General features: G+C 39.9%; 1 protein-coding gene across 2 annotated transcripts; it reads right to left on the reverse strand.

The window, feature by feature from the left end:
* Positions 1–21,879: 21,879 nt before the first annotated feature.
* GRB10 (growth factor receptor bound protein 10) lies at positions 21,880–84,295 on the reverse strand. Of its 2 annotated transcripts, XM_054381671.1 has the most exons (14): positions 84,087–84,283; positions 81,221–81,362; positions 46,020–46,176; positions 40,398–40,513; positions 36,602–36,676; positions 33,592–33,729; positions 32,720–32,830; positions 31,590–31,688; positions 28,371–28,448; positions 27,621–27,737; positions 26,669–26,735; positions 25,578–25,665; positions 22,828–22,921; positions 21,880–22,026 (listed from the first exon to the last, which is right to left on the reverse strand). In XM_054381671.1, the coding sequence occupies exons 1-14, from the start codon at positions 84,266–84,268 to the stop codon at positions 21,880–21,882; spliced, it is 1,611 nt and encodes a 536-aa protein (XP_054237646.1). In that variant the 5' UTR covers positions 84,269–84,283. The 2 variants fall into 2 exon arrangements, with proteins under 2 accessions (XP_054237646.1, XP_054237647.1); XM_054381672.1 differs by lacking the exon at positions 33,592–33,729 and having other exon boundaries at positions 84,087–84,295.
* Between the last annotated feature and the right edge of the window lie 59,884 nt (positions 84,296–144,179).

A 144,179-nucleotide genomic window follows, 5' to 3' on the forward strand; every position in this document is an offset into this window, starting at 1 on the left:
TGAAGACATTGCTCTTTAATTTTGCTGTAATTTGTCACAGGACAAGTACCCTACACAATGTATAATTGATACATCCTCCTTCTGCTTCAGTGCACTGAAATTAGAAAATGGCAATATTTTATTTTAGTGAAGTTACTGAACACTGTTGCTAGAGTGTATATTCACAAGGTTCACTTGCAAATAATTCTCTACTTTATTTGAAATGGAACCATAAAAATGACCTGTTTATGCACAATTAAGTATTAAATACATTTATAGGTATATTATTATGTATATAACATTCAATTTATTATTACTGTTTAAAAGTATTGTCTAACTTTTTTGCATTTTGCATTAGAAATTTAAAGGTACTACCAGGAAATTTGTTATGAGGAAGAATAAGAAATAATAGAGGAAAAAGGGGGGGAAGAAAAAAAAAAAAGAAGAAGGAATTAAGAAAAGAGGTATATTAAATGTTTAGAACTTTATGAGTGCCTGTTCTCTAGTTCATCAAAGTAAAACAAAAAACAGCTAACATAATAAAATCTTTTAGCAGTTCCTATTACTAAATACAGAAAGGAAGAATGCATAGATGTATTTAATAGCATTTCAAACTGAGAGCTGCATTGGCTCAAAAGAGTAATAACTGTGTATCTTTCCAATAAATGAGAAAAGTGCACTTTCTGTTCTGCCAACTGATTGCTGCAGAATATAATGCAATTCCAAGGCTTATGGTGCCACAGTGACACGACTGAAGCCATGAGGACTTTCTGCTTTTGAACCCACTGCTCTTTGCAGCTGTGGCTACTGTTAGGCTAAACTTCTACTATTGGCAACAGGCATATTGCCTGAATAAGGACTGTAGAATGAATTTTCTTTTAGCATGAGCAAAAAGGAGTTCAGTCTACTCTGTACTTGTACTTTTGTACGAGCTAGGCATTAAGTATATATGTTACAGGCCCTATATTTAATTTTAAAAAAATATTTTTTCAGTTAGAAGTTGTTGGGTCTATTAATTGCTGCCACTGGCACAGAGTCTGCAACTTGGTAATTCCCCCTTCTGAGGTTTTAATATATTGATGAGGAAGGGCTATCTATGAGGAAAACTTTTCACACTAAAAGGTCATGTATTAAATTGATATTGAAAAGTGTATTTAAAACATTTGGCAGATAATTTCTCGGGGCCTGTTTGGTTGTTCGGAACTGTTGCATTTGGAAAGATAAACTTTTGAATACATGAGATTCTGCATAAATGTACATAAATGGTTATATCTGGCATACATCGTATATAAAACTAAACAAATGAGAGGTGCACCAAACACTATGTAAACTTAGGTTAAAAAGAAATACATTTTTTAATATCTTGGATTATCCCTGGCTGGCTATTAGCTGGGCTCTCACTCTAAGTAACCCATTTTTGCACTAATCCAAATGTACCTACTTGAAGTCAATAGCCACAAAGCTTTAAGGACAAAGAATGTTACTTACAGCGAGTTGGAAAGGTTTTTCTTTCTTCTTTGTCTTTCTCACTGTCTTTCTGTCACAGTTTGCTCCTCTGTGACAGCTATAAAGAGCAAAGGATGCAGTTGCCAGCATACATCGGCAGAGTATCCACATCTCCTCAGCCTATCACAGCCAAGTGCTTTGCATTGAACACGCAGCAGCAGCATCTCCCCCTCCTCCCACACCTCCTCCAAAATACACCTCGCTAAGCAAGCTACCCAAAAGGCAGACAGATCTGACAGAGAAACGGCCATTGCCTACGTCAAATGAGAAGGGATATGTGTTTCCTTCCCTGAACTCTGTAAACAGGTCTGACAGTGAGTTCTGATCACATGCTCCTCCTCTGTGTTAACACAGTCTGGGACATTTCTGCTGTGGCTTTTGCTGCAAAAGCAAGTGCTTTGAACCACTTCTGTAGTTCTCAGGAAAAAAGTCCAAACATAGATATGATGGAAATACCACTTGACTGACTGTAAGCTCTGAACATGTGGTACACATAACATCTTCAGATATGCTGTATCTAACTTTCTCCTGTTTCTCTCATCATACATAAACTTCAAAGCAATGGTAAATGTTCAAGACTTGTTTCCTTATTCTAAGAGAAAAGGTTTATTGGGAGTTCTCTTGCCTGGATGAATTCAGGTAACTGCCTGTCATTTTTATTTAGTTCAAGTTTGTTTTAAAATCAGCATTTCATAGTCCTGAACAACTTACAGCCAGGTAGTGTATCAGGAGATGTGGGCCAGCCAGATTGGCTTGCAGGTTTCATTGCACTTGTTGTGCTAGCTGTTACTCTGTGATCTGACTTACATTTTCAGTTCTCACATTTTCAGGTGTTTCTACTGCAATGATTAGTCTGTACTCCTGAAAACATCAAGAAATCCCAGGGTCAGTTGCAGCCAGCTTTCAGTTTTTGTCCCCCACAAATCAGCTCCTGAGTGTGCAGAGTCACAACCTGGACAAAGCTGGACTCCATTAAAAAACAAAAGTGTTGTAAGGGTCTAAGAGATGCAGAAACTGAAGATGTCTCTATGGCTTGCAAAAGGTAAATGACTTTCAAAAGAAATTAAAAATGGAAACTAAAATTAAGGCTGCAGTTTTAATATGTTGGTGTAATCAATCAGAGTGATGAAACACCACCTCAAAATAATTTGATGAGTTTTTACTTCTCTGCTATACCTCTAAGTTACCTTAAATGCTGTGAGCAGGCAATAGTTGCATTTTCTATCAAAATATTTTATTTCTTCAGAAGAAAAAAAAGGAAATAAAATGTGAGAGGTACAAAAGGTAAGGTGGGAAAAGAGAATGAAATGCTCTTCCAAAAAGCTCATACTACATTTCTTAATCCTCCTCATCAACTGTTGCCGATACACAAATCTTAGCTTAACAGAAGCTTTCCATAGCAGACAAAAGCAAGATCATTAAGTTTTCCGTAACAGGTGCTGGCTAAGTCATACCTGCTGTGGCCCTGCAAATCTGTTCCAGACCTCCAGTGTGCTGGCTCTTTCACTGAGAACTCTACTTACTGATGAAACACAATCAATACAGATTCCGCCTTTACTGCCAACTGCTTCCAAATTCTAGATATCAGTGTTTGAGAAGTAACAGATGATCCTAAAAGGTTGAAAGGTCAGGGCTTGTTGGTAAGCAACCAACAGATCATATTATTCACAGCTAACATGAGACAGGCTTCAACGTGTTTTTGCACATGGAGGTATGTCACATTGATGATGATATACAATGATGCTGTGCCCATGCAGTAATGGTACCAATTTATTACCATTGCTGAACTGCTTGGTTTGCAAACAAGGTGGGAGAGATAACATGTTTGAACAGGATGCTCCAGTACAGCACTGGTGAATGATGCAGACAATGACTTATCAGTAACTTTGCAATCCCACTGCCAGTCCCTGTGCACAGACATGGATCAAAGCAAGAGGGAGTTAAACCGTTTGTACCTACCTTCCAATAGCTTTAACTTCTTCCATTGTTATACAATGCAGACTAGAAATGAAAAGGCAGTTTTCTGAGGCCTTCAGTCCAATTATGATTGGATGCATTTATTTCCCAACCTTATTTTTCACTCACCTGAAGGGCATGGCTCTACCTACTAAAGTTAGTCAGTCTAGCTACTGAAGTGTTTGTTCTGTACATCACTGAGCCTAACATTATTGAACAAACCTGAGCTATAATGTGAAAGGCTTTATTTGACTCAGATATCATCAATGCTTATGCCTTTTTTCAACATTTGTTATCAAAAGAACAGTCACAGTTTCCTAAGCATAAGAGAAAACAGTTTTGTTGCTTAGTATTTGGTTTACTCCTCTGTAGTTTGAGGATGCTATTTGGAGGCTCCAGGCTTTTTTTCCTGCTTCTCTCTCTATTGCTCCTCCTCTGTCCTTGTCTTTTCAGTATAGTCTTCCATAAATGTAATAATACTAGTAATGTAAAAGAAAACTACCTACAAAAAGGAGAAGGAAAGAAAGAGCCTCTAAGAATCAAGCAGATACTGGAATGAAAAGTCTTTATATGTTCCATAAACAAGGTCCAAATCTGCATGAGCCATAAAAATGAGACAAGACAGAAGAGAGTTGTATTTTCAGAAATGGGTAACTAACAACTTTCTGAATAAAACAGAAGGTGCATTTTCTTTGGAATAGAGTAAGAATTAAATAAAGCCCTCAGACAATAATAGATGGATTACTTGCATTGTACAAGGATAAAACTAACTCTCCTGCAGAATGTAAGTAAACTTGACAGAGCTGACAAATTGGGAAAGTATCTATCATGTCTTTCATGAATATTTTATGTGTAATTTGTTTTGCCTATTCAGTTCTGTATTGCTGTCTGTGTCACCATGTGAAGGTAAACCAAAGAAGAATAAAAAGGAACTGCTAACAAAGTGAACCTGGACACAGACTCAAAGAGGAAGCCTTGGAAGGGTTAATGTCCCACTTGCTGGTTTGAGGCAGCCAAAGCACTCTTATGGAAGCAAGCCTACCATAAAAAGAGAGGTTGTGATGAACCAAAAAAGTGTCAATAGAAAAACTGACAGGCTGTGAAGAGTCAGAGAGACAGTGAGAGCAGGCTGCAATCACAGTAGGCAGGCACTTCCAATACTGTGATAGGAACAGCTTCTGCTGTGAGCTGAGCTGCTGTGCTTACCTAGGGGTGCACACACTGCTGGGGTGCTTGTCCAGCCATACATTACTCACAGAAAGAAGTTTCTCAAGCATTGGCCACTGTGAGCCTCACAGAAGCTGTAGCCAATAGATGAACTGCTATCAGGGCATGTACTATGTCATAAAAGTAAATTACAGGACTTAGTTTATTAATAGAATAGTCTGCTGTGTGGGTGAAGAGACAGGTCTAGGCGAGGCATGAGGAACAAGATGGCTTGAGATACAGAGGGAACATAACGTAGTGCTTGTTCTTACGTACATAATTTGTTCACTCTTTACAAAGATATCAAAGATCACATAACGCTTGGTGCAGAAGATGTTTTGTCACTGGCTGTGATTAATGCATTGTGATGAGGACCACACAATGCTTGCAAAAAGCTTGGAATAGCATTTGCAACCAATATAAGCCTTGAGTCAATGCTTGGTGCAGAACATATTCTGTCCCTGGCTGTGATTCTGTGATTCTGATGAGGATCACACAATGCTTGCAGTAAGACTGGGCAAGTGTTTGCCACCAATATAAGCCTTGAGTCATTCTTTATGGGAAAGAACAACACGGAATCACACAGAATTGTCAGGGTTGGAAGGGACCTCAAGAGTCACTTAGTTCCAACCCCTCTGCCATGGGCAGGGACACTTTCCACTAGATCAGGTTACCCAGAGCCACATCCAGCCTGGCCTTAAAAACATGCAGGGATGAGGCTTCCACTACCTCCCTAGGCAACCTGTTCTAGTGTCTCAGCACCCTCATGGTGAAGAACTTGTTTCTAATGTCTAATCTACATGTCCCCTCCTCTTGCTTGGATCCATAACAACACTGAAGTCTCCTCAAAAAGAGCATGTTGGTGTTCAATGGCTTAAGAATACAGCAAGTACTGTGGCAAGGGATTGTACTGGGATTCATTGCCCTTCCTCACTGACTGGATTGTTGCAAAGGTCACCATTAACTTCCCTTGAGTCCTGTGCTAACATGAGCACCTTTCTAGAAAAGACCAATGCCAATTTGATGGAGAATATATGCTTAGCATAACATAGAAGTTACCAAGTTTATGGACTTTCTCCAAGAAAGAGGAATTACTTTATGTATATCACAGACCTACAGCTCTGGAGAACTGAGTGGGAACTGAATCTTCACATCCACAGGTCTCCCTGGTCATGGGCACACACAGCTGAAGTGATGAGTAAGGCAATGTTTGATACCTTCTGCCGTGGGTTATTGCCTCCATCTCAGAGGTGGCAGTGATATATGTCACACCTCAACTGCCTGAGTGCATTGTGTGATTTTTGCTTAGGAAAATGCATTTACACTAAGACAAAGCTCTCTATTGGAACCATGGAACTGCCATGCCCTGCTCCTGGACTCCTGGTGATATCATTAGCATAACCAACTCCATTTCCTAAGCCAAATCACCATAAAACGTAAATATGCCGATCACATATCACCTCCTTCTCTCTTCCCCTTTTCAACTCTGTGAACTTGGCAATGTTAGGTTAATGGTTGGTCTCAATGATCTTAAAGGTATTTTTCAAACTAAACAGTTCTATGATTCTTTGTCATCACCCCCATAACAAACAGACAGATCCCCTGTTGGCATTGTGACAAGACTATCTGACCACCAAGCCTTGCTGCCAGGATGTGGTGACATCCATTATGGAACAGGGAAGTTAAGACCACATGAGATATTGCCTATAAAATCTAGCAGCTGCAAGTCCTTCTGCTGCACAGCAAAACCTGTTACTCCCTAGAGGTCTGGGGTGCATTCACCCTTGTCTTCTTGCTCTGAAAACTGAGTGACTCATATTCTTTTGGGTAAAGTCTGAGTCGACATTATGATTACTGTATCATGCACTGATCATTAACCTGATCTGCAGGGGGTCCAGGTATTTAAAAATCTAAGAAACTAAAGACTCTATATAGTAAGAAAGTTACTGATTGCTAGATATTTTGCTTAACTGAAAGTATGGTAAGTGATAAAAACCTTCTGCAACAATGTTACACTAAATCTAGAAACTGTAGATAACAACAAGCTATGCCTATAATATTTTATGTAATAATAAAGCTCTAATTGTAACTACAGCCCAGTATCCAGGCCTTGTTCTACAAAAGATCCCTAGACGAACCTGCCTGTTTCTGTAGCACTGGGTGACAGAGCCACCAAGTGTTCACACACTCCATCCTGCCAACTCTGTAAGATTGCCCAGTCATCTCCAGCTAGGAGGTAAAACACCCAGCCAGGAAAGATAACAGCATAAGCTGCTGCAGGTAGCTTCACCACAGCACAGCCAGACAGAACCGGCTGCCAACTGCTCTCCTTATGGAACTGTTCGCTGCCACACCTCAGACAATCACAGCTTCCACATTACCCTTAGAACAGACAAGATCTCATTTAGAGAGGATTTATGCCCAAGATAATAAAATAGAGTGGAGATAAGGGTGTATGTAAAGATCAAGTTTGTGACCACCCATGGAACCTAAACATATACAAGTCTATGGGACCTGATGAGGTGCATCCCAGAGTCCTGAGAGAATTGGCTGATGTAGTCACCAGGCCACTTTCCTTAACATTTGAAAAATCCTGGCAGTCAGGTGAAGTCCCTAGAGATTGGAAGAAGGGACACATTAAACCCATTTTAGTAAAAGCTAAAAATGAGGGCCCTGGGAACTACCAACCTGTCACCACTGTGCCTGGGAAGATTATGGAACAGATTCTCCTAGAAGCTTTGACAAGGCATATGGAAGACAGGGAGGTGATCAAAAACAGCCAAAAAAGGCTTCACTAAAAGCAAGTCCTGCCTGACGATCCTAGTGGCTTTCTATGATGGAGTGACTACGTCACTGGACAAGTGACAACCTATGGATGTCATCTATCTGAACTTCTGCAAGGCCTTTGACACGGTCCCCCACAACATCCTGTGTGCCAAGTTGGAGAGACAGGGATTTGATAGGTGGACTGTTCAATGGAATTGGCTGGATGGTTGCATCCAGAGGGTAGTGGCTCAAAGTCCTTTGTGCTCAGGGACCTTAGTGTGCTGAGGTCAGATGCTGCTAGTCTAGAAGAAACCTCCCTTTGCAGCAGTCTGACATTCTGAATAGTTCAGTTCTGAAAGACAGCCCAGGTAACTTTGGAGAATTTTGAGATTTCTGATTTTTTTCTTTCCTGCTAACTCTTAAAAAAACTCTCTTTGATTTAGGAGTGATCTTGATTTGCATAGTCTTAAGAGACATCTCTTTCACCTCTAACACCAGGCTAACATTTGTAAGCAGGAAGTGATTAAGAAATGTCATTTTTCACTGTTCTTCAGTGTTCAGAGAATATGGAATGAAGGGAAAGTATGCTGAAAGAAGGAGAATCGTAAAGCTCCAGGGTTTATTTTTTTAATTTAAACTTTACATTATTTTCAGTAGCCTAGCAGAGTAAGGCAAATATCCTGGCAGGTGTGGCAAGCCTCAGAACTGTGGTTCTGGAATGCTTAGTCAGGAATCAACACTTAGGCATCTGGTTGACAGGTATCTAAAGATAATGGCATGACAGGAGCCTATTTGAAAGCTGGCAAGGGAGGCGCATGAGGGGACAAGTCATCATCCCAGTGAGCGTTGCCAAGAAAAAAATTCTGGCATGTGCAAGGCAACAGAAAACCAGAGAGGGAGCATGAGGCACTTGTCATGTTAGCAACCAGCAAATGAAGCACTTCTGAGAGCCTGGAAAGAAGCTTAACATATACCAGAAGCATGTACCACCTGAGTAAAGGCTGTACAGTAGTATGTCATAATCCTCAGCAAACATGACAAGGAAGGTATCACTAAATAATTAAATAAATTCCAGGGCATGATCAAAGGAAGGATTCTAGGAACAGATGCCAACATTAAATATAAATTTCCTTGGAGTAAAAAAGAATACTGAAGAAACAAAAGATCATGCCAGAAGAAAACTGACCAAAATGCTGAAAAACAGAAAGAAAGGAAAAACATGGGAGTATGTGTAATGTCACAGCGTCCAGGTGCAGATGGCTTTTTTTTCCTGCTGGCTCAGGCCACATTGCCAGTACTGAAACCAGCCAGGACTGCAGCAGGGCCCTGCTGCTAACTGGTGACTGCCTAGGGGTGCCTGTACTTGTACTCTGGTTGGGGTGTGAATTGTTTTATGTTTGGGTATGCACATTCCTGAAAGCTATGCTAATGCTGTTATTGTTTACAAAGCTTTCAAAATGTTTCCTATCACTTATTTAGTTAGTCTGAATTAATCAGTTGACTTAGTTAATTAAGGTGAATGAATGAATACCAAAAAATACACCTGATCTCAGGATTCCTCTCTTTGAGAGCAATGATAATCCTGTATGTACATCTGTTATGAAGTTTGACTGCATACTCCAATTTATCATCAGTCCTTAGTACTAAATAGCATTAAGTACAGTCATACATAGATTCCTAAGCTATTTCAGTATAGTCCAGGCTTTCATCTGCATCTACACTGTAGCATTAAATTTGTTTTACACATTATTTTGGATCATCTTACGGAACATCTTGAGCAGGTGTCAATAGATATGGGCAAAAGAGACACACAGCATTCCTCTTTCTCACAAGTTCTCTTCTATGTTAATTTTTAATACAGTACACTGACTCACCTTCTCCCATCTCAGATCTGTCACTAGCCATCACTACAGCGAGTATTCCTCCTGATCCATTTGTTCTATGCCCCATCTCAATCATACTTTCTGCAGATGATGTCTGGTCAACTCCTATACCTCAGCTACCTAAAATATATGAAAGCTGCATCACCTGGGGCGGTTTCTATTTGTTAATTAAGCATATGAAAACTGTCATTGAAAGGATATCACCCCACTATCTCACCCTCCCTCCTTTCCCCACCCCCCCCCCCCCTTTTTTTTTTTTTTTTCTATTAATGATGCAGTTACAGAAACGGGGGAGGAGAGCTAAGAATGTTGTATGTTAAATAGTCAGCACAGTCTCAGGAAGCTCAGTAACAATTCTGAAGTAACAAAGCTAACAGAGAGTGAAATTAAGTCTCCAAAAATCTTAGGGGCCAAACTAATGGACTTAGTCTAAGCAACCTCAGTGGCACTGCTGAATGAAAACTTCTGCTTAATAAGTAGTATGATCAAGAATAGCAAGAAGTTTGAATCCAGTAAGAACAAGTTCAGGAATTAGAAACTCTAGTGACTTTTGATCAGTTGTTGGAGTAGTTCTGGAATGTTCACTATTCTCTCAAATTTTCACTTTCAAAAAGGCATCCTGAAGTTTAAGAGAAGATTTCTCCTCAAAGGCATTTACTCACTTCTCCAGGGAAGATTCAAATGAGTGGGCTTGGTTAGCTTTGAAAACATAGCAACACAAGGGAAGCCAGGGAAAGGATGAGGGAGAGAAAGAGTAAAGGGAGGAGACAAAGGACTTATTTTTCTTTTTCAAATTTCAAAAGCCCAAGAGGGACCACTCAGTAAAAATAAAAGCAGATTTAAAACAGACATAAGGAAACACTTTTTCACATGATGTGTGGTTAAAACTGCAGAAAATATAATTACCACAGGAAGCACTGCAGTCAAGAACTCAGCAAGATTCTGACGGGTTTGCAGATGTACAAGGATATCACACATATCAAGAGCAATTTGAAACTTCTGGAAGGCTTAAGTATTTCTTCAGGGAAAACTATCCAACCATTTAAAAACTGCACAAAGGAATGTGCTAATCAGAATGTGATACAAAGAAAAGGGTCTCTGCAAGATAATGTATCCAGAGGATGCCACTAAAAAAAAAAAAGTCACCTCCTCCTAAATCGTTTGCACTCATTCTTCCTCCCTCCCTTTAAAGGACCAGGACAGAAAGGGACATTATGAGCCCTACTGAAAGACCAGTTCCATTAAGCTACTGTCTGTGACGAAAAGATGTCTGCTAGCCACCTCCCCAGCATGCTGGAATTTCAGCAGCCTTTGGCCTGTCCAGTGTACCTGGAAATGTTTATTCACATTGAAATTCAAGTATGTGGTTCTACAAGTAGCTGGATAGTTTCTAATTTTCTGAGCTCAGATTGTTTTTAAAAGCAGAAAGTACCATATGTAGTATTTCTGGAATTTCCCATCTTGCTTTTTACACAACTAAGTAGTCATAGTAAGAGATTTGCTTCCTGCTTTTTCATATTAACTGTACCCACACTGTCATATGCCAAAGAAAAGAAAATCTATAAAATCTGAGTTTTTTTCATTTAAATAAACCAGTTTGTGAACAGCACAATTGAATGCAAATGAGAGCAAAACATTGGGAGGGGTAACAAGCAACCTAACAGTAGCATTTCCTGCTGCCTTTCTAAACAATACACTTCAGAGCATTATTGTGTTTCTAGGATCTCTTTTCCATCATTTTTAGTCCGTTACTTTACATCTTGTCTATCAAACAGGACAAGGTTATTCCCTTCCTTTTTGTAGCATCCTTCTGTGAATTTTAGGATGCTACTTTGAACTCCAACTTACAGTATTGCTAACAGCAGGGCTTGACTTTACCCTGTCAATCAGACAGTAGATAGTACTTGGTATACCTGAAAAAATTTAATTGTACAATGGTCTTGCCAATTCTCTGACAAAGAAACTAATACTACAATCCCAATTTATCTTTCGAGTAATGACTACTTACTGTAAGAGCTCTTCTATTTATTGTGAATAGACAGAGATACAATCTACCATGGATCAAGAAAGAAGGTGAAAAACATACAACAAAACAGTTGCATTCGGAATGTTTTCCATAGGAAAGATATTTTTGCCAAGAGATAGAACATATAAGCAGCATGAGCATGGGGAGAGGAACACTGGAGGCTGGCGTACATGCAAAGGCAACAGATTTATCTGAGCTGAATAACAGGATTGTGATTAGGAAGCAAGTCAAGTTCTTTGTACAGGTTGGACTAATTGTATTCACTTACAAACAATGCTATTACAAAATACTGTTGATGTGGTATTTTTGCTAATGATGCAATGACTGAAAAAAATATACAACCTTTCATGCTTCAAGAGAGTGAAGCAACCAGTTTTTGATATATAATGGAAGGAACAGAGTAGGAAACATATACTAAAGGGAGACTATAGGAAAGACTGAAACAACAGGGAAATTTCTCAGGGATGTGTATCAACTGACCATCCAAAGAAACTCTGACAATTTTACACAATCTTTAGCAATTTTCTTTCCATGGTAGCATAACAACTCACCATACAAAATGCCATTGCCTCATCGTTCTACATCTAGCCACACATAAAATCGTAATGTCAACATATAGCTACCAATCCAGTCCTTGTGTAGTAAACACCTCTATAAAATGACAAATACAATATGACACATTCACAATGAAACCAAGCTACCAGAACAGGACAACTCAATTTTCAAACAAATAACTTATTTTATGACCAAATTTTAAAAGGTTAATAACATTCCTTTGTCCGCTGGTTTTGGGCCAGACTCTTTTCAGTGGTGCCCAGTGATAACAAAACGGGCAGAAATACAATACAGGAAATTCCTCTTAAGCATAATGGAAAACTTCTTTTCTTTGAAGGTGATGGAGCACTGGGATGGGCTGCCCAGAGGGGCTGTAAATTCTCCTCTGGAGACTTTCAAAGCCCACCTAGACATGTTCCTGGGCAACCTGATCCAGGCTAATGTCATTTAGTGGGGGACTGGACGAGATGATCCCCAGAAGTCCCTTCCAACACCTACCAGTCTGTGAGCATATGATTCAGTTCTGAGATTGCTCAGTATGCCATCATCCAGAGGTATTGCCATCCCTCCAGCCTGCTTCACTTCACCAACAGTGCCCTCAAGCCGGCTTTTTGAACCACTTAAAAGATTATTTTTAAAATGTTGTGAATTGCAAAGTTTTGATATTAAAATATTTCATAAACTCTTGACTATTTCAACAAAATTGGCTTAAGCACATGTCGATTAAAATACAATATCCTTTAGCATATTACGCTGCATTTCTAAATGCTCACTAGCTTAAATACTTAAATTACGTGGACTTGTCAGAGTGGATTATTTGGTGAAAGTACAGAGGTAACTTCATTTTCAGACATTAGTGAGTTTATCCTTACCTCTTTGGAGATTTCGCACCTTTTTCCAGATACTCTAGAAAGTGGTATTTTCTGTAAATCCTTTATATTCTCCTGTCCTGTGCAGGTCAGAACCAGCTAAGGAATTTTAATCTTAAGGACTTTCTAACACTTTTTCACAGTAACTATCTGGTACAATGAAGACACCCTTCTTGCCCTGCACATTTTCATTAATGATTAACCACACATAGCTCTATGTTCATTAGCTTTATCAGTCATTCTTTCTCAACGGGGGGGGGGGGGGGGGGGGGGAGGGTGGGGGAGACAAACTTATGAATTCATTCGGTGGCAGTTGTTCACAGGCGTTAGGGACTGACTTTACACTTACAGAGCCTCAAGATAAAATATACTGGGTGCCAATGAGGCCGGTCATAGAGAGAACCGAGAGTGAGCCTCAGCAGAACCTGTCTCTGCCTGTTTGAAGACAGGGAATTACACTGACCAAAAGTCGACATGACTGCGATGTCTGGCGGTTCACGCAAAGCAACTTGGACAATTATGGACGCACTAAAGGCAGACACTCCGCACTCCTGGGCTGGTTGCATCCGGATGCCTCAGCGGTTCTGCCATAGAGGTGAAACCCTTACATCTGACAAAGCTGAGGCGTGCTCCCTTTGGCGGGGCACGGGAGGGGAGGGGACAGGCACGCCGCTGCTTTCGGGGTCTGCCTTGCCCGAGGCAGAGCTTGCTAGCCCTTAGCTAGGGTCGCCATTTGCAGCGAGTGCCTCCCAGGAGCCTGGTGAACACCCGAGCTTCATTTAGACCTGTCTTACTGCTGTTTCAGAGGAGGCAAGGCCCTGCTCCGTTGCCACCATATAACAAAGCAAAGCAAGAAAAATACATCCCCAAAGCTTTTCCATGTTTAATGCAGGACCGTGAGATCCCACCTACTCGGGCTTCACCGTACGTATAGCCCAGCCGTGGCCGCCCTCTGCCGGCCCGCGCTGGACTGGCCTGGCTGCCGGAGGGCTGCGTGAACGGGAGAGAGAAAAAGGAATTCTGCCTGCCTGCGGTCCCCGGCATGCAAAGCTCGGCTGCCTTCAGCTGTGGAATGAGGCAAAGTCCAGGCTGCATTTCAGCTGGCCTGCACTCATGTGCCAGACATCTACTTTTTTTATTGGCTTATTTTTCCTCTTGGTAGACTGATTGTATTTTCTTTGTCCTGACTCACTCCAGAGTTTAAACTGATCAAAAACAGAGACTGGGAATTAGCAAAATGGGATGTCATCACCGCAGGCTCCTGTCTGTTGAGACTGCTGTTCGGCTGGAAGGGTTCAAAGCCTCTCAGAGGGCAGCAGCTGCCTCAGGGATTTGGGAGAACTGCTTCCTGCGGCAGGAGACCGCCTGGATGGTCCCTGGACCCAGTCACCTTTAACGTGCACCACCCTTTGATGTGTGCTGTTGGGAGGCCATTTGGGAACAAGCTCCCCAGGGACACTCAGGGATGTAACTGGGGTGAGTGCCAGCATGTGTGCTTTCCTTTCTCACCCCACCTGACCAGTGCTAGACAGCCAAGGAGAGCCTTGCAGGCTACCCCGGACCCCCCTCAGGCCTGGCCTGCCTGCCCCAGCACAACCCTCTCCCTCTTGCTGCACCACAGTTTTCATTTGAGAAAAAAAAGTCAGGCTTTAGCAGTTATATGCCCGTTTCTGTTCCACACAGAGGAAAGAAAATTTTCAGTTTACCTGGAAACAGTCCTTACGACACACCCCTGTGCACTGCTGATGCCTGGAGATACCCATTTATGTGCAGCTTTTAGGGTACCTGTTCCTGACATGCGAGTGAGCAGTGGCCCCAGTCTAGTGCTCCTTTGTGAGGATGAGGCATAAGCTCAACTTAGATACTGTCATTTATCGTTGTTCTGGGGCTGAAGGAAGCTGCACACTACCCTCATATAGCTTCATGGACTCAATGGGCTCTGGTCTGCTGTAGTGGCTGAACCAGCAAACCCTCCTGGTGCTAGGCTTGAGGGGACAGCTGTTGCAGACCCTAGAGATGACGTTCTGGGGTAGTCGGAAGCAAATTCAGAGGTTACATTGCTATTCTTACATGGCTGCCCTTAATCAGCCTTAACTCAGTTGAAGGAAGCTAGCCATTGATCATAGTTCAGGCTTTCATGGCCTTTCCTCAGCTATTAGTGAGACCTCCAGCTGCTTCTGTATGAGCTGCCTTTCATGTGGACACATGTACTGGCTCAGATCAAAAGTCTCTCTGTACCTTGCCTTAGTAGTGGACATATAGGTAAGAAAGAGCTGTTGAGTAAATACTGTTCCTGGTGTTTGATATGTGGCCCACAGAGTTCCAGATTGAAATACATCATTTTTGCAGTTAATGTTTATCAGCTGAGTTTTCTCTGTCATGATGTTTAAGCCCTTTGTGAACTTGTGTGAACTTTTTCTATATGCTACATTTTGTGGTGGAGAACACTAGAGCTTGCATGTGCAGTCTATGAAGAAATATTTATGGTTTTCCTGAACTGGGCCCCTTCACGCTTCTGGTGATGCTTTGTGACATTTGTGTTGAAAATAGAGATCACAATTAAATTCTGCTCAGCTGCCTACGCTTTTCTGTAAGTCTGTTATGCTACCCTCGGTCTCTGCTTTCTATTGGCCAAACTATCTTAATATATTTGATTGTTCCTCTGACCATCCTGTGTTTAGTCATCCTTGTATCTCTTTCATTTTTATATCCAAAGCCTCCCACTCCACTACTAGTCTAGGAGTTCCTGCTCCCTTATGCTTTCCAGGACAGCAGCTTCTAGGATTTTTTTTGGGTGATGGTATACATACAAGCAAAAGTATGCAATACCTTTTCAGGCACACTCTCTAGAAAGCTCTTTTCTACAGCACATCAAACAGTTATCTGGGCAATTAATTGTAAATATTTTGAGGCAAACTTTGTAAGCCTTTACCTATTTTAATAGCTGTTTAGCCATCTGTTTTCACAAGCCACATAGTCTTTAGTGAGAAAAAAAAACCACAACAAATTACTTATTCTACCCACCAATTCTGTAATTATTAATTTGTTTTCTTCCAAGACTAGCAGTGTTGTGGGGTAACTTTTCAAGGTTAATCCTCACAGTTTGCCTGGTTTCCATAGCTGTTTTTGGACCTGATTCTGAGACTACTACAATAACCTGAAAATGAAAGAGTTGGTAACAGTTCTGCAGAGCACATTAATATCCTGCAGAAATTCAGCAGCAAAGAGAAGTATTATGGAGGAAATAAAACACTGAAAAGATCTTGAGATAAAGTATTCAAAATAGGATGTATCCTCCTTTGTGGAGCACTAAAATTGTAGATTTTCCGTTCTGAGCTTAGATATTTCCTTTAATCAGTCTCATCATCATTGGCAGAACTACACTTCACCTTCCTTTTCTCTTGATGGCAGTTGAACAGTTTTGTAGAATGGACAAGTTGTGAAGAACACCAATTCCATAGCTGTTTCTCTGCTTGAAAATCCAAAATACCAGTGCTCACACCTCTAGAGTACATTTCAAATGGCAAATAAAATGGTAGTCTTTACACAGAAGTCCCCTTACAAGTTTGAGGGGAGAGGAAACTAACTCTGAGGTGCCGAAGAGCATCACACCACTGCGTTCCCAGTCACACTCAAACCATCACTTGGACAATACTGCCCAAGAGTTAACTATCTTCTCCGTTTCTCTTTCAGTCTAGCTCTTCTGAGCTCTCTTAAGTTATACCTCTGACTGCAGCTGAGCTGAGCTTCAGAGCCCATAAACTCAGGCTGTACTTTGAGTTGGCAGATGTGTTTGTAATTTCACCTTCCTATTCCCCAGTTGTGGCACCGGAATCTTGCAGCCCACAGATGGAAAACACTTCATTACAGCAAAGCATACAAACCTGGATAATCAAGAAGTGTTGTGAGACCCTGCTAATCACAGCTCTGTCTTCCAGTGAACAGATCTTTCTTGCCAAAATGCCTGCTAGTATCTGTGCAAAATGATGAACAATTAGAGCAGAATGTCTTTGGGCTAAAAGTTTGCAATGTGAATGTTACGCAATATGAATGTTACACAAACTAATTTATTTTGAAGTCTCAGATGGGACTAACCACAATATCTAATGAAAATCATATAGCTCTTGGACATTGCTGTGGTTATATTAGGTTTTGAAATACTAATTGGATTGTGCTTCAAGTTAAGGGGAAGGAAGACATTAAAATGTAGCATGCAGAAGCAGCCTAAATTAAGGCATTGTGGATATTTCAAAGTAAGGTATCTCTTTGGTCCATCTGCTGGCACTGTTACTTAGGTTTTCAAGACATTAAGACAAACAATGCCCAAGACACAAAGCAATATACAAACAACACTAACAAACCAGATTAAAGCATCACTAAATTTGCAATAACATAAACCCAAAGTCATCTAGTGTGACCTGCTTGAAGGGAAATGACTCATCTGGTGATGTTTTTCTCATCTGGTTTTGCAGGAACAGGCTGAAGCAGCAATTTAATGTTAAAGTAAACCCAGCTTTAGGGCTCTGTGTATCAGGATCAAAGTGCTGCAGCCACATGCTGTAAAACATTGATGTAGTATAAGTTTACTCATAGGATCACACGCATTGAAGCTGTTTTGCAAGGTCATCTTGATGCTAGAAGGATTCATGTAGGATCAGACATGTCTGTTGCCCCTCAACTCATGTAAAAGCAGTACAAACCTTATGTTGGGCAATTAATTAAAATCTGTACCATATGCCCATTTCTGACCTAGATTATTTTGTACCGGTGACATTCTGACACCAAAGATACCTGCTGTTAACATCTAGGGACAGATTTTACAGGTGTAATTTTGCACTTGCCACAGTTGTGGGCAGTTTGGACAAATATGCATACAGTATTTTCCTGCCACTGGGCACATCTACCAACACCTTTTTACCATGCTGCTTTTTTTTTTTTCTTGCCGTCTTCTAAAAGATGTCTGTTCCAAACATTGTGTGTGTGTATTAAAGTAAGTGGGGTTGGGGGGTTGGTTTGTTGTTTGTGTTCTCATTTATTTTTGGTATTTTTTCCCCCAGGTTTATATACAATTACAGTTCTTGACTTGTAATGATTACAGAGGGGGCCAGTTTCAATGTTAATGCAGCTCCCTTTAGCTAAGCAAGAAATAGGTGTCTTTAAATCTTTTGTAAGCAAGCAGTCCCCTTTGTTCAATTGAGTGAAAGAGTAAGTTGTTACAGGGAAGACAGTAAACTCTTAAGTGCTTTAACACATCTCCAGGTATAAAAATTCTTAAGAATATCAAAGCCCCAAGAAGTACTGTGCTTTTATGTGTTGATGAATCAATTTCATAATGCTACGCTGTAACTCATGCCCCAGTGCAATACAAACTCACATGAAGATGTAGTATGCAGAAGCCAGAGTGTGACTGAGGCTTGAAGTGAAATGCATTTGAAGGCTTCTATGGATTAGCAAGGTAGAAACAGAAAAGGATTGTGTCCAACAAGAGAAGTGAAACATTTCCAACTTTTTCTTGTTCTATCTACCAGAAGAGCCACCAATTTCCCTCTCAATGGCATTTTAAAGCAAAAACATGCTTTGTACTTTTCTATACAAATGCTGATGGACCATTCAAATAAAGGATTACAGGGGTAAAATAATTATCCTCTGAAAGTACTATTGAAAAGTTTTCTGATCCAACAGCTATCGAGCCAATAAAGTGCTTTTTGTAGAATGCACATTTTCAGTGTATTATGGCTGTATTTATGGCACAAAAGATGCCCGTGGTATGTATCCTGATTTGATTCTAGCAGCCTTCCCAAATGAATATTGTAAATGTCACAGCAGAATATCCCAAATAATTCTCCCCAAACAAAAAGGGTGAGAAAGTTCTTTTTAAAATGAAGGACAGTCTGTCCTAATAGGAATCATGAGACAGAAAAGCCTGAATGCAGCAGTCTTGGGGATTCTGTTGTCCTCTTAGGTCATCTTAAAGTCTGTTTAATATAACCCACCCCAAATAACCAAAAATTAAGGCAAAAGATACCTGGTATATAGATATATCCAAAAGATGACATTCATTCCAATGTAAAATGAATAGCATTGTATTAACGTTTATTTCTAATTACAAGAAACAGAATATCAGTCCCTTATTTGTACAAAAATACCTGAAAGATTACATTTAAGTTCACAAGCCAAAAAGCTATTTACAGTATGAAGCAAAGCATATTGAATAAAGGTTTTGTCTCTTAAGTTAATACCTTTTGCATTCCCTGAAACTTTTAACTTTATTCCATTTTACAGTCACTAAATCTTGCATTGTGACAATATAATTTATGATAAGCAAGTCTTGCCACTGGAAAGGTGCATTGATTGGTCAAACTGTCAGGTATTTAGTGCAGAAAAGATAAGACAAAACATCTAAACTGAGGCACGTGTTTCTTCAAGATTAATTAACAAATAAAACGTTTTTTTGTACTTTAACACCTATCGAAACATAACTTAACTAGTAACCTCATTACCAAAATGGTTTGGCATTTTCCTTCTCAACATATTCAAGATTGCTACATGAAGTATTTATTTAGAAAATAAAATCACAGGCAAAAAGATAAAAATTCAACAGGCTCCAAAACAACCCTGAGCATCCCCTTTACATTCATGTCATTTAAATACAAAAATAAGAGTCAAATGTCCTTCAGTCCTTGGTATTCTGAGCTGGCAGCCAGCTGAATCTCTTGGAAAACTAAGGTGGAGTTGACTGTTTTCCAGCAGAAAGAAGACAAAGCAGTGATCTGCTAAAGTAAGATTGTTGCCACTTTTAAGGTGGTCACTTTCTCAAAACAGCTCACTTAAGCTGGGAAAAGTACAAAATTCTAAAGTCAACCATCTACATACAAAAATCATGATTCATAGTCAAAGTTTTATTCTCAATTTAAATAAGATGCAATTTTTTTTTTATAAATATGAAACACTGCAAATGCTATTTGCCTACTGGGAAAAATGCATGGCTGTTACTAAGCTATGTAAACAGAAAAACTTAAAAACTACAGCATAAATGGTCTTATTAAACTGGTAATGTAGTCAATACAAGTATCTTTTTTTTTTTTCTCCTAACAGGGGCCAAATAGAAGCATGCAAAGTGAAGTCAGACTTAAGTTAGCTTAATTTCAAGGTTTTAAAATACATTGTCTAGAAAGCAGGAACAGTCATTTCACTATGTACAATTAAAAAACAAAATAAAATAAAACAAAACCTCAAACAAAACAACAAGAAAAAAACACAAACAAAAAAATAACACAAACAAAAACCACCAAAAAAAAATGCTTCTACCAAAACCAAAATCAAGTTTCTTCATTTTTAATATCTAGACATTAAATGGAAAAAAGAATACTAAATGTGTTCTGTAAACTAAAATACAGTGTTTCTATACCATTGACATAGCTATAAGCTGATATGGACGACTCAGGCAGGTTATGGTTTCTCTTAAACTACTCTCAACACTACATGAAGACCTAAAGGTATAGAATTGGTTTTCCTTCTTTATCCGTTTAGATGGCTAGGATTTCAAACCTAGTGGCAAATATTAGTAAGGATGGACTAGCCTGCGTAAGTCTTGCCGAATGCTCCCTTCTCTGCAAGTTCCCAGGGTGGAATACTTCTCACTGTGGCTAACTCTAAGAAGTACTGGAAGTTAATTCAGTAACAGTTCCTGCACCAACCACACTGTTGAAAGAATGACCAAGGTGAAACTTGTCTAACTTTAATACTGATTTATCATCAGAAAGTGTTGTTGTGTAAATATTAAATATCGATTTAAACATTAACAATAAAGTAGTTCTGATGACAAATCAGCACCAGAGTAGGATACATGCTTGTCTGCTTTAGTGTGTATGACACAGGGATCACTAGTTACCTCGATGGATGATACTGCCAGCAGATAGTTCACAATCAAATGTGTTTCCATTCCCAGTATGTTCTTTCTCACCATGTAAACTTTCATGGCCCTATAGAAAGCAGAAGGGGTACAGTTCTTTTGAAGCCCTATTCACCAGCAGAGCTATGTGTCACTGTAGCTTTGCTATACAGAAAGAGCTTTCTGAAACAGTCTGAAAATTCAAGGAGCTATAAAGCTAAAAACACTGTTTTGATGTTTGTTTGTTTTTGTTGGTTGGGTTTTTTTCTTTTTCTTTTTTTTTTTTTTTACGTTGTTTTGTCATACTAAGACTACCCGCAGAAGAATCTTCTCACAAAAAATGGTGGTTTCAAATACAAGTGTAGTCATTCAATCCTATTCTATTTAGTAACAGTAAGTTTCCTCAGGAAAACAGTCAAAAGGCTGTAAAAAACAAACCACCACTCCAGTAATAAAAATTTGTGCATAGAATCTAATACAGTCTTTGCATGACTGGATGCCACTAATATGCCATCAACATACTACCGCCATAATGCTACAAGTTTTAAGAGTATGTATGGTGGTAAGTTCTTTTAGAATTGCATCCTCATTGCTTCTTCAAAGACATCTGCAGACCATTAAATGTCAGGTCTCCAGAGGAGTTCTGAGACACATAGGCGCACGCACACACACGCACACACACACACGCGCACACTTTTCTTGATTTTCTTCTAGATCCTTTTAGGCTGAAGCATTCCATACGTTTTTAGGGTGCAGATTAATACCCAACTCCTGCATGAATTTTAAAAGCCACATCAGCTCCTGATATAGGCTGCATACAATATCCAAAACAAAGGAGTGCAAAAAAAGTGATCAATACAAAAAGTAAACACACTAGTCTTAATTGTCAAGATTATTCCAGGGCAAGAGTTCTTTTCAAAGAGTTCTCTTCACACTTTTTCCTGTTAAGTGGCCCAGCCAAGACAGCTTCCAGTTTTGTTTCAAATTTACTCATGGTTTTACGTACCCTCCCCCCATTTTTGGGATGCTGGGACACTCAGCAGCAATCACTCTTAGGTGTTAGACAAACCAGCAATCTTGGTCTGTTGGCACCTGTTGAATCCATCCCTTTCAGAGTCCCAAGGTGCATAATATTTTTATTTATTTTTACCAACTTACAAATCAGCCAATTCCCCAGTGTCAGCGCTTTCTTACAATTACTATTCTAGCAAATCCAGTCTTCAGCGAGAGTCAGATTTGAGGTCATAAGGCCACTCGGATGCAGTGGTGTTTGAGTTTGCAAGGCAAGACTCCTTTGTTTAGTTGATAGAATTCAACAAGCTGGATTAGATCACTAAATTTCGTGTTCCCATCATCCAGGCTGAAAAATACCTGTCCATCATCTTCACACTGGGGAAACAAAACATCCTTTTCAAATATGACAGTACATGAAGAGATGCAAGCATGGCAAAACAGAAGAGTGGAAGCATATAATGTAAGATAAATGATGGGCACTACCCAAACAGTGCCCAGAGAACTTCATGAAACCATGCACAGCACTAGAACAGAATGTACATTAAACCAGTTTTAAGTGTTTTGTTTATGAAAGTGAAAGCTTGTGGGCATAGTAATTGACAGTTGCAGAGACAGTACTGGTCTTCATTACACAAAGCAAAAATATCCCTAAAATACTTGTTAGCTGTTTGTAAAACTGGCAGGCAAAGCAAGGGAAGAGGGTTTGAACCATTAAAGAGGTCTTAAACTTCTCATGCTCTTTTTGATCAACATAAAAATCAAATAGGTTCTTGACATCTCAGTGTACCATTATTTAAAGCTCTGGAGGTTATTGGATAACCTAGATAACTCTGGAGGTTATTGGATAACCTCCAGAATAAAACTTTTAAAAGTTTCTCTAGGTTATTCTATGTTTGCCTAAGTGATAGGAAGACAACTGCCACTGTCGTTGCTATTGGTCATAGAGAATAAGTTTTGTGTATTACTTCTATACCTAAGTGACTTCCACTTGTTTTCCAGGCAATGTTCAAAAATTTAATCAGACACTTGACAGTTCTAAAGAATACTGCTAACATGGCTTGCTAATGGAAACATCCCTATTAATTACATCAGTAATTGGTAAGAGGTCTCTTCAGACACTGGCAAAGATGTAGAATTTAAACTTCTCGTGATGAGTATTAAAATGAATCTACTTACCGGCAAGATTTGAAAATGCTTTATTTTTTGATGATGGCAGAGTGTAAGTACAAATGCCTTTGGATTGCTTTGGCTGTCCCGGAGAAGAAATAGTCTAGGAGAGAACATTTTTAAGTGCACACTGAATACCACAAGCCATTTCTTCATAAATAATCAGAACTACTAAGTTATTCTGTGCTCATACTGCCTAACTCTTCTTCAGTTGCATTAACAGGTAATTCCGTAACTGGAAAGTTGCTTTCAGTTTTATAACTAAGGCTATGCAACACTAATAGATGAAGAAAGAAGAAGTGAAAGATAATGACAGTAGTTCTTCCACTATGAATGCATGCATTAGGGTGTTTTTAAGGGTCTCTCTGTCTGAGCTTTCCATTACTGACATGAACTCTGGTGAAAAAAATGTTCTCCTTTAACTCCAAAGCAAATCTGGATTTACATAGATGGGAAAGTAATACATGAAAATCTGTTCTGCAGTATTTTGCATCAGTGTTAGCAAAATTATGTTTCCGTTAAGTGCCTTCAATCGTGCAGAAACAGCTCAATACTTTCTTAAAATGACTTATCGGTTAAGTATCAAGTATCAAGATGGGGAAAATACACACTCATTTCTCCTCTAAAATGGTCACAGTATTTTTTTCCCCTCAGCATCACTGGAAATGAATATACTTTAGAAGTTCAGCTAGAAACATCATACACTATGCAACTGTTACCTTTATTTTGACCCACAAAAGTGAAGTCATAACTAAAATGATTTAAATATATACTTAGAAAAGGAGAAAAAAAAATCTAATAAAAAGATGTTTACTTCCTTTGACATTTATGACCTAAGGAAGGAGAACCTCTCTATACTACAGGAAACAAGAATTACTTTTGGCGTAAGGTTCACAGCACTAATCACTAGTGGATTTGTGAGATGGCCAAGCACAGTACTAGGGCAGGCCTCAAAACCCCTTTGAATTGCTACCACTAATCTAGGAACACACTTTTACAAGGCTAAGTTGCAAAAACTACATGTACCCAAAAGAACTTACTCCAGCTCTTCAGAATGCACCATCATAACCAGAGTTACTCTAATACTCAGAGACAAGCATGTCTTGCCATCACTGGAAATGATGCATGGTTATCTGAACAATCCTTTTTAGTCCTATCAAGACCAGATATGTGGAAAAGGGACTAAAGACTTCATTCAAAGGATTCATCTCAGAGAGAAAGATCTTACCTGCCCTTGCACTGTGGATACTGCAGTTCATGCAGGTATCTCTAAATTATCTTTCATCTAGCCATTTCAGATAATGCATGGTATCATAAGATGGTAGCACAAAACAAAGCCCAGCCCAACTAATCCTGCAAGTGTTTAATCAACCTCTGGCAAGCAACAGGCTGTCCACACAATGTCTATGAAGATAGGTGCCTCCTGAACAATAGCTTCCAGAAACAATCAACTGATAGCATTATCAGCTGCATATATACATCACTGAACATGAGCCATAAGAACACTAATAACTTTCTACCTTCCTTTGTTTAAGGACACATAGAGCAAGAAAACACAGGGCCAAGACTTTTATGTTGTGAAAGTCATGATCTTTAAATCTCAGAGAACATAGATAACATGATCCTTTTGCCACTGCTGAATGACCTCATTACAGCCAAGCTAACCAATCTTCACATTCCACAGTGAGTAAACTGTCTAGGAACGAAACTAACACTGCTTCAAAGGCACTAACACATTTATGAAAACCCCAAGGATGGGCCACTAGATTCAAAACCTGCCTGGACATGTTCCTGTGAGATTTACTCTAGATGACCACTGCTCTAGCAGTGGGATGGACAGATGATCTTCTGATGTCCCTCTCAACCACTACCATTCTGTGATGCCTAAGGCAGCAAGTCAAAATGAGTCCAAGATCTTGTAGTGTGAACTAAACAAGTCAGCAGTGCACCTTTGCTTTCTCAGCCTCTCTTCTCTGTTTGACCTGCTGAGCTAAAACCCAATAGCCACAGCTCAGCAAAAGTCCTCAGAAAAGGGAAAAAAAAAAAGAAAAAAAAGAAAAAAGAAAAAGCTATGATGAGTATGTACATGCACAAGAAACTTCTATTTCTCCAATGTAGTTCATTTTTCACAAAGACTAGTGATTCTCCTGAATCAGAAAAAGCCAAAAAAGGTTTAAACGTGACTGTCTCCTGAGAAGCCAGCATGAAAGTGAACTGAAGGCAACTGTGCTCTTCCCATCCTACAAATGAAAAACCACTGAACGCAGTTTAAGCAAATTCCCTTCAATAACTATTACTACATACAAATAACGCTCAGAAAACACTCGAGTCTCAACTACAGACATTTTACAGAGCACTGCAACATGTACTTTCATTTCTTTGCTCTAGAACAGAAACAAGATGACCTCATCATAACTGCTCTGATTCATGCAAATGAGCACAAATGGTCAATCATAAATTTGTAGGCAAATGGCTAAGTACAGCCATTTCAAATTCTAACATTCTCTAAAACTTGATTGCCTCTGTTAGTAAAAATGTTGTGTATTCTTGACATTTTATTTTTCAAATTAAGAGTTAGAACCCACTCCAACAAACATACTCTTACTTTCTGAAATCCAGGTAGGTTATAGTGGGACTACTCAAGACAACTTCTGTTTCTCAGAAGCGCGCAGGATCCTGTGGAACTTTACAGCAGAACTTGTGTTCTTGTCAGAGCACATACCAGCAGAACATGAACACTAAGCAACAGGAATACTTACCCGTCTACAAGGCCTTGCTGCTTAATAATCCTGTGAGACTCTTCTCTAGAGATTCTGCCATGAAACCAGTGCTGTGTCCTATGAATAACTGGAGGTGGGAAGGAAAAGAGGGAAAGAGAGGACTGTTAAATCAGTAACGTGTGCATCATTTTTTTTTCCACACACTAATTATTTAAACATTATAAAAGTGGGTATAGCTTTGTTACGGAATAGAAAATGTTATTCATAAATAAATGTAAAACAGTGAATCCATATAAAAAAATGCACCAACCATTTACTTAGTATACCAAGTAGACAGGCATTACCCTCATGTATCTTCTGATTTGCACATGTAAAATTAGGTTACCGAGAGAAATCTCTTGTAATATTGCCTTTTCATAGCTTCTTGAAAAGGTTGTGATTAAACAATTTTTAGAATACAAAGTATAAGTCAATGAGTTCCCCTAGCTCTCAAATAATGAAAAGCACTTTAGCTTATGCTTTCAAGGGTGGAATTACCACCAAATATTTTTACTTTTATTGTTATATTGGTTTTCAAATGGTGCTTTTTAATTCTGTTCAACAGAACAGAAACTAAGTATAGCTGTGTTTCCTCTAAGTCCAGGATATTAATCCACAATTTGCAATTATTTTAATAGACTTACAATCTCGGAGAGATGCTCAGAACTCACATTACAACCATCTATATTTTACATTATTCAGTTATTATGGAATAAATGCTATTCTTCAGTCTTTAAGACTCTCATTTATACTCCTTTAAAGACTAACAGGTCACTCATTGACTTCTCAAAACAATTAACTTCTGGATTGTTTTAAATGGAAACATTTATGGAGTCTCTTTTTATAAAATCTTTTTATAAAATCTTTTTATAAAATTAATTTTGTAAAATAAAATTAATATTGAAGAAAAGCTTGGAGGGCACAAGTTCCTTCTACCATGTCTATATGGGTGAGAACGTTAATGATGCAGAAGCTCCTGATACATTGCATTTGACATCAAGGCATTAATAATACATGACTGCACTCCACCTCTACATAAAATGTAACTTTTGTTTACACTGACACTATGCTTACAAACCAGCAGAATTTACCTGTACTCAGTGTGGAAGGATGGAGTGGACTTTGGCTACCCAAGATGTTCATTCTTGTGCTACGTTTCTATGGAAAAAATTGATTACCGTTAAATCCACACTAAAGCCTCAACAGAAGAGAATTAGTGCACATGCAATACAGATTTAATTTACAGGAAACTGGGGGCCGGGAAAGTTTAATGCAAAGATGAGAAAAAGAAACGAACTTTGAAGGGAGCTAATCTACAAGCAGCAGCTCATTTCAGTTGGCTTAAAACACAAGCCAGATGTTAATAATGAAAGCTCAGGATCTATACATTAAAAAAAAAGAACAAAATGAAAAAAAAAGACAGAAAAAAGAAAAGTCTGATATGTTTCTGCTCAGGCAAAACACCAGGCACTCAGTAAAACAAGCAGTATTTCCCTCCCGTACATAGAGCACCAGCTAGTGCTTCAGGAATGACTCCTATTCTCTAAGAGACGAGCATGTGGGAAAACTTGAAAACTTGTACTGCAGCTGTCTGTCCACAAGACACTATAAACAAGTTACATCAGTTTTCATTGCAAGAGGTCCTGCCTCTTGTATATTCTGCAATTAAACTTACTGGGAGCAAGCCATTAGTCAGAGCCCCAGCCTCTTCCATGTGGGGAAGCATTTAATTTGACATATTCCTCCTCAGAGACTGGTTTTGCAAACTGGCAGTAAAGTTCTGGTGGGTCTGCTTTCCCCCTCAACTTTCCTCTGGACACTAGGGGGACAGAGAAGCAGTGGTAGAAGGTTGTTGTGAATGTGACAGTTTTGCTAAAGATGGATATTGACTTTCAGATCTGCATGCTTGCAGTGTGATTGCTTCAGGTCGGAGCTAAACTATACTGTGACCAGCACTGCACTAACATCATAGCACACTCTGTGTTTTGGCTCTTGACAGACACTTACTAATTACAAAAATAGAAAAGAAGAGAAGATAGCTACCCTCCAGGCATGTCCTTCTTCCAAGGCAGCACTCTGTGCTTCAGCAGGATTTTCAATTACTCTTCCTATTTGCCCCGAAAAATCCATTGCTACTAGTGAGTTTTCAGATACACTTCTCTGAAAAGGAATTTTCACTTGTTTCAAAAAACAGGGAAATAAAAAAACAGCTTGAGAGTTTAATTTAAAGATATTTTGGTTCAGAAGACTGCCCAAAATTATCTTTCAATAGCACAAAAAAGACATCTTTTTTTCCCCACTTCCAAAATATTTGCAGCCTCAAAAATGGATGGCTTCTCTTTTTAGGCCATAGGGAGAGGATTCAAAGGCTCAAGTTGCCTACTGGGCCTATTACTATAATCCAGTCATTTTCAGGGCCAGTTGGGATCCAGATACAGTTTTTTCAGTTTTAGATAGCTAACAGTCAGCTCTTGGCCCGATATACTTTAGGAAATTTATGTGTTAGCTTTGCCAGACCTAAGCTGGCTTCTACAGAGACAGCCAGATGTCTGTACTGTAGCTCTTGAAGTGCCTGACATATCCAAGATTTTTCAGTCACGTGGATTATGTAAGCCTAAGATAATGAAGAGCCGACCACATAAACTGTACTCACACAAAATCTGAGCTTTACACTGATTTGCTACACAATGCTGAATTTACATTTCTTAGTGTAATATTTGCCACTTATAAAATGCAAAAGTAAATGTGTCCTTTCCAGTATCATACATTAATGAGGTAAAGTTCATTACTTACTACTGGAGTGGAAAAGTGTGGAAGCATGGCTTTTCTCTGCTGGGGAATTCTGTAATTCTGATACAGTAGCATTCCATACTGCCAACAGAAATGCAAGAACATTATTAATCAGATATACACCCTAAGGGAAAAAAAAAAACAAAAACAGTAGTGATTTCATAATACCACTTACACTGGAACACAGTGCCACCAGTTTGTTACTTTTATGATCAAAAACTATCCGAAAGCATTTGAACTGAGCAACAGTGACTGGCAGGTGGCAAAAAAGCAGTAAATCTGCAGGACAGGTTTTAGTTAAAAGATAGCAATTGTACAGGCCTGAGTGAAACACACAGGTAATTTCTGCCACTTCAGCCATCACCATGTTTTCCTTATAGAATACAAGCTTTCACTCTGGGGTGGAACGTATATTAACCTTCCTTCTTTTTACCCTCTAGTAATGTGATCTAAATCTATCTAGAGGAGGGTAGATTTAGATTAGACATTAGGAAAAAGTTCTTCACCGTAAGGGTGGTGAGATACTAGACCAGGTTGCCCAGGGAGGTGGTGGAAGCCCCATCCCTGGATGCTTTTGAAGTCAGGTTGGATAGGGCTCTGGGCAGCCTGATCTACTGGAGGGTGTCCCTGCCCATGGCAGGGGGATTGGAACTGGATGATCCTTGAGGTCCTTTCCAACCCTGACAATTCTGTGATTCTGTAAAAATCCAATCTGCAGAAAATGTTGAAACTCTCCTTTCAGAATTATAAAAAATAAGAATCTTTCTAATATCTCTTCTAAGAAATTTTATCAGGAAAGAACATTTTTGCTGCTTTTCTAATTTGTATAAAAATAAGGTGATTGAACTCCAGTCATGCTCCTCACTGAACATGATAGATTTTAACAACACTAGTAGTTAGAATCATAGGAAAACACCTAGGCAGTGCCTGCCCTAGAGGCACAGTGCCGATTTATAGCAACATTGCTTACTGAATGTTCTAACTGAAATGGTGTATATAATTTTGTAAGCAGGGTAATATGTGAATATGGAAAGCTACATCAGTAAGCTAATAAAAAGCAGGCTCACACCTACAACGTTGGAACATAGTCTTAATTTTCCCTGACTTGCCACTTTTCTTCATCTTTCAGTCTCCTTAAAAACAACCACTTGTTTTTCCTGCAATGTTCACTGCCCAAGAGTAACACAGAAACACACAAAACACACAAAACTATTGCTGCCATAGATTGCACTCCAAAGAATGATTCCTCTGAATGGTCACGGCAAGATGTGTGTCTACATATTTGGTAAGAACAGCTAATTTTGTACACTGTGAAGGGTTTACACTGCCATTCAGGAACACCTGTGCCTTGACCACTGTAGCTGATCTCTTCAGAATGAGTGGCAACTTCGATGCACGTTTCACTACTATTACCTGATCCTCTGCTTGAGTACTTTCCCCACAATACAAACAAGGTATACACAGGAAGAGAAGAGCTGACAAAAAAAAACACCTGGAATTGCCTTGGAACTAAAACTCTGACTGTAATTGTTAGTGTATATTCAGCTCGAAACAAGTCAAGTAACTGGGGAACAGGTTATTAAAGCCAGCAGAGGTATCAGCCACAGAGAAATCAGATATGCCTCTTCTAATGGATTGCTTCTTGCATCCTGGCCTATACTAAAGCTAGTGCCCCTGCTTTGGTAGCAACTTAGAAATTTCTGTACTGCAAATAAGAATCTCTTACAATTAACAAAGGAGTTAATATTTTGAGAGTACCACTTAACGTAGACGGGGAACAAGAATTGTATTTTCATACACACAGGCCTAGGATTCTGATTTGCTTTCCCTGTGCTCATAGGTTTTTGCACGATAGCCAGCCTGCACAGGAACAGGTAATTGTAGCAAACATTTATCATGTCTTGAGGATAAACAAAACTTTTTTTGAAAGGGATGAATAAACAGTGCACATGCAGCAGTGGGAATCTCTGTGGTTTCTCCTAGTCATTACCACATGTGGACCAGGAAGCAATAAAATCTCATACTTTCTGTTGCATCCGCTCCCTTTTAGCTTCTTGGACCCATGCTGCAGGAATGCATCTTCTTCAGCAGGTGGGTATGAAATTAGCATTTTGACAGAGAGGGGTGTGAAGGCTTCACTGATGTGGGCTGCTACTTAGGCAGGAAAAGCAACTCTCTTCATTCAGGACAGTGAGACCAAGTGCCTGCAGCACCCCTGGGTTACACATCCCACACTGGGTACAGCCTGGCATGTGGCAGCCACCAGCAAGGATGCTGGCACACTGACCTCAGCAACCACAGGAACAGCCATGTCCTCATTTCCAAATCTGAAATTATCTGTCTGCTACAGAGAGAGACGAAGTTGACTGAACTCACGGTTCTCCATCTCATTTTGGTGGACATCTACCTAGTATCAAGTACTGCAGTACCATTTTGTAAAACCCTCTATTTTTTAATCACATTCTGTATGTTATACTTTGGCACAGAATAGTAGAGGGTAGGATAACTGAATGGAATTAAGGTGGGATTTTCAAGGGCAACTCATGTTCTGTACCTATTTATTGTATTTTTTAATATAGGTGTATATTCCCTTTAACATGAAGGAGACTGTAGTAAGGGACAGAAAACAGAGTAGTTTTCAAGGCAGGATCTTCTGGGGAAAGATTTAAAACCAAACAAAATCAACCTAAAACTTCTGCACATGAAGAGCAGAAAGTTTTCTGCTTCAAAGAGCACAAAATAGTCAACTTTTTCCTCAGTTCCTTCCATGCCAATTTTGTTTCAAAAATCCTGTGAAGCCTCCTACCTTATTATCAAGAAATCTCATTGTTTGCTCTCAGATATGAGTAACTTTCACCTGGAGATGAGGTTGCTTATTTTTGTTACTTTTTTTAACTGAACCTTAGAAAACTTGAAACATTTGCAAAGGCTCCAGATACCAATCTGTTCTAGGTAAAGTTACTTACCATTGATAAAACATGTTCCTTAGCTTTATGATAACTTGCAAGTTTGGCTCAAAAATGAAAATGATACTTCATTCATAGGTGGAAGGAATTGAGCTCAGCCCTATGCTCAAACATTTAGAAAGGACAGTTTGCTCTTAGTTGTGTCATTTTGGAGGCAGATGATGTTAAGGAACATAGTTATTTTCTCACGAACAAAGTAAAAAATACACCTTAACACTATAGGTGTAGCTCCATTCACATACAAGAGATTAGGTACCTTGAGGAGTCGAAAGGCAGTCATCCAGCATGTCCTGCTTTGTTCATCTTCAGCACACAACAACCTCAGTTCCTTAGTTTCATTTCTCACTCTGTTGGGCTATAAAGCATTAAAGGGAAGTCGGCTACATTCAGTAGAAAGCCAACAACACTCTTAAGTTTACTGCAGAGAAAATACAGGTACAGACTAAGAACTGGCCAGAAAAGAGTTCCCATCCCCCTGAATTAAGGCTCAGGAGAGGCTAAAGATGCTTTGAAAGAAATCAATTTCTTAGCTGAATCCAGTAAGATAAATGTCAGTGCTTGCTTTGAAATATCCTGCAGTTCTGATAGTTTACCAGAAGGTACTTGGGTCATACGGGAACCAGAACCAAAACACTGTGTTTTTATTGGGGGTTTTTTTGTTTGTTGTTTTTTGTTAAATCCATGAGAAGTTTTATGATCCCCCATTTTGAGATGAAGAACCAAAGTTTCCATAACTGAAAGTTACTGAAAGTCTGCTTCCATCAGTTTAGGATCTGTCCCGCAGCCAGTCTGCTCTATGAGGCAAACCCCATGCTGTCTAGCTCTGGAATGGCTGCTATCAATAAAACCATCTCCCAGCCTTATTTTTTTCTCAGAGAATTACATGGAGCATAACAGTTTTTTAAACCCTCAAAGGCAGTTCCTTATTCTTATTTTCATTTTCCAGGACAATCATCTTCTTTAAATAAATGTAAATCTCTGGCCCACGGCAATGGTACAATTACACCCAACCACAGCTTGATCCTTTGTTGCTATGCTGCTCACTGTCCAGAGAAACTTTCCTATTCAATTAAAGCACTTGGAAAAAAAATTTATCTGTGAGACAAACCAAGGCCTCACAGGTACATCATGCTTCAACACTGAGCTGATCTTGCACAGAAATTTCCCAAGCCAAAGGAACACCAGACAAAGTGTTAAAAGTGTCACGTAAAATGATGGCAAGATTCACGGGACATGCCTGCCAAATCAAAGACGTTAAAGATCAAGTCCTCACAACAGAAATGCTTGCAGAATTTTACATATGAATGCCATTGAGCTGGGGGCTGGGGAGACTCTGAGGTACCACCACTATCTTGAACTTAACGAGAACTTAATGAGAATAATTACCTTTATACAAAATCCATACTCTGCAGGTGCATTATACAACTTCTTGCCTGCTATCAACGAGAAGATATTGCTGTCTTCTAGGTCAGCCAACAATTGCAAATGCCTTGGCTCCTAGGGAAATAGTGTATTTTATCATGGTTACATGGAAGATTTTGAAAGATCTGGCTGCCAGCTTTGCAGTCTCTCAAGACCAGCCTACAACAGAGGGCAGTATACAAACATTCTGCTCCTCCGTTGGTCAGCCTGAAGTGGACATGGTGTGTCATCTTCTAAATACCAGCCTCCTAGCAGAGGTTGCTTCATACAAGAAGCTGACAAAACACATATTATCTTGCCTCCCCCCCAGCATACTCTTGGGGCAGGGAAATGTTGGAAAGGCACAGCCTTGATTGTCGTTCATCAGTAGCCAAAACACTGGTGTGTTATCATCACCCAGCTACAGCACTGCAAAACACAGCACTAGAAAGATGCTCTGGGGAGAATTAACTCCAGCTCGGCCAAACCAATACACAAACACGTCACATTAAAAAATTGTTACATTGTTCCAGAGCAATCTGAAAGTTAGATAATAGGAAATATTATTTAATGTATCATTTAAACTAAATTAATGTACCACATGCTTAGAGAGCAGGATTTCTCTTGCTAGCATGACTTTAGTAGCCACAATGATGTTGTTTGGCTAGTTTGGTTTTATTATATAACAAATCATGCATTGAGAAACCAGGGCTTGATTGTCATTTGCTCACAGCTTGCTTATCCTTATGCAATAAAAAAAATGAAACAGTGTGCAGATATTTAAAAACAGCAAAAAACACTCACTGTAAGAGCAGAAAATGCTTTCACATGCTGTGCAAATTATTTTTTACCCTTACCTTTGAAGTTCCTTTTGTAGAACAATAAAGTCCTGATCTCCTCAAACACACATACAGTTTCTTCCATGATTTCCTACCCAGCTCTTTCACATGCAAGAAACCTTGAATTTCAGGGCAGCTACTGGAGTTTAAAAAGTTCTGTTGGAGAGGAGAATGTAAATTAGGATTGTGTCTTACTGACGGATCATAAAATTGTCACAGTATTTGCAGAACAGAAATGCAAATGGCAAATCACTTTGCTGGCTTGAGGTACAGTTTCACAGTATTCATAAACTGGCCTAGATGTTTAAACTGATTTAGGACTAAAATGGATATTCCTGCTTCTCCTGTTACATCTACCTAGATAAATTCTCCTGTCACTGACATTTTCCTGTTCTCTGTGTCAATACTGAAGTCTCCAAAAGGCTAATCATTTACCTGTATTCTCATTCTTTTTGCACTTAGCCTGAAGGGACACAAAGTCATTATTAATTCTTAGAAAATACCTTGTTACAAACATTTTGGCAACTAGTCTAACTTTGAAACATGAGCTAAAATCTGCAACTTTATCCCAAAGTTTTTGAATGAAAACAATCTATTTCAGGATTTCCCACACTGAAGTCTTACATAGCACAAGCTCCTGTCCCAAGACAAGAGGTATGACAGACCACAGGAATATTTAACTCAAAAAGAAATGCAGAGCACTCAAGTAAATGTCAGCAACTATACTAGACTTCAAGATCCCAAAGTATGTAAGTTCTTGATTTAATTAGAAGGACTATATGTATATAATCATCCGATTTGCAATACAGCAAAGAAAGGAAGCATTAACTATAGTTAGAGAATTGATGGATGACTCTCACAGTTATTATAATGGGTCAGATTTTAAAATGACGGAGGGCTTGCCAAAGTTAAATGCCAAACTAACAGATTCAATAGTAGGAAGAAAAAAATGCATAAATCTGGTGGATCTAGATGCCTCTGCAACGTTTTAAAGTTGTATTTTGGTGTTATTTGGTGGACAAAACCCATAAGAAACAAACCCAAAAATCTGTGTGCTGTGTTAGAGTTCTTAGTTGCATTAAACCCTATTTTTTTTCCAGTTTCCTCTCCATCTCATCTAACAGAATGGAAATGAACAGGCAATTTTCCTATTACTTGTACTATGAATCCCCTTGTGAACTATGAAAAGGAAAGACCAAGTGAAGAATACATTCTCCCTATCCAGCTAGACAAAACCAAAAGTAAACTAAGATCCATATTTAAGACAGGCATATTTAAGACAGGCATATTTAAGACAGGCTGGCACAAGGGAAAACAGATTCCACTGTTTTCAATGTTATTGCTAAGACTAAAATTACTACATTAGAATACAGTATATATGATGGTATTTAATATTCTTCCCTATTTTTTGTGTAATCAAAAATAGCACTTGCTCACAATTTGAGGTAGCCTTAGATGCAATGTGCTCAATGACTACTAGTCTGCGAGAAGTGTTACCTTCAACACAGCTGTCACTGAAGTTAGGAAAAAGGGTTGTGTTTTTTTAAAAGGAAAGGCATATTGAATATAAATGCTTTATGGATGACTGCTTTTTTATGATTAAACATTAAACCAAAGAGAATGTATCCATCCTCTTCCCCCCCACCTTCTTGTGCTGTTAACACCTGTGACTTAAATGCTGTACCTAACTGAGCCTTCCCAAAAGCAAACTGTTGTAGGATCTCACAAGGCTTTCCTTTCGGTTCCCCAGTGCAACCTCACTGCACAACTTTCATTTTTAATTCTAGAAATTGGTTTGATTTTTGTTTTGCTTCCCAGCTGAGCATGGATACTAGCATTTTAAATTCTTCTCAGTGAATCTGGAGACAGTACTTTGAAGTGCTAATGGAATGAAATGAGTGCACTGGTTCAAAAGTCAGTGAAAACTTCTTGTATATAAAAAGAGATTCAGTGCATATTTGCAAACAGGCAAAATGACAGAAAGCAAACTAAAATCAGCTGTATACTTTGACCCTTTGGCTTTGTAATTTACCGTATACTTGTGGTACTGTCTTTGAGGTATCAGTCTTATATGCTTAATAAAGTACTCCTAACAAACTCTGTTTTAATTTGGCCTTATTGAGTTGAATGTTCCTCATCTGAGAAAACAACTAAAGTGAAAAAGATTTAGATTACAGGGTTTAGACTGGAGTGCTTAAATTGAGAGGTTTAACTGAATGAGTTACTGGTCAGAGAGGTAGCCCACCCTTCAGCATCATCCTTGGAGGCCATCTGTGCCACTACCAGTTCCTTCATCAAGCAAGAAACTGTACAGCAACATCAAAACTTCAGTATAAATGTGCCACTGGCATACAGATTACACAACTCTACCAACACATATGCATAAGGTAGAAACCTTGGTAATTTAACTTGGGAAGCTTTAAAAGGGGCTAATTTGCAAATACTGCAATCTTCTCTATGCTTGCACTTACTTCTTAGGGAACTGTTTTCCTATATATAAAAAAAAGCTGAACCATGGGGAAGGAAGTTGGTCCTTATGCTTAATTACTGCCAGGCAAAAACATGGGATATAAGAAGTACAACCAAAAGCTCTCACCAGCTCAAACCCATCTTCTAATGTATGCATGCATTTTTACACTTTCTCCTGTGCTATGACATGGAGTATAGAAGAGTATTTCTGTTTTGATTTTTATAAGGTATATTTGTTTTTCTAGAAATATATTCACTGAGACTGTTTTAGGAACAAAACTAGGTGGCCAAACCACATACCTACAGAATAAGCTGAATATTAATGGAACAGATAGACATGAACATATTTATGAAGGTTTTGTGTTTATAACTTATAACTCTATGCCATTAGTTAAGATCTTTGTCAGGTATTTTCAATATTAGTACCATATGCTAGCTCACTACACTGGTCTTCCTCAAGTCATCTATTTCCAGACTTTTGAATTCTCTCTTCCTTCCTCTCAACCTTGACCCTCCAGCTCCAAAACTTTCTCTGTCAATACAGATAAGCTTACAGTACCTGCAGAAGTTGTGACTGTGGGATACTGCCATTTGTTTGCTGGCACCAGGCAACCATTTGCTCTGGAAAGAAATTCTAGACACAAAAAGAGAAGAGAATTCGAAGTGACATATTTGAACACTTTTTTTTACACAGAAGAGAAACTTTTTCCACTTACTAATTTTTTGAAACTATCATTCTTAAATGAGTTTGGAGATCCCCTCACACTCCTAGTAATACTATAGCTTTCAAGTATAGTTCTTCTGTTCCTTCTGCTCACCAAACAATCCATGCAGACAGAATGTGGATTTCAGAAATACCTTATATGCAGCATTTTGTAAGTGCACTTTCCTATCCTTTTCCCTTCTAGTGAGGGATTTCAGGGATCTCCAATAGCCAGTACTTTCTGAGAAAGAATCACAGAATCACACAGAATTGTCAGGGTTGGAAGGGACCTCAAGGATCATCTAGTTCCAACCCCCCAGCCATGGGCAGGGACACCTCACACTATATCAGGTTGCCCAGAGCCACATCCAGCCTGGTTGTGGCTTCCACCACCTCCCTGGGCAACCTGTTCTAGTGTCTCACCACCTTTATGGTGAAGAACTTCTTCCTAACATCTAATTTAAATGTTCTTGGATACTACTCTAGCTTGGATCCATCCCCCTAGTCCTATCACTACCCAACACCCTAAAAAGTCTCTCCCCAGCTTCTTGTAGGTCCCCTTCAAATACTGGAAGGCCACAATAAGGTCTCTTTGGAGCCTTCTCTTCTCCAAACTGAACAATCCCAATTCTACCAGTTTGCCCTCATAGGAGAGGTGCTCCAGCCCTCTGATCATTCTCGTGGCCCTTCTCTGGACATGTTTCAGCATGTCCATATCTTACTTTTAATGGGGGTTCCAGAACTGGACACAGTACTCCAGATAGGGTCTCTCAGGAGCAGTGTAAAGGGGGAGAATCACCTCTTTTGACCTGCTGGCCACACTTGTATGATGCAGCCCAGGATATAGTTGCCTTTCTGGACTGCAAGTTCATGATGGTGGCTCATATTGAGCTTCTCATCCACCAGCACCCCCAAGTCCTTTTCTTCAGTGCTGCTCTCAAGCCAGTCACTGCCCAGCCTGTATCGGTGTCTGGGATTGCCGTGACCCATATGCAAGACGACCCTGGACTTGATCCTGTGGAACCTCATGAGGGTGGCATGGGCCCACCTCTCCAGCCTGTCAAGGTCCCTCTGGATGGCATCCCTCCTGCAGCTGTCAGCTGCATCACTCAGCTTGGTGTCATCAGTGAAGCTGCTGAGGGTACATTTGATCCCACTGTCTATATCATTGATAAAAATATTAAACAGCACAGGTCCCAGTACTGATTGTTGAGAGACTCCACCTGTCACTGGCTTCCACTTGGACATGGACCCATTGACAGCCACACAGCAGGATAAATGGTCCTGCAGGTCTGGTATACACTGACTACTTACTTATTGCATATTCTGCCATCAAATTTCTGGGCTTCCCTCTCCATCCAGAAAGGCTGCTCAGCAAACAAATTCTGTAATTCCAGTTACTATGTGGAAGATGCAGAGCAGGAAGAATAACAAGTTTTCTCTACCCTCACAGGGGTAAGATGGATGTAAAAGCATTACAATAATTCTCAGATGGGGATGCTGCAGATCTTTACCTTTGACAGCAGTCTCTTTCTATACAAAATATAGTTTGTCTCTATCTGCTTCACCCTATAACCTGCTCACTCCCTCAGAAGGCTCCAAAGTGCCACTTGGAGACCTTAATTATAAAAAAGAGCTCATGTGTGACTATTGATGCTCTCATTCAGTTTTATACTCAGGGCTTCACACCCTTCAATTTGTCAAGAGAAAAACCCTTTGCAAATTCTACCCCAATGCTTTATATTTCAGGGTAACATAATGGAGCATGGGCTTGTTTCCTTCGAATGAAATAATAAAAACTGATTGAAGACCTTGCAATAATCAGGCTCTGTGTTGCATGCCCTACTTCACATGCTGTATTTGAATAATCTCAAATCAGACGTGTACCTCCTGTCCCCCATTCCACGAGCACAGAAGCCAATACTGTTTAACACACAAACAGGTGCTTCTACAGAGCTTTTCAGCATCAGGCGTCCGCTTCATTATCTCATTCATACTGAATCTTTGCATGACAAAGGCCAGACAGTTTTCTGACTTCCAGATTGGTGACTTGACTTCAGATTTATTCCTCCACTTCCCCTTTCCATTTGACATGCTTAAAAATGCCTAAATAACTCAGTATATTTTACTATGCACAGCAATTATATTAAATAAATCTTGAACTTTTTAAACATTATTTGGAGCATCAAGGCAAGCAGAATGTCTGAAATAAAACAATGACTGATTATAACATGATGAATCACAAGACATTCTCAATTTAGAAAATTTGTCTTTCTTCAGACAATTGAAATTTTAGTCTTAGGGCATAAAGAGGAAGACTGAAGAGGAATCACTCTTCTGCCAGGTAAGCTGCACAATGAATTATGAAAATTAACATTTACCAGCCTCCTTTGAGTAGAGACAGTGCCATATGGCAACAGCTAATGCAACAGATATGGAGCCTTCACATTCTTACACCAAAAGAATGGTTTATTCTCTGATTGCAGGAGTCTGGAACCACATGCCAAGCATTCTAGGTTTTATACCCATGCTCCAGTATACCACATGACACCAGTGTCCTAGCTTCTGTGATACCAAAGTTTTGTACCACACTCAGATGTTCATAGGTTATCAGATAGGAAGGACAACACAAGTGACAAACTATAAACACTCCATGTACAGAAATGTTTCACACAGTAAGTCAAGGCACAGCCTCTGAAACAGGCAGTAGCAGATGACAAATGTACATGCCAGCACATGTGCAAGGATGCAGCAATTGTACATTAGTGCCTATGAGGGAAGGAATTAATTTATCATCTGCAGTAACTTCAGCAATAAATTTTCATGTGACCTCATGTATCTTTTTTCTTCTAGCACCACAAACACCCAGCTGACCCCACCTAAATCACCTCTGGATTATCCTTCTTCAGCTATCTAGATGGGTCACATCAGCTGACATCACTTCGTGCCAATGGCCTGTTCAAACTTAATTGTTAGATAAAATTTCAAACATCATCCCCAAATAAGCAGTTACACTGCAAACAGCTTAGAATGACAACATTCAAAGGATCTTACAAATCCAGGAATAAGTATAGCTATGACATATGATGCTTTTCAAGCACAAATACACATTAGGACATAGAGGGGGCTGAGTTATTACAATCAGTAAAGAAGGTAGAGTACACTAGTAAAGCACAGCCATAGGTGAGACACTTGTTCAACGTTCAAAATGATAAATTGGAAATTCCTTGTACATAATAACCACTTTAGGGCTTGCTTATAGGGTTTTTAAAAAAACTATTACTGTCAGAAATTAGAAAGTTTGGATACTGCACCCTATGTGATCAAATTGCTTCAAATCAAGTAACTTTGACCAAAGTTAGTAAATGGCACTTCTGTTTTTCCTAAACCAATAAAGATTTTTCTGCCTTGGTCACTCTCCAATGGAACAATAGTCATTTTGAAAGAAGTATATTTGGTAACTTGAAAACACTTGAGGTTTTTAGGCTGGAAAGAGAGTAAAAGGAATTTAAACATTGTTTAAAACTTCTTTGGAAAGAATTCAGTTTGTTGGTTGCCTTTTTTTTCTTGTAATATATGTTAAGACATAACAGTGCCCAGCAATGTTACCGCAATCTCTCTGTGGTGTAAACAACTAAGTAATGAGACTCACCATGGGATTTTTGAAAAATTCATATTTTGCATAATTCTTCCTGAACAAAAATTTACTTTCACTTCCCATTGTGGACTCAACTTGAACTATGAGCTCATGATCTTCCAAGCACCTCTCTGTGGAAAAAGAACACAATGTTAATGCACAGCCAACCAGGAGGAGCAGCAAAACCAGCTTTTAAAGAACAGGAGTTAAACAACCTAGTGTAATTGTTTAAGTGTACAAAACATACCACAGCATTCAAACCATACTGCCATGAAACATTTAAAGGAACTAGGGTATAAATAGTACAAAGTTTAAGATTACATAGCAGTGTTCTTCAAACACTATTTCTACATCAGGGTTTCCTAAGCACAGACTGCTGAGAAAAGAAAGATTTTTTTATGCATGCAGTAGCTTAGATAACACACACAAACTTCTTCTTTTGGTGCTGGCTATATGCTCTGGAACTGGCAAGGTGGACAGATTTAAGGGGGAAAAAGTTGCAGAAAGGCCACCATTACGTCTTCAACTATCACAGAAATACATTGTCCTATTTGATCACACTCTATAAAACCAGTTCATTTCAAGGTGAACTTCAGGTCATTATTGTAGATACTAGACAATGGGGTTTATTATGAAAAGAGGTCACAGGATCTACTTTACAGGAATACTGACAGAGACAAATGTTTTGTACACATGACAGGGCAATTTTCTGCTCTAGATTTGGTTGCAAGGTAGTTGTCTTAATAGTGAGTACTTTGATCCCTTATATAATAAGAAATAAAAATTGAGGTCAAACAAAAAATAACCTTCGCAAAGCTCTATCTGAAATGTGTGTGACGTACTGGCCAAGGAAGTTTGGACAGTCCCTTCCCCACTTCATGCATCCTTGCATTCCCATGGTTACAAATGCCAGGCTGTCACCCAAGTTCTCTAGGGGTGTTTTCAGGATAGAAGGCAAGCAGTCATTGGTATGTCAAAGTAGCAAGCTCTTGCAATGTCACTTGCATTATCCAATTTAGCAGATTAATGTAAATTATTTGATTGAAAAATTCACCTATTGCTGAATAATCCCATTGTCTTTTTCACCTGCATTTAGACTGTCAGTAACACCACCTCACGGATGACTACAGCATTTACTGTGCATTTGCAATGTCCAGCCTTGATATAGATTGCATGTGAGGGGGTTAACACTCAAGATTTTCCATAGTGGGCTGCTCTCAAATATAGAGCTTTCTCTTAGTGCATCAGACATAATACCACTTTTTAAGGGCTAGGCCTTTGACTAATGTACACAACAATGCTGATGTTGGTAACAGTTAATTAAGTCATTTTGCACCAACTGAGAATTTAGCACTTAAAGCTCCACATGATCTTGGGGATTCACAGGTAAAGTGAAAGCATTGCAGCTGATTTACTGCTACTATTATAATAGGGTTTAGACAACCACACTCTGATGAGGACAGAGGGCCTATAAGGGTGAAAGGTTTTCTGCTTTTTTTAGATAATACTTTCTCTAAAAACCATTTAATTACGTTGGCATGAATCTTCATCACAGTATGAATCCTGAAAGATCAAACATCCTGCTATTGACTGCTACTGTCATTGCACTAAGTGTGGTCTTCACTTTCCTAACATACTGAGGAGCACTTGCCTAAGGGCAGGGACAAATCACACCTTGTTCATTCTGTCCTGAAAGAAGTACAGTGTAGATGAACAATTTGTTTTGTGTTTTGATAATTAGTTTGTGTAAATATATTCAGTGACTGGTTCTTAGATGGTTTAGGCAACTGACCTAGATGTATTTTTTTATTAAATCAAGAGCCTTTTGAAATTCTGTGGTGATAAGCACTCTGATTTAATGTTTACATTTTCATTTTGAGGTGAAAGTCCTCTAGAAGAAAAGGTGCAGCATTTCATAAGCACATACATGTAGAAAGGAAGCTAGTCCTGGTCAGTTTGCTACTACTTCATAGACATTGTGCACTTGGGAAGTTCTTGTTTAATCTGCATTTGGTTATTACAAATGAGATGAACTATCACTTGACTCATCTGCAGCTCAACCTCAGCCCTTGTTTGAGCTTCCTGATGCAAAACTAGCACAGAAGTCAGCCTGTTAAATTCGATAGGTCAGTCTGTCTTCAAGTGGCATTGCTGTTGAAGTGAGCAGAAATGTCTTTTAATCTATGATAGGCTCTGCTCAGTCATTCCTACACACCTGCCAGAAGAAAAGGACACTTTCCCCTCGCCGCCCCCCCCACCCCAGATTGTCCTATATTAGAAAAAATTACAAGATAAGAAAAGGAGATGGATTCCATCCTGAACAACTCACAGGCTTATCCCCAAATTACCGATTAGAGAATCACTACAAATGACAGGAAGACTGAAGTTTGAAATGGCCCATCTTGGTTCTGTATTTTAGCAAGTGCTGTGTCTAACTGTTCCACTTTTAATTCATTCAGATTAAGGCAAATCAAATTCCATGCATACATAAACAAGAAAATCTATGTACAAAACTATGCAGCAAGTCTTTCTTCTAAGCCTACATATATCTCGGAGCCCTACTAGTTTTCTTTCTTGCTTCAACTATATTGAATAAGATGAACAGTCAATTCTGGAGCTGGAAAAATGAGGTTTGTAGGTATGGGAGCGTTTAGTGTCCAGACATAATATCATGACACTATGTCTTCATCATTATTGTTTCTGTTAATACCCACTACAGATAGCTCAGTCTCCATCCTAAACTGATGGTAGTCAATTATGGACCAGCATAAAGGGAGAACACCACACTTTATGAACAGGTTAGGTGTATTTCTAATTGCAAATGAAATAACAGGACCCATTCAAGTTTCACAGGCTGTTTAAATACCACAAAGTGTTTCAGATACTAGTGGGACAGTGGACATGTCGAATCTAAGCAGGTCTGATGTTAATTGGTACAAAACTGCCGCCTCCAGTAAGAACAGAAATACTATGCATAGTGCAATAGCTGTTTGAAGTCATTTGCAAGTACACAGGTTATTTGTAATTGAGTTCACTTTACATGCAACCTAAGTAGTCAGATGAAGGTTCCTTAAAAACTGGGGACCTCAAAGATCAGCACAATAATAAATAGGTATCTGGCTTCAGAAATTTGCTCTTGTCCTGAGACTGTCCGATAGTAAAAATATGAAATGGTTTTGCAAAGTGAGCTCTTTTGGGAAGTAGTATTAGGCAAGACCATGGGGGTAAAAAAGAAAAAAAAAAAAGAAAAAAAAAGTGAGCTTAACAAAGAAACTTCCTGTTTTGTGGTATGCTTCAGGATTACCACTTCAGCATTAAGTCAGAACACTACACTGTTTGGAGTAAGAAATAACATATTCTGGAAATATAGAATTCTCACTGCTCTTAAACCATATTTCTTTACACAGTGCTAAAGACCTGTTTGCCATTGTTTCATACTTATACCGGCAAACTTATTTCCTGAGGAAAAAGTAGGGAACATCACACACCTGATAATAACGTCATCTAAGATGCAGATAGATTACTACCTTCAACTGACAATCCCTGAAATACAGGGAAACATTTAAGCTACAGAGAAGCTATAAATAAGCAAAAAAATAACACATATAATAACAAGAAATAACAAAAAAAATCAAACTGCAACCAAAACTGTTTGGACTCATGAAAGTTGGTATTTAAAGTTTATTGAATAGATCAGTGTATAACTCGGTACCCAAATACAAGAAACTGGATGTTTCTGTCTCCCATTAAACAAACTGTTTTGTTCCTTTTCCTGTCTATGTCCTTTCAAATATCTGAAATCTGTATCATTACATCTTTTTTTATGCCTTAAATATGCTTTTTTTTTTTGTTCACTTTACACCCTCAAAGGCTGCTTTACTTTTCACACAGATCTATTGCATCGCCTACAGAGGATGGCCCTGGAGCAATCCCTGCAGAACCAAGTTTGGTGGCTGCAGAAGCCCCAACCTGCACACCTCATTTCTCTGGGACAGCCAGGCCAGTCTTTGTGCTTCAGTATGAAACGAACTTCTAAGACAGGCAGGTCCCCATGTATATAAATGCAGCTCGATAAGTATCTTGCTCTTTTCCCATCATTGTTAATTACCAAGTTATTTGTGTGTAAACAGAAGCTTTTGATTTCCTAATCAGCCTCCTGCCCGATTCATTCAGAGATGTCACACACCAGAGTTTGACAGCACAATTAGTCACCATGGAAGCTATTGTGATGTCACAAACACTGAATTGTGGCATCATTGAATGAATCTGGCAGGAGAAGGATGTTGGTTACAAAGGAGAAGGCTTCTGTTTACACAATACCTTGGCAATCAGCAATGATGGGAAAGAGAATATAGAAAAATAGAGCCTGGTAGTTTAATGAGCATTGATAAAACTGAAAATTTGTAAAGGTTGATAGAAACATGCATGTGGCATATTAACCTACGGAGACAAAGATTCTGTATTTAGACCTTAATTCTTCACCTTGTCCTATGTTCTCAGTACTGAAAGTATATCATAGACATATGGAAACGAGTGTTCCGTGTTATTTTTTCCCACATATTTCTATATTAGTAGAGATATTCAATAACCAGGATTTTTTTTTTTTTAAGTGCTATTCTGTAGAGCAGTGAATGTAGTTTAGGGCATTGCATCTCCAGCAAATTGTTTCCTTTTTTTATTTGTAAGGGTTCTGAATTACATTTTTGGACAACAAAAACCCCTCTGTGAGCTACAGATACCATTCACAATTACAGTGCTAGTGATCACAGCTTATGATTTGTCTTGAAATACATTGACTAATATCCCAAATGCCACACTTTTAAAAGTATTACTGAATGCTATGTAGAATTATAGACAGCGTGTTTGAGCGATATGCAGTTGCAAGCTCCAGAGCAGAGCCTTGCAACTATTCAATGACACAAAATAACAGGAAAAGCAAGACTGAATAACATGAGATCCTTTCAGGTACTGTAATTAAACCAATTCACGGTGTTATTTAATTCCCCACCGTTCTTCCTCTTGCTGCCTTCTTGAAACTGTAACCATGACACCTTAATTTCAATTAGGTGGAAGAGCTGCCGACTGGAGAGCAGATGCCACTGCTGGTCCAGAAATTGCCCATGGATTTGTGGGTGGTGCCACCATTTTTTCACTGCCTGAAGTCAAGTTTAGCCAACCCCTTCCCCCACCTCAGCATGTCTAGCTTTCATAAGCATTACTGTAGGTATGCAAAGCTGAGTCTGTTCACCCAGGTCTCCCAGCTGGTGATGAGCTGAGCTGTTTCACAGGACTAGTACTCTATGGATCAAGCTTAATTTTCCTAAGCTGTTTATTTGCAATAGCTTCAGACATAGTAAGGTAGCAACAGAGTGTTAGCATGAAGATTTGGCAGTTATTTTCCTTTTTTATAATAATAAAACAAAACAAAAAAAAAGAGAGGATGGGAAATAAAAGGACTTAAAATGGGTTAAATGCTTAACACATCAAATTGTGATACATGAAAAACACGTACACGACTTTAGCTAATTGTACAAATAAAAGCAGTGGAAAGAAAAAACTTGCTGGAAGCACATTAATACGAATTACACATATTTTATGTTCCCAGGTAACCATTCCACCCCTTTGACCATTCCCTACCTAATCCTAGGTGAGGGTGATGCTCCACTAGTGTCCAGCTGTTATCATCCACACAATGACTTTTGTAAACGAGCAGCTGACAGAGGTCCCTGGCTGTCATGTCTGCTAGAATCTCCACCACTTTGCTTGTTCCATCTTCACTAAAGACTTTTACATCCTGCAACATAAAGGGTACACTTACAGATCAACAGCTCTGAAATAGGCAAACCACACAGCTACCGTAGAATAGTATCCTCTTGGTGTGAGGGTTCCAAGCACCTTGGCGGCCAGGACAAATGACATGGATGATTCACTTCCAAACACTTTCTCTTGATGCCCTCTTGCCCTATTTCCCCTCCCCCCCTCCCCAACACCTCCCTGCACTAAACAAAGGTTCAGCAGGGTTAATGTGAACACATAGGCAGAAACAGTGAGAGAGCAGGTTCTGTATAAAGCTGTGTAAGGTAACCAAACGTGAAACAGTATCGAGAGAGTACTTCAGCAAGAGTAGGCAAGAAAAATTGCATCCAGTCAAATACATACACACAATTTTCTTTGTGATCCTGTTGGAGGCCTTCAAACATTTACTTAGGAGCAGGACAAGGCCCTGAAAATTAAAAATGGCTCTCTTGTTCCCTACTAACTTTTTACTGATTTGCTAGGGGAAGCCCAACTTGCAGTTTGCTGGTGGATCAATCAGCTAGCACAGTCCACACATTTCTCTCCCTGCTCATACTTCTATTTTGATTTCCATTTTGAAAGTAGTTTGAAATCAAATGTGCATATGCTGCATATCCTAAATATTAATGGAGATGAAAGAACAAGTCAGCAACCTTCTCCCCACCTCCTGAATTATACAGATGCTTTCGTCTTTGCATTGTTCTGCTCAAGCGAGAGACACTTGCCACAAAATTATTTCTCCGTGTGGACATGCAGGTCTGAGATTTAAATCAGCTCCACGTATAAAACACTCCAGATCTTGGCAAGAAAGAGTGATTCTAACAAAAACCCAGAGGGTAATTTGATATGGAAAATCTTACCTCAACAGCACGTAAAAGGCAGCAGTCAGAAGAACAAGATGGCATTTTAAATAGAGAGTGCCTCTTGAGAGAGTTTGTTCTCTGCCTCCACCGACCCTTTGTAGCCTACAGCTGGGCGGCCCAGGGTGCCGGTGGTGTCAGCGGATGGCGGTACCGTACCTGTTACGTAGCCCCTGCTATGGGGACTGTTTCTGGGGAGGGAAACAACTCTGCCACAGCTCCACTCAAAGGGTTACACGCAATCTTTGCGGTAGTGAATCAAACCACACTGTGTAGACCAATCCTAGCCCTCCCTCCGACTGATGTAATCATTTCCCACACACTATCAGACTTCCAAATTATTCCCGTCCCCCCCCTTCCCGTCCCCCCCCCACCCAAAGAAAGAGAAATCACAAAGGAAATTTGTTTTTATGACCACCCACGGGCGTTTGAGCAGCCCCAAAGTTGCAAGGCGGGGGAACCGCGACCCCGCCGGCGGAGGCAGGCGTGCTGCCTGAGCGCCGGCGCCGAGCCTGCCCGCAGCCCGGCGTGGCAGCGGCTGATGTCATCTGCCTGCAACTTAAGCACTTGAACTTCTCCTCCCGCCGCTCCCCGCCGGCCTAGGCTGGACCCGGCCCCGGCCCCGAGCCCCGGCGGTGGCGGGACGCTCTGCCCCGGGCCGGGTGCTGCGGACCGGGGACGAGAGGGCGGCAGCAGCACCACCGCACGCCTAGCGCCCGCCGGCCGCCGCCTCTCTCCCACCCTCCCACCTCGCTACGTACAAATTCAAGCCCAGGGAGGGAGGAGTTAAAGCCGCCTTTAGCCCAAGTGACTCAAAGCCGGGCGTTCAGGAAACGGCTTCGTCTGACAGCAGGGATGAGGCAGCTCTTTCAGAAGTAGGCTCTGGAGGGAGGGGGCATCCCGGTTGCTGTAGCTGTGAGGAAGGCATGCGTGCTGTACAATGTTACAGCTGCACTCCCGCTCCTGCCAATACTTCAGGCATCCTCGCACACACAGAAATTTGTTGGGGGGAGGGCTTGGGGTGTGTCACTCGGCTATTTGCCCCTGCGGGCAGGTCTATTTTCTGCGGCAGCACCTCTTCCGAAGTAAAGCGGCACACTGCACCGCGCCACAGCGAGCCGCCTGCCCGGCACCGGACTGAGCGCAGCGCGCTCGGGGGAATACGAGACGGACACGGTGGGGCGGACGGATGGATGCCCGAGATACTCGTCAGAAATTAACACCGGTTTGCAATTAGGGCGCGCAAGCCAGTGTCCAACAGGACAGAAAAGTTATTGGTTTGTTTTAGTTGGGGAGAGACATCCCCTTGATATATTTTTTCACATTCCTTCCCTGAGCGAGCAAGCCAGTGTTCAACAGGACAGAAAAGTTATTGGTTTTAGTTGGGGAGAGACACCCCCTTGTTTTCAAACTCCTTGTCAGGAAAGGAGTGACAGAACTGAAAAGGTGGCAGTGGAGGGATGCCTTTCTAATTTCTGCTTAATCTGTGCACATAACGCTTTTCTGTATTGAAACGAAACTATTTTGGATGGATTTCCTGCCTCAGGAACCAACCTGGTGACATCATTCATTCATTCATTAGTCACTGAGAAGGCACAGCACAGCCCCGAGCTTTCTGCCTCAGACTTCACATGAGAGCCTGTACCAGGCACACGCCAGACAAACTGCCCCTTTTGCAACACCTGGAACACAAAGAACCCCTCTTTTTCCTTCCCTGCGGCTGTGCTGGGAACGAGGCAGCAATATAAAGCAGGCTGCACCTGATCTGTGTCACTGCCAAGTCCCAGAAAAGAGGGAAATCTACTCTGTTGTGGGTGCCTCTGAAGTCCTAGCAGGCAGAAAAGAGTCATAGGACAGCAACCATACTTTCCCCTTCTTCCAAGTCTGGGGAGACTTACCGGAGCATGGCCACTGGAAGAAGGCTGTAGCTGTCTTTCATGCTTATTCATGCCATGCTCCCTCAGTGTGAAGGGGTCAGGTCCCTCCCCCTCCTTGCCCAGAGTTTGAGCCAATACCAGATGTCCTGGTGTACAGCAGCATCTTAAAGCAGTTACAGGACGCACGATTGTTGTCCAGTGCACAACTCTGCTGTAAACCCACATTTCCTGCTCCTGTGAACCAGACCCTACAGGCAGCACACCACTGTTCTCACAGTGCTCTGGGAGCTACCATAAAAGTGTTGGTATGTTCATTCACAGGACCAGTCAGTGCTGGGGGTTTTAATGCTTTTACAGCCCTGCAGTGCAGTGGGGTGGACAGTGTGAATGCAGAAATGACTATTAGTAATGATGTGTTTGCTATCAAGGACAGTGCAAAGCCATGTATCACCATTGACATCATGGATATATAACAGACTGCATCAGGAGGGGATGTAATGGCCTGAGCTGAACTGTGCCCTAGAGAACAGGAGACAGAAGTGAGAAGAAACCCTGAGGCCTCTGTGGAGGCAAGAGTGCAACAGTCCCTGTCCCTAAGGGGCTTATGCAAAAGGAAAGGGGATTTTATGCCCCCACATACTGCAAAGCATGATGTGTAACCACAAATACAGAATGGGCTCAATGACAAAGGTTCAGCTCAAATTTCTGACAGCTTCTGTGATAAAAAAGGCAGATAACAATATTCCTGTATCACAGAGGGGACTTAATTTAAAATCAAATCTAACCCTCTCACATTTCCTGTATTTTTTCTCCCCTACTTTAAGATGATACAGGCTCCATATTCAAACTTCTTCCACCAGAAACACAGTTTCACTTGCAAAACTGATTTGGGGCTTATAATCTACAAAGGAAAATAAAACAACTAATTCTGAATAAAATGCAATTATTATTCTGAATAAAATCCAATAATGAAAACACTTGGCCTGAAAGTAAGTTCAGAAAGTTAGTCTGACATTTTGCTCTGCATCCCTCCCACAAATGCAGTGAAATGCAACAGCAGACTGCCTGCAACAGTGATTTACAAAAGGCCCTAATTACGTCAGCAGCACAAGGCACCTTCTATTCAAAATTAAGGTTAAGAATGCTAAGCCAACCAGAGCATTATATTGGCTGAACACTCAGTGCTTTACAGTGTAAAGGAGCAGATAACAGACTGCACCATTGTTCCAGGAAGAATTCTTCCTCCAAGCATTTTTTTTTGAAAGAAAGACAGACTTAAAAATTTAGAAGAACATTAATATTTATCACTTCAGTGGTTTCATATAATGGGCTATGTATCTTGAGTACCCTCATATCTGCTTCATCTTCCAGTTCTTCAACCTCACTGCAGTATTTTGTGTGCATCATGTAACACAAACATTGTAAGGAATGAGGACAAAAAAAATCCTGCAGTCATGTCACAGCCACTTCTCTGCTTCTCTATTTTTTTCCTTTTTCTGCAGAAGCAAACCTATGACTGTATACAATTATATAAAAAAAAAATCACACTTTTAAATGACATTATGTTAAAAATCTTCAGCATCAAACAGATCCAAATTTGCATTCTACAAACTGAAATGAATCACCGTGTAATTTGTATAAGTACAAACCAACCTTTTTATTCTGGATTGTAATTCCAAACTAAATATATAAGGAGAGAGTATCCATCATCAGAAGGCCCTCTGACTGAAATCTAATAGATAAAAGGTCTCAGTACACTAGTTCTTCAAGACTTTCCCTTTATCAGAGACATTACAGAGAGCTACTGCCACTAAAATACACTGAAGAATCACTAGCAAGAGCTGCACAAACTGAAAATCAGTCCAGCAAGTTTTTACTTTTAGTTCCTGATTCCACTCATTGAGATGTTCAGACATGACAATTTTACCATCAGCGAGGCAAACATAAAAGAAAATTGAACTGAAATGCATGTACCTTGTGCAAGCAGAAGCAGCAATTTATCACAGAAGGCACCTATGTACCAGGGAGGTACTTCTTGTTTTCAGTGGAATCCTGTTTTGATGAGATCGTTTTTCTGAAAGCTTTCTGTACTCAAAGCTCATGGGCTTACAAGAACAGAGGCACTGTAGGTACAGGGATGCTTTCAGTCAGGCTCAGTCAATTCAAAGCTACTGAAGACTCAAGCTTTGTATGCAGATTACCCTTGAACTGCTACTTGCCTAGTTGAAGAGGTAACTAAAAAAGGAAGGACTTACTACCTAAAGTAGCAAACCTTTAATAAAGAAAAGCCTCTAAGCTTTGTACACACCTGACAGGCAAGCAACTTGGTCAACCACATCTACACATTTTCTGTCCCCCTTACTTGCCCATCAGCATTAAGGCAGCATTATAAGAGATGGGAATTTCAAGTGCTACGATGAAATAAATATGTAAGTCAACCCTATGGCTCTTTTTGCCTTCTCAGGTAAGTAAAAAGCCCTTCACACAAACAGCAGCAGTAATAGCAATACACTGCAGATAGAGTCATTTATATACAAAGAATCAGCACTTCCTTAAAAAGGAAAAACAACTGCTCAGTTTTTTGATCATTGCTTTTTTTCCTACATACAGACATAGGAAATGCTGAGGTTAAGGTTCTCATAGCAACATTAACTCTCCTGTGGCATACACTATATTTAGGCACACGTCTGAAAGCCTATGAACAACAAAGTATAACGATTGTTTTAAGATCAAGATCTTAGTCTTTGACTTCCATATTCAGAACAGCAATCTTAAAAAAAGGAAAGGCGGGGGGAGCTTAACTTGGCCATGTTACAAAACCCTGATTCTCTTGATTCTGTCCCTCTTTGCTGGGATGAATTTTAAACACATTTCCGAGAGTCAGATGTGTCACTTGACTTGAAGGGGAGTCACAGTATCATCACATGTTCAGTGGTCGTCAAACACTAATACTAAGTCACGAATTTTGTGCAGGTTGTATCAGTGAGAGAGGTTTTGGGAATCACAGTGTTCAAGTCAGCCTCGGTATTTGGATACTTAGTGCTTCTGAACCCATTATGTACAAATGTCTGGGCCCATGCTTATCCCAGGTAGCTTTAGAGAGTTAAATTCCTTCTGAGGTTAAGGTAGAGAAATGTAGAAACTTTTGACCTAAAGCACATAACAAAGGCATTTGTGTGTCTTTGCTAGCTGCAGAGGGAATCTAGGCTCCTGACTCTGGACTTCAGTTGGATACTGTAAACTATATCAGCTGAATTCAGGCCACAATGACTATTCTAGCAAATATGTCTCTTTTACTACTGGCATAATTATACACTGCAATTGTGGATATTTGAGCTTAAAAAAATAATCAAAGGGTGTGATGTTGCATTTTCATAAAGCACATTTAAAGGAACATACACAATAAGTATATCTGGACTACTATTAAAGTCTAAAACCCAAATGTTGTAAAACATAAGACAAAGCTTCTCCTTATCTCATTCAAAACTACACATGAAAATGGCCATTTATTACACACACAGTGGATGAAATCCATACTCATCTGTTTCTACCTTCTCAAAACTTAAAAGTACTAATGACTTCTGTATAGGCTAAGGCTTGTATAGCAACTGTATCGAAGCTTCTTCAAAAATCTCAGCTGTTTACACACACACACAAAGGTGTGAAATGTGCTATGTACTTTTAAGAAGTACTGTAGAGAGCATGTTTTCAAGACATAACCACTGCCTGCATGAAGAAAATATTTATTCTGTGTGCTCACATACTTGGGGGTTGGAGGTTTGGAAACTGTAAGTACAGCAGAACGCCAGTCTAAATGATAGATGCCTACACACAGACAACATACCGATTTTGTGACAGTATCCCCAAAAGCTGTTTCACTCCTTCCCACTTTGGTTTAATGTTGACATGTTCAGATAATTCAACATTTTCACATCTTCCAACTCAATTCCTCTTTTGCCTCTCATTTTTAGGCAAAAGAAAGGAGAAAGTAAATTTCAATCCTTTTAGGATTAACAATAGCCCTTTATGAATGGCGCTGAAGATTGTGGGTATTTGTAACACGCTGGAAGAGAAAGCTTTGAAGCAGTCTGGATAGGCTTTTGACACAGTACCAGTCCATACCTTTGGGAAGGCAGCCCAGCAACAGCCAGCTCACCCAGTCTTGAACCTGGGGGTCCAGACTCTTCCTGTGGTCACAGCACTGACAGCTTACATTTTCTTCTTCTCCTTCATCGTCCCCCACTCAGAATTTCCCATTAGTTTTGATTAAAAGTCCGTAAATGAGCTCCCTTCTCTCCACACCACTCCTCCCAACAGCAATTGCTTTTCATACAAAAATCCTTTCTAGTTTCAAGCTCCTTTATGTACAGAAAGAAAAGATACTCACAGGCACTGTTACACTCCTTTGATTATGTAATGAAAGGCATTAAGTCATGTTGCTGGCATTAACTTTTTACCTTTCATATATTTTATTGTGAAATTCATCCCTAGGTGATTTACAATCATCCTCAGCTGTGCTTACAGTCTGAATTTCTGCTAAACCTTTCTCTTGGAGCAGAAGTTCTTGTAAACACAATTCAAGTCACCATCAGCCCTAGAAAGAGTACTACAAAGAAAAACCATAATAATTTCTTGATTAAAATTGTTAAGTAACCAAGCTAGTTACTGAGTTGTTTTGCCATTATAAATTACTCTGTAGAAAAGGAATTATTACCACAGCTTCCTAGCTGCACAGACTTTCAACCACAGGAACCACATTAATTTGAAGCTTGGCAGACTGTGCAACAAGGCTCCAGGGAGCAGCTTCCCACAGGATTTAGAAAAACAGCGTAGATCCCAAAGATTTGGAAGGGTTCTTCTTTCCCAGCAGGACACTGTGACAACTGCAGCTGAGGCACTTGCCATCTGATAGCCTAGGCCACCCTATGATCTGGGAAGCCATTTCCGCACAGGGTTCAGCAACGTACAACTGGCTTCTCACTGATTTACTATTGTCCAACTACAACTTCTTCATAAGCAGTCCACAAAATCCCCCTTTCCCTGCAAGCTCTTCTGAAGTGAAAGGAGCAGAGAGGTTACAGAGCAGAAAACAGGAGCACCATTAAGGATTGTGAACATAGCTAGACTCGTCTCCAGCCCTCCACTTGCACACACTGGTCGAGCCATGTATTATTAGGAAAGGGATCAGAGACCACCTTTGAAGATGTCTTTGGAAATTGAGGATTAGCATTTGATTTAATGTACATTTTTAATACATGGAAAAATATTCAGCGCAGTGACGGTCTCTTATCTGAGACAATGGGAGCCTGAGATTTTGACTGTGGTTGATAGAATAACAGAAGTAGAACAAAACAACAACAGGCCAGCAATCAGGGACAATGCCAAATAAACTATATTTGGAATGTCCAGACAAGACAAAACAAAACAACACATTATTTTAAGAAGCAGTAGTTATGAAATTTGTCTTGAACAACTGCAATCCAATTTACTTAGTCTGGTAGCAAAGGAATCTAAGCAAGCATAAGATGTAAAGATGGATGAAATACAGAAGAAGACAAAGATACACCCTTTTCCCACCCCTGTTTCTTAGCTGAAGTCACAGCTCCATGATACATACAGGTGCACAAGATTTTTTTAAATCAGTTATCTGTCTTTATGAGAGCCTCTTTATTCTCTTCCACATCCCCATAAACCAACACTGACATCTCAGACCAGGCAGTTACACCAAAACTGCTGGGAGAGAGGTGGAAGGTGGAAACCAAAACAAAAAACCTGAAACTTAGGAAAAAATTCTATGTATATCTTGTTCAGGGAAAAATCAAAGGCTACAACCAACCACTGTGTGAAAATATGAAGATGAGAACAATTTAGGGCAGTGAAAAAAGTAATGGAAGCTAATAAAAAAAAGCACCCCAAAACATGGAGAAAGACTCCTAATGAAGACTGGCTATAACCTCCAGGCACTCAAGGAATGGTGAACATTTAACGATGGGACCCTGAAGTATAAACACATCATGAAACTCACAGCCTCAGAGCCTCCATATGCTGAAAACCCCAAAAGCTCAAGCACACCTTGGAAATACAAATTTCCCACACTCTGATAGGATAAGTCACAACCCACAATAGATTTTCTTGACAGGACCAAGTTCATACTGCTCTGACAATAAAAGAGGAGTGATTTATAATGAGTAGGTGACAGGCTTAACCAGAGCAGCATGGCAAAGCATCCCTAATGCCCAGCCATCAGCTGCCTCCTCACCCTACAGTATTCAGCAATATTGCTTAACTTCTCATCTCCCAAGCTACCAGGTCTGGAAGTTGGCAATGTCAAGCAGCAAGTATTGGCTAATTGTTGCTGCCTGCAATGTTCAGGATGTTTTATGGGTCAGTTTGTCATGCACACACAATAAATGCTTTTAACAGAGCTGCTCACATTGGGAGAGTATTTCTGTGCAACTGTGTAAGAATCGATTGTGTGTCTGGAATTAACCCCCTGTAGATCTTAGCCCAGAAAAAATTATGTCAGTGGGAGAGGAGGGCTTACATTATCCTCTCAACATGCACACAGTTCTCATTTTCACCAATTGCTTTAGTGGGAAACTGCTCCATAAAACTGCTCCACTGTTTTTGGTAAATATAGACAAAGGAAAACAATGGTTTTCCTTCATTTCAAGATTGATAGAGGAAGAGTATTTGGGACTGATGTAAAATCTGGGGTTATGTCATCTGGACTAAGCTAGATACTCTCTTCTGAAAGCATCTAGCCCCACGCAAATCTCACTCTGAACCTTCTCACAATTACTCATTTTCAGTGGAAAAAAGCAAGTAAAATATCAGAGAAAACCCAAATACAACCATACAATAGATTTATTAGCACCCTGCCCCAAAACATTTAGCATAGAGATCCAAGTTACCAAGAAATTTTTCACATCTCTCACTGCTCTGCTTTGCTGCTGCACCCATCCATCCCTATATACTATGGAAGGGTCAACATACAAGTTTTAACTCCATGGCAAATGCCTCTGACTTATCTACTAAGTTCCCTCTCCAGGGCTTGATCCAGACCATTTTGCATACCTCTTCATCCTAGTAGGAGCACCACAAACAAAAAACCAAACGCAAAAAATCCCACACAACCCAACCCTTTGCATAGCTTACAGGGACAAATTCCCTGCTGCCATGGTTACCACTCCAACTTCTCTTGTGAAACTAGGAATAAAAAAACCCACAACACATCAACTTCCCTAAGAACAGACGGCTATAATGTTAGCTCTCCCTCCCCTCTCTCATCATTGTTAGCCACTAAATCAGCTACATCTGGCATATTTAATTTGGACAAAAAAAATATCACTAATTGAAAGGACATGGAACAAGTAATACATGACATTATAGAAACAAGAGAGCTTAGTATCTGAACACAGTCTATTAGAAATTGATTCAACTAGCCTTTACCAAAAGCTGGGAAACAAAAACAACTACATTTTCCTCTATACAATCTTACTCAGAACAATAGCCTCTTAGAAGCTTTCCCTTAGCATCTAGGTGTACTGAGGTTTCCAAACACTGGATCAATAGAGGCGCAAATGTGTAGTAGTTAGCTCATTATAGATAGTATTATTGGCTGGAAGTCTGCAGCCTTCACTCCAACTTTTAAAAAAATAAGGTTACCTTGTAAAGCTACAATGAATAAGGTATTAGCAGACATGTACACAAGTTGCTTTCAAAGACTTGTGGCCACATTGCTGTCTCTGAACAGTAACAGCCTCTCTGCTCTCTCACGTTCTCCACACTGTTTTCAGCAGCCTAATCTGAAGTATAACAGATCACTCTGTCCTCCTTCTCTTGCAATGCCTCTCATTAGCTTGTCCCTGGTTACTAACATGTCAGCTCTCTGCATCTGCTCTCGCAGGTCACACCACAGAGACATGAGCACTGCTTCCAGTTGCTGACCAACAGAGTTACCTATTCAAAACCAACTCCTCTTACCTCCATATCAATATCCCCCTCTTTTGTGGGAACATCACTACCAGTATCCACCGATACTCACCAAACAGATTTCAGTGCAAAGTTTCACTGAAACGTACAAACCTCATTTCACAGCCCTTAAATGTTTTCCATCATCTCTTCTGCCAGCTGGTAATCTTTTATTCTAAAACTGTACTATCCCTTATGATTAGCTGAATAAGCATTTGAGTGATTTTGTTTTTAGTGCCTCTAAGGCTGAGTATTTCCCATGAGAACAGATCATCTTCTAAGTGTTCTGGTTCAGGTTCTCAGCATTTATAAATCAGACAACTGTCTTGTCTCTATTTTTGCTGATGTAGGTTGCTGATATATGAAGTAGAACAGTTATTTAGGCATATTTGGACTGTTATTACTTAATTTTAGTACTATTGATGGGCAAATAATAGTCAAACATTCAACACAGAAATCCTCCCATAAAGTATATCTTAACTGAATTCTTGCAAGATGTTCAAGTGGATTACACTGATAATGCTGGCACACACTAGGCAAGTAAAAAGATTAATCTTCTTAGAAACTCAGTAGCTATAAGTGAATTTACATTGAGCAAATTTATGAGTGAATTTACATTATCCTTATGACTCCAAATTTAATGCAGAGATTATGTATTTTAAAATCATCCTCTCTTAAACATCTTTTTTTTTTTTTTAGTTTTGGGTTTTTTTTTAATTTTATTATAAAATTCTAAGAACAATCACAGGGTCACAGGAAGTTTGAGGGTGGAAAAGACCTATGGAGGTCACCTGGTCCACCCCCTATTGCTCAAGCAGAATCACCTAGATGGAGTCTGTTGCTCAGGACAAAATACCTTTGGAATATCTCCAAGGATGGAGATTTCACAACCTCTCTGGGCACCCTGTGCCAGTGCTCAGTTAACACTCACAGTTAAGAGTGCTTCCTGAGCTTTGTAAGGAACATACTGTGTTTCAGTTTGTGCCTGCTGTCTCTTGTCCTATCACTGGGCACCACCGTAAAGAGCCTGGCTCTGTCCATTTTGCACTGTCCTTTCAGGTACTTACTACACGTTAATAAGATGCCCCCAAGTTTTCTCCTCTGTAGGATAAAGAGTCTAAGCTCTCCAAGCCTTACCTTATAGGAGAAATACCCCACTCCTTTAACAATCTTTGCAGCCTTTGTTGGACGTTTTTGCAGTGCTTCCATGACTTGTACTGGGGAGCCCAGAACTGGACCAGATATTCCAGATGTAGTCTCACCAGCGCTCAATAAAGGGAAAGAATCACTCCCTTGTGGTCCATGCTTTGCCAATGGCAGTCTTTGTGGCAGCAAAGAGCACGTTGCTGGCTCATGTTCAACTTGGTATCCACCAGGACCTTCACATCTTTTTCTACCAAGTTACTTTCCATTTTGGATGGCTCCCAGAATGTATTAGTGCCTCAGGTTGTTCCTCCCCAGGTGCGGGACTTTGCACTTGTCCTTGCTGAATTCCATGAGGTGTCTGACAGTCCCTTTCTCTAGACTATAATCTTTTATACAAATAGTGCAGTTACATAAATACCATGATATTAACTAAAAGTATTTTAAAAAAATCTAGTCAAGTTTGATCACAGTTTAGGAACCCCAATTCCTTTTTTTTTCTGAGGATCTTTCAACAGTATTTTCCAAAGCCATTCCACAGTGGTTCAAAATTCCCTTAATGTGTTTCAGAAGCGCTTAAAGACCATTTGTCAAGGGCTGATCAAAATAACTGTGTAAGTCTGAGATATGAGGTAGTGTGCTGAAACCAATGTCACAATAAAAAAAAATGCTTCCTGATATAGAACTAGATAACGCTAGAGATTTGAAGCCAAGGCTTGCAAGAAGAAAATGCTACTTCTTCGTTCAGCATCTGCTTCAGATTATTTTACATGGAAGTCACTGCTGCTCCAAAACTGCCAAGGCAGAGTCAGCTTCCAATTAAGCTATCTTATCTTTGAAGTTGATTGAAGCAGAGCTTTTTCCTCCCTATAGGCATCCCTCTAAAAGTAGGTAATTTGAGATAATTTCTAAATGTATTTATCCCAGGTTGTCCACATGGTTAAATATCTTATGCAAATGCAATCAACAAGCTTTTGCTGTAATTGAAAAGTTTATGCAACAGTTTTCATGAGGCTCCCATTAAACATTTAAAATAATTAGCTGTATTAAAAAAGCATCCATATTCAAATAGTTCACATGCCTAGTTTTGTGGGTTAGTGTAGGCAAATGAGTATGAAGAAGATGCCCATAGGAAAAGACCAGATATTGGGCAAATCTTTTCTGTAAGATAACAGACACTTTCTAGAAACCAGCTCTACGTGGTATTAAATGGGAAATCTTTTAACATCTTTTTAAATCTTCACTATTGTAGCTGATAACGGAGAAATCAACCATTTCCAAGATTCAGAAAGGCAGTAACAATGAAAGCTGACTCTGTATTTGTATGTATTATAGACCATAGAATTGTTTTGGTTGGAAAAGACCTCTAAGATCATCGAGTTCACCTGTTGGTCTATCACCACCATGGCCATTAAACTTTGTCCCAAACAGACAGGTTACATATTTTTTGAACACTTCCCTGGACAAAAATTTAATAATCCCTTCTAGAGAAAACTTTGTAAATAAGTATGTATGAATGCAAACAGTGGTTTGGGTTTCTTTTTTTGCTCCCTAAACTTTAGGCCCTTAGCTTGGTTTTGGTATCAGTCTGAACACTAAGATCTGCTTCCTTCAGACTGTATTCTTATTGCAGTCTTACACTTATATATCTAGTAACATATATTCAAACCTCATTCTACAGATTTCAGCTAATAACGTCTACTTCCGTTGATTTCCCTCCCGAATCGGGGGCCACTGCGTGACAAATGAAGTCACGATCCCCAGTGCCACGTAGCAACTAGATTCCAGAAGTGCAGACAGCAGAGAATCTCATAAGTCCTCCCAGAAGTCCTTTATTGTAGAGTTGTAGAATCTCTTGCATTACAGAGTCTCAGAGTCCCATTTACAGAAGTAGTCCCGGAAGCCCTTAACAGATGAAGCTTGGACGAAGTCCCGAGCATATCCCTAGCAGCATCCCTACACCGAAGCCCTAGCCAAATCCCTAACTGAAGATAACTATTGCTCAGAGTGGCTGTCTGTATACTTTTTGTTATCAATCACCTAACCAGTAAAATCCAACCACATACATAAGCTAAAATCTTTTCCCAATGAGAGGTGCCAGCATGTCAAGGAGTTGGCTTCTGCAGCATGTTCCAATCAAAGGGTGCCAATGTGAGGATGTTGTTCTCGGCACACATGGAATGTTATTGTTTTGCTCTATGCAGCGTGCTAAGGAACTGGTCAGCTAAGGAATCATGCACTTTGCACACGTCCAGCAGCTACCCTCAGAATAGTGGCTTCAACATACTTCCTCCATTCAATCTTCATGTAGAATTTCTTTGGTTAAATATGCAGTTGTATGAGTCAAAACAAATTTATTTTGAAGTGTTCATTAAAAACATATTGCTTTGATAATTGTACCTGGCAATAACAATTAATATCACCTCTTAATAATTATTACTGCATTTCTAACTCCATATCCAACACAAATCTGCTGACTTAGCAAATGTTGCTCTTTATCACTCTTTATTAATTCACGTAGAGACAATTCTACATGTGGGAAAATCTTTACTGCCTTTTCCAGCTTCAGAAGGTTGTGTCTTTGGATGGTGGTTTAACATAACCACCATAGGTTTCTTATTGGAGAAAAATCTCTCTTGCCTTTTGTACACTGTAGGTAAGTGTCACAACATTTTCTACTTCCACAACTCCCCCATCTTGTTGCACAAGATGACACACGGCAAAAGTAAAAATTTTTGGCTAGCAGTAGGGTATTAACAAAAAACTACTCTACACTGAAACTATTTGAAGTTTAACTGTTGCTTATACACCCTTCAGCACAACAGACACTGATCAGGATTGAAGTGTAACTTGTAAGAAATAAGTAGTTTTGTGGATTTTTTGCCAGAGATCTGCAGGTTCTTTCAGTGCAGCCAGCTGTACAGAAAACAACCTAAGTTTGCTTGGCTCATGTCACGTGAGGCTTTGCCAACATACACACTCTATGATTTTCACTTTTTAAAGCATAATGAAATAGCTAGTGCATGGACTTACTCAAGCAATACTGTATTTAAAGAGTAAGTGAAAAGGTGTATCCTATTCTAGGTGTTATGTAACACATTTCCCTTTCACAAACAGTGCTGTGTTAAGCTAAATGGTTTTACATTCTCCATAAAGACCCATTATTTACCAGGTGTACAGACTGGATTAAATATATTACCAGGGAGCTTTATTTTGGGATTTCAGATTTTTCAACCAAAACATCAGAGGGTCATCCTAATGACTTTGGCCATTACAAATGAATTTGGGGAAATCAACTCTCCCTCCTTCTTCACAAACAAACTTATGTTTATTGCACTTGGTCCTCCACTCAGAAGCTGAGGATAGCTTTTCCCACTACCAAATGAGCAGGCAAATCAGAGGTAGTTTGCTTTCTGAAACGGTGTTCCAATTACACCTTAGAAGAGAGTAGTAGCAGGAGTTTTTATGGACTTACTGGCTCTTGAGAAGATAGTCACACACCTTACTCCCCTAGATTCTTATTTGTTCCTCAAAAAAATAAATAAAGATTTGCAAGATTTGGCATCACTACTCTGTACCAAGTAACAATGGCTAAAAGCATCTGTTCATTAAATCCTGTATTCCCTCCCCAAATCTTATATATGCTAATCTATTGAAAATGGCTATCTCATATGACTGAACACTGCATGCTGAAATTAAAATTCTAAGACGACTTGTGGAAGAGCACTAACTTTAATTTGCACAAGAAGAATGTGATTAGAAATGGATCATTTTTCACACGCCCTTCCACAATGGGAGAAAAAAAAAATCAGCCCTGCAGATGCCGGTTTATCTGTCCAGATAAACAGACTCTGCTGTTCCTTCTAGGGGTTGTGCAGATCAGGAGTGACAACATTATAGACAGGAGTACTTCAGGGCTTTGGGGAGATTGCTTGAGGGCTCGGGAGAACAGGTGTTCTCCCCAGTCCGCCTAGTGACAGTGAGAAATTCTGAAGGAAGGAGGAAAACCCATGTGATTAACACATGGCTTAGAGGTTGGTGCCACTGACAGAACTTTAGGTTTTTTGATCATGGGGAAGTTTTCATGGCACCGGGTCTACTGGCGACAGATGGAGCTCATCTGTCACATAAAGGGAAAAAAATCCCTGCACATGAGCTGGCGGGGTTTGCTGACAAGGCTTTAAACTAGTTTTGAAGGGGGAGGGCGATGTAACTGGCATTGTCAGTAAGAACCCTGGGGGTAGTAGCCCAACACTTGTGCAACAGTGTGTTGGCATCTCAGATAACCAGAAAGTCTACCACCCCTCTCAGTTGAAAATTATGTACTTGACTCCCTCCCTGAAATGTTTATGCACCAATGCACGCAAGTATGGGCAATAAACAGGAGCTGGAGGCCACTGTACTACAGGGAAACTATGATAGAGCAGCCATCGCGGAAACCTGGTGGGATGACTTCCACAACTAGAGTGCTGCAATCAATTGATACCAACTTTTCAGAAGCAGTAGGCAAAGAAGAAGAGGTGGGGGAGTGGCTCTCTATGGGAGACATAGGGAGACATATGAAATCATGCAAATTAATGAAGGTGATGACAGGGTTGAGTCCTTATGGGTAAGAATCAGGAGTAAGGCCAGAAAGAGTGATATTGTGGTACAAATCTGTTATAGACCACCCAACCAGGATGAAGAAGTAGATGAGAGAGGTTTCACAATTGCTACCCCATGTTCTCATGGGGGACCTCAACTTCCCATATGTCTGCTGGAAATACAATACAGAAGGGAGAGAATAGTCCTGGAGGTTCCTGGAGTGTGTGGAAGATAACTTCCTGACACAACTGGTGAGAGAGCCAAGCAGCGAAGGTGCCCTACTGGACCTGCTTCTTGTGAACAGGGAAGAATGTGTGGGGGAAGCAAAGGCTGGCGACCATCTAGGGCACAGGGATCATGAGATGGTTGAGATTTCTAGGGCAAACAAGGAAAGAGGTTAGTAAAACTGCCACCTTGACCTTGTAGAGGACAAACTTTGGCCTGTTCAGGAGACTGATTGACAAAGTCCCTTGGGAGGTCACCCTGAAGGATATAGGAATCCAGGAAGGCTGGGCATACTTCAAGAGAGAAGGCACAGGAGAGGGCTGTCCCTGTGTGCTGAAAACCAAATCATCGGGGAAAGCGTCTGACCTATCTGAAGAGGGACCTTTGGCTGGACCTCAAGAACAAAAGCAGAGTCTATGGCCTTTGGAAGAGGGGACAGGTCTCTCATGAGGATTGTAAAGATGTAGTGAAGCTATGAAGGGAGAAAACTAGGAGAGCCAAAGCACAGCTAGAGCTCAACCTAGCTACAGCTGTTAAGGGTAATAAAAAATATTTCTATAAATTCATTAACAACAGAAGGAGGACTAGGGAAAATCTCCATCCTTTATTGGATGCAGAGGAAAACATAGTGACTAAGGATGAGGAGAAGACTGAGGTGCTCAATGCCTACTTTGTCTGAGTTTTCAGCACTGGAACTAGCTGTTCCCTGGACGGCCAGCCTCCTGAGCTTGGAGACGGAGGGGAAGCAGAACGAGAAAATCACAATAAGAGTAAGTGGTCATGCCACAATAAGAGTAAGTGGCTATGCCACTTAGACACACACATGTCTATGGAACCGGATGGGCTACACCCAAGGGTGCTGAAGGAGTTGGCAGATGTGCTCGCCAAGCCACTTTCCATTACTTACCTGAAGTTCTGGATAACTGGGGAGGTCCCAATAGACTGGAGGGTAGCAAATATAGCACCCATCTACAAGAAAGGAAGAAAGGAGGATCTGGGAAACTATAGACCTGTCAGTCTGACCTCCGTACCAGGAAATGTCATGGGCCAGATCATCTCGAGTACCATTACATGCCATATAGAGGACAACTAGCGGATCAGGCCCAGTCAGCATGGCTTTACGAAAGGCACTACCTAGTTTGGTTTGCATTCCACTCAAACTATACAGAGGTGGCAATCATTTCAGTTGTTACTAGCCACTTCAGTCAAAGCACATCTAGTTTTCACTTATCATTCAGGTTCCAACTGTGGTCAATGGAAAGAGGCACTTCAGTGCAATTTATCGTCTTCTACAGTTTTGCTACGCTTAGATGGCATGAATGTAGTCTTCAAAGTATTCTTCTATCTCATTGCTGACTGAAGATACTCAAGCAACTCGAATGAGAGATTTAATTTTTATATAACCGTCGTTCACAGAAATCATCCCCACTGAATTGCTGTTTAAAGATGATTGCATTTATTGACACTGAAAAACGTTGTTGCCTAATACTACATAAAAGAGACTGGGGAATGTAAAAAAATATTGCCATTTTGCTTATTACACTGAGTTCCAGCCAACTGGTGACACAAACATTCAGAATACAAAGTCAGACACAAAAAGGTGAAGATTATCTTCAGCAAGAAATCCCAGTATCCTACTCCAAAGTTCAAAATTTTAATCTCCACTTTTTGCAAGCTGAAATTTGAGAAAGGGCTGCCTATAGCTGGGAAAAACAACTATGCTCATTAGTTCAAAAATGTTTATTAGTTTACATGCCACTTAGCAGCAGCAGCAGCAAAAAAAAAATAAAAGCCAGTGAACAGAGCAGGTCCTGTGGATGGGTGGTTTCCATGGCAACATGTGAAACGATTATTTCAGCTTGTCTACAATGCAGGATAAGGCTGAAGGCCAACCACCTGAACCTAGCACTAGCCCAACATATCAGACAGCATAAGACTCTTTGGAGTACCTGGCAAATTGATTATGTTGGCCTCCTGAAGCCATCACATGGCAGGAAGTACATCCTGGTTGGCACAGAACTGGTCTCAGGGTTGACCATGACCACAGCTACCAGTGTGACCACAGGAGCCCAAACAACTGAAGTCCTAAAATGATGGTTCAGTGTCTTACCAATGCCTGAGTGTATCCAGAGTGACGATGGATCACACTTCACTGCGACCACAGTACAAGACTGGGCTCGAGGTGAAGAGGTTAAATGGGTGTTCAATACCCCATATTGCCCACAGGCAAATGGTATTGTTGAAAGAGCAAATGGTCTCATCAAGAAACATGCAGATGTTTCCCGAAGCAGCTGGGACAAGCGATTGGCCCAGGCAGTTTTCATCATCAATAACCGATGGGGAATTTACAGAAGCCCCAAAAGCGAAGTCTTTTGTCCCACTGAACTGGTAATAGATACCAAGAACGTACAAAATGGGCCAAAGGATAAATCCCTATCCCAGATACAGGTGGGCCAACCTCTACTGGTAAAGGTGCCATCCACTGGCATTGTGCCCATGACACTGGCCAAACCCAGAGGCCAATACACCTGGGAGGCTTTGGATAGGAATGGGAAGACAACACATCAGTGTGCGGTGGATAGTCCCACTGCCAGGTTTATTAACTGCCCAACCAGGTTTCTTTACACCATGGCCAGTTTTGTCTCCTTACAGGACTGAGACTATATTGAAGATGTGGCTCCAGTGAAGCAACTAGCCCCCAGAAGAATGAAGATCACACACCAACAGGGTGGCAAAAGATCCTGGACACGATTTGCCATGCGTACTCTGAATATGCCACTTCAGGAAAATGATTCAGAGCAACTGATGCCCTACTACTGGACTTGATTCACAGCAATTGATGCAAGTGATGCTGTCAACCTGGACTTAACTCAGAGCAATTGTTGCTCAGCCAGGATTGGCCTGGCCACATAGAATTATTGTTACATTGTTGCATGTAATGACCATTGTCTCATCATATAGCAAATTTGATCATATATATTGCACACAAAGACCCACATTAAAGGTATTCATTTGGTCTGTCCTGGAAAATAATCATCCAGAGGAGCACAAACAAGCCCTACTAAACTGCAACCCTTTTTAACTTTGGGGGCAAGAGGTGATTGCCCACCACTCCAAGGGGCCATGGACAATATTGTGCCGAAACACCGAGTGGAATGTGACAATGCATCCAAAACCCCTCCCTTCCCCCGCCCTGTTGAGTCGGGATTGGGGTGAAGATCTGAAAATGTGGGAAGAGGGGTAAAGAGGAAGGCACCTCCCCCCTTTCAAGGCTGTGTCTACTGACACCTGGGCCCCTTCCCCCAAGTCACATGTCAGGGGCAGACCCCCAGGCCAGCACAAGCCTGGACAATGCAGAACCTGATGCTGATCAGTTTCTTGTCGCTTTTTGGCACGTGGAATATGACCTGTGGTATTTGCGACACAGGACATTTGGGCCATGAGCTGACATAAAATGGGTCTGCTAGAGAGCACTAGTAGCTCTTCCTGGGATTTTCCCCCCTGCACGTGTGGACCACACATTGCAGTCCAGAAGGATTCCTCAAGAAACAGAGACACTACAAGGACCACTCACAACTGGAACCAGCATTGTGAGTATAATTGGAACCAGCCTATGTCTCTGGGGAACACCTTCTCTTATTAGTAGGGGCAATATACTGCTCTCAGGCTCTATCATCTTCCAAATACTGATCTTTAACCATTTGTACCTGGTCCTGTACTCTGGGATAACCTGCAAATAATATTTTCCTAAATTTGTATATAAGTTACGTGGGTGGCAGGATTTCTAAATTGATAAAATAATTTATGTTTTTATTAATTCCCCACCTGCACCCCTTTATTCATAACAACACCCAGCCCCCTGAGCTGGAAGACAGGGGAGGGTGAAAAACTGTCTGAATGGCCAGGCCCAAATTCTGGTGGTGAATGGAGTTTAATCCAGTTGGTGGCCAGTAGTGTTTCCCCAGGCTCAGTATTGGGGCCAGTTCTCTTTAACATCTTTATCAATGATTTGGATGAGGGGGTCAGGCACACTGTCAGTAAGTTCACAAGCAACACCAAGTTCAAAGTGTGTATCAATCTGCTGGAGTGCACGAAGGCTCTGCAGAGAGATCTGGATTGACTAGATAGATGGGCTGAAGTCAGCTGTGTGAGATTCAACCAGGTCAAATGTCAAGTGCTGTACATGGGCCACAACAACCCCATATAACTCTATAGGCTTGGGGAAGAGTGGCAGGAGAGCTGAATGACAGAGAAGGACCTGGGGGTATTGACTGACAGCCAGCTGAGCATGAGCTGAACACTGTGCTCAGGTGGCCAAGGTGGCCAATGTCATCCTGGCTGGTATCAGGAACATGCGGCCAGTAGGTCTAAGGATATGATTTTCCTCCTCTACTTGGCACTGGTGAGGCCACACCTTGAATACCGTGCTTTATTTTAGGGCCCCTCACTACAAGAAGGAAGCTGAGTTGCTAGAGCAAGTCCAAAGAAGAACAATGAACCTGGAGAAGGGCTGTGAACACAAATTTTATGAGGAATGGCTGGGGGATCTGGGATTGTTTAGTCTGGAGAGGAAGAGGCTGAGAGGAAAACTCATCACCTGCTACAACTACCTAAGAGGAGGCTGGAGTGAGGTGGGGAGTTGGTCTCTTATCACATACAACAAGTGACACGACAAAAGGAAACAGCCTCAAGTTGTGCCATGGGAGTTTCAGGTTGGATATTGAGAAAAAAATAAAATAAAAAAATCACTGAAAGGGTTATCAAGCACTGAATAGGATGCATAAGCAAGTGGTAAAGTCACCATTCATGGAGGTATTTAAAAGACACATGGATGTGGTGCTAAGGGACATGGTTTAGTGGTAGTGTCTTAGAAGTAGTGGTGGGATTAAGACCTCTAGATGAGTGGTTTGATTTGATTATCTTAAAGGTCTCTTCCAGCCTCACATAATTTAAGAGTGGAATATAAAAAGTTTCTACTTCCCTACATTTACCCATTTCAAAATAGAGTAATGAAGCAGTCCACCAAGAAAAAGCAACTAATTCCTTTGCACACCATCAGTCCTCATACTCAAATAGTTCCTGAATTTTATTATTACCTCCTCTTTCTTAATAGTTGCTATTTGAATATAGAGTGATTAGTACTTCCAAGTCTCTAGCTTGGGAAAAACAGCTTTTACAGCTGCATGTCAGAGAAGGTTTGGGAAAGAGGCAAATAGAAGAAACTGATGTGAGCATGTTTACAGTGCTGTAAAATTTCCTTCATCTTCAGAACTACTAGATTTTTTTATTTAAGGAATAAAAATAACATACAGACAGCTTTCTATGAAGTTCATTCAGCTTTTTCATTTTAATGGTTATGTATCAACATAGCAGTCTTTCAACTTAGACCCCTGTGGACATCTGTTCGATGAATGAACTACTAGGGACAGCAGCAGTCACAAAAGCCATTTCCCTGCCCATTGAAAGACTCCATCACACCCTCACCCTGCCTCACTTTTTGTTGAATTTCCTGGTATAGTTTAAATACTGAAGGTTTCTCCCAGACAAGAAGTGACTTCTGGAGATTGGCCAAGTGCTACTGCACGCTCGCAGGAAAGGGCAAAATAGCAACAAAACCTTACAGGCACAGTAACTAGTGCAAATCTTGGGCAGAATGTGAAGTTAATTTGTCAGCCACATCAACTTGAAGTTCCTCTGTATTTCTTGAAGTGCTGCAATTGAGTACTGCTTTAAGCTTTGCTTAAGTAGTCTGTAAGCAAACGCTCCTTTGTAACTTGCATGCAATGTAATGTTGAACTACATGTTCACAGAGAGGGAAATATTCAAACAAATAGAGCCATCTGACTCCCAATTTTCCCTTCTTACTAATATCCTAGAAAACGTTAAGAAATGTGTCATACTACAAATGGTTAAAAATACACTTTCTCTAACCACACACATTCTCTATCACTGCAGCTGAATGTGGAGCTATCCTGTCCCCTCAGCTGACAAGCATTCCACTCCCTATGGCATGACAGCCTCTTTCTGTAGACAATGAAAGATTTGGAATTTGGATTACATTTTTCAACTGTGCAGTCAAAAAACCTCAACCTCACCCCTCAAAAAAACAATCAACCCCCCCCCCCAACATACTATGATACACATCACGACAGGTAAGTATAAAGATAAACCAAATACAAAATAAACAAAACTTTCACCAAATAGCATTTAAAACATTGACTGGATCCATACTCAGGGATAAAACCCAGTCATGGCGCCTCTTGTGATTCAGACAAAAGAGTAAATTTAGGATCTTTTAAATGCTACAAGTGAAATGATAATTAGCTCCAAGCACAGAAAGGACATTTTTCAGCCAACCATTATTTGAGCCTGCCTGTCAGAGGATGCTCAGTTAACAAGGCTCTAATACAAGTGACAAGGCTCAGCCTCACATGACAAGCTTTACAAAGCTTTGCCAAGCAATGTTGTTAAAGAAAAAAGTTCAAAGGTCAGTTGTGGGGGAAAAAAAAAACCAACTGTAGAACAAACCACTATATAATACAGAAAAATACTTTGAGAATATCAAATAAAAGGTTTTATTTGCATGACTAGATGTTGTTATTCCTGTTTTTGCCTAAGGAACAGGAGGGTGATCTTTATACATCTAATATCTATTAATTTTCAAGCTGCTCCATAAATTCATTGCAAGGTGTGGGACAGTATTGCAAGCTATCTTTTGATTTTTTTCTGTATACAGTCAGATAGATCGATAGATAGATAGGTAGATAGATAGATACACACACACATATATACCTGAAACAGTTAAAACATCACCCTGAGGTCTGGGACAACTAAATAAAGAGCATTCACAAACTCAAGTACAACAGATAGCTAGAACCATGTACCTGATACCTGATCCTTATCAAAGATCCCCTCTATAGCTTGTTCTACATAACTGAGTACCTGGGAGTGGGAATTGCTATAGACATCTGTAAAACTATTTATGAGGTCTGGAAATACTGTGATTGGCTCACTTTCAGTGAATTTTAGTAAGCATTACAGAAAATAAGTATGACCAGTAATAACATTATAAACATGTTATTTAGAGTAATTAGCTGCTCTGAACAGTTTACATGCAAGGACAAGATAAAAAAAAAAATTACTCACAAAAGGCAAATAATGTGTAAAATTAAATCCTGCTGGTTTACTATCAGGATGTTATTATCTATCCTAGAGTACTCTTTTCCATAAATGTTTTGTACCTCATTTGTTTTGTTTGGGGTTTTAATGTCGTTGGTAGTTTTTTGTTTGTTTAAAATATTTTTTTGTTTTGTTTTTAATTTTTTTTTTTTTTTTTTTTTGCTTAGGAATAGCTTGTTCCTATTCTTGTTACCTGTTCTGGCAAGGATGGTAGGCAAATGTGATTTTTAAAGGTGAACCTAAAAGGTGAGAGGAAGAACATGTGTAATGTCACCACAGGAGGAGGCAGCCAACCCTCCCCCGTGGCCTCAGGGCACAGACAATACTCCCAGCACTTGAAGCCCTTTCCTTACACTGGCTCAGGCACTGCTGCACAGCTGCTGAGCATGCATCAGTGAGCCTGATGCCTCTTGCAATGGTGTGGACCAGTGGCACGGCAGCAGCAGGGATGACCTGGCTAGATGTCTGTATGGGCAATGAATGTTGGGCGTGCGCAGGGTGAAGTGGTGTTCCCATAATCTGTATCTTAAATACCCTCCAAAAAAGCAGAGCTGTTCCTCACTCTGACCAGACAAGATCTAGGCAGGTAAAAAGGGTCACTATGGGTGCTTTAAAGTGGCACCTGTTTGGTAAGAAACAAAACCAGCTTTTAAAGGTCTCTCCCACTTTCACCCCTTTCCCTTATAAAAACCTGCAGCATAGTTTTTGCTTTACTGTTAAAGATATTTCACTGGCAACAAGCCTGCTGGGAAGAAAGTTGCTTTATTCATGTGCCCCAGAAAAATCTCATGATCAACAAGCAATCTCACATCCAAACTCCTAGCTGACAGTCCATCCATTTTACTTTTGAGTACTACTCATTCCTGCCTCAGCTATCTGTGACAGCCTTTTAACAACTTCAGATTAAACTTGCTTTCATGTAAGTTTTGGAAATGATAGTCAGATTACAGCCAAGCTGAATAAAAGATTAAAGGTGTTTAAATTAGAGAAAAAAAGTCACTCTTTAGTATAGTAATTCTGCACTTCTATTAGGAGAAAGGGTAATGCAATAAGAATTTGATAGCAATAAGGAGACTATAAATCAAGAACACAGAACACTGAAACAGCCCATAATGCTTTAATTAACTCAGAAGTATTCTTTGAATGCAAACAATGTTATTATATTCTAACTAATATTCCCTCAGTTTAGAAAATGGAACAAAACTCTATCTGCATGCTCTGGAGCAAAGTATAAACATCCCATTACTACACCAATGAAGTTGCAAGTCCATGTTTCCACTATACATTGACATACAAACACCACCTAAGTGAAAACAGGCATTTCAAACAGATTTCCACTTCAAATGCGGGTACAGGTAATTAAAGCAAACTCAAAGAAGCCTTCTTCCTGCTGTGAATGAACAGCCTCACTCTGACTCTTAAGAAACCACTCTGCTGCATCTTTGGAAATGAGCAAACTTAACACTGGCTTTGCCTTCCACCCCTAGAAGCAGATGCCAGCAAGCAAGCATAAAATTGGGTGCCTTCCCAGTCCTGCACTACATAGGTCCACAGCATCCACCAGGGGATCACGTGCAGCTCAGCTGTAGGTGCCAGCACAGCTTTATAGGGGCTATCTCAGCTCACTTCAGAAAGTACTTTGTGGTCAGCTGACTGTGGTGGGTTGGAACCAGTACACTGACCTACTGATTACTGCAAGGTCACACAGGATACACATCAGAGACTCTAACCTAGGAGTTGATGCTTTCTTGCATCTGTCCTACTGTGTAGCAGAGATCCTAAAAGATTTCCACCTAAAATGTCTGAAGTTAGCCCGAACTCACAACTTGAGTTCAGACAGCAAGGAGAGCAAAGACTTGGTGTATCTACTTACACTGTGCTGAGCAACTCCTTAAATGCTATCAGTATAAACTTAAGACATCTCTGATTTATCTCATTCACTCTTACAATCACTCAGTATAGTTCTGTTGTTTTTCTCAATTCCCTACTCCCAATTCTGCCTCACTAGGCAGAGAGGATTAGCATTTCTCTCATGTAATGTTTTCCTATTTTTCTCTGTGCTCTCAGCCTGACAGTTTCTTAATTCTGTCAATTCCTGATCAAACCATAGAACAGCATTACTAAAATATAGCAGGAGTTATGCTGCACAACAAAAATGTACAAGGGCACACATGACTAAGATGCACACACAAAAATCTAGTGTGAATATACTAACACACAGCTACTGCAGCATGTACTAGACACTGCTCAGTATTCACACAAGGCAGTCCTAAAGGTTAATTGCAATTACATTACTACAGTAAAACAGATATCAGAAATAACTGCAAGCATCACTATGTGGCTGAACACCCAGTATGGCTACCAGCACATGTGCAGCAGAGAAAGTTTGGCTCAGGCCAGTCCTGTCCCACCGAGTGTGCCAGACCACCCTTAGTTGGGCAACGAACCCCCTGGCACATTGCTACTGGTCCTGACCACACAGCTCTCCTCCCAGCACGCTCCTGCTGCCGGAGCATCGCTCTGGAGTAGGGAGCCAAAATGCTCCTGGGAGCAGGGCCAGGTTTGTGTCATTAAAAACAAAAACTCCCAACAAATTACATACTTCAGGGATTGAGTGCAAGATGCCCTTAATATTTCCAGTAATTCATGTTGGGACTGTAACTACTGTTCTGGCACTTTTCAAAAGCAAGAATGAAGAGACTCATTTCTTTCTACCACCAAGCTTCTTACTGTAATAGGCATGTTGAAGGAGAAACAACAGCTTTGACTCTGTGCTGATCAGGTTTCTGGCAGATTGTGTGCAGCTCCAGCTGAAGAGCCTGCAGACCTATGGACTGCCCAACACTAACAGCACTGAGGACTACCTGCCTTTAGCTTAGTCCAGCAGACTTGCTAATATTCAGTTATTCATTCTCTCTTCTTTAGTAACAAGTAAACAAGCAAAACAATGTGAGCTCAACCTCCCGATTTCTTCAAGGGTAAAGGGAAGACATGTTTGTGTAACACAGGAGACTAATTAATCCAACTTTTTTTTCCCAATGCTATTAAATTAAGTTGGGAAGGCATTTATCCAAACAAGAGAGGGCCACCTAGGGAAGTGCAAGGTCTGTTTCCGTACAGTTAGATCACAGCCCTGCACAAGCAGAGGCCTGATCTTCTTAACTTTTCCCAAACACAACTCCAACTTGCTCAAAAAGAAGCAACATGCAACAGAGCAATCCATGCACTATTTATTTATTTAGCTTAAGGGCCTTGCTTCAAAGAAAGATGTAAGAGAAATAACATGATACATCATGGCAGATACCCACAAAAATCTGTATTTTGAAGTTGGACCAAATGGAGTGCCCAGACCTTGACCTAAGGAATTATCCAGATAAAGCCAGCTACAGGACTTGGCCAATACAGGAGAAGTCAAGTCTTCTTGACTCAACCTGATGTCTGCATTTATTTTCAGAATATTTTGTGGCTAAAGCTGATTCAACTACAGGATTAAGTACAAAATTTGTTGTCACACATGCAGAATCTAACTTTGTACATGAAGTTTTCTTTCATCATACAAAAGTTAGTATTTTTATACAGCTTCTCTTTTGTAAAGCAACATCCTTGTCTTCAAAGGAGGCAATATAAAAGTTTTACAGAAAGAAAAATAATCATGGACATCATAACATGTAATAAAAACAACTAACACTAAGAAGTCTGTTTACAGGAGTTCCCTTAAAGGTAACTAAATCTGGGGGGGAAGAAGGCATTAATTCATACCCATGTGTGAATGTAATTTGCTAGAAAAGAGTATTTACTCTTTTGGTACATCACATTGCTATTTGGAAATTTGCCTGGTCTGTATAGAGGGGGGATGTGAGAAATTTGCCCTATTTTTACAGCTGAAAGCTTCATTGACTCATACAAGATACTTTAGCCTAATATCCTGTGGCATTGCAGTGACCTACATGTAATTATTGCATGCTTCTTCCAAAATATTTGTACACAACCAGAAATTATAACCTAAGTTACCAAGCAGATCTTAGTTTATACCAGCATCACAAAGATGGATTTCAATTAGCAGTAACCTAGCTGTCTGATGTTTTCAGCAATATTTTGGACAAATGTTTGGTCTTGGGTTTGTGTAATTTTTTGGTTTCCTTTTTCTTAGACAAACATATTTATCCTGTTAAGTAAATGATGTTTTAAAAGCTTTCAGCTGTCCCTTCTTCCAGCCTGCAATCACTGACCCCATCAGATGTGGGGTGATCTTGTGTGTGCATTTCACAAAGATGTGGGGAAAAAGCACCCCATGGTGTCACCCAGAAAATGTCCTTCCTGCTCCTGCCTTTACCTGCCCTTTCCAGCACAGAAAGTGAGAGCATTTAAGCGTTTACAGAGGTCTACTGAAGTTTCTCCTGGCTTGCAGTCAGGCTCCACAGCAAGAAGCAGATAGGTGGCAGAAGGAAACACTTGTGCATGCACTGATCAGGCAGCTCCTCTCCCACTACCTTCCCTTGCCCAACCTCACAGACAACACAGCTCTTAACTTAAGAACATAGGAGCTTTTGGCAGTTCCTGCCTGAAAGGTCACACTTTCTCCAACCACACCAGTAGCTAAAATAGCTAAAAATCTCAATAGCACAGTTTGTTGGTACTTTTAACTCAGGTACTCACCATCTTACTGACTACGTTACTAATACTAAAGTGGTGCCAGTTCTTACAAACCATGTGCCCTTCACTATCAACAAGTTGACATCTGACATGTCTCACCATAAAGTTTAGCTCCAAGCTTCCACCTGCAGAACAGTAATAAAGGATCATAGTGCTCAACTCCCAAGGAGCATATGTATCTGTTTAATTACAAGTCATTTCTTAACCTCTGCCACCAGAGGTGTTTGGTCACACACACATATGCTAGTCCAGAATCTGCCACTGTGGAGGTTGCTCAGTGCAGGATAGCCTTTGAAACGTAACCTAAAGGTTCATGGTTATTTTTCTTCTAAGTCTTTTACTGTTGAATTATGTGTCAATTACTCGACCTGCTTATGTGCTTAAAAAAACAAGTATCTATGAAATCTTTTCATTTAGGCTTTTTTTTTTCTAAAAAGAGATTATCCAGAGTCATATTAAGAAAAAACAAAATCTGCATTGATTTCAATAAGCCTAATATTCCAGTTTTACCTCCCAAATTGATATATTGATGCTCTCATTAAATTGTTGCCCATTTGCCTGCCTGTGTTTTTAGTTTTATGCTAGTTGAGAAGACCCATTATTTCTCAATGTTCTCTGTCTTTCAAGGAGCAGCTGCATCATGCTCCTGAAGCCATCCGCTTTAAAAGCAGTAGTCAGAGCCTGACTGGCAGCAGAGCTAGAGGTGATGTACTGCTTCCTGGGGTGGTGAAATCAGTACCATTACTCAACACATCTTAGAAAATGTATAAAAAATATTATTCTGATATGTGCACTTTGAGTAAGACAAAATGCTCCACTGTCATTAGAAAACAAACTCTACTGTAAGAAAGCAAGAAAGGTTTATTACAGCTACTTTTCTGCTTTACTGCTTTTACCTTTGTTTGCTAAGTTAAGGGCGAGCATAAAACCAACACAGAGCAGTGCATAAGCTGTCTTGACAACTGTGTATTAGAAAACAAAACAAAACAAAGGCACAAGTAAAAAGATCACAAAATCACAGAATTGTAGGGGTTGGAAGGGTCCTATGCAGATAATCTTGACCCAACCATCTGCTACAGCAGGTTCACCTAGAACAGGCTGCACAGGAATGACCAGGTGGGTTTTGAGCATCCCGCAAAAGGGGAATCCATATCCTTTGTGGGCAGCCTGTTCCAGTGCTCTGTCAGCCTGAAAGTAAAGAAGTTTTTCTTCATGAACATCAGAAGCATCTTACTAATTAGAAATATATGTCTTAAGCTCCAGCTACATGAATAAAATTTTGCATATGAAAAAAGACAAAATCCATTTTTCAGCTGCAAATATAATTCAAGATTTATGACAGGCATCTGTACAGGTTAGAGGCTGCCCTGCTAGAAAGCAGCTCCATGGAGAAAGACCTTGGAGTCCCAGTGAACGGCAAGTGCTCCATTGGACAACAATGTGCCTTTGTGGCCAAGAGAGCCAATGGTATCCTGGGGTGCATCAAGAAAAGTGTGCCCAGCAGGTCTAGGGAGGTTCTTCTACCCCTCTCCTCTGCCCTGGTGAGACCACACCTGGAATACTGTGTCCCCAGTTCAAGAGAGACAGAGAACTAACGGAGAGAATCCAACAGAAAGCCATGAGGATGATTAGGGGACTTGAGCATCTCCCCTATGAAGAGAGGCTGAGATCCCTGGGGCTGTTTAGTCTTGAGAAGACTGAGAAGGGATCTCATCAATGTGTATATATATCTGAGGGGTGGGTGTGTGATGGTTTGAAACTGTCTTTTTAATTTTTCCTTGCAAAGTTCAGAACAGAGAAAGTGAAAGAATGTAAATAAGTCACTATTGGGTGTAAGAAAGCAAAATAACGATTGTTCTAAACACTTCCATTGGATAGATAGAAATGTTTAAGAACTATTACCCAAAACAAAGTAGGCATTCGGCACATTCTGCGTTTGGCAGTGGGGGCAGTTGCTGGGCTGTCTGGCTGCTGTTTCTTCTTCTCTTCTGGCTGAAGATAACACGTACTGACCTTGGCAGCTAAGTTAACAACTTTCTGCTTAACTAACTCTGCTTCTCTGTCCGGGGGGGTCTGGGGGGGAAGCTCCTGGGAGAGAGAGGCCCCTTTGGGAGGGTCCCCTTGGGGGGAAGCAAAGGGAGATCGATTGTGCTTTTTCTGTTGATTGTATATATTTGTGAATGTTGTGAATTTTGTATATTTGTACATATTCATTGCATTTCATTGTAGATTTTAGACTCTGCTTGTAAATACAGCTTTTCATTTGCTTCCAGACTGAGCTAGCCTGGTTATTGTTGGTGGGGGGGTATTTCAGCTCACACCGACACACTTTTTATTTTTGGCGCCCAACGTGGGGCTCGATTGCTTGTATGATTTATTCCTGCTCAGATTAGGAAGCAAAATGAAGCTGTTTTGGATTTTGAGTAATTTTATTTCCTCTGTTATCAGTGTGATTGTCTACAGATGGGCTGTTTCCTGCATGATAGACAATATTGTGAGATATGTGGCATATAAGTCATTTCTTTGGGTTAAGAACAAGTTACTGAATGCTGTTGAATTCTGTTGTGGTCTTATTGGGCTTAGAAGATATGGTAACTCAACTATGAATCTGCTAGCAGACACATTTGAGTTTGTTACTCCTCTTACAACTACAGAGGGTCTTTGGAACCAGTGGTACCCTAGATACCTTGTGCTAGCCTTAATTTTGTTGTTTCTTGGAATAATCATATAGCTGCTGATAGCACTGTGTCAAGAAAGACGTAAGGCTACTCACTCTTCTGACCTGCGTAGATGTAAGAGGAAACATAGAAAAGCTCAGAGAGGTTCGGAATTGGTTTCTGATTACGGTGACCAGGAAATCACAGTTCAGGTTTGTGAGAAAGCTGCCGATAGTTTTGACTCAGAGCCAGCAGCAGTAGCTGCGGGACCTTTGCCAGAATCTGAGATAACAGACTCGGGTACACAGGCAGACATAGTTACACAGACAGACTCAGCGACACAGACAGACTCGATTACACAGGCAGAGAGGGGTGCACAGGCAGACAGGGGTACACAAACAGACACAGCTGCACAGAGAGAAATGGATGTGCAGACAGACATAGTTACACAGAGAGAAATGGTTGTCCAGGCAGACATAGTTACACAGAGAGAAATGGATGCGCAGACAGACATAGTTACACAGAGAGAAATGGTTGTGCAGAGAGACATGGTTACACAGAGAGAAATGGTTGTGCAGAGAGACATAGTTACACAGAGAGAAATGGCTGCGCAGACAGACATAGCTGTGCAGGCAGACGCCATTAACGAGGCACAGTCACTCAAGTGGAGGGGGCCAAACTCTTTTCAGTGGTGCACAGTAGTAAGACAAGAAACAACACGTACAAGCTTTAACATAGAAGATTTCACCTCAACATGAGGAGAAACTTCTTTACAGTGAGGGTGATGGAGCACTGGAACAGGCTGTCCAGAGAGGTTGTGGAGTCTACTTCTCTGGATACATTCAAAACCCATCTGGATGTATTCCCATGCAGACTACCTTAGATGATCCTGATTTGGTAGGGGGGTTGGACTTGATCTTTGGAGGTCCCTTCGAACCTCTAATGCACTGTGATACTGTGACTTGAAAGCTCTTCCACTTTCATCCACAGGTGCATCCTTTTCCACAGGGGGGAAAATACTTGTAAAAGGTTTTTATTTAGTGAAATCTGAACAGAACTGGCATTTCTTTATACTCAAGACTTGGCAAGATGACATGAGACTCTTCTGTGTTTAACATAGATGGATTCTTAAATTCCTCTTGTATAACTACTACAAGGTTTTATCATTGCAGAGCTCTATTTTATAACTATTAAAAAACAAGACTGAGTTGATCCATTAGAAAGAATACTAATGATAGTTTGATTGTTATCACACATCCCTGCTTCTCAGTGACCCCATATGCACTGTTTCACATGATCAGCAAACCAAATATCTACTCCTTTATGAAATCCTCTTACTCTGCATTAACTCGAGCTCCTCTCAAGTCCCCTAGATACCAACTGATTGAAGGCAACATTTCTTCCATACCACGTGTGTGCTATGATTCCCTGTGTGATCAGAGCTGGAACGGCTATTTGCACATTTACCTGCAAATCCTCAAGAGGCATAAAGGGAATTACTTTTCACTAACATCTCATATATTCCGTGTAATCAGAATGGCTCATTTTGACCTCCAGTATTATCTTTGTTCATAATCTAAAAGCAGAGAACCTAAAATGAAGCATCATTATGCTCAGTCTTGGTTTGCATTTAATGTTTTATTAATATTTTTTCTCAAAACACAGCTCAGATATTAAAACATGGTGATGCAGACCTTTAACTTAGTTCATCACTTGTTTTGTTAATTAGAAGTCTATACTGTATCTACAGACATATATCTAAGCAAGAGCATGTCTTAAAATAATTTGCTCAAATTCCCAAACTTTACATTTTTTTCATAGCATGAAGTTGGAAGGATGTATAACATTTCTTAAATTGTCCATTTTTTCACTCATGATATTTAAGCAGACTCCACTAAAGGGAACTAGAATTGGATTAAACATAACTAACATCCTGTGAGGAGGTTGGACACTGTTGTACCTAACAATACTTTGCATTTAAAACTAAAATATTAAAAATAAAATTTTCTCTTTTTATGAAGAAATTGGACCTTCTCTCTCATTTTTTTCTTTCTTTTGTCCATAAATAATTAAAAATTAGAGGATTTTTTTAGTTCTTTTCCCCCATTCCTTCACTAAAGACAGGATACTAATTCATTAGAGAAGAACATTTTCCTGCCCTTCCCTTACCCTGAGACAGTGTTTCTCATCTATCTCCAATCAGTTGATAAACTGAAAAGTATATCTGCATTTACAGAAGAAACCACTATTGTTCAGCATGCTTTACTTCCTTGTCTCATACCCTCAAAAGGCTTTACCATTATAATGGATTGTCTTTGATTAAGCTTCAGCCACAAGCATATACACACAACATATTTATTTCATTTTAGGCTTTCTAAAAAGCCTGTCAAAATTTTCCATTTTAAAATTAGGTAGATTAACTTCATTAAAAAAATTATAAAGTAAAATTTAGGGGGGAGGGAAATCTACTTTTATTCTATCTTTACAGTTGTCATATACATTTAAAGATTGTTTACTTTTATATTTATGTGCTGTTAAATCACTAGTTTCTAAATTCCACCAAAAACTGGTGCACAGATTATTTAGGGTTCTTAAGGCTTTACACAGCAATCTTTAGGTGGCTTGGTTAACTTTAGTAAACATAAAGCTAAAAGGCAAATAATCCCTGAAAGTGGCAAACATTTGGAAAGGCAAATGCAGGTTCCTCAAGAACCTCAGTTTGCTTCAGAAAAGCAACTACATTTCTGTTGTCCTGGCAAGAGCCAGGAGGCAGAATTGCCCCCCTTGGTTTTGCTCTCCAAAGTCAGACTAGCACTGCATCAGCAAAACAGCCTCTCTGTTTAGCACCAGTACCTCAGCCTCTGATGAAGTCCTGCTAAATTCACACCAGGATGACTCAATTTTCTCCTAGGGCATTATTTGGTTATTTGTCTGTCTTGTACATTTAAGAAATACAATAAAACCAATGACAATACATTTTGTACTTCAAGAAAGCAGACAGCTCTTTATGGCAACGTAAAGCAATACAGAAGATGCCCATACATGGGGCTTTACCACTTGTAGTTGGACTGTCCACCCAAAAACTTTTAGCAATCCTAGCAGACGCAGGAGCTACTTACAAACTAATTCAGCAGTGATACAAAACATCATCATGTTTTCAAGTACTCAAGCACAGAACTGTTATAAGCCCTTAGTCAGTAAAAGCAATAAATCTTTTCATCCCAGCACAAACCAGCAGGTGCACAAAGACTGATACTAAACAAGATGGATGTTCCTCAGAGTGGAGTAGGGTAAGACAAGAAACACTGCAGTGTCACTGAGGTTATCACTCTGGACTACTATGTTCACTGTCAAGAACCCAAAGTGCTGCTGAACCAGCTTTCCATAGGACAGTGTTCCCATTAAGTCCTGTTACACAGAACTGTGCCTAATTATATGCTCCAAGAACATTATTTTGCTTTTTGAACAGCTTCATGAAAAATAGCAAAAGAAAGCAGCACCATGTCCTTAAAGTAAACAGCTGTTTGTGTTTGTGGCACTGAAAATATGTAGCATAACATGCACAGATTCCTATCCAATTCTAAGCAAATTAACTTGATGCCTGAACTAGTAAGCCATTACCTTGGATAACAAAATCAGAAAGGTATTAGGCATTACTCCTTCATGCACAACACGCATGTATCTGAAAGAGACTTGCTTCAATTTTACACTTCATTCTTACAAACCTTTTAAACACAGCCTGAAACCTGTTTGAAGACAATCTCTTGGCCAGTGCTGCTCTACTCATAGACAAAGCCTACATATATTTACTTTCTTTCTGCATTCAGAATGAAATAGCCCACTGTTTATTTGATCATGAATGCTGGCCCAAAGCTTCATTGGATACTCACATGCTTACTAGCTGGTTGACTCTGAGGTAAAGATCCAGGGGCCAGCACTGGAGAGCTTGCGGGGCTACAAAGTTCTGGGAATGGATTCGGGATGGCTGGCAAAGACGATGTTCTGAATTGCTGTTCTTCTTCTTGAAGACGCCTAGAAACACAGAAGCAGTAAGGATTAAGAAAGCAAACTGGCATCACTAGACCTGAATCTCCTGCCCCACTATTTATAATAATGATACTAAAGAAAATGAATCAAAACCATTCCCTCTCTAAGCAGCTGGCTGCCATAGTTACAGCAAGTGCAAGCACCAAGTAGGTAACTGTATGTGAAAAATGATCAGTCGGGCATCTATGCGGTTTTGTTGCTTATAATTTAGTTACTCATTTGAGTAACTAAGGTAACTGTGCACATAAAATAAACAGACATAGCAGTCTGTACTTGCTGTTGTAAGCACCAGCTTACAAGCTCAAGCCCTCTGTGTCAGAAAGTCAGTTAAGCTCTTCCAAACCAACATGAAAGAAGAAAACACACGCAGAGTCACTTGGAGCCAAACTCTGCAAATGAAGGTAAACCCTTGTAAAGTCTCTAAGCTGATACTGAAACCAATATTAATCACCTCACCACAATCCCAGACTTCATCTCCAAGCAACTCTGCATTGCTTGGAGAAATGGAAATGCAATGACTTAGCTTCAATAATAAACTGTAATTACAACCTCTCATGATAGTTGTATGGTTACTGTTCAGACAAGTTTGCACCTCCTGAGATACGCCTCACAAGCCTACGGAGGACCAATAGAGTTTTAAGTTCAAGTTCCTGTACTGCCCACACCAACAAAAGAAAAACTAAAGCTTATAAACTGCCACAGGAAAGTTTGAAAATATGTAAGACCTATTCATTACCACACAAACTGGTTTAGGTTTCCCTACTTGTAGGACATCAGCACCGAAGATAGATGCACTACACGACCCTGCAGCAGCTGGCCTGAAATGCCTTTGCAGAAGGCACCATCTAGCGGCCATCGTGGAAGCTAATCATTAGAAGCTGAATTTGCTCTCATTTTTCCCTATGCTTGTCATCAAGCAGAACCTTAACAGAGCTGCATGGGAGACAGCTGATAGGTTTGTCTCTGGCAGCATGTCCTTCTCCAGGTACACTCCCTGGCTTTGCCTGTACCAGCACCTGTGGGAGGCTGATTAATTGCTGAGAAATCTGCTCTGCAGGCAACTCTATCCTGCAATTCAGTTGTCTTGGTGTTCGACCAAATGAGCCTTACAGATGTGGGGTTTTGCTATAAATAGCAGAGTCCAACCATAACCATGCAAATGACTACCTGATCTGCTTGTTCCTTTTTGTGCTACTAGTGTGTGTGTGCTTCCCTACGGTACAGGGTAAAGGATGTTGTAAGATTTCTTCAGCCCAGTAGACTTTTATCGGCAGCTGTGTGATGGTGCTTTGTATTGCAAGGTTCTGACTGATCTCCGTTATAAGAAGTGGAACTACAGACTCAACTTCATTAGACAGGTGTGGTTTTCTCAAAAAGAGAATTCACTGTGCTGCACTCTCCACTACAGCAGTACAGGCAGAGCATAATTTGCTTCATGATTCATACACACATAAAACTGTGTTCTTAAGAAAATTACCATGTCAGCCATTCCATTCTGGCTGCAAAAAAGGCACATCCAACCTTCCCTCTATGGGAAAGGGGTCTAGATAAACACTGAACAGAAGTTTTGCCATTATTTTCTTTAATGTTGAACACAAGATGTTCCTGTGCATATGCAAGTACAGAGTTCGGAAAAGCAGAGTTTTCTCAAAAAAGATTCCTACGTTTTGAAATGCCAAAAACAGTTTAAAAGAAGTGTTTTGACTGAGATATTTACAAAGCACCAACAGTTACAGTACCCTAGAAAGCAATTTTTCAAGTAGAGCCCTTTTCAAGGTTAAGTATTAAATACTTGTAAAAGTAATCGCCATCAGTAGCACACTTTGTTGTACAGTGGTTGAGTATACTATCTGCTCAGACAGAAAAGCTGCCTGTCTTAGTACTATTCCTGTAGGACATACATCAGTGCAAAGAATTAGGAGTAACTCTTTCCACAACTGGGATTTTTCTATTATTATTACTTCTCACTTCTTTTGGAGAAGACACTTAATTAGAATACTCAAAATCTCTCTGATTCAGGTAATTGACCTCTCATTCAGATGGGAGCTCCTTTCTTCCTTCTGCCTAATGATTTTCAGAACCTCAGCATCACCTAAAGACTCTCCCATCACCACCAAGAGCATTCCACTTCAAGCTTGAATTCAAGACCCTATCCCAACAACAGGAAGGCAAATACTTCTCTTTTTTTGCAATGCCTCACACAACACACTCAAGTGCAACAGCTGAAAGTGCTCCAGATGGAACAGTTAAATAATTATGATGAGCTCCTTTTTTTTGTCTTGGGACTGTTCAGGATATCTCCACAATGAGAGGGTTTTTTGTGTATCAAAACTAGCTGGATGCACCCTCATCTACCTATATGATCTCTTATGTTTTCTAAACCCAAAAAAACTGTCAGTATACCTGAGAAGTATACTGTTAAAAAATAAATGTAAATATGGACATAAGTTCTAAAATAAAACCAAATACAGATGCTAGTTCTGCATATTGGTACCAAAGAGCTGCTTCTACATGTCTGCTGCTACAAGTACATCAAACACCGATCTGAAAAAAGGTGAAAATGTAGCATTTTGGCATTTTACAAAATATATGGAAAATGTATGTCCTTCACCCACCTGGTACATCTTTTCGCCTATGCAAAAGTCCAGTCTCTTTTGAAGCTAGCTCACAACAACTTTAAAAAAAAGGAGGCAAATCTCTTGATCCTACCTGACTGCCATAATGCGCACTGGCTGAGACCGCTGCACCTTCTGCCTTGGAGACATGGGCTGCAGCGCACCAGCTCCTGAGGCTGGCAACTGACTGCGGTTGAGCTGACCATTTTGAAGGAGTGGAGTGGTTTCTGACTGCATACTGCATGTAGAGTATAAACTTTCAAATGAGGAATTCATGTCATTTACCAAAGCTTCTAGGTCCACATCATCATCTGGAAGACAAAACGAAGGCAGCATAATCAGATAAAAGAAGTCTGAAAAGACCAAGGACTAACTTTCAGTAAAATTATCACCTAATTTTATAGTTACATTTTTCCAGTGCAAAATTTTACTGCAGAAATTTTTTACATATTTTTTTAGAACAGAAAAACATAGCTAACAATGACCAGCAATGGACATTTATTTGGTTTCTCCTGGTGAAAAGCTACTGACAGAAATGTTTTTACTGTAGTATTTAGTGGGATTTTTAATAACGTCAATGCTAATGTGAAGCACGACTTCACTTACTGATAAACTGACATATACTTCAAGAAAATATCACTTAGACATAGCTCAGTTCAGCTTGTCAGTGCATCTAGTTGAGACTGTCAAACACTGCAATAGAGTCTGCAATATTCAATAATTCAGATGAAAAAAAACAAGACAGTGTTGCAGAAGTCAATAGGTGGGAGACACACTCTTCTGCTGTACACATTGTAAAGCAATGATTATAGTTTGTTAAAAATCCTGACTGCATTTCTGCCTATTTTTGTGATATGGTATTTTGAAAGGCAATACAAGCTTTTAACTGTCACTCCAAGACTTTCTAAGTTGTGTACCCTTCCTCTTTTAATGTGATAGAGAGACCCCTTACCTTAAAGAGCTCAAAGTAAATCAACCAGGGATGTGGTGTGGGTGTTTGGAGGAACATCAGTAACTAAAAATTTGCATAAACCTTTCTACATACACCACCTTACTTCGCAGTAAATAACTTATGCTTATTTGCAAGACAGGAAAACTAAGTCCTTTGCACTAACCACTCTCGGAACTCCTATTGCAGAGTACTGCAATTACTCCCTAGCCAAAAGTTATGTCATTCCCTGTCAAGAGTTCAGCAGACTGACGAACATACACATTGATAATCTGCTTCTCGTTACTGCATAGCCATTGCTCGAACAGCTATGTCAGACCAAACATAACTTTGTGCATCCAAAAATGTGCCCTTATTTCCCAGTTGTATCAACTGGCCTGATAAAACATATCATTGCTGCCTGCAAACCTTGTATCTTGCAGAACTTGATGACAGGGATAGAAAATAAACCCAAGCAATGGAGTTAGCAAGCAGTGCTACACAGCTAAAATATCCTTTGCATCCCAAATATTTTCTGATACCCATTCTTTTTCTAGGTAAACAAACCAACACGAGCAGCTATTCAGCTTGTGATCAATTACAGTACTTTCTCTGAGATGCTCTAAGTGATTTTATGTGAGTACCACTTTCCTTGAGGATATAATCTCAAACAGCACTACTTAATTTCTTTCCACCAGCACCATGCCTCAAGAACCGTAACAGGATCTGAACACAGCAATTATGCAGCAATTATTTTGGATGCTGATGATCCCAGTTCTCAGCGTTGGATGAGCCAAGGATCTGCTCAGAATTAAATAGCTGCAGGTCACGCACCTACTTCCAAGTTTTGTTTAATGACTTGAAATACTAAACTCCTCAATGAAAATCAGTAGGTCCTTTAGTAAAGTAAAAGCCACTTAGCCTTCACTGAAAACTTAAGGATTTGTAGGTATGAGCAGCTGTTAAGCAAAACAAAAACATCTACCTACAAAGAGGTTTCTTCCTTTCATTTCTTTATGGGTATTTCCCTAGGTCTCTGCACTTAACAGCTATTACTCTACTACTAAGACTCAAGTTCACTAGGCTACACCATCTTCTCTGTCAGGTAGTTCAGGCTCAGATAAAGTCTACAGTAATTTTACAGCTATTTTTAGGGATCTCAAGATAGAATTGCAATTTAAATTTCATTCTGTCTTCCTGATTCTTATCCTGTTTGGAGAGGAGCAGTGAAAATACTTCTTGAGCAATCACAAGGGAACCACAGGAGTAGGACTATACAGAGGGAGAGACTGAATTACAAGGCTTTTGAATTTTATCATTCATCTAAAATACCAGAAGACTGAGCTGTAGGGTGTCAGATAGCTGTCAGGTAAAAGCTGTGGGGCTGGATGAAGAAAATATAACAGACAGATACTGGCCACCGAGCCAGGGAGTTAATTACAGCAACTAACAGCAAATATTTAGCAGCATGAAAAGCAGAAAGGGAGGAAAGTCAAGGTGTACATTTTGTGGAAGTCCATGTGGCTTGGTCCCCAAGGGTGTTAATTTATAAACAATTTAAACAAAACTATTAGTATGCAAAATCATTAAGTAACATGGGAGGAACGATTAAGAGTTCCTTAAGATACCCCTGAATAATCAAATAGACACAAAGGTATTATAGGAAGTCTAATATGCATAAAGTTAGGCAATTTATGCAAAATACTAAGAAAAACCAAGTACATACTTTAAAGCATTGAATTACCATTAGTAGGCTTTTAAGAATATCAATTACACAAATTCAATTTCCAACAGCACAGGCACTGACAAGGTGCATATAAAGCTTTCCTAATAATATGTTGCACTAAAGTCCAGAATCTGGTTTCATTCCTCTGTCAGCTCCTTTTCTCTGCCTGCAGTTGTAGCTCTTTTAATAATAGCTGTCAGTCTTTCTAGAAAACTTTTGCAGAGTGCAGATCCTTAAGTTTTCTGAAGACAAATCCTGCAATCTTGAATTTCATACAGTTTCATCTCTATATAATAGCATTTACTACTAAACACCATTACATTTTGGAGAGATTTCAGCATGCTGCAATAGGAAACCTCACTGCTGCAGCCTACCTTGGCAGTGCCAGCAGATGTCTCAGCCTGCCAAATAATCCAGTATGTTACTTGTGGTGGCTCTCCACAGAGAGCCATCCATAGGATTTCTGTGCCAATTTAACCATTTGCGTGTTTGAACCCAAAGTCAAATAGGACACCAGGAGATCCTGTGTGACTGCACAGTGGGACTAACTGTCTGCTGCTGGGTGCTGTGCACCACACACTCTCGTCCAGCCCACACTGATGGCAGAGCTCCTGATAATAGCAATTACCAGCAACCGCCAAACTTTCAAATCCCTCTTTTCAGTCCAATACTTGTAGGATCACTGCTGTATAGTAAATACTGAGTAAATAGATCACTTAAAGCAGAATCTGAGGTTAAGCAGACCTCTGGGAAACTTCTTTCTGAACTGATTACAAAGTTCAGATTTGCTTTCAAGAAACTGGGAACATCAGTAGCTTTAGCCTATGAATATTAGGTGTAGTGGTTTTCCTGCACCATTTCTTCATGTCACCTATTTTCAGTTCATTAGTTTAAAAGAAACACCGAGAATGACCTTAAAAGGTAGCATTTCATTTGGTTTATCAAGACAGAAGAAAATCCAAAATAGTCTCAGTTATCCGGAGGACAGAAAATAACATTAATTGGGGAAGAGAAGCAGCACCATAGAGGGCAGAATAGGGTATGCCTTCCAAGGCCAAACCTGGAGTTAGAGTAGACAATTCCTCAAAAAAACCTTGAGAAGGATGGATCTGTTTATCAATGAAGGATGTGATACACCACAGGGTAAGCAGGCCAGACTGACTTTCCTGATCCAAAAAGGAGATATGAACAAAGCTTGAATCATCATTGTGCAAGGAGCAGTCACACACCTATACCCTTACTGTGGCCCTTTCTTTACTCAGGATGAAAAAAATAGTAAGAGTGAAAAAACAAAAGAGTGAGGATGACTGAATGCACGTGATGGATAGGCTGACCAACACAGGGATTCTCTGTTCAAATCTTCTCTTCCTGTTTAATTGGATGCCTCAATCTTGGTGAATCACCTCTATTGCAAAACTAGGAAGGAAAGCTCTGGCAAGACATCCCAAAATCATTAAAATTGCTTCTGTTGGAAATGGCCTCTAAGATCCGAGTTGAACAGTCAACCTAACACCAATTAAACCATGTCCCACAGTGCCATGTCCACATGCTTTTTGAACATCTTCAGGGATGGTGAGATTCCACTGCCTTCCTGGGCAGCCCATTCCAATGCTTCACCACTCTTTGTAAAAAGAAAATTTTCCTAATATCCAATCTAAACCTCCCCTGCTGCAGTTTTGAGCCATTTACTCTCCTATCACTTGATACCTGGGAGAAGAGACCAACCTGCCTACAACTTCCTTTTATGTAGTTGTAGAGAGCAGTGAGGTCCCCTCTCATCCTCCTCTTTTCCAGGCAAAACAATCCGAGTTTCCTCAGCTGCTCCTCGTAAGCCTTGGTCTGCAGGCCCTTTGCCCTTCTCTGGACACACTCCAGCAACTCAATGTTCTTCTTGTATTGAGGAGCCTGAAACTGAATTACACAGTACTTGAGGTGTGTCCCCATCACTGTCAATCACTTCCCTACTCCTGCTGGCTACAATATTCCTGATGCCGGCCAGGATATTGTTGCCTTCTTGGCCACCTGGGCACACTGCTGGCTCACCGTCAGATGTTTCGTCATACAGCACTCCAAGGTCCTTTTCTGGCAGACAGCTTTCCAGCCACTCTGCCCCAAGACTGTAGCATTGCATGGGGTTGTTGTGACCCAAATGCAAGACTTGCCCTTGTTAAACCTTATACAGTTGATTTTATCAATGATGATTATAAAAAGACCACCACTAACCAACCCCTCAAGACAGAATGGTTTGCATACCACCTAGGCAGCACAACAGCTTTTAAACTGTGCAGCCCATACAAAACCAAGCAGGAAGTCCACTTATGTTTCTAGATAATAGGGAAAACTTTGTTAACCTACTGAGCCACTAAGGTACTTTTAGGTCAGAACTCAGGAAGCACAGTGTAGGATGGAAAGGGATAGATTAACTAAAATTCTGTCTGCTGGCCACATGGTAAAGCTTGGCAGATGGCATCTTATATTAACAAGTGAATGGCTTTAAGATGATATGCTCTATCAGTGAAAGCTGCAATTTGACACAGCAAAAGTCAGGTTTAGTTGCATATTTACTAAGATGAGATACTTTTTCGTTAAGGAAACAGAAGGTTTAAAATACTACATGTTTTCCTTATGCTTACGTGAATGAAAAAAAAATATTTTTCAAAATTTCCTATATGCACATTTCTACTCATAATACTTCTTTAAAGTTTTACTTCTATATCTTTTTCTTATTGCTCCTATCACAGAAAAAAGACAAACCTAAATAGTGCAAATCAGATATATACAATCGACACTAATAGAAAAGTCACAGTTCAAAAACGGGTCAAAAATTCACAGAACAGGAAAACTGCATTTTGCAAGTCTAAAGCTGTTAATGGCAAAATTAAACACACAAGTCGAAGCATCTCTTGCTTTCCTTTAGGGAACTTGTGTTCTCCCTACATGATAAAAATCATAACACCCAGATGAATTATTTCAGCTGAACACTCCTTGTATGCCAATTGTGGTCATTTCAGGATGTGCCTGGAAAATTTTCCAAAGATCTTGATCAGAAAGTGGTAGAATGTAAATAAATTACCATTGGATGTAAAAAGGAAAATAATGATAAGGTCTAAATCATCCCATTGGTCTGACTACTAACATAAAGTTAGTTTGTATAAGCTAACTTTTCTCTTTTTTGCCTTCCTCCGCTCTGGCAGATACTAGCTCCTACTTCTGCTGGCTTTGCTGACCTTGGCTGCATTGCTTTGTTGTGGTTCAGTACTAACAAGTGACTCTGCTTTTCTCCTTTCTTTTGTCCTGTGTACAGGGGGGAGGGAAGGGAGCAGGGAGGGGGAAGCTGCTGGTAACCCCCTGGTTTTGGCCGAGGGGATTCTTCTGCTTTTATAAATTGTAAATGTATGTAAATATTGTATATTTTGTAAATATTCATTGGATTTCATATTTTAGATTGTAGTTTTGCAAATGCAGCTTCATTTGCTTTCAATTGAGCTGGTCTGGCAATTTTACTTTGGGGGGAATTTCAACCCACCACACCAATGTAAGTACCACTGCAGTATTAGTCCTTCCTGTCCTGCCAAGGAAGTTCAAACTTTATCCCACTTCGGGAAACACTGTGCATAATCTCCTAACATACTGCTGTGTAGCTCCAGCCAAAGCCTCTAATGTCCTGCCTGCTCCAGCACCACTGCCAGCAACTGTTCAGCAAGAGTGCCTCCCACCTGCGCAGCAAAGTCCTCACCTGGCAGGCAGCAAAACCCAGGCCTTTTGTGTCAAAGGTTTCATTTCAAAAATCACTCTACAAAAACTTGAATAAAGCTTTCAAGTGAAAGGTGGTTGGATTAACCCAAAAAGTCTGTTAGTGTTTCCCCTCAGGAAGCCATAGGTCTGCAGAGCTAATGCTGAAACATTAATTTAGGCATGTACCTCATCACTTGATACTCAGGCTAACCTTTCATCCGACCTTTTTTTTTTTTGCTTTGAACAGGTTTGTAGTTGGCTTATAAGGCATGTTTAAAAGGATGTAATTCAAGTTCCCAAAGTTGCATACAGCAATTAATGAATGAGCTATTCCTCAGAGTTAATTAAAGATTGCATTTTCAGCACATAATAGTTACCTAGCTGTGACCAATGTACTTAAGAAGCAGACAAAAGGATTACTTCACTTCTAAGGTACTTGCAGTCAGAGTTTAGTTAACAGAACCAAAGTCATTAGAAAAAGTAAAATGTTTTAACACCAGGGTAATTTTGGCTTCTTTTACCAGTTTATTTAATAGTTTTGTATCAACTACAATCGATATTTCAGTAAATTATGTACAAGAGACTAAACTGGGGGAGAGTTGCTTGGAATTGCAATGCTCCATCAAAAAAGTCTAAGAGCCCATGACTCAGGAATTTCAAACCTGATACCTGACAAATAACAAGCAAGCTTGCCTACCTTAGCTTTGCTTCATAGATGAAGGTGGTTGCCATCTGGTGTCCTTGGCAGCACCACAATATAAGCTTTTCCTACATTTCTTTGCCCTACTAAGGGAACAAAGTTTTGGGGCATGCATTTAACTTCATGTGCACATAGATATTTTGTCCTTGAGTCAGACATCTATTTTAGGCTCTCCTTTCACTCAAGCCTAGCTGTTGTGTCAGGAAAGCATGTAGTCCTTTTGGGTGCAGAACAAGATCTCCCCTAGCCCTGTCAGCAAAGGGTGGATAGTTTGTGAGGAATTACTGCTGTAAGGAGGCATGAACCTCTGCTACGTGAGAAGGGAATGTACCACAGTCCTGCCACACAGATCCCCAGATGGCAGAGCATATTGCTGCAGTCACATCCCAAATGGTGGTGTGGAGCCACTGCTGAAGGTATCTGCACCCCACCCCACTAATGCAAAAAAAAGCCATTTATAAAAGCTCCACAATGCTTTCTTGTGCCACGACTACAGTGACCCCAAAAGCTCCTATTAGCCAATCTGTTAAAAAAACAAAAAACAAAAAACAACAACAACAACAAAGCAAAACATGGGAAAAAACAACCAAAAAACCCACCAGAAACCCCAACCAAAAAAAACCCAAACCGCCCAAAAAACCCACAAAGAAAACACCACACAAACAACTGAAGTAAAAAACCCACAACAAACAACCCTGAGAAAAAACTCAAACCCTGCAAAAGAAACCAAACCCAAACCATTTCAGTCAGTCACCCAAGACTAGCATCAATACAAAAGAAAAAAAACATCTGAATTTAGCATTCAAATCTTCAATAAATAACAATTGCATCAGCATAAATTTATCTAGGCCTAAGAAAAATAAAAATGTTTCTATTTCTTCCAGATTCACCAATTCAAGTTTACTTTTTTTAAATCAGCTACTTGAAGCACCATCCTTCACTATTTAACATTTCACAGCTAAACTGAACTGGTTAAAAGAAGTCAGGATCAGGCTCACCCAGAAATGAAAGCTGCAAGTGTGCTACACAAAAGGCTCACCACATCCTGACACAAGTCAAAATCAACCTGTCCACATCTTAATGCAAGCCAAAACCAACTTGTCCATTGTTGTCAATTTTCCTGATTTTACAAGGTGTGTGCAATCCCAGCTTAGGCACCCCATGATTTTGGGAAGCCAGCCTGCTACTCTTCTCTACCCGCAGGCTGCGGGGTATGGATCCCAAGCCCCTGTCTAAGACTTGACTCCTTGCATGCCCTCAAAACAACACTGGAAACAGGACTCAAGGGTACTCTACTGTTAACAGACCATCACTTCTTAAGAGGCAGTTTCCATTTCCTTCACCCTTCATGACATGGATGGCATTGGTACACTCAAATGAGCTTACAGGACTCCAATATTCTGCACTGTGTCTCCCAAAATCACCCCCACCACTCCTCTTGGGAAAGACACTCCAAAAACCTTCAGGCACAAGTTCAGTGTTTGCAAGAGGTCAGGCAACCTGCTCACCTCTCTGTTTCACATCTGAAATATAGCCCAGAAAAGCAGAGAAGACTGGTTTCTCTGTCAAAAGCACACCCACATATTTATAGACCTAGAAAGAGGCAAAGCATGATGAGGACAGACAGTAAGGCAGGCCAAAAGTGTTTCTGTAAAGCCTTAATGTTCTGAAGGACTTCTCTTGATGGCTTTGTAACCGATGTCAGCAACTCCAGGTTGGCCACTGTGGTAGTAATACCCACTTAGTGTTCCTGCAGCAAGCTTTCGCTGCTTCTGTCACCTGACTGATTCTTCAGTGATGCTATCCTAGCCTTGGTATTGACCTGTATTTGGGATTTACCATATTCCTGAATCTCTCTCTCATGCATTTTTTCTAGCTAGTCTCTAGAACTTCTTCTGAACTTCTAGCTAGTCTTCATCTTCTGAAGAATATTTATGGTTATTGAGGATAGAAGCTACCCAACTGTGGTCACTGGGCACATCATCCACTTATCTTTGAGCTGCAGACCTCATAGTTTAGAAAACCATCATCTGCAGCACTTCAGATTTTAGAGGGACTTGGAATATTTTACTATGGCTGAGATCTTCAGGATTTCTCAGCTACTTAAGGACAAACCACAAAAACATACACAGATTTTTTTTTTTTGCTGTTGAATAGCAGCAAGCTTATAACTGAACTGCAAAGATAAACAAAAAATTAGCACTCTCCATCAAGCCTTTTTTATACATAAACTTAGAAACACACAAGCTTATAAAAGTTTACAAGTACATATATATACGTAAATTTGCAATCAATCTATCCCAATTAGAAGCATTAACAGGATACACAGCAGTTTAAGACATACTCATGTGCAGTCACACATTCACTCAGACTGTGGTGCTCTAACACATGACAACACTGCACTGCTTCTAATCTCGTGTTGCAACGCGTCACAAATTGCCCACAATCTTGATTTGGACAGAAGGACCTAAATATTGTTGCTGCAATCCTTATACCATTAATGAAATTACATACTAATTGCTTTGGTCAGTAGCACCTTGTATACCTCGATTACTTAAGCAGCTGCTTGCTGTTTAAAAACTCCAAATTTAACTATATCTCCTGCAACAATTTTGTTTTGTTTAGCTGGTTTGCCCTGTTCAAGTCTGTCTCTTTTTTTTTAACTGAAAATAAAACTAGCTTGCTAAAATCTTGTCCTTTTTAAGAGGCACAAAGACACTTAAATAAATTAACAAATTCAGACTGATTTTCCTCCTGAAGCTTGCTGGCTTTAACAGAAGTGCTACACCCCACTTTGTGCCCAATGTAAGAATTTCAGCCACTTCGAAATTATGCATTTCTAAAGTCTCCTCACATGACACAACTTGCCATACTGAAGTGTTGTAAAAAACCACGTGCAGTACAGTGTTTACATAAAGGCAGAAATAAATACTGTACTGCTTATCACAGTAAGATAAGTTCAGAGACAGTGATGACTGAGGTTTATTGTTACAATGCTTCATTGTCGTAAAAAATTTGAGGGCAGAACTGACACCAAACGACAACAGAGTTGTTTTTCTACAGATTTTGCTTCTTTACTAAGCTATGAAATTAGATTTTTTTCTTTCTCCCTCCTCTTATTCTGTGAGCTTAACACAAGACCCTAATTTAGCACATAATAACGACAATGTAAGCCACAGTAACTGCAGCATAACATGAGAATGGACAGTTGCCTAAAAACACTTTGAAGATTTATTAGTAAAACAATAAATGAAGGTTCTTTGTTTTCTGATACACCTATACATTCTTTAAACACTAAATAGATAAAACCCCAACATATGGTGTGAGAACAGGGAAGTTCTGCATGAAGAACTTCTGTACTACATAAAGCACCAGAACTCACTTTGAAGTTTTCTTCATACCAAACAGTCCTCCAGAGTGGACATCCCACATGGGCTTCATTTCAAGTCAGTGAACTAATTTTGAGTTACTTCACTTCATTTGACGAGCAATACTTTATTTTGTACTTAATTCAAATATATTTCAGATTCTTACTGTCATCTTCTTCCTCCTTCTTTCAGTGGGTACCATTTCATGGAAAGCCACTTAAGCTCTTTTCCACAGTATTAACCTCTAAGGGTGTCCACTCTGTCAACAATGCCCCACACAGTTCTGCCCTCAACTAGTCTGTCTGTTGGGCTCTCCAAAACCAAGGATGGACTAGAAGACTCTCTTTCCACAAGCTCTCAATAAAATGAATCTTTAAGTAATCTAGATGCCTGCATGAGAAAGGTCAAGTATTTTGACCCATGTTTTTCAGCAAGCATTCATTAACATATGAAAAGCACTCATATAGCTTATAACAGCTTGTATCTTATATCCAAGACTATATAAAAGCTATTTAACCCGCAGCTCTAAAAATCTCTCTTCTACCTCACAGATCTGAAAGCATCAAGTGCAAAAGTGTTTCTTCATCCTTCCATTTGTTGGTGTGGGGCTAAGCCTTCCTCTGTGTTTGCATGGCATAATCATCAAAAAGCCTAATTTCAAGGTGGAGCTGAGATGCACACAGCACTCAACATTAAGCTCTTGAATTCAGTGCTCTCACTCTGTATAGAACTGTCTGAAATACAAAGAAAAGTTGCTTATAACGAGTTCAGTAGAAATTACTCCATATTTCAACTGGTTTTCCTGTTAAAATATCCCTGTTTCTAGCCCATTATAAATGTCTAAGAATGCTTCTACTGCTGCATTTCATTTCACTTCTCAAAATGGCATAACTTCCTTTGGAGGAAGTGTTGTTTTGTTTTTTGGTTTTTTTTTTGCTATCACAAGTATGTTCGGAAGTGTGCCAGGACAGCTGTACCACCAAACCCCTGGGAAACACCAGACCCAGGGCAATGTAAATGGTCTGAGAAGAGCCTACTTGAAAGGACATTATTTTCAGGGCAAAGTCATCACCAAGTCCTCTTGTTCAAACACCCTCACTGTAAGAAAGGAGGCATTCACTCGGGTCTTACCCTCAACAAATTTCTCCCCAGTAGTCTCAATCTGCCTTGGAGCCAGCAATCTGACAGATTCATCTCTAAACTTGCTCTTCAGAAAGAGATGTTCCCGTTTTGTATTTCACCAGCCTAACACAGCAGGAGACATGTATCCTGGCCCAAACATTCCACATTCACTACTACTGAGTTGAGAGGGTTTCTGTGTGGTTGGTTGTTTTTTTTTTCAAAAATTTGTTTGGCCTTTTTTATAAACATAACGTATATAGAGATACACAGTGGTGGAAAGATATTACCACAAACATAAAAACTGTACTAGAATACATCTCAGCTCCTACAGTAGCGAAAATTAATTACATGTCTTCCTATAGTTTTACTTCAGCTACATTCTAAAACCATCTTAAAGAAATTCCATGGCTTTTCACTATATTTTGTGCCTCAAATGTTTTTTCCATATCTCATTACCCAAATTTATGTCAAATTATAATTTTTTTCTTTTTTTTTTTACTAACTTGCCAACTTGCAAGGCTGGTCACTGTTCCCAACTTTTATTTTAACCTCTATATACACAAAAAGAAAGCTTCAACTGCCCTTCCACTTAACTCACTGACAGTCTCCCTACTGTGTGTCAAGTGTCATGCACCTTCAACCAAAGCACATTTATAGTACTTAGAAGCTGCATTGTCTTTTACCGTTTCCATGTCATACAAACACTCCCAATTTCATCAAAATCTTGAGTGAGCCCAATTATTCTGAGAAGCTTTTACCTGCCTGAGGTATAGACAACCAACTCAAAACACATGGAAGCCAAACCTGCCAGAATTAATTGCTATAGTTTGCAATGGCTTGGTTGCAAATGAACGGAAGAGTCTCTGGGCAACCTTACAGCACAGACTTTGAAGGTTCATTATTCCATACACATTCCAAAATAAGAGAAAAAGGAACCACCCCCCCAAGAAAGACCCTGCTACTGATGAAGCAGGCGGCCAGCTTGAAGTCACCCACTGCCTTCAAATCAGCTTCTTTAAGTGAAGCTGTGGGTACAGACAGTACACTCTGTAACTACACAGGGTTTACAGAAAGAACCAGCACATTGCTGCAATCAAACCCTGCGCCCTTTTTTTCTGTTCTGGCTATCTTATGTCTTGACTTCACTCATGAAACTTTAATGTTTTTTTTTTTAAACACACAAAATCATGTTGATACTTAAATAAACACAACACTGGCACTAAGAAAGCCCACTTACACATTCAACCAACACCATAAAAAATTGCTAAGTATTTTTAGTGTCCTCCAATTTTTTTTTCAGATATACCACAGTATATATTCTTCTTGATATAACTGAATTGAGCTATATTTGCTGGTACAGGCCCTAAGTACATTTCAGTGCAACTTGTTTCAACTAGTCACCAGGCAGAACCAATCTCTTTTAAAAACAGCTTAGAAAAGGCATTTCTAAGAAAGATGACATTTAAGCTGTAACTTGAATTCAGCATTTTCCTCTCTTGCAGCTGCAAGATTCCTGACAACTTTATGGCAAGCCTGGTTTTCTAATACACAAGACCCAAAAATTGTTCTAATACGCAGAAATGGATACTAAAACCTTAAAATAATTCTGTTCATGTCCAAACTGCTTAACCTAAATTTACTGTAATAGCATCAGCCAACTTCTAAAACACATTCTAAGTACAAAGGCAACTTTTGTTTAGCATTTGTAGTTATTCCCCAAGTTAATAAGATCTGCTAACAACTGAAAAAGGAAGGACACCAAGCTGCTGAATCATAAGGAATCTTAAAGCAACAGAAGCTTTTGCCTGTATTGCTGTATCATAAATACGCCTCATTTCACTCTTGCAAACAAGTCTTACCTAGTCTTCATTCTGTTTCTTACCCATGAAAATGTTACAGTTGCCTTTTTTTTAATTTAATTTGTTCTTTTTTTCAAAACAGGAGCAAAGTGAATTTCTGTATTAATTTCTAAGATGATAAAAGCTCTGCTTAGAGTTTGGAGCTCATAAAAAGATAAATTAACTTACATTTAGCTCCACCTGAGGCACTGATAAGAAGACACAGAAACCAAAGGTTAGGACAGTTTTATCCTTAAGAGAAACAATAGAAGGAAACCAAGAGCTGCACTGCCTGTTCTCCACCCTCTCTCTACTTTGATAGAGACCAAAAATACACTCTTGAAGGTCAGAGGAAAACAAAAACCTAAAAATTGAGTACACATCTCTTAGAACCGTTCACAGACAAGAGAGCTATTAGAAATTATCTGCCATGACAAGAGCGATCAGAGGTGCAGGTTGATCAGAGATAGGACACAAATCACTTCAGTGTGCTTTAAAAGGAGGTGGGAGTAACTCAGAGGTTTATCTGAAGGAGTTAAACAGATTTCATTCTGAGGCAAAAGAATATTAAAAAGTTATATTTAGTCCCAAATTTGCTAATTGTACTGGTGACCTAAGGCTGCTAAAAGGTTTCTTGTGAAGCTCAAGTCCAACCAATCTCAAGAATTCAGGGAGCAGTTTGTGGCACTACAGCTGCTTCTTCCACTTTGCCACACCACTGCTATCACACTCCTGAAAGTAAATTTCACAGGAGAGGCATTTTAAAAAGAAATTAGTATCCCCAAATCAGTCACTGTAATTTCAAACATTGCATACATTGCTGATAAATGGCAATAAATTTCTGAGTTATTTATAGGTGACACTCTTAAATGTCTGAATAAGCAGAACAGCTTTATTTCAGAGTTGAACATAACAGTCATGAAACAAGATTAGCGCCCTAGAGCCTTCTATGTAATTGGATACTGAAAGATATTTTTCTCTCTCCATTAAAGATGACCTTGTGTAGTGACATTGTACTTTCATCTCAGAAATTAGAGATACTTACATTTTCTAAAATATTATTTTAAGCAGCATTTCGTAACAGGCAGTAAAGCTGCTGAGAATATGGATTGTTTCCATCTCTAAATACACTCTTTCCTCCTTTACATGTCAAACTGCCTTTGGGATCTAGGATTTTATTCTGGTTAAGGTTGTCAGAATTTGAAGTCAATATTCTGATACTGCAGAGATATCATTTTTACTGGACAACTGCCATTGTTATGGCACGATTAAAAACTAGGCTACATAATAAATCAACTTACCTAGCTGGAAAGCTCATTAGTACTGAGACTATTTAAGTTCCAACAGCCATGTTTTGTCATTTGACTCTAACACCTTCACTGAAAGGTTCAAAAGCTTCTTACATAAAGCCAAATACACTTAAAATTTGCCCCCTAGCAGGGAAGAATACGCAAAACCAAAGAACATGCAGGACAAAGAACATGGCACAGGTAAAAATTCAACTTAGCCACATTAAACATGTCATCCAGAAGGTATCAAAAGATCCTTTGCTGATAGTATTAATCTTCACAAAACCAAATCCTAGAATCATTTTGGTTGGAAGAGACCTTTAAAATCAACAACCAACCCTTTCACTCCCCTAACATCCTCAACAGTACAAATTTAGTCACATTACAAAAGGAAACATTAAGGCAATAAAATCTCTTCCAGAAAACATATGAGCTCATCCCAAGATCTTCCAGTTAACTTCTATTGATTACATTAGAAGAGGGCATTTCAGTCATTAACTTCAATTATGGACCATTAACTCAAATGGATGAAATAAGCCACCTAGGAGGCAAAGGGCAACCTGACACCACAAGCCTCACCATTCCTGATGGACAGTAAATAAATCGCTATATAAAGCAATTAAAAAAAAAAGTAGAAAACCCCCACATAACATAAAAATCCAAGTAGAATCTATCGCACACCAGTGATCGGCTTACAAAAACGATGAGGGATGATGCAAGTTGCTAAGGAAATACATTTGCAGAGGAGACAGTGCACTAGCCATAGGATTTCGGACTTTCTTGTGCTCACAAAAGGAATGAGGTACAAGAAATGAGCTCAACTTTGGTCCCTGGGAGAAGCACCTCATCATGAGTAGATACTGAGACACCTTTTTCCCCCTCTGGTATGCAAGATTCTCCAAGCACATCATTTCCAACAGAAGCACTGGACTCAAGCTCAAGACCCAAAAATGAAAAACCTGAACAAGATCATCTTCATTAAGGATCTGCAGGTTGATTTCACTGAGGAGCCTCTCACTGCCCATGCAAGGTGCTGTTCCTCCAAAGCAGTCTCTAGTGAGGCTGTTCCATCAGGCTGGCAGCAGACAGACACACAGCAAGCAGCCAGCTGCCCCAACAAAACTGCATGAGCTACAACAGCACAGAAAGTATTTGTGCCACCAGTGACACCTCTCTGAGCCAATGCACCTCTGGGGAAGTGTGCTAACAGTAAACAAATACATGATGTGAATATTTGCCTCCTGATAACAAAGCAGACACTTGTAATAGACTAATATGTCTATGCACCTACCTCATGGCACCTCTGTCCCTCCCCAGTCACCCCAAAGCATGCCACTACACCCATCTGGTTCTGGTGCAATAGCTGCATCACAGAAAAAAGTTTTCCACAAGATGCCCAAGTGCACATCCCTAGAAAAGAAGAGAAAGCATCCCTACGCTATCCCTTGCATTACCCAGCCAAGGGATGCACAATGACAACTGCTTCAACAGTCAGTCTTAGCTCTGCTTCAGTGGTAGCAGGAAACACACATCCCTTAATATTAAGGACAAATATGAATTAAAAAGGACATTCAATTTTCCGGTTTATTTCACAGATTCTCACCCTCCCTATTTGTTTTGTGGTGAGTTTCTTAATGAGGCATCCCATTAGGCTTATACTAGTACTAAACTAACTTGTTCTCCCACAAGGAGTGAGGGAAGTAAATGACCTCTCGCTCCAATAAGGACCTGGAAAGAAGCAAAAGAATCACATCACCCAAAAACCCAAGTTACACCCTCCCCTCCCAAAGCCTCAGACAATAATTTAACCATAACACAAAAGGAGCTTCTAATCACCCTCAATTCACACCTTGTGAATCTGTAACCACAACCCCACCTCCTTCTGCTAGCCCCCCTCCTATTATTGGATATCTTGAAAGGTGGAAGAACACAACCCTTCTGTCTTCAGTACAAACCCCATACACGTACACTTTAGATGTCAAATAGGTATGGTACAGCATGGATTATCTGAAGCAAGAAATCCAACTCCCCAGCCCAGCTGCACCTGCTCTCCCAATGCAATCACTCTGTCCCAGCAAGCATCTCCTCTCCAACATGGCAAGAAGTTCATTGCAAACCTAGGTATAATTTGATCATTTTTCCAGAAGAAAATAGGCTTAAAATTTACTTTGATAGTCACTGATAGTCACTATTAAATAAGGAAGATTAATTTATAATCTTGTAAAAATTCTTGCTTTAAGCATACCTTAACATTCTCAATTTTTTCTACATCTCCACTTGTAAAACTTTCAATGAATAAAAGGCAAGCCATGTTACATCCTCAATAACCAAGACAGAGGGCTCCTTCCCTGCACTGAAGCCTACACCTTGTCAGAGAAATTAATCCAAAGCACACACTGATATTCTGAGACTATAAACAGATTTAATGTCCTAATCTTGTAAACCATGAGATATTTGATCTTTTTTTATTCATATTGGGTGGCTTCAGAGGAACATATTTAATTTTAAATATGTCTACAACTGAAGATTTGCAAAGCTGATACTAAAAAGTTGATAATGAATTTTTTTTAAAATTAAAAATAAAATTCATCAATCACCTGCATACATGATTCTCTGAACATTTTGAGGCACTTTTGGCCTATTTCTTCTGGTTTCATTTATTTCACTCAATCTTCATAAGCAGCCTTATTACACAGAGAATCTTCTTGCTAAACTAAATCTTCCCATAGCTTGCTACAAATTTCTGAAATCAGTTGTACTACCAATCCACTTTGTCTTTTCATATTTTTTTCCCAGAGTTCTGTCAGCCCAAGGGCTTGGGAACTACTGTAATGAAAGAAGTCATACTCCTGCACAGCTATTATGACTGCTCTCCTAGTAATGGTGCTAACAGGATTCATCACCAAATATAATGGAAGCCTTCTCCAACACAAGACAAAGCTAGTCAGGAAGCGAGGGCTCTGCTCTCTGAGTAAGGCTAGTCAATGTAAATTTTTTTGGCATTAATGGTGTTTTTTTCTAGGCTGGACAATGACAACAACATTTATACAAAGCATGAGAATTTGTGAATGTCTGGCAGTATTGTCTTTGCAATACAAACAAGACTATCTGTTTTTCTCTCTACATTTTCAATTCAGTACCAGCTGGATTCTGCAAAAACATGGGTTAGTTCTGATACACCAAATAAACCAGTTGAATCCCACAAGTGAGGCGTATTAGAAGCAGCACAAGCTGTTAATAAACACGCTTCTTCGTTAGAGAGCAAATAACAAAATCGCCTCAACCTGATATGACTATCCTGAGGCAGACACAAAAAATTATTAAAGCTCCACAGTGGTGGAGAAGAAGAGTGCTACATAAGATTATTTCTCTGGGTTAAATCATAATACTTCATCTAAGCCCATACTCTTATTCAAAAGTCTGTCCATATCTACATGGGCTTGCATTTTTTTAACCCAGGCAGTGTGCTAGAAGGGTAGTTTCCACCACTGCTGATATTTACCATCCATGTAAAAGTTAATGTATTAGCTGCTGGCTAGCGAGCTACAGGAAAGCATCTACTTCAAGAGCAGGCTGCAGTGTGATGCATGTTGACAACTCATCCAGATCTCTCTAGTTTTGGTTGGAATAAGTTGTCCCATACAGGCAGAAAACCCAATGCCAACTGATCCATAACCACAGCATCTTCATCATCCCACTCTAGGCAAGATTTCCTGCCATTATGAGCCAATAAACACCAAAAGATGAGCTGGCTGTTGGCAAAGCACAGCTGTCGGCTAAAGTAACTCATAGCAGTGTTTTCTGGTGAGAAGAACCAGCAGCATTCTTCAGAATAGAACAGAGAGAATGAGTACTTAACCCCCTCATCTCTACAGAACGCCTCAAAATGGCATTTCCATGTGCATGTGTTTTGATTAATATTGTCCCTGTGCTCCCCAACTCTGCTCCTCATTAGTGGACAGGCTACAAATGCTGTAGGCTACACACTGCAGAGAACCTGTCGTTGCAAAATATTAAACATTTGTGTGAGACATGGCTGAGTAGGGTGTAGTTTCTTTCCTTCATCTCCACACTCCACTCTTGAGGGGAAAAAATTAGAAAAATAGTAATACCTGTCCCATCCTCAGCATGCTGTCACTTCTTTTTCCTAGTGTTTTTAAACACAGTAAATAATTCTTCTGACTGTTTCCTTCCCTCTTCTTTAACTCTTCAGAAAATTCCACGTAGTTTAGACATTTTTTACTTCCAAGCCACAGGTTTTAGTACAGCTTCTGCTTGAGAAATACTTGACTTGCTCTTTATTAAATATCAAATCCTGTCTAGCTGTTGTCAACTTTCTATAACTTTCAATAGGTAGCTGAAGTGTACCCCTTCCTTTACATCAATAGGTATTATTATTGTTCACCTGGATGAAGCTTGCTCTTTCCTGTTGCATTTAATTTACAAAGTAGAGTTTGGGGAATAGAGGTAAGAAATCCTAGTTCCTGCTGTCTACATTTAGTACTTTCATGTAATTTGCCAGCAAGAAGAATCATTGAAAAGTGAATACTAAATAATGTCTTAGATATAAAAACACTTAAAAGGAAGCAAGTTTATCCACATACCCACACATAAGCAGATATTGAACGATTTCTAGGAAAAAATACTATTCCACTTGCACTCGACTTCCACATGAAACCTGCCTATTTAAAGTCTCTTCACCTGACAAAGTATTTTCTGCTCTCCAATCTTTAGAAGACATTATTTTAAAATAGAAAGCTGAACAGTTAAAAGCATCTACTTGTTTAAACAGTGTGGTAGGTTGAAAATTCCCACATTAACATTGCCAGATTTAGCAGGAAACATGTACTTGAAATACCCTTCACAATAAAGAGCTTATTCACACAGGACAGTTGTTGGGGATATCTCAGTCTCCACTTGAGATATCCCTTTTCCAGCTTGTGCTGAAGGGATTCAGATGCCTGGGAGGAAGTTAACCACCATTTCTATAGACCCTGCTTTCCATGGCCTGGTTCTGAATTCCAAGTGCTCGTACCAAAGTTCTCCCAGTGAAAAGCAAAGGGCCATAAGTTAATGTTCAACAGAAACTGCAAATCTACTTTGCTCACTGAGCAATGTGGTCAGGTATAAATTGGAAGCATATACGTAAAATATCACAGTATATCAGAGGCTGGAAGGGACCTCAAGAGATCATCAGTCCAAACCCCCTGCCAGAGCAGGATGACTCTTCCAGCCTTTTTGATTCTATGATTCTATGATAGTCATGAAGTTTAGGGTGACAGGTTGGACTCGGTGATCTTTGAGGTCTCTTCCAGCCTTCTTGATTCTATGATTCTATGACTCAGGGTAGTCTGCACAGGAGTGCATCCAGGTGGGTTTTGAAAGTCTCCAGAGAAGGGGACTGTACAGTTACTCAATGTTCAGCTGCGGTGTTTGAGGCAAGGGTCATGAGTTGCCTTTCTCTGCAGCCACTCCAGAACATTAATGTCTTTCTTACAGTTAAGGGTCCCAAAACCGAATACTCAAGGTGTGGCCACACTAACACAGAGTACCAGGGCACAATCAGCTCTGTGGTCTTGCTGGACACACACTACTCCTGGCACAGGCTAGGATGCTGTTGACCTTCTTGCCCGCTTGAGCACACTGCTGGTTCATGTTAAGCCCACTGTCCATCAACACCCTCAGGTCTTTCTCTGCTGGGCAGCTTTCCAGCCACTCTGCCCCAAGCCTGTACTGTTGCATGGGGTGGCTGTGACCAACATGCAGGACCTGGCACTTGGCCTCATTGAATCTCACATAGCTGACCTCAGTCCATTGGTCCAGCCCATCCAGATTCTCCTGTAAAGCTTTCCTAACCTCAAGTAGATCAACACTCCCTACTGGCTTAATCTGCAAACTTAATGAGGGTGCACTAAATCCCCTCACCTAAACCATCAATAAAGCTATTAAAGAGAACTAGCCCCAATACTGAGCCCTGGGGAAACATCACTTGTGACCAATCACCAACTGCATTGAACTCCATTCACCACCGATCCTTGGGCCCATTGATCCAGACATTTTTTTTTGCCAGTGAAGCATCCACCCATCCAAACCATGAGCAGCCAGTTTCTCCAGAAGAATACTGCAGAAGATTGTCAAATGCTTTACTAAAGTCCACATAAACAACATCCACAGCCTTTCACTCTTCCACAAGTGGAACACCTTGTTGTACAAGATCAGGTTTGTCAAGCAGGACCTGCCCTGTGTCGAGCCATGCTGACTGGGCCTGATTACCTGGTTGCCCTGCACATGCTGCGTAATGGCACTCAGGATGACCTGCTCTGTAGCTCACTGGGTCGTCCTTCCAGCCCTTGTAGGTAGGCCTAACATTTGCCAATCTCCAGTCAGCTGGGGCCTCCTTGGTTAGCCAGGACTGCTGATCAATAATGGTAAGTGGCTTGGTGAGCACTTCCATCAGCTCCCTCAGTACCCTTGAGTGTCTGCCTTTTGGTCCCACAGACTTCTATATCAGTGGAGCAACAGGTCACTAATTATCTCCTCTTGGATCATGAGGGCTTCAGTCTGCTCCCCATCCTTGTCTTCCAGCTCAGTGATGGGTATCTTACTACTACAGATTGAAGTAAGGAAAGTACTAAGTACCTCATCCTTTTCCTCATCCTTGACCACTATGTTCCTCCTCCCATCCAATAAAGGACAGAGATTCCTCTTAGTCCTCCTTTTGATGCTAATATATTTGTAGAATAATTTTAGCTGTTGAACAGCTGAAGACAGATTAATTTCTAGTCAAGCTTTGGGTCTTCCAATTTTCTCTCTGCATAGCTTCACACCTGGTTAGTCCTCCTGAGTGGCCTGCCCCTTCTTCTGAAGATCGGGAACTCTCCTTTTCTCCCTAAGCAGCAACCAAATCTCTGTTCAGCCAAGCCAGCCCTCTACCCTGCCCACTCATCTTTTGGCATATGGACATGGCCTGTTCCTGCAACTTTAAAACTTCCTTGTTGAACAACGTTCAGCTTTCCTGGCATCCTACATCCTTTAGGACTGCCTCTCAAGGGATTCTGTCGACCAGTCTCCAAAACAGACCAAAGGGTGTCCACTGAAGGTCCCAGATAGCAGTTCTGCTGACACCCCACCCCCACCCCCCTTTTCTAACAATTGAGAAGCCTATCATTTCATGATCATTGTACCCAAGACTGCTCCTAATTATTACACTGCCCACAAGTCCTTTGCTGGTTGCAAGCAGGAAGACCAGTAGGTCATCTTCCTATTTATTGTGTGACTTACATAACTGCACAAGAGCTGGTTCAGACCATGTCATGATGCCCTCTGAAGCTCTGCATGTTCTACTCTTCCATGTAGTATTCATTAATCAGTTATTAAATCATGTGGTAGCTCTTAAAATACCATTTCTTTCAAGGTCTTGGACAAGAATGTGTATTTCATATGCTATGAAAGATTATAGATGCTCATACTTGGACAGAAAAACACAAAAGACGTAACATCACACTTGCAGTCACTTCCCACCTTCAAAAAGTTACCAAAGCAGCAGATACTGTGCCTGTAAGGCACATTGCTTCCCTCCAACACTGCAAAAAGGCAGAAGTGCTACAGCCCAGCACAGTACTCCAGGCTACCACTGGGCATTTGGGTTTCAATTCTTAATCCACAGCATTTTATGATCACAGGTGTAGGCAAGGTTAGTAACAAATTAAATAACTAATTCAGTGACAAAATCATAAAGATTTTTAGAAATACTGGATTTGATTACTGTCAGTCTGCTGCTGTACAAAAAAATCCCAAACAATTAGCAGGTGCAAAAGAGATCTTTATTTCAGAAACTACTGGGGAAAATTTTAATAGGGCTTTTCTTTATAAACAAGCCTTCAATAGCCACTATCTCTATGAAAATATTCTTTTTAAAGTTAGCTGTTTCTAAAATGAATTTGGGCCAGTTTTACATATAGACATTTGTCTCAAAGTAGGTGAGGAAAAGCCACACATCAGGTGACACTGTATGGATCTTTTTGAAATACTACACTATTGACAGAGAAAAAGGAGGATCTAAAAAGGAAGTATACTCCGTAAGGGAAACATCAGGCTACAAAGTTCACATTTTGCTGTCAAAATGCAATATGATCTATCTCTTCAATAACTGTTCAGCAGCCACACATGTTCTCACTCTTAACATAGACTTACACTGCACAGGATGTGTTCCCCCCAAAAAATTCTTGATTAAAGAAGGGTATTTAAAAATACCTTTAGAAAAAGTCACCTATATAGAAATGCTCCAGGATTTGCACAGCCCAAGGTAAGTGAAATTACAAATGAAAAAGGGAATTTACAAGGTCTGTTTTGTAAGCATGCAAACATACCACAATACAATGCCTGTGCTGCTAGAAGTTTTAGATTGAATAACACTTTACCTTCTACTTTCTATTTTCAACTGAAAGCAAAGTTTAAACAATTGGAAGACTTGGGAGGGGGAGTAAATTAAAATACACTCCTCATTAAATTCTGAGACTTTTTTGTGAAATTTAAATAGTCTTGAAGACCTTCATAAAGTTATGAAATTCCAGTCTTACTGCCCTTCACAAACAAAAGAAGCTGGATTTTAAAAGGAAAAGTAAATCATGCCTTATTTAGTAAATATTTTAAGTAATAAATTTGTGGCCTTTTGTTTCAATAGCCATGTGCTGACTGCAATACTGGTTTCAATGCAAAAGATGACTTTCAAGGACTCAGTTCCAAATTAGGCCATCATGAACTCTGAGGGTAACAGATTTCATTGGTTAAGACAGCAATGATTATTAATCATTTCAAAGGAAAAAAAAAGGAAAGCTGAAATAAGAAGTCCCTGCTATAATAACAATTGTTTTTTTATTCAAGCATGTGGACAGAAGCTGGCAAAGACTTTTGAGCTGCATCCTGTTCAGAACTTTCTACCCCCAAATGAGCCAGTTTCTGTTATGCAAAGCAAGTAAGCATACTCTTTTCTCCTACTGCAAAAGTTGAGCCAGAGCCCTGAACCCTACTTACAGCCATCAAATATTTTTCAAATGCAACTTTAACATCACAAACACTGAATTCAATTTCAGTACTTCCCTCCTCCCTCTTCCTAGAAGTAGAACATACCTACCACCCAGACCACCAATTCCAGTCTGGGCTACCTGGCATGAGATGCATGAGTTCTTCATGGCCTTCATCCATTGTTCATAGGATAATAGTGACAAAAAAAAACCTATTTCTTAGCATTCCTCCTCTAACCATTCAGAAATTTAATTTTTTTTTCCTCTAATGAGAAGGAGACACATGCAGTGCATTGGGTTTCCCCTGTGGAGCCCAGAATCCGTATCTCACTGTTCCTTACCTTGGTGGTTCAAGGAGATGCGGTTAGATGGCTCTTGGAAACCCGGTTCCATCAGATCCCGCCGACCATGAGCTGAAGTCTGATCTACATTGTCCTAAAAACAGGAGAGCAGAAAAATCATATCAAAACAAGGCATTCTGTGCTCCCTGGAAGCTACACCGCACAGACCCAAACTACAGCTACAGAAAAATTCCTTGTCATACCTCTGAAAGCAGAAACCAATATTGGAAAAGGGAAAACAGGGGAAGATTATAGTGGGATACTAGAATATCACATTAATACAGATAGCACGAATCCAGAATCAATAACTACACTGTTGGCTCATCTGTACATCAGTTTTGCATTTCAAACTGGGAAACAGGGATATAAATGCACTGCTTAGTTTAACCAAAGCTTCTTCTTGCTTTAAATTATATGGAGGCTTGAGGCTTTGTTTCCTTTAATTCAATGCCTGTGGCTTAGGGGTTTGTAACTAATTAACCAGATTGAAACAGATTCAGTAGTGAACTACCAAACCTCAGAAGGAATCAGAAGTTCAGTTTAGATAAACATCCATTGCTCTGGATGCCAACCTGTATTTTTACTTTTTATTTTCTCATACTAGAACTCTCAGAAGATCAGGTTTCAAGAACTTTTAACAGAGACTAAATTTGGCTAAGTCTGAAACACCACAGTTTCTCACAGGGGAAAAAAAAAAACAACTAGGAGAAAGCAAGAAAAGTGAAATAAGAAAAGCAAGATAAGTCACATTGAGTTTTAGAAGCATAAGAAGGACATTTAAAGCAAGTACATAGTCTCACAAAGCTGGCATACCTTTGCATATACTAGTTAAGAGTGGGCATAGAAAAACAGAAGCAAGTGAATAAAATTGACTACATTAATATGTATCACTTCCCATAAACTGTGCTGCAGTAGTATATGTGACTGTATACATATTTCTGCTATGCCCAAATCATGGGATAAATACACAGCAGCATGACCCACATTTACGTCAAAACATAGAACCACCTTCACAGCAAATGACACTACAATTATGGCAGAGCAATAACATGCACACAGTGAGCAGCAAAATTCAACTATGCACAACCATGAGCTCCAAGTCCAGGATTTCCAGCTTATGGAATACAGGTTAATACTCAAAAACATAATAGATGTAGCATTTGGGGATAAGAACTGTATCTAGTTATACAGGAGATGAAATACATTATAACATCTCTTCTTCAGAGAGTCTGTCTCAAACAGCAGATACTTGAGTTTCAATTCGAGTACTCAAGCACTACTCCCGAGTGCCTTCATCAACGGGAATCAACCAAAGAGCACACAGGCCCCTGGCAAGAACTGCCAACAGTGGTATGACTAAGGAAGGTTTTCACAAATAAACATTGTATGATAAGATACATATGACATCCATCCATCTATGCCAAAGAAAACTGGGACCACTCAGCTTTCTGCCCCCAAATTAGCTACTTCCCCCTATAGCTCTTTACATCCTTGTGGCTGATTTTTGTGAAATTGGCTGTTGTTTCGTGACCCACATCTAGCTAATCTCACATGTTTTCATAATTTCTTCTTAAGAATCAGGACAAAAATCAGACTTCCTATCAGCATTTGGTTCTTGAAACATAGGGCTATTTTCTACTTCTTTGACTTGAGCTAACCCAAGTACTTATTAGGAACAAGCAACTCATGACCTCCCGTCTCTGTCAAATTGCTTGCAATCGCAGGGAATTGCATTCTGATATTATTACCACATTTGGAGGGCTAGTCTTCTTCACTGAATACATCTCATGTTATATGGGATATCACAGAGCCAGCACTAACCTGGCCCACAACATCTCAATTTTAATTTCAGGCAGGAAATCTGGGACCTGCAGCATGAGAAAGCCACTTGCAGGAAGCAGGAAGCGCATACAAACCTAAGAGTCTACTCCCCAGAAAGTTTAGCGTAATTCTTTCAAATGTTCCAAGGACATCAGGAGGAAGGAAATGTTTATCTAGGAAAAGTTTCATTCAAAACTTAAGGCTGAAGTCAATTACTCTCTGGTTATTTCAAACCTAGTAAAAAGACTGAAAGGTGAGCACCGAAGGCACAGAGAACAAAGCAGCAGAACATCGCTCCTCCTAGTGCAGAGCTTTCTTTGTGCGTTTCCTCCTAGGCAGTTCAACATCACATGTTTTTGTTGGGTAGCTAAAACCTCACTGATAGTTTAACAGCATTACTTCCACTTCCCAGGAATGAGTCCAGACATCTGACACACGGACATCCCAAAAGAAACAAAAGATGAAACAGCAAAATTAATCATAAGCTATTTGTTACACTTCTAAGTTTTCAATTGTCCCAAGCCTTAAAAAGTTCCTACTGCAAAGCAAGATTTGTGCAGTACCATGTAGTAACAGAGGATGAGATGTGGCCAAGGTGCACCTCTTTATTTTTGGGTTTTCCACAGCAGTAACACACTTGACTGAGAAGAGCTTGGTTTAGGCTTACAGCTGGCTGCCAGCCCATAACTCAAAACAGGTATTATTATTATTATTATTATTATTATTATTATTATTATTATTATTATTATTATTCTTTTTTATTAAAACAAACAAAAAACACCGAACAAAACATCAAAACACCTACACAAAACAAAGAAAGAAAACCCCAAGCAAACAAAAAAGCCCCCCACAAAAACCCCCAAGCACCTAGCAATTGCTACTCAGGTACCGGAATAAGATTCAGTCTCTCTGGAATCAGCTATGCAGAAGATGCTGAGAACCACAAGCCTCATTCACAAAGCCTAAGCCAGCCCAAGTCATGGTAAGATATATCAATGTTTTCAGAAGCAGACGTTACAATGACTAATGACTGCTTGTACTCTCCTTACAAAGCTGACACACCCTGCCTGCTTCATTAGATGTAAACCTCTGCCCATAAGGTCTACAGAATTCTCTTGCAGCTTGAGCAAAGTGTGGAACCAAAGGTTTCCTCCAGGCACTGAGGGCTGGCACAACCCAGGTGCTAAAGTAAATCAACAGATATGCAAAAACAAAGCCACACCTGTTAAAGCAATGCGGGCAGCAGAGGAGAAAAGGTAAGGGCGTCACGATTAAAAGAGCTCAGGGTAGTTTCACATGATCCTCCAGAATTTGTTTGTGTCCGTTGTGCACAGACAAACAGTGGCACTGGGCCAGTTGCAGCAGGGATCATACAGACACTGGAACAAGGTTAAAAGAAGAAATGGAGAGAAAAAAAAAAAAGAAAAAAGTTACATAATTGCTCCATGCCAGAGGCCTCCTTGCTGAGCTCCAGCTTAGGGCCCTGGCTGAGGCTCTCCCTCAGTAAGGCGGGTACCTGCTTTGGTCTATCACCCCCTCCACTGCTGCTGAAGTCAGGCTTCTGGTAAATCATGTGTTTGCTCCACATTTTAATCTCCATCTCTCCCTCTTCCAATAAATGCTCTCAATAGGAAATTAAAGTGTGTTACTTAACTTACTGTACCATTCAGCTACTGTAGTATTTTTAGAAGCCAGCTAAGCATTAGCCCTTGCTGACTTGTTTGCATGTACTATTTTCTCTGTCAGTAAGAAGCATCTGTGACCAAGGATGATTTAATCAAGTGACTAGCAAGAGTGCTAGAAAGATCTGAGCTAGAGTTTAGTTTTTCTGAAGTCTTTTAAAGCATTAGCATTTCATATAGGCGAACAAACCATCATCACTGCAGGTTAGATTTCAGTGTCCTTTTGCAAACCCATATTGCATGACACAAAATGAGACATGCTTGCATTGCATTAAGAGCCAAAGTCCACCCATAGACAGTGTTATCTCTGCATACCAGTAATCAAGACAATCTGGATTTATTTTTCAGTCTATAACCAAGCCTTTCAAGTTGCACTCATTCAACTATGACATAAAATGTTTGCTGCTGTTTGTGCTAGCTTGATAAGCATTTCAGTTATCAAAGGAAACATTAAATCTGGTGTTTTAATCAGGGAATCAGACAGCCATATACTATAGCAGCTCTGCTCTTTGAACATGGGCTCTTTAATCGCTTTTTAGCTTCAAGTGCTACTGTTCCCACCTGCAGTATAGCTCAGAAGAGTACTTAACAATACAAGACTACATTATAAGGCTGACCAGTGTGTTGCTACTACTCTACTGCTGCTTCTCTCATCCTGGTACCTTCATCAAAGGTTATCCACTCGGTCATTCAGGATAATCTCACAGGTAAATAATGCTAAAAGAGAAAAGAGGAAGAAGATCTGAAAGCACAAATACTGAAGTATCATTTGTGATTTCCTTCTCCTTTCTTTGGGAAAAAGGGGGCTTTACATTAGCAGACAGAGCAGCTTTCTCAAGAGATCTGAAAATCCCCTTTTACTGAATGCTTCCACTTTTTCTAACTTCAGCAATCACTGCAAGTTTACAAGATGAAGGAAAGCTATGAGTGGCAGTGCAGCTTCTCGGAAGTTCCTGGGAGCGTGGCCAGACCAAGGACATCCAGACCACCAAGACGATAGTCCCTGGTTTTGAATTTACTGTAGCTGTCTGCAAACCCACACAGCCATGCCCCTGAACAAAAGGTTCAATTGAGCAAGAGTCACGCATACTCATGCCAGCAGTCCCAAAGCAACAAATTAAGATCATGACATATTTCTGATGTTTGTACACTGTCCAGCAGAACAGAAAGTCAAGTCAAATGTGCTGATGGGTTACACTGCAGTTTAGAAGACTATCAAAGGAGATATGCTTCAGTTTGAACAGAGGCACTTCTGCCATTCCAGGAGCTCTCTGCCTACCTAGTTGTTCGATGCAGATGTCTTAAAACTAGTTGAGCATAGAGACAAAATTAGTCTTGAGCCACCTTACATTTACTCTGTTCAGGCAACTTCTGTAAAGCAAAATGAAGTAAATTCTGCTAGCACAGACTGAATAAACTGTTGCCAAGAATTCAAGTGCGAGTGATTTCCAAAAGAAAAGCAATTACTAAAATTCACTGAAGAGGTGTCCACCAAGGGCTGTGAAAGAGTAGGCATACCTCCAGGCTCCGGAAGCAGGGAGGAGATACTTCAAAAAATTATACTGCCTCTTTATATCTGCAACTTTTTGCTCTTAAACAAAGGATATTGTGTTGGGCAGACTTTTCTTTACTCAGTACTGCCATTCTTAACATGCTTCAGGAGTTTCCTTAGGCAATAAACAGATTAGGCAGCATTTTTTACAAGGACTGCTTCATATGATTCTTCACTGCTCAAACAGAAGACATTTATGTTAAGTAAGTTTCTGCATTGTTTTCTAAGCTATGCTTCTTTATACCATGATTTTGCAGCTTTAGTTTACTTAAAGCATCAAATGTACAAGGAGGAGAATAGACTCAAATATAGTGACAAGTATCCAGCTTCTCATCTAAATAAAATTTCTTACAGATTACTAGTAACTACAGCCATCCACAGAGTTTCTGCTGTCACTCAATTTTACTCTTAGCCCTGTGAAGGCAAACACATAGGCTATAGCACATAGGCTATAAAAGGAAGAAATTCACCTGACAGATCCAGACCAGGGTTCCAAGTTCTAATCCAAACTCCACAGTCTAGACCAATTAGTAATGCATGTGATGGTCATTTCTTAAAATATTTAAGTCACTGGGCTTCTCAGTGACTAAATGCAGCAGCACAGTCCCCTACCAGACAGCTGTAGGAAAGAAATAATGTACTTTCAGACAGCTAACACCCCAGAGTTTGAGAAAATGTGCCCCCATAATGGTCATGAGGTCAGAGCAAGGCTCTCAGGTTTGTCCAAAGTCACTGCTTTGCAAATGATTTAAAGTTTACTTAAATACAGTTCATACTTTTTACTGTCTTCTGCCACAGCTCAAATCACATCTTCCCTGAGCCAGTGCTTAACATGACACAGAAGCAAAGAAAACAAACAAAAACAACAAGCAGGCTGTGTAGGCAAAAAGACTTTATAGCACATTCTCAGAAAACTCACTTATTACATAATTAAAGACCTGTACATAGGTTTCCTGCCTCTTAACTATAGTCATCTGACTAGGTAAGAGCCAAGTGAAAGGCGCAGTAAGTCAACAGAGTAACCATGAACCTAGAATCTTAGAATTCCCATTGTTAAGAGAGCTTGTACAAACAAGGACTTAAAATAAATCCACTTAGCTCTGTCAAAAATTGAACTTTCTCTCCTGAAGTGGCAAAGCCAGTAGTGTCAGAAATCCTCCTGATTTTACAGTACTGGCTCTCAAGACTGAGAGCAATAACCCTAGAGACCAGGCACAAACAAGCCCATCTTGGGATTATGGGAGTAGCTAAGGCAGCAACACAGCCCTTCTAACATACCACAGCATCAACGATCCTGGGTGCTGCAAATAACTGAAAATATGCAGTAACCTCACAGGTTGCACAGACCTATTGTAATCCAAACATTCATACAACTCTCAACAGGCTTACCAGTCCACTATGCAACATAAACAACAGCTGTGAGAAACACGACAGACCAGAAATCAGCAAATAAAAAAAATGAGAGACTAACAGACCTGTGTCCATGTTCCATGTCTCTGCAGTGGCAGGGAATTCGTTAAGTGAATCACAGGAATTATATTACATCCCATGATACAGAGGAAGGCAGAAAGGCTTGTCAGTCTAACCTTGAAGTAACTTCTTTGCTGACCACCCACCTGGGTTTCAATAACCCAGCAACAAGAAAGGCCTTCAATTCAGCAAAAAATTGGACCCTGTTGTCAATGCTGAAATCCTGTAGTGTGTGTGTCCCAATTCAGCAAAGTATTTCTTCTCCTACACCTAGAAAAACAGCTTTCTTAAATGCATGGGCTGATATAGTTATATAATATACTGCTATAGCTGAGCCAGAAAGTTATTTTTCTTAAAGTGTCTCAGATTTATTTTAGAAATTCTACCAGTTATGTGACTTCTCATTACTTGCATTGCAACTTCTATCACAACAGTATGGTTTTACAGCAAAAGCTGTTAGCTACTAGCCAGCTTCTTCCTTTTTCGTGTTTTATGGGTTGGGTGTTTTGTTTGTTTGGGGGTTTTTGGTGTGGTTTTTGGTGTTTGCCTTTTTTTTTGTTTGGGAGGAGGGGGATGGGTGTGTATGTGTGTTGGTTTTTTGTTTGGTTTGTGTGTGTTTTGGTTCAGTTTGGTTTTTGGTTTTGTTGTTTCTTTTTTTTAAGCGTGGTTCTTTAGCCCCTCGGGAAAAACAAATTTAAAATCTAATCTGTCAAGAACTGAACCATGATTAGCAATGTCCAACTGTATTTGGTAGCAGCACTTATTCATAAAAGGCCTTTCTCCAGCAAGGCAGGAGTGAGCATACTATGTTAGCTGACAGCTTCAGCAATGCACTTTTACAGCATGCATACACAGTAGCACTACAGATTAAGCTTCTCTAGGCTGGTTTTTGCAAAACTGGCATTAGAAGGGTTTTTAACACTACTGAACCCAGAATTTGGCAAGAACTACATCAAATTAAAATTCTCTCACTAGATGCAGTCCTCTCTGGGTAAAACTAACCACTTCTGCAAGAATTTAGCTGTCTCCCAGTACTCTGCACAAAGAAAATGGATAGTATATCCACAGTGTGCACTTTTTGGACTAGACAGCCATTTATTTTGGTAGGAAAACATTCAATGCATCATGGTTACTGTCTTTTAATCAGCTAGCAAGGAGGGAATCCAACTGACAGGCTTAGAAATGCTAAAAGCTTTGTTCTATTTTTAATGAGCCTAAAACCACCTTGGCTGTTAAGAGACAGTTTACATAGTTTAAATCTAAAATAGTGTTTTGAAATACAGAAAAGAAATTCACAAAGTACTCAGTGAAAGTAACCGCTTCTTATAGCTGTGTTCAGCTAGAAGCACTTAAAAAATGAAGCAGTTACTTTCTGATAGTATTTTTTTGCTTCTTTAAAAAAAGTAAACTAGGCTCCTTTTAATTTCTAACAAGTCATCACTGAATAAATGAAGTTCATATTAGACAATTCCTCACATTACAAAATTACATGCTTATATGGAAATTGTCTCTTTTGCTCATGGCTCATAGATCCTGTTAATGTATCATTACCTTGTATTTAACTGTAAGATAGCCTTACCTCCAAAGCAACTCACTGGCAAGGGACTGCCACCAACAAAGCTACCAAACAGTAAGTTACTGCATGTTCCAAGATCTTTGGTTGTGCCCAATACTGACTCCAGCAATAATGTTCCTGAAAAATCTGTTTTCTATGGGGGAGAATTTTATCTACCAATAGGAATAAAAAAAAAAAATAAAAAAGTTTTGTTATCCTGAGAAAGCATAAACTAATATGTCATATTCCTCTTTTTATTTTATTAATAAAATATGTCATATTCCTCTTTTTATTTTATTAATTTTTATTTTATTTTATTCCTCTTTTTATTTATTTTTTTATTTTAGAGAGGCTTTTCAGCAAGATTTTTTATCATTCTCTTACCAAAGAACTAATACTTAATAGACTACACTACACAAATTGCACTAAAAGCATAGCAAGGCTCTGATGAACTTAGTGATTCATACATGTTAACTGATACACTGGATAGTGCTCATGCAATCTAATGAAGTAATGCAAACCAGAATCATAGAATGCTTTGGGTTGAAAGGGACCTTTAAAGGTCATCTAGTCAACCCCCCTGCAGTAAGCAGGGCCATCATGCACTAGATCCCATTGCTCAGAGCCCCATCAAGTCTGACCCTGAATGTCTCCAGGGATGCGGCTCTACCACCTCCCTGGGCACCCTGTTCCAGAGTTCCATCACCCTCATAGTAAAGAATTTCTTCCTAATATCCAATCTAAATCTAGCCTTCTTTAGTTTAAAACTATTGCCCCTTGTCCTATTGCTAAATAATGATGTGCTGTTGCTCATAAAATCTTTAGCCTGTTCAAGAATCCTTACCCGGGTTGCTTTCTATGTTTTGTCCAAGTTTCTGAAAGTAATTGTCAGACTCTATTCCTTCCTCACCAGAAAGATGAAAACAAACGTAATAGGAATATTTGTACTCTGGTGCTGTGGAAAATTTAAGCATATCACACACCTGCTAACACGCCTGTCTATTCTGAGAAAGTGTCTCAAAATTACTTTCATTTAGCTTCTACTTGTAAATAAATATTTTTCTTGTGTGGTTTTTTTAATGTTCTTTCATAGGAAATTCTACCACACAGAAATAAGGTACAGTATGCTTGAACCTTTTCAGCCCACTGCCCTTCCCATGCTCAGACCTGAGAAATAAAAGGTAGCTCATCTGTACTACACGGCATCATATCTACCAGAGCTCTGGTTGTATCAGTGCTGCTGACCAGATGCATCAAAGAACACTGTCTTTGGAAGTCACATTTTGACAGCACCCTTGCACCACACAGACAAGAGATGTTCTTGTGAACTCTCTTGGACAGCCTGTCCCAGCACAGGCTAATGATGCCCTGCATTAACCTTGGAAGACTCAATGCTTGAAAGGATGACCTCATGGACTCTGCAATTTGGCACTGCCACGGCTACACATTTGAGTGTCTCAAGCCAGGGGAAGGAGGAGGGAAGGGAAGATGGTACCTGGATTGCCAAAACTACCATTCACATACAAATGTATTTTCTTTAAGAATAGATATTCAAATCTCTGCACTTTGGGAAGCACCAACGACAGCCAGACAACCTAAATCACATTTAAGTATATGCATCCTTATAGCTAGGCAGCCCTGAAAACTCAAGACTGATGAAACTCTAACAAAGGAAACTAGCACAAAACACATAGCAAAGGAATATAAACCATCTGAAACGTGGATCTGCTTTTTCGAAGTCAACAGTAGCAGCACTATCTTCTTGTTGGTTCATGTTCAAACTGAGGGTTATTCCCTATTCTTGTCCTTGACAGAGATGATAAAACAATAAATTTCCTGTGGCACAAGTGCCACTGTGCTCAAAAACCTCAAAAATTCACCAGACACCAGCATACAAGGTAACTCTCAGATTGCTAATGAAATTTTCTTCAGACTGAAGATCTGATTTATTTCAAGCATCACATTCAACAATTTCTATCAGCAGTATGGACCTTATCACTCTACTTCCTAACCAATTCAATCAATTGCTGAAATATAATGTGGGCTTGATACTCCTCCTTCCCTGAAGTGATCCTTGGTGCTAGTTAAGTAATTAACTCGGTCTAGAAATTCTGATTTGATCAAACCTACAATCCTAATTATACTGAACATGCACCTTTCTGCTTACACAAAGAACTGTTTACCTGTTGCATGGTACAATCTGCCCCAGAAATAATTGCCCACCTCAGACAAGGACATTTGTAGCTCAGGTGACTGACTTTTAGTTAGATACAGAATTAACTCTTTATACATCTCCAGAATAGCAAGCCTTACCAAGAAGAATAATCTCAGACAATTTTCACACCTCAGTTAACAGATCTACTGAAAAACCCTCACAGATATTCACAGACACATCTCTAAAGCACAATATAATCACACTATTTCATGATTTAACAGCCCAGCACCAGTTCTTGTGTTGGAACACACACTTGTGCTCTCCCCTAACCAAATAGCAGGGTTCCACTCTCTCAGAGCAAATCAGTAGTGTAATTCATTCAAAGTAAATGATGGACTGTAGGAAATAGTCTACAACATATAGGTACTTTAAAAAAATATTCTTTTGTACTGCTCACATTGCAGTAACAGGTTACTTTACAAGCCCTCAGAAAAAAAAAAAAGACAACAAAACAAACAAAAATCCCCCAAACAAAAAACCCCAAAACACACCACTACAAGATGCCTGTATTTCTGCATTTCTTTCTTTAATCACATTTAAATATAATTTGATCCTCAGTTTTAAGAAAGTTACATCATCGCACCTTTTACACTGACGCTCAAAACAAGTGTGCTTGTCCTGTGTACTTCAGTGCAGCAAAGCCTTATCCACATTTTTCAAAATGAAAGAAACTTGCAGTGTTTTCTACATTTTCAGAGTCTTTATTAGAATAAAAAAACAAGAAAAAACTAGTTCAACTACAGTAAAATCCAAGCAGCTCAAAAGGTACTTTTTAGCCAGAGAATTTAACTCAGTGCCCTGCATATTTTAGCCAACTCTGAATTTCAAAAATCTAGGTACAATATGAAATGTGCTTAATTGCTACACTTGTTCCACTATTAATAAGTATATATGTTTATACATAAATATATCATCAATGTGGTGGCTGCCATGCGTTCCCCTCCTTGAAGAAAAGTGAGCTAACTGCAGATAGCTCTATCAGTTATCCTGCAAAACGAAGATAGCTTTAACAGAATATCTTTATTGACTTAACATTCTCTAAAGGAAGAAAATTCACAAAAGCTCAGCAGCTTGCATTTGAATAGTAACAGATTACATACATGTGAAGTTGCAAGCTGTCCCAGGAAAATCCAATACAAAGTGTAAAGATTTAGTTTTGCACAAACTGTCACTTGTAAAAAAATCTGCTTGCTAAAAGTAAGTCTGTCAAGTAGCTCTTCATGCTTGGAAAGTTTTGGCTTGATTTTCTTTTGTTTTATAACTAGTAGCTCACAGCCTAAGTGTGCCAAGTGACCCCTTATTTTGTACAGCCTTCTTCCCACTTATTGCTAATGCCTACTGGGCACATCCAACAGTGTTACATGGGGTACAGCTGAACATACACCACAATGCTTCAACATGGTTAGCAGAAGCAGATCATTTAATTGTACACAAGCCCTCTGAATACTGGGCTACGTCAAGTCCTCAGTTTCCTAACTAGCAGCCTGCTACTGGAGAAAGGTCTGATGTGCCAAAAATTGTCAAGGTAGGAAACCAATCCAAACAAGGCCTGCTCAGGTACACGGGCTCCAAACAGGGAGAGATTTCAAGAGAGATTGAAAAGCTGGTCAGCTGAAAGAAAAATTCAAGAAACCTCATACTTAAAATGCTGCTACGTGCACGACATTTGATTGTGGTGGCTTTAGTAACGCTGAGATGCTACGGCTACTAACCTTGACAGCATTTCTATAAATGGATTTCTACTGTTCACTCTGAGGAAGACAGGATGCAAACAGATGAGCAGCTGTTCAATCAGTATTGAAATGGCTTTAAAATATCATCCTTTCACTTCTTTCCTTCTCCCTAAAACCACTACTGAAGATGAGGGTAGGAAAAAGAAGTATATGACTTGTTTACTTTGCAGTTTAAGGGGTTAGCAGCTTGCACATGAGCAGCTGCCACTTTTCAGCTGAGATGGTGATGAACTTCAGACTTCAGGGTGGTAACTTGCACAGTACAATCAGTATTTATTATAATGCTTCCTCTAGTTCTGAGCTGTTCTTTCTAGCCAAAAAAAAAAAGCGGGGGGGGGGAAGGAATTGTAGGAAACAGAAAAAATTTGAACTGGGCTTCAGAAGCAACAAGCCATCTTCTGGTCAGGGTTGAACTGAGGACCATTACACCTAGCTAAGACAAGAAATTTGACTGTGGATAATTACCTATGAGTTCCTTAGCACACCACCACAATACTGACAGTATGTGTGTAATCTTGCATCCTAATAATGCATGTTACTGTATCAATACTCCTATTCCAGAAGATGCTAATAGGACAGTCAATGAGAAATTTTTTGGTCTTGTGGGTTTGAGTTTACTTTACTCTTCAGGGCAAGTCATGCTCTAAAAGACAGGCTGTCAGAAAACTATTTTTCCAACCTGCTCTCATCCAGTATAGCAGTTATGGTTTCTGACTAAACCATACAGCCAATTGATGTTCAAGAGCTAGCAGTTTGTCATGATTCTGAGAACATAAAGGACTCCAGAAAAAAAAAAACACAAGACTGCAAGAGATGCCTTTTTCAGAAGATCTTTGGCACACTCAGTTAACCATTTGCTCATGTCAGTAAAAACAAAAAAATCATGCAGAACTTCCAGGGTGAATGGACAGGCAACCCCTGCCACAGCTCAAATTCAAAAACATTTGGAGCAGGAGGAGGTTATGCAGAAGGAATATGGTGATACTGCCCAAGCAGAACAGCTTAAACAGGCACAGGATGCCAAGAAAAAAAACCAAGGAATGTTTCTACAGGTAAGCAAGGGAGAAAGGATGGCTAATATTAGTCTAGTTAGTGCTCAGTTGCAGATGAGACCCAGCAGCAGAGGACACGAAAGATGAACGATTTCTTTGCTTCAGATTTTCCTAGTCAAGTTCATGCTCACATCTTCAGTCTTTGAGCATAGTGTCAGCATCTGGGGAACTGAACCATTACTCATAGTACAGAAAGGTTATGGATCAAACTAGCTGGACCAAGTTCCTGGGACCAGATGGGGTGTGTTAGAAGGTGCTAAGGAAGATGGCAAATATAATTGTGAGGCTACCGCCTTTTATCTTCAAAAGGTAAGTCACTGATCAAAGAAGAATTTTGATACCTACAAAGGCAAACATCTTCAAAATGTGCAAGGATGAGAATAAGAGGAACCAGCAAGTAGTCAGCCCTGCCCAATCTCTATCAAGATTATGGAGCAAGTCCTCCTGGAAGTTACTGCCAGGCATACAAAGGACAAAAAAAAGCAATTGGTAAATCTGTGCTGGCTGTTAGAAACAAATTGTCATACCTGACATTTCAGTTCACAGTTTTATACCATTTATATTAAGGGGTTTGTCTCTCACAAAACCAATCCGCACCAATAATGGAACACTCTGGTGCTTTTTGATCTCCTCATACTGTTGCATATGCTATATAGTTAGCATTTTACAATCTTATGGCATTTTAGAATACCTAACTATTTTAATTAGAGAAGTCAGCACTTGGTTTGTACTCCCTACAGACCAAAACAATCTGCCTCAGATGCAGCTGAAGACTACAGAAGAGCCAACTGCAAACTTGAGAAAGACCTATTGTACCAGCATAAACTTAATAAAATAAAACAAAACAACTTCTTTGCCTGCACTGAAGTATCACTTTTACAAAAACTGAAATAATGGTCTGTCACTCTCCTACACCAATAGCTTCAAGAACTTCTTCGAGAAAGGTGCTGACACCACTTTGTCAGGAACCCTCTCCTGAACTGTGCAGAAGTATTCAGTATTCTGGGGAATTTGCCAGCATGACAGTATTTACTGTATGACTAATACACATTAATGAAGCACAAATGGACAACTATTTACTTGTGCTAATAACTAAGCGCTTTATTAGAGCTAAGGCCTCTAGCATGAAGGACTGCCAGGTTCTCCCACTTGCCAAAATTATGTCAAAAAATGGAGCCAGTGTGTAAGACATCAAGACCTACAGCCAGTGTGTAGTACTGTCTTAAGTCATTGTTTAACATTCAGCTTGCAAAGGACAAGCATGCTCCAAAACCACTGGCTGTTTCCGAGGGCTTGTCTTTTCATTGTAGAAGCTAGAAATTTCAAATATGCACACTGGTCTCACCATTATGCAAGCCAAAACCATCTTAAAATAGCATTAAAGCCTGAGAGCTTTGCTGGGCATTTGTGTTCTACCTTTGATTGCTTGTTATTCTTTCAAAACCAGAAAGAAAAACACTGTATTTTAATGCCTCAGATTAAAATATCAATACTATCTAGCATAAAAGCCCATTAATACCAATAATCTGGCTCTTTTTACATGCAGGATTCCTGAAAGCTGATCAGTTTGGTAAAATTCCATCCTGAAAAGCAAAGCCAATCCTTCAAGAACAAAGTCCTTGTTCCATGCTGCACTCTCTATCCTACATCTCCAAGGCAGGAAAACACCAGTAATGCTAGAGAAGAAAGATGCACCTAAAAAGTGGAAAGAGTTCTGTGGGAATGCAGAGAGAACTTTTAAAACAGTCATTCAGACTGTTGTATTAGGAACTGAAAGAAAAAAAAAATTGCAGGATACAAAAGCAGCAAGTGAATCAGTCATAGCTAGTGTTTAAAGTAGACTTTTTATTCTTAGCTTTGCAATGTAAGTGGCACATCCACCACTGAAGCCATGGTGAGTGTAGGCTACCCATTCTTGTCTGAACCAGCAGCTTCAGTTGAGGACTCAGCTGCTGCATTGCAACTGGATGGTCTGCAACTATATACAATTAAATTAAAAAAAAAAAATCCTGCCATGAAACATCACATCAGCTATTAAGCTTGGAAACTGTACCCAGAGTTCTCTTTTGAGAAACAGAAGGATTCCCCTCTTCACACTGATCATGCTTGAACAACATAATGCAGACTCACAAGATTTTGGTTGTGTGGTTGTTGTTTTTGGGGGGCATTCTGGGCAGGGGGGGTGTTCCCCTCCTTTTTTAACTAAAAAAAAAAAAAAAAAGGACAATATTGTAATGGCTTGTGAAATACTGACCTTCCTTTGATCAAACAGTATCCTTTCAGACTGTGTAAGGCAAGAAAATCTACTGGACATTTAGCAAGGTCTAGAGGTATTTCTTGGAAATACTTACGTTTAAAACAACATTACATTGCTGGTATTTTCTAAGGATAGGAAAAGCTTGTCTGAGCCAACTGGCATGAACAACAAAACTAGGAATTAGCTGAGCTGCAGCAGTTTCTTGAGAAGTGATAGCTCCAAATGCACAGCACTCTTATCTCACTCCTAAAAACCAAATAATCTTCTCCAGTGGTTATTTACTCATATGTAGAGCACAGAACATATGTAGAAGAATGGTTCATTAAAAATTCCCCTTCTTAAACTATCACTAACATAATTCTAGTTGACTATAACAAAGACAATTTTAGAAAGTATGTACTTCTCCTTTCTTATATTTACACAGGCATCATAAATATAAGGCTGTCTCAGGACTGGTACATCAACTTCTCTCTTCCAGTAAGTAAGAGCTGATTCTAACATGAAAACATTCATACTGCAGCTGCCCAGCACAACCAGTTGGTAAACAGCTTGTTAAATATTTGATTGTTTGAAAAAGATCTCAGTCATAAAAAGGAGATATGCAGGATTGAGTTGGTGCTGACCTGATTGTTACCATTACTTCAGAATGCTTCCACAAAATTTTGTAAGAAAACACCAGAAAATGGCCTACTTTTATCATCATTCTGGAAGCAGCAGCTTTGAATTTGCACACAAACCAAAACCTAAAAAGATCCTTTGCTTTTGATTTTCACAGGATCACTGATTGAGGTTGAAAGGGACCTCTGCAGGTGACTTGGTCCACCCTCCTGGCTCAAGCAGGGCCACCCATAGCCAGTTGCCTGGGACTGTGTCCAGATGGCTTTTGAATAACCCCAAGGAGATTCCACCACCTTCCTGGGCAACCTGTGCCAGTGCTCAGTCATCTTCATGGTAGAACAGTGTCGCCCAGTTTTCCAAGGGAACCTCCTCTGTTTCAGTTTGTCCTATTTACATCCTCTTTTCAAGTACTTACAGACATTAATAAATCCACCTTCAGCCTTCTTGCAAGTAAAAAAGTAATAAAATGTAAATCTAAATATGTAAGAAAACTAGACCTTGCTTGTATACAATGACATAAGATTAAAAAAAGAGGGTCAGTCTACTGTTCAAGCATGAAACCATTAACCGTAAGACAAAAAATTAAACTTCTCACTTGATTTGCAACATCTACATTGTTTCCTAACCAATTTTTCAAGTAACGTAAGTAGTAAATGGTATGGTTGACAATTAGAGTGCTTTGAGTCTTGCTTTGAGCCTTGGGTTGAAAAACATTATAACCCTTCATTGTAGGGGATGATCAGGTCTGAAACCATCTAAGGAACCTGAAGAAGTCCATGTGACCTGATGAGATGCATCCACAGGTCCCAAGGGAAATGACAGATGAAATTGTTATGCTACTATCCATTGCATTTGAAAAGTTGTGGCAATGCAGTGAAGCTCCCACTGACAAGAAAAGGGTAAATTTAACTCTCACTTTTAGAAGGGAAAAAAGAATGTCCCAGGCAATTACAAGCCAGCCAGTATATATGCTTGGCAAGATCATGAAGCAGATACTCCTGGAAATTGTGCTAGGGCACATGGAAAATAATGAGGTGATTGGTGACAATCAACATGGCTTTACTACGGGCAAATTGTGCCTGATAAATTTGGTGGCCTTCTGCGACAGGATTACAGCACTGGCCGATAAGGGAAGAGCAACTGACATCATCTGCCTGGACTTGTGCAAAGCAGTTGACACTGTCCCATGTGACATTTTTGTCTCTAAACTGGAAAGACATAGATTTGACTGATGGACTCCTCAGTGAATGAGAAATTGGCTGAATTGGTGATACTCAAAAAGTTGTGTCTGAGTGGAGACCAATCACAAGTGGTGTTCCTCAGGAGTTTGGTATTTGGATAGTCACTGTTTACTATCTTTGTTATGAACATGAACAGTGAAATCAAGTGCAGCCCCAGCAAGTTTGCTGTCAACATCCAGCTGTGTGGTGTGGACAGCTGGAGGGAAGGGATGTCGTCAGGGACAAGGGATAACCTTGACAGGCTTGAGAGGTGGGCTTGTACAAACCTCACAAACTTGAACAAGGCCAAGTGCAAGGTGCTGCACCCTGGGTTGAGGAAGTCTCAAGCACAAATACAAGCTGGGCTGGACTGACAATCCTTTAGAGAAGGACCTGAGGGTGTTGGTTGAGAAGAAACTCAACATGACCCAGCAATGTGTGCTTGCAGCCCAGAAAGTCAATTGCATCCTGGGCTGGCTGCACCAAGGGTAGTATGGCCAGCAGGTTGATGGATTTGATGATTCTTCTCTACTCCACTCTCAGAACAGTCCACCTGGAGTATTACAATCATCTCTAGGAGCCTCAGCATAAGACAGACATATAGCCAGTTCAACAAGGACAGGAAACTGCTTTAGAGGGTAGGGCAAAAGGCTATGAAGATGATTAGGGGATTAGAATATCTCTTTTCAAGAAAGGCTGAAGGGCTTGGGGCTTTTTAGCCTAAACAAGACCAGATCTTACCAATGCTTATAAATACTTAAGAGGTGGGCAGCAGGGGCATGAAGCCAGTCTTCTTTCAGACAGGACAAGAGGTAAGGGGCACAAACTTGAACATAAAAAGTTCCATCTAAACACAAGGATGAGCTTTTCTTTGACAGTGTTAGAGCACTGGAACAGGCTGCCCAGAGAGATGGCAGAGTCCCCATCTCTGGAGTCATTCAAAACCTGCCTGGACACCATCCTGTGCAACCTGCTCTAGATCCATTTGCTCTGGTAGGGGAGTTAGACTAGATGATCTCCCGCGGTCCCTTCCAACCCCTATCATTCTGTGACCTGCTCAAGCAGATCCAGAGGAGGGTCATAAACATGATCAGGGGGCTGAAGCACTTCCCTGATGAGGTACAGGATGAGAGAGTTGAGATTGTTTAACCTGGAGAAGAAAAGGCTCCAGGGCACCCTTATGGCAGCCTTCCAGTACTTAGGGTCTACAGGAAAGACAGGGAATTTCCTAGAGGAAGGGTATCAGGAAATTTAGTAACAGAACAAGGGGTAACAGTTTTAAATCAAAGGAGGGGAGATTTATATTAGATTTAAAGAAAAAAAAAATGACAGTTGAGAGTGGTGAGACACTGGAACAGGTTGCCCAAAGAATGTGTGGATTCCCCCCCTGCCTGTAAGTTTTCAAGGCCAGGCTGGATGGGGCTTTGAGCAACCTGGGTCTAGTGGGAGGTGACCCTGCCCATTGTATGGGAGCTGGAATTAGATATCTTTAAGGTCCCTTCCAACCCAAACCATTCTGTAATGCATATGATTCCACAATAAAACTGAAAAATGTGGGCCTATCCACTTGAAATTTCTTGCTACCATTCACCTTCAAAAAATAGCTCCTGTTTTGCCAACTTCTGCATACATTTGAAATGCAAACAGTCCAGTGCAAACCTTCAAGTGGAATTGTAGAAAGGTAAACTGGTACAGTAAAAAACCCCAACTGATAGGTATTTCTTTTAAGAAGAGAAACTGTGATCAATTGTATAAAAGCTTAGTATGAAATCCAAAATTTGACATGATTTTGCTTCGTGTATCGCATTGATGACATGCAATAGTGGGGGCAAGAGCACTTCCAGCGGCCTCTCCTAAGAGGCAAGGACCACGCTTATTTAAATGTAAGTGAAAACAACTGTTTTGGGGACAATTTTAAAAACAGTTTTCCAGAAAAATAGACAAATCAAGGACCAGTTGCTCTTCAATGAAAACTACCAAATAGTATCAACTCTATCTGTAAAAAACATTTGCAGTCTGCACTCACAGAGACAGATTTCATAACTTCATATTGGAGGCAACATGCCTTGTAGAAGCATTTGTTAATGTTCTCACTGCTTTGTGCTTTGCTGCAGTCCATCAACCCTCTACACCACATACATGTAAACTGTTAAAACAAGAGCATCATTGACAAAATCTGTTGACTGACACCATATTTCACAAATCTGATAGCATTCTGCACTGGCAGTAGCAACATTTCAGCTAAATTTCTTCATAAAATATGTAGAAGAATGGTGCAATGCAATAAGGTCTCTGAAGTTTTTTCACTCAACTATGCCCAAAGACTTCAAAAGTCTGTTTACACTGTTAGCATGGAAGACCCAAACTCCAGGGCAAATTCCATACAAGTGGCATCCTTGCACATTTAAGCTTAATGAGAATAAATTAAGTCACTATTTATTTCAAATCTTAAGACTTGTGTAGTGGGTTTGTGTGGCAATGTTTTGGTAGGAGGGGGACTGAAAAGGTGGCTTCTGTGAGGAGCTGCTAGGTCGTCTCCCTCAGTCTGACAGACTCAGTGTCTGGAGCAGAGATTCCCTTGCAGCCTGTGATGAAGACAATGGTGAGGGAGGTTGCCTCCTTGCAGCCCGTTGAGGTTAACAGTGGAGCAGATATCCACCTGCAGCCTGTGGCGGACTGTGTGACAGAGCAGATGGATAGACGAAGGAGGCTGTGATCCTGTGGGATGCCTGCACCGGAGCAAGCTCCTGGCAGGACCCTGTGAAGGGCAGAGCCCATGATGCAAGCTGTTTGATGGCAGGACTTGTGACCCCACAAGGAATCCGCACTGGAGATGGATCTGTTCCTGAAGTTTGCTCCTGAAGACTACACCCTGTGGAGAAGGTCCACACTGGAAGAGTTTATGAAAAACTGCCACCCATGGGAGGGACCCACACTAGAGAAGGTTGTAGAGGATTGTCTCCTGCAGGAGGGACACGATGCTGGAGCAGGAGAAGAGAGCAAGAAAGGAGTGGTAGATAGAGATAGAACGTGTGCCAACTGACTGAAACCCCGATTCTCCACCCCCTTTGATGCTGCAGGCAAAGAGGTAGAGAAATCAGGAGTGAAGTTGAGCCCAGAAAGAAGGAAGGGGTGGAGGGACAATGTTTTAAGACTTTGTTTTGCTTCTCATTACCCTGCTTTGATTTTAATTTGCAATAAATTAATTTCCCTGAGTTGAGTCTGTTTTACCCATGACAGTAAGGGCTGAGTGATCTTCCTATTCTTATGTTGACCCATATAAGCCTTTTGTTTTATTTTCTCTTTCCTGTCCAGCTGAGGAGGAAAGTGATAAGAGTAGTTTTGGTTGGCAAGTGGTATCCAGCCAAGGTCATTACACCACAAAGCCTAAGATCTCTCAATAAACAACTGTCAATAGCCAAGTGAATGAAGATTTGCAAACAGTCAGGCAGATAATGAGGGCCAAATCATCAGCCCTGACAACTCTTCCCACACAGGTTTTCAGTCTACTTGGACACAAATTCTGCAATTATTTTTTTTAATGCTCTGTTTATTAGGACAAAGTAAATTTTATTAATGCAAAAACCAACAGCAGCATGTATACACATATATTAAAACTGAGTATCAGACTCTTCAATTTCAAATAGGCAGAGACAAGACTAAGTCACATGGAAGGCATTTGGAATCCATAGGGATGAGGATTATGGCATCCAGCAAGGTAACTAAATTAGATAAGCATCATCTGGGTGTTTTCCCCCTCCTAAAAGAGAAACCCTCTCTAACCACTCAAAGCAAACAACCCCTTAAAATGTAAAAAGCACATTTTCCCCCAAAAAAACACATTCACCAAGATGAAATCACCCTAGGAAAACATGCATAAACTTGATATACCATGGACCTGAACCAGATGACCTCCAAAGGCATCTTCTAACATATTGTATCATTTTATGGAAAACAAGGATCAAAGATGCCACATTAAAACCTGGAAAACCTGTGCTTAGTTGTTATTCCAGATAAAGGCAAAGAAATGTGACTTGTAATAACAATACATCATCTTCACATCCACAAATCTGACTTCATTAAAGAAGGCTTTTAGTATAGTACCTAGACTCTGAGTAATTATTTTAAGTATTTACATCCCCACTTTTTAAGTGCACAAAACTTCTCAGTATGATGTGCAATATTCTGCTCTCTAATCTGGTGGTCAAGAGGACTATTATAGTAATCCTGAAATCCACAGCTCTGCACACGTAGGAGAAAGCAATTTCCATTTTCTCCCCGTTTTGTGACCAAGTGGTTGTAGTGCATTTTATGCCAAATTAGATGATGAGTATGATGTGAACAAGTCCTTTCTCTATTAAGAATTCAGCTCTCTGAAAACAAAATCTATTAATAATTAATAAAGTCATGCCTGCATTTTGGTTATGACAAAATAATAAATGGAAGACAGAAAATAGAAGCTGAACATAGCATCCCTCCATGCTCAGAATTTTATCTTCAGAAAGTGAGGGGGAAAAAAAAATAAATATCCTTTTATTTACGTCACATAGTTACGTCACTATGACTTGTACAACTCATGCAAAGGGTTAAAAAACTAAATCTTCCCCAAGAGTTCAAGTCACTGTGCATAAATACTGTTGTCACTACAGATTGCAAAAGAACGGAAACACAGTAAATCATTCCATTTTTTTCTGAGAAATTCTAGGACTATGTTCTGAATTTCCAGGAACAGAAGACGAACACTGCCAAATCTCACTGCTGGATTTTGATTGAAGAGTTTGAGAATTTGGAAAGAGCTCCTGAAAGCCACTAAAAGGTGGTATTGATTTTTTTCCACAGAACTAGAGATTGTTTCTAGGAGAATGCACTCAGTGTGACTGGTTTATGTGCTAGCTCCCAAAAAAAAGTTTAAATAAATTTAAGGAAAAAAAAAAAGTTCTTAAACAAGACCTGAAAGCTGCAAACACTGTCAAAGACACCAGTAAAAGTCAGAGATTGGTACCTCACCTATCTCCCCACCACATAAAAAAAAAAAAGAAGGGTAGAGCAAGGTTGGCAACAGGGCATCTTAAAGGATATTCTACAGTGCATATTCATTTATACAGATTCTTGATTCTCTTGTGCTGTGCTTTGAGCATAATCCCAAAATCCAACATGTCAAATTATTCTAAACAGAAGTTACAGCATTAAGGTCCCAACCTTGGAGACTCTGGAAGAACGTTCTCCAAAGCCTTTCATTCACATTGTCAGTAAAAGTACTGGAAAAAACAGAATACTTCATTACACTCTACAGCTTATTTAGTTTAACCTTCTTTCAACCTTTTACCAACACAATACTGGCACTGTAGGCAAATTTGAAAGATAAGCTGATGAAAGCTTCTAAGATTTAGCAGGGGTGGAGAAACAGATGTTCAGGGTTTTCTTAATGCAAACTTTACTTTTGACAGAAAGCACAGTGGTTGTGAATGGGGTCCAAAGCTAGTCTTTAAAACAGTTACAAGCACTTAGGGTAGTCAACACACAGTAAGCTATGACCAAAAATAGTTACTTAATAGGGAGTCACTTTAAGTGACACCATCTTAAGTCATGCTGCTTTGATAATTTCAGCCTCTTGACTGCCCCCATATTAAAGCAGATTATCTGCAAGGTTTGTAAAAACAAGAGGAAGTTCCATTAAAATTCACATTCTAATTGCTTACAAACCACTGAAGTCAGACTTTAGTCTTTAACATCCAGAAAAGAACTCACAGCTCAAAAATGACTGTCAAAATGTCATGTTTTTCTTGTATAGCTCTCTTTTCCCTCATCTTTTTGTCATGATGCAGATGATATTCTAATTGGAAGCATAATTTTACAGTGCATCAAAATTATGAAGTCCAGGCATATCTACTCACATATTTTTAAAATCGTGGATCCAAGTATAGTAACAGATTTTCAAGACAACAACTTTCTTAAAGTCCATTCTGTAACTGAGAACAGGGTTTTAAAGGAACTGTTGTTTTTTCTGTTATCAGGAAAAGCACTCAGGTACACAAAACCAACACTTCAGCATATACTAACAGTAGTCTTTTAACTAATCTGAAGTTTAAACTGGCATATTATGAAACAGATGTATAAATCCTATACAGATTTGCTGATGATTTTGTTGTTCTTGGTTTTGTTTGGTTGGTTTTGGGGATTTTCTGCTTTTCTTTCAAGTGAGTAGCATGACTGTAGTAACCACTACCAGTAATGCTGCTCTTGGGATAAAAAGGTTTGGATGTAATAGGTTTATTTTTGTATCTGTTATAACTGAATCCTTAGGGTGGTAAGTACACCCTATGAAAACAAGAGCAAAAAACAGGTCATGTCCAAATTAACAAACTTGAAGTTTCATTAAAAAACAAACAACCAAAACCAAACAAGAAAAAAAAAAAAGAAAGAAAAACATCACCACCAAGCCCCAAACAAAACAACAAACCAAAACAACAAAACTGAAAACATGAAGCATGCATTATGCCCATCACAACTGCCTTGGGGGTATTGCAAGAAAAAAAAAAATCTAAATTCACTTCTGTCTAGTACCTTTCAATTGAGTTGAGTTTTTTTGGGGTTTTTTTTGTGTTTTTTTTTTTTCTAATGTAATCCTCATCATATGCTGTATTGGCTGCATAGATACAAGATAATAACTTGACAAACATAGCATTTAACCAAGTGTAAAAATCTGCCTTCATTTCTACAAATATAGGATTCTTAGCAAACACTGATGCTTTTGGGTACAACGCATTTTCATGGTATCATAGTTTGCATTTTTGTTTTGTTTTGGGTTTTTTTGAGTTGTTTTTTAAACAAGCACCTTCTCCCCGATAAGAACTGGCTATTTTGAGGACAGATATAAAATCAGTATATGTTAGTGACCCAATTTTTTCAGCAGCAGGTCTTGAATACAGGATGATAACAGAGGCTCTGTTCCCAAACACAGAGAATTGATACTTCTTAGCAGTTTGATGAAAAGTTTAAATGCACAATCAATCACTGACACACAGCAATATCGTGCTACAAGCTGACAAGAACATGCAATTTTGTAACTTACTATCCGATAAGGAAGACGTAAAAAGGAGTCTGGACAGCCAGCTAAAGCCATTTGTTCCTCAAAGTTTTCTTCAAATTACATCTACTGTTTCACAGGACCTGCAGAGCACAAACAAACTGTCAGAAACCACAATGAAGACATTTCATCAACTTATTATTGAAAGCAGTTGGGGGAAGACCGAGAGGACCCAGATGAGGTTGTAAGAATTTGCATCAACTCGGAGTATCAAATTTGCACATTCACTGTCTGTAGCCTAGAAAACATATTCAGTCTGTTAATGCATTGGAAAGCCCAAGTCACTACTGCATTCAGAAGCCCAACATCACTATTCTCAGGTTGGATGGTTTTTCCTTTATTTCCAGAGTCCAGGCTAAAAAGAAAGCCTCTCTTCACACCTTGATACTAACGATCTGAAAACTGACTTGATTGTGAAAAGAAAACACTGGAATCTGGGAGTTAATGAAGATGACAGTCACTTATCATAGAATCATTCAGGTTGGAAAAGATTCTGGAGATCATTACGCAGCATTAGCCTTCAACACCTAATTAAACAACCCCTAGTTAAACAACAACTTTTCCCCTTTACCTTTTCCTGCCTGCCTTTTCTCTCATGCCGTTTTTCTCTTGCAATATATCAAATAAAGTATTCCCTGCAAATCTGCATCCAAGTCTTACGTTTCTACTTCTTAGTGATTATTAGCAGCAACTTCAGAAGGCAAGTAGTGCTTCTTTTAAAATGGCAGAAGAGAAGGCAGTACTAAGCCAGTATCAAGAAACTGGTTTTAACTGCTGCTTCATAACAAAATAAACACAATGTAAACATAAATAAAGAACTATTCGCTGGCTCCAGCATTTCTCCCAAACAGTGGCACTCAGCTAGAGATATCCCTGCAGAATAAGACAAGTGATGCCATCTTTGAGCAGATGAAAGAAAAGGGTGACTGGGGGAGAAAATACAAAGCAGAGCCATAACTTAACTTAGACACCTACCACAAGCAAACTTCTATCTTGTTCAGTGTTAATTACCAGTTATGTATTCAAAACAAAAAGAGTTTTAAAGAGGCTAGCCAATGCTCTCTAGTAGGCATGAACTGTAATCAAACCAAATCTCCCAGAATAATTTATAAGACGGTTAAGTTATGGACAAAAATAAAAGGTATCTTGTGAAAACTGCTCCTGGAAGAGTTGTCATCTATGGCCCACAAAAACCACACATTCATTGAAGAAGCTTTACTTTATCTAATTCCATGATAACTTTGGATGATATATGGCAGCCAACTCCTCTGTCTGAAAGGCAGGCAAAATCCTGGGAGCTTCTTTCCAGGAATGGGTTACTGGGCTTCTGCAGTATTCCCTAGGTAGCAACCTCTGGGACCAACTATAAATATATATATATATATACACACTATATACATACATATATACTGTATACTATACAACTACATATATATATATATATATATATATATATAATATATACACACACACCAACTAACTTAGGAGAAAAATGGTTTAGGCAACAGCAAGTTTAAAAATGTATTTATTTAACTGAAGATGCATAAATCAAGTTGTTTGTTCTAGATACTCTTTTCCATAGCATTTACTTAAGTTTAAAACCAAATTCCTGAAGAATTCACATTGAGGGAGAAGACAGGAAGACCACCTCAAACATCTGATTTTGTAGAACTTGCACTGTTGCTAGTCTTTAAACTTATAAACAGTTGTCTACAATCACCTTACTCCTATTCTACAGCTAAAAGTTTGCAGTCAGTTTTTAAGACGGATCTGAAGATTTCGTTTTCAGGGCAAGACCTGCCTCGCTCACCTGGTTTGTTCAGATTTATGGAAAACTCTTATCTTGGCTGATGTATCAAGAAAGAGCATGAGAAAGCAAGCAAGAGAGAAAAGAGGGGAAAGAAAAAAAAAGCTTCTGACTGAGGATTACACTTTTGTGTAATTTCATCTGAAGTGAAATTAGGCAAGCCTCTGGAGTAAGTGTTCTGAAGTGGGCACAATGCATCAAGAACAATGAGAACGGTAGGACTACCCCATAAAACCAAAGTTTAGGTAAAGGAATAACAGAAAAAAATTCTGCCTTACGTTGCAACAGTTTATGTTCATTATCACTTCAGAACAGGAAAAGGCATGACTGCTGAAAATCTAACTGTAGGTTAGTTAGGACTAAGGATCGAAACACTTGCCTTTTGGGCTTCAGCAAAAGGTACTGACTTACTTATAGCAAAATGGATTAAATATATTCCTAAACACCACCAGACCAATTTGTCTACTCTAGGGTGTGCTACAGTCCTGGAAGAGCATAAATTCTCTCAAACAATAGCTGTAGACAAGACTGCATAATTCTTAACACCCATTTGCCTCAGTGCTACATTCTTGAGTATTCATTTGTTAACAACACAGAAACAGAAAAGCAATAATCTCTAGATGATATCATTCCTGGTCAGTCACACGTTAATGCTGATTTAAGATCAAATCTTTGTGTGTCTAAAAGCAGTATATCATAGCCCTACTCTAAGAATACAAAAAGCCACCTTTAAGATGTAAAGCCCTGTTGTATTGCATTAATGAGTAGTAAGTATTGTAGGGATATAACTCTATACCAATTCATGTGTTCAGCAGATGAAAATTTGTATTTAAAAAGACAAAAACACAACCAAACAACCAACAATGAACCAAAAACACAACCTTTTTTTTTTTTACTACTGTCTTTAAATGTGATTTTTCACATGACAGTTCTTTTCAGAGACCATAACAGCCAAGTTACCACCCTCGTCTTAACACACTTAGGAGAGAGAAACTCCAAAGGACTGTAAACAGAAAACAAGATATGTAGCCAATCACTGTTGCAAAATTCAGAACATTCAGCAGCAAAAAGGACTGCCATGGAGCATCAAGCCAGACAGCCCATGCACGTTTAAAACCAAACAACTTCATGTGCTTTTATTGGCTTAAGAGGTTCTCCTTGAACAAAGTCCCTGAAAGATGTATAACAAAAAAAAAAACAAACCACCAAAAAGCAAAAAAACACACCACCCCAAACCAAAACCACCAAACACAAAACCCCCACATTTCAAAGGTCATAAGATTCATTTTTAGTAGGATATTCGCTGGTCTAAAGAAGTCTATTGTGAGGCATAGTTCTGGCATCTCAGTCTCTCAACAGTGTTAAATCACCTCAGATCATCTGAAGACTGATACTCACCCCACATGGAAAATGTTGAAGGTACACACTCTGGAGATTGCCACTACTCTGTATGAGTTGTTTCTAGTCATAATCAAAATTAACCAATAGATTAAGTTGCTTATGGCAAGGTAAGCCTGTCACCAGGTATGCCTTTCTGACTTATTACTTGCTCTCTACATATTCCCAGCAGAGGAAATGGTATCTCATCGTTTCCAGCTCTCTGGAAGCACACACAGCCTACGCACCTACAGATACTGCGGTAGGAAGATGGCAGGAGTATGGTCAGTCTGCCAATTCAGGAAGTTTTCCAGTTTCTACGTGTGCCATCTGTCTAAGTCCTTGAATTCAAGAGAAAAATAATTTTTAAAATGCAATCACTTGCAGATTAGTTAGGAACAGGAGAAAGGGGGGGGAAAAATGAAACAAGATAAGACAAGCAAGACAAGCCCCATAGTCCTTGAAAACTGGCATTAATGCTCATTTATGAAAGGTAACAACCAATTTGTTGAATACTATTCCTTTTCGAGCCCTGGGTTATTTCATTATTTTTTCTTCTGTAATATTCTGCTTTCCATTACTGAACTACTATAGAAAAGGGTGGTGGGAAAAAACTTCAATATAGCCTTAAATTTTGATCTAGCTTAAGACCTTTCTCCCAACACCTCAGTTTTAACATACAGATTTAAAATCTTCCCCTCTCTTTTACCTATCTTTCACTCTCTCAGACATTCAGTGTCACTGTTTAGTTTCTCCCATTATAGCATGAGGCTTAACAGACTAAACCCGGATTTTTGTAAGAAATTACAACAAAGTCTTAAAACATAAGATAAAATAAAATATTCTCCCCTAAGTCACCTTCAGGACTGTCTGGATCAACTCTACTGGATTTTTAATTTAGCATCTTGAAGAGCCAGGGAAAAAATGCTGTCTTGTTGGTCTACGCACAGAGAAACCTGCATGATCTCAACTGTCCACCCACCTGACTCTAGACTCCCCATCTACTTCACAGCATCTACAAGAACATTTTGGGGTTTTTTTGCAGACCCATATACATCAATGAAGCGTGGCTTCCAGGTAAGGTAAATGAACATATCTAGCAATCCTTTACACCAACGCAGGGCATGAGGACGTTGTTACTAGTCTATTCCCATTGTCATAATTACAATGGAAATAAGATTTGCATCTGAGCAGCCAGGTATAAGATATGCCAGTGAGTTTTCTGTAGTTGAAAGACTTGACAGCTAGCAGTGTTCCCACATGAATTTAAACTGTGGGACCCAGATGTGCTTTTCCATGCAAAGACAAGATCCACACAACTCCTCACATGATGAAAGCCTGACCACGTACATTTGCAGATGACACCAAGTTAGGTGGGAGTGTTTATTTGCTTGAGGGTAGAGAGGCTCTACAGAGAGTCTTTGACACATTGGATCAGTGGGCCAAGGTCAATGGTATGTGCTTCAACAAGGCCAAATGCTGGATCCTGCACTTGGGCCACAAAAACCATATGCAATGCTACAAGGCTTGAGGAAGCATGGCTGGAAAGGTTTGTGGCAGAAAGGGAACGAGAAGTTCTAAGCAGCTGAATATGAGCCAGCAGTGTGCCCAGGAGTCAAAGCAAGCCCATGGCATTCTAGTTTATATGAGAAACAGTGTGACCAACAGGGGTAGGGAAGTGATTGTGCTTCTGTACTCAGCATTAGTGAGGCCACACCTCGAATACTATGTTCAGTTTTGGGCACCTCAATACAAGGAAGACATCGAGGCACTGGAGCAGAAGCAAAGAAGAGCAACTAAGCTGGTGAAGGACCTAGAGTCTTACAAAGAGAGAACAGCCCCAAGCTGCACCAGGGTAGGTTTAGGTTAGATAGTAGGATTTTTTTTTTTTTTTCACTGAAAGAGTAGTCAAACATTCTAACAGGCTGCCCTGGGAGATGGTTGAGTCACTGTCCCTGGATGCGTTTAAAGGTCATTTAGATATGGCACTTAGTGACACAGTTTAGTGGTAAACTTGGTAGAGCAGGTTCAATGGTTGGACCTGATGAGCTCAAGGATCTTTTCTAACCTGAATAATTCTATGATTTATGATGTGAGATGGAAAGAAAGGGACACCAGGTTCCCTAGCTAGATGAATCCTTGGCAGTGCACACATTTGCCACCAGATTCCACCATAGCTTTAGTAACCAGTACATAAGGATTTCTAAAGCAATTCCCCATCTTTTAGCGATGATTTCATGTAGTGACTTCGCCAGTTTACAAGACTGATGATTCCCTCTACCCCCTAGGTCAGCAGCACTCAAACGTTCATTACCAGAGGCTGCCAAACAAATACAACCAAAAGACTCTGACTTCAAAACAATACTGGCAGCTTCCTGTACAAGGAACAAGGCATTGCTCTGTTAGACATTCAGAGGCCTGGGTTCATCTCAAAACTTTTATTTTCCCCTTCCCCATTTTGCTCACTCCAAACACATGCTTGCTTCTCTCCCCAGCTTCAAAAAAACCCTCCCCACACTCAAAGTCTCTGGTTTTCCCATGTTGGAAATCACTACCTGGGCAATTTGCTTCCAAAACACCTCCTCAAACATGAAAGCAATCACTCTCCAGCTGCAAACGATTCAATCACACTATCACTGACTTCTTGATGGCCTACTGAGATTAGCAGCAGGTCCTATTTAAGAATACTTCGAGATTTCCCCATTTCTTCCCACTTCCCTTGCCCAGGTTCGTATGGATATACACATTTTGTTCTACGTGTGTATCCCAAAGACATTTGCCAGTATATGATATAAAGCAACTCCCTAACTAGAGTAGTACTTCGAATAGCTTTGAAAATAAAGCATTGTTCCAGCTAAAATTTCAAGTGAGTGTTGCACACTAGAATGAAAATCACTGTTCAAAATATAAATCAATCAAAAGCACTTCAGTTACATCCAAACACTCCTACGATTCCATACTAAAAAAATCTGGTCTTAAAAAAAAGGGAATATAATTCTCTTTGCCATTCTTAATTGCAAAGCTGTTAGTCTAAATATTACACCTTGTAAAGGAACCCATTTGCCACTGTAATTTTGCCAGAATGTGAAAAATCTTGGCAACAGCAATTCAGGCTTCTGAAAGCCAAAACAGATACATACTGAAGCAGAAGCGCTGATGCCATCCTGCTTCGAGTCTTGCCAAATAAAATTAAATAAATACACACAGTTCAGCATTTTTTGCTTTTCTGAAGCTGCCTAAAATTCAGAAAAGGCTCCTCACAACTCATAGCTTGTGAATTCACGTTCACCTTCTGGCAGTTCAGCTTCACTGGAAACAAGGATAAAGGCCTGGGAGAAAAATAGTTACTTTGCACCTAGCTCATTTACGTAAGGAATTTTCCCCCTTGTTTCTGAAGGCAGTATTCTAGTTTAAAAATCAAATCTATAATGAAATTTGGAAATACTTATAAGACTCTGCAGTTTCACCATCTTCCTTGGTCACTGAAAATCTTCTTCTGCCTCTCAATAGCTAAATCATAGAATCAAAAAATAACTTAGGTTGGAAAAAACTTCTGAGATCATCAAGCCAAATCATTAATGGGTCCCCTTCTGCTTCTCGGCAGCACGTATTCCTCCCCTTCCAAAATCACTCAAAGAAATAACTTGTTTCTAAAACAAATAATCCACAGCTTTGAAGCAGGAACTCTGACAACCAAAGAGATCGTACTGGGTCTAAATGAAATGTTAATTAGAAACTGAAATAAAGAACTATATAGTAGACAGTCCCATCAGCAAGAGATATGTCAAAGCAGGATAGGTGCGTAGATGTATGATTGGGACAAGAGATGGATAGTCAGGCAGCTCAAGAACAACCACAATGAAAACACTGTGGATGTTTCTTAATTTTGTATATACATTTTCTCACTATATTTTTTTGTTTCCATAGAACAAAAACACTACCTCTGTCCTCCTTGTTGTCATTTTCTTGTCTTTTCCCCCATACACACGTTTTTTTATAACACACAATGCAAAATTTTGTAGTTTGGGGAAGCAGTCTAGTTATTACCTTCTGTTATTTTAGGCTTTTCTTATTCAACCTGAAGACTTTGAGTGAAGTTACACAACTTAAGATGATTTAATAGCATGTTACTGCCAAGAACAGGACAGACACCCCACTTGCTCTGCTTTCTTTCCCCACTTCCTCCCAGCAGCTTCATAATATACTCCCTTCCTTCCTTCTCCCCTTTTTGTGCCATGTTAAGGTCCTTAATGAGTTCATCTTGTGTTAATGAACTCATTTGTTTTGCTGGGTTTAGTTTTCTGCTAAGGAAGCAAGTGCAATAAACTTAGATATGACAAGTAGTTCATCTGGCACAACATGAATAGCAGAACATCATGAGCAAGAGAGGAAGAGAACAGGATCACCCTTTTCCACTGAGTATTACATTGGTTGAAGCAGCCTGTGAACTTTCATTTTCTTTGTTTGCTTCCATTAGCAGCTGGCAAACCTTTCTTGATTCATGTCTGCAAGAACTACTGCTTTCCAGGCATCTCACAGAAGATAAACATTTGAATAATTTCTTAAGTTGCATTTTCTAGAAGGCACTTGCTTTCCTCACGTGGTACCGACTCAACTAAAGTCTGCTTTAGGCTTTCAACCTGCCATTGGTGTGAATGGCCTTTCCCCCAACAAAGGGGCTGGGATTTGAATGACAGTGACTCCAGACCCTGAACTCAAAGACTAAATTATACAAAATGAATTTTTCTACCTAACAGCAATATGAATAGACCACATTTATCAGCCTCTGTAGAACACATTTTTGTTGAATGAAGTCAGCTCATTACAGAACTGGTTGAAGCCACAGCTTGATCTGCATGCCTGTCTCTAAACATTACACTAGAAATACTGATTTGCCTCACTCAGCTTCCCTTTGTGAAGGTTACAAGGTGGTAGAATGCACCCCACAGGCTTTTACAGCCTCCTGACAACAAAGGTTAGGAGAACATGTTAAAACATACACACAGGTGTGACAGAAGGACTTTCAAATTTATAGTTGCCATCTGCAGCACCTATACCCTCTTTCCCACTTCTATTCCTTCATTTCACTGCAGGGCTCCTTCCATTTTGGAGAATTTTCTAAAGCATGCAGAAGCCTTTCCTCCCCTTTTTAACTGATGCAAAAGAAAAAATTATATACACAAAAAAAGAAAGAACAAAAACAGTCCCCACTGATCAGTTTTTCAAGTATTTTAAGTCTGCTTCCTCCAGATGAACTATTCCATCGCTACAGTTATTCACCCCCTATTTTTGTTTGCTTGCACATTTTCCACAAGGAAGTTCCTTTCTTGGTAAAATTTACACAGGGGGCTCAGTAGTCACCAAACCTGCTAGTTTTTATAACGGCACTGCACTGGCTATATGGTGCTGACCATAAGACTGACATCAAAGTTAAATTCCACAGTCATGCACAGACAGGTATAGGCAAATATCTATCAACACCATCCACATTGCTCCTTCAGACTCCCCTTCCTTCTAACGTTTTCAGATGAGTTAAAACAATTCTCATGAATTAAAAAAAAAAAAAAATCACTGTTGTGGAACAAGGACATTAGACTTTTTTTCCACCATTTTGATTATTTACAGTGTTTAATACTAATAGTTAACACATTAAGCGTACATGCGTCATTTGCTGTTCTCTTAGTACAGTGCCCTTTTTTTTTTTAAAGGGTTAGTAACTGGAAATACCAAAAAGCTTTTATTTAGACAGCAAGGTTCATGTTTTTAAGCAAACCAATTGACAGAGGCTTTTACAGATCTCTATAATTTGTGTTAGTTAATTTGCATTGTTAGTTTATTTACATTGTCTACTAAACAGTTGAAGCCAGAAGGCAACTTTATAGGCATTTCGATTCGAACAGCAAAGGACTCACTCTTTTCAGATACCATAAGAGGTAAAGCTACTGGCTCTTTTCAGATACCATAAGAGGTACACTGAAATGCACAGGTTGTTCTTAATATACCTCTTGTTTGCAGTTGAAACACTCAAAAGAAAGCCCTTCTGCTTAGCCTTTGAAAAAAATTACATGCTGTGGACAGAGATGCATTCTCCAATACCAACAGGACGTTAATACATCCTCTAAAGAATTTTGTGGTAATGTACTCCCAAATACAACTTATTCCAAAGAATTCAACTGTTTAAACAGCTAAGATACCACAAATCAGCAGAAACGCAGCAAAGGAGTAAGTAAGCAATAGTAGTAAGTAGTAAAAACAATCAAACCCATTTTCTCTCTCATGCACAGCAGGGTAGGAGCTACTATAGTATAGCTGGTAAGCGATAACTCAAAGCCATGAGTAGCTCAACCATATGCACAAGTCCTAGCCTACATCAGCTCCAAGAAAGCAGATTATGGCCAACTCCACTTCAAGTTGCAAAGAGTGCAAGACAGCTACAACAAATACTGTATGGCTGTAGATGGAAACAGAAAGTCTCATCATCTATTCAACAATATAGTAAAGTAGTGCATGAATCGCAAAGGAACCTAAAAGAAACCTAAAGCGATACATACACCCTTGACTGACTGGAATAAAAATTGTGCCAGTCCACAATCCGCAGTACACAATCTGGAGGCTACAAGTATTCACTCCTGTGCAGTGAAGCACACAGTGCCAGAGCATGCTCAATTACAGAAAACTACTTGCAGTTTTAAGATACTGATGTCATAGATACCTCGCATATTTTAATGCTGCCTCACTAGCAACAATCTCTTCTTAGAGGAAGGAGACCATTTTGTAACCTTTGATACATTTGCTGGTATTATGCAACACACAAGCTCCAAATCCACGGGTGGCTTACATTCAGCAGCAGGAAATCAGTACTGCTGCAGTGCCTGACTTTCAAGAGACAGCTAGAATATTACTGGTGCTCTATTCTTGAATACAGGCTAGAATGTCTAAAATAACTAAAGAACTAAATAAACAAACAAGATAGGAAATGCAAAGTCTTTCTTACCCCTTTATGCTTTTCAGCTCTTGAAAAAGAGCTTTAAGATGGCATCTCAAAAGCAAGTATGCTGACTTATTTGCAAATATACCACCCTGGGACAAACAGAGCATAGATTGTCTAAGTGTAAACAGAACAGAAAATAACAGAATAGGTTAATATTTTGTAGAAGGGTTAATGTGTTAATGTTCAACAGAAAGCTGAAGTCTGTCCAACTGATCACATGTTCCATGTGCATTAGTGTACATTTATTTATTGCTATTAACTTGCACCTGCAGAGAGAGGAAGAAAGAGAATACTCCTTCCTTTGATCCTGCAGGTCATAAGGTGACTGAAATCCTCACTTAATGAAGACTCTGGTGAGGGTCCAAGTGTCACAGTTTCCATCAACCCTCTCAAAATGCAGTGCTAGGAAGCACAGCAAAGAAAACCGAAGTAATACCACCCAGGCTTCATAGACTATGTCAGCTTAATTAGAATGGTATTTTGGCAGCACCCAAAGATTACGTATCGAAGGCTGAGTAGCAGGCCAAATAGTTGACTTGACTAGAGTATTTTGCCAAGCCACCTACATTAAGAGCTATTTACCTGTTCTTTCAGGGTGCCATAAATAAAATCTGTTGTTTCAGGCCTTGTAAGACTATTTAACAGAGGCATGAAACAGTGAATGTCACCAGAACTGAAGGTTAACTAGTTATGTGTTAAATAAGAAACAAGTTAACCTTCAGACTACAGAGCTGCTGGAGGGGAACATTTGTTCTCAAAGGGTGTAGGCTCCAGATGTAGCCAAAGTGTCTTCCCTATGTGCTGATGTATTTCAACCCACAGAACACCTGTACTCCAAGCCTGGAACCCACACACAGGTGTCATCTGCATTCTCCCACCCTACAGCTGTCCAACTGGCACTGGTAGCAGTAGAAAGGCAGAAGACAGTACATAAGCATCCTCATACACAACATTATTTTATAGGCCTGCAGTACATTGCCTACAGGAACAAATCCATGTCATGTATGGAGCTGATCACAATTCTATTACAGGATATGAAGAAAGTCAAGTATCCACATGGCATGAGTATAGGGGAAATGTACACCCATGCACTGTCAGCAAAGAGAAACAAGCACTCTTTACATGCAGTTCATCTCATTCCCTGGCAGCTATCTAAAAGAGGTTGAGAAACCTGGGGTTTGGACTAACGATCTCAAGAGGCCCCTTCCAATCTACAAGATTGTGATGGTTTTAACACTGTCTCTTTCATTTTTCCTCACAAAGTTCGAGCAGAGAAAGTGAAAGAATGTAAGTAAATCACTATTGGGTATAAAAAAGCAAAATAATGGTTATTCTAAACGCTTCCATTGGAGAGATGGAAATGTTTAAGAACTACTACTCAAAACAAGATAGCGGACAGTGGGGAAGTCAGCCACTCGTGCAGTCCATCTTGTCTCTGTCTGCCTGCTTCTTCTCTCTCCTGGCTGAAGATAACATACTGACCTTGACAAGCTAAGTCTAACAACTTCTCTCTGCTTTTTAGCTTTCTTCCCTTTTGCCTGCTCTGGGAGGGGGGAGGGAAAAGAAGCACAGACCCCTCTTTTTTCAGGGGGAGGGCCCAAAGGGGACTTGGTTGTGTTTTTCTGTTGATTGTACATATTTGTAAATCTTGTCAATATTGTATATTTGTACATATTCATT

The sequence above is a fragment of the Indicator indicator genome, chromosome 6, assembly GCF_027791375.1.
Source record: "Indicator indicator isolate 239-I01 chromosome 6, UM_Iind_1.1, whole genome shotgun sequence".
Lineage (NCBI taxonomy): Eukaryota > Metazoa > Chordata > Aves > Piciformes > Indicatoridae > Indicator > Indicator indicator.

What these genes read in the sequence shown, in the direction of transcription:
- GRB10 (XM_054381671.1), bottom strand. Translation starts at nt 84,268, where the DNA reads ATGAATTCCTCATTTGAAAGTTTATACTCTACATGCAGTATGCAGTCA. An exon ending in GTCAACCAGCTAGTAAGCAT is followed by an intron (nt 46,177 to 81,220) that starts GTGAGTATCCAA and finishes TTTATGTTGCAG; the next exon opens with GATGTAAAAGTCTTTAGTGA. An exon ending in AGTATGGATTTTGTATAAAG is followed by an intron (nt 31,689 to 32,719) that starts GTAATTATTCTC and finishes AATGCTTTATAG; the next exon opens with CCCAACAGAGTGAGAAATGA.